At 47.9% G+C, this 115,093-nt stretch overlaps 5 protein-coding genes across 10 annotated transcripts; 1 reads left to right on the top strand and 4 right to left on the bottom strand.

The window, feature by feature from the left end:
- Positions 1 to 3,223: 3,223 nt before the first annotated feature.
- Positions 3,224 to 104,231, top strand: LOC140473202 (uncharacterized). The gene is made up of 4 exons (XM_072567586.1): positions 3,224 to 3,291; positions 5,965 to 7,801; positions 27,515 to 27,532; positions 103,495 to 104,231. Exons 2-4 carry the CDS (start codon positions 6,372 to 6,374, stop codon positions 103,847 to 103,849), a joined length of 1,803 nt encoding a protein of 600 aa, XP_072423687.1. The 5' UTR covers positions 3,224 to 3,291; positions 5,965 to 6,371; the 3' UTR covers positions 103,850 to 104,231.
- LOC140473198 (uncharacterized) lies at positions 19,901 to 34,838 on the bottom strand. The gene is made up of 4 exons (XM_072567578.1): positions 34,772 to 34,838; positions 26,966 to 27,915; positions 24,540 to 24,668; positions 19,901 to 21,212 (listed from the first exon to the last, which is right to left on the bottom strand). Exons 2-4 carry the CDS (start codon positions 27,504 to 27,506, stop codon positions 20,488 to 20,490), a joined length of 1,395 nt encoding a protein of 464 aa, XP_072423679.1. The 5' UTR covers positions 27,507 to 27,915; positions 34,772 to 34,838; the 3' UTR covers positions 19,901 to 20,487.
- LOC140473200 (uncharacterized) lies at positions 46,684 to 51,679 on the bottom strand. Of its 3 annotated transcripts, none has more exons than XM_072567583.1 (2): positions 51,587 to 51,679; positions 46,684 to 49,006 (listed from the first exon to the last, which is right to left on the bottom strand). In XM_072567583.1, exon 2 carries the CDS (start codon positions 48,597 to 48,599, stop codon positions 47,094 to 47,096), a length of 1,506 nt encoding a protein of 501 aa, XP_072423684.1. In that variant the 5' UTR covers positions 48,600 to 49,006; positions 51,587 to 51,679; the 3' UTR covers positions 46,684 to 47,093. The 3 variants fall into 3 exon arrangements, with proteins under 3 accessions (XP_072423684.1, XP_072423686.1, XP_072423685.1); XM_072567585.1 differs by lacking the exon at positions 51,587 to 51,679 and adding an exon at positions 51,312 to 51,333; XM_072567584.1 differs by lacking the exon at positions 51,587 to 51,679 and adding an exon at positions 50,988 to 51,094.
- Positions 56,250 to 60,649, bottom strand: LOC140473199 (uncharacterized). 4 transcript variants are annotated; one of them, XM_072567579.1, is made up of 2 exons: positions 60,598 to 60,649; positions 56,250 to 58,853 (listed from the first exon to the last, which is right to left on the bottom strand). In XM_072567579.1, the coding sequence occupies exon 2, from the start codon at positions 58,481 to 58,483 to the stop codon at positions 56,843 to 56,845; it is 1,641 nt and encodes a 546-aa protein (XP_072423680.1). In that variant the 5' UTR covers positions 58,484 to 58,853; positions 60,598 to 60,649; the 3' UTR covers positions 56,250 to 56,842. The 4 variants fall into 4 exon arrangements, with proteins under 4 accessions (XP_072423680.1, XP_072423682.1, XP_072423681.1 ...); XM_072567581.1 differs by lacking the exon at positions 60,598 to 60,649 and adding an exon at positions 59,912 to 60,495; XM_072567580.1 differs by lacking the exon at positions 60,598 to 60,649 and adding an exon at positions 60,070 to 60,495.
- Positions 65,302 to 76,846, bottom strand: LOC140473203 (uncharacterized). The gene is given in 5 exon segments (XM_072567587.1): positions 65,302 to 66,264; positions 66,266 to 66,870; positions 70,511 to 70,519; positions 73,224 to 74,493; positions 76,673 to 76,846. Coding segments are annotated over 4 exon segments (1,974 nt in total). The 5' UTR covers positions 74,088 to 74,493; positions 76,673 to 76,846; the 3' UTR covers positions 65,302 to 65,768.
- Positions 104,232 to 115,093: the final 10,862 nt, after the last annotated feature.

The following is a 115,093-nucleotide window of genomic DNA, read 5'->3' as shown; positions in this document are numbered from 1 at the left end:
AACATTCCTTTCCAAAAGCTTTCCCTCAACACAAGTAAGGCTCACTGGTCTATAATTACCTGGGTCATCTCTGCTGCCCTTCTTGAACACGGGCACATTTGCAATCCTCCACTCTGGTACTAAACCTGTAGACAATAACGACTCAAATATCACAGCCAAAGGCTCTTCTATCTCCTCACACGCTTCCCAAAGAATCCTCGGATAAATCCCATCCGGCCCAGGGCATTTGTCTACTTTCACCTCTTCTAGAATTGATAACACCTGTGTGCAACTAACCTCGATCCTTTTGAGTCTAATATCTCGTACCTCATTCTTCTCCTCTACAATATTCTCTTTTTCCTGAGTGAAGACCGATGAGAGATATTCATTAACACCTCTCCAATCTCCACAGGGCCCACACTCAACTTCCCACTTCTGTCTTTGACTGGCCCTATTCCTACCCTAATCATCCTCTTATTCCTCACATACCTATAGAAAGCTTTAGGGTTCTCCTGTATTCTATTTGTTAAAGACTGCTCATGTCCTCTCTTTGCTCTTAACTCTCTCTTTAGATCCTTCCTCGCTGATCTATAATTCTCCATCGCCTCATCTGAACCATCTTGGCTCATCAACACATAAGCCGTCTCCTTCTTTGTAACAAGAGACGCAATTTCTATTGTAAACCACGCTTCCCTTACCCTATAACTTCCTCGCTCCCTGACAGGGACATACCTATCAAGGACACACAATATCTGTTCCTTAAACCAGCTCCACATTTCAATTGTCCCCATCCCCTGCATTTTGCTACCCTATTCTATGCATCCTAACTCTTGCCTAATTGCATTATAATTGCCCTTGCCCCATCGATAACTCTTGACCTGTGGCATATTCCTATCCCTTTCCATCGCTAAATGAAACCTAATTGAATTATGGTCACTCTCTCCAAAGTGTTCACCTTCCACTAAATCAAACATCTGGCCTGGTTCATTACCAAGCACCAGATCCAGTGTGACCTCCCCTCTTGTTGGCCTTTCGACATACTGTGTCAGAAAACCCTCCTGCACACACTGGACAAAAACTGATCCATACGATGTACGAGAGTGAAAGCATTTCCTGTCAATGTTGGGGAAGGTAAAGTCCCCCCTAATGACCATCCTGTTCCTTTCACTCCTACCCAGAATAATTTTTGCTAATCCTCTCTTCCACCTCCCTGGAACTCTGCGGAGGCCTATACAAAAACTCCAAGCAGTGTAACGTCTCCTCTCCTGTTTCTAACCTCAGCCCACATTACCTCAGTAGACGAGTCCTCATCAAAAGTTCTGTCAGCCACCGTTATACTATCCTTGACTAACAAGGCCACACCTCTCCCTCTTTTACCGTCTTGGCTGTTCTTAATGAAAGATCAAAACCCTGGAACCTGCAACATCCATTCCTCACCCTGCTCTATCCATGTCTCCAAAATGGCCACAACATCCAAGTCCCAGGTACCAATCCGTGCTGCAAGCTCACCTACCTTATTGTGGATACTCTGGCATTGATGTAGACACACTTCAAACCACTTCGCTGTCTGCCAGCACATTCCTGTGACCCTGAAATCCTGTCCCTGTCCTTCCTGCTCTCATCCTCCTGTGCATTGCAGCTACACCCCTGGTTCCCATCCCCCTGCTGAGTTAGTTTAAACCCACCCGAATAGCACCAGTAAATTTCCCACCCTGGTTCAAGTGAAGACTGTCCTGTTTGTACAAGTCCCACTTTCCCCAATTATCCAAAAACCTGAAACCCTCCCTCCTGCACCATCCTTACAGCCACGTGTTCAGATAATATCTCTCCCTATTCCTTGCTCTGCTATCACGTGGCATGGGTAACAAACCAGAGATAACCACTCTGTTTGTTCTAGCCCTCAGCTTCCACCCGAGCTCCCTGAAATCCTGCCTTACATCCCTATCCCTCTTTCTACCTATGTCGTTGGTACCTACGTGGACCATGGTTTGGGGCAGGACACCCTCTCCCTTCAGGACCCCAAAGACACGATCCAAGACATCACGCACCCTGGCACCTGAGAGGCAACACACCAACCGCGAGTCTTGTTCGTTCCCAACAAACCTTCTATGTGACCCTCTAAGTATCGACTCCCCAATGATTAATACTCTCCAGCTTTCCCTCCTTTCCTTCTGGTGCAAGAGACCTGGGCTCCAGTGCATACCCCTAGTAGGACGTTTTCCCCCCTCAACAGTACCCTCTGACTTATACAGCAGGAAGAAAATAAAAATAAGTCGTCCCTCCTCTCCCAGGAACCTCTGCTCTCCAACTTCAAATGTAAAACCTCAACTCAGTGACTCCCCACTCCTGGGTTGCTGCTGCCGCTGAAAAATAGAAAATGTCACCTGTTTTTTTTGTGGTTAGCACTGCTTCCTCACAGCACCAGAGCCCCGGGTTCAATTCCCCTCCCACGTCTGCGCGGATATCCTCCCACAGTCCCAAGATGTGTGGGTTAGGGTGAATTGGCCACGCTAAATTGCACCATTGTATTAGGTGACGGGGAATGGGGCTGGGTGTATTGCTCTTCGACGGGTCGGTGTGGACTTGTTGGGCCGAAGGGCCTGTTTCCACACTGTAGGGAATCTGATCTAAAGTCCTGGAATTTATATATTGATGAACTGAAACCTGCAACCCCTTCTAAAAGATGAAGGATTCAGCAGCGGTCCAGGTTTGTGCCAAACATTGCATCGGTTGCAAGACACTGTGATGTTTTGCTATTAATTCTGTGTCTTATGATCCTGCAGCACAGCCACCCGCAGAAGGAGCAGCGCTGCAGAAGCTAGTGCTTCCAAATACTCCTGGGTGGGCGGGGTTTAGCCTGGGGGGCGGGTTTTAGCGGAAGGGCGCTGCTCATGGGCGGGGCGTGTCTCGTGAGGTTCGCGCGCTGGTAGGCGGGGCGAGGCTCAGCGGACGATGAAGCGCGTCCAGCCTGGACGCACGCGGCCTTGTGGGCGGTTGCGTGTGAGGGAGGGGGGCGTGGTTTTGACTCGCGCGGGGTTCGCGGCGAAGGGGTGGGGTTTAGTGCAGGAGGGGGAAAGAGGTTTGGTTCCCAGAGGCGGGGCTTTGTCCCGAAGCGGCGGGGCTTATGACCTGCTTCAGGAAGGGGCGGGGCCTACGAGCTGCGTTCGAAAGGGGCGGTGTTGACGTGTGATGTTGGCGGAGGAGGGGGCGGGACCAGGACCTGGACCTGGATCAGTGGGCGTGGCCATCCCGAAGCCGGAAGTGTGCCCGCGGCCTGTTTCCTCCGCTGGAGCCTCGCCTGCAGCAAGTAAGGTAAAGCTTTATCAATATTTCCTTTTACAGAGTTTGTATTTAATAACCAGTAATGGATACTCAATATCATCATAAAGTCCCAAAATGCAATTCATTTCAATCCATTGCAGATAAGCACTAAGAGTTAATTTTCTACAGGATTCAACAGTCTCAGCACTAAAATGGTCTCACAAGGGAACGGCTGTGAATGTTATCACTTGGTGTCCTGTTCACACAGATTCACCGATGCTGAGGCAAACGTTCTTAATTGCCTTACAGCATCCTGTTATCACTTGGTGAGCCCAGGTGTCCAGTTCTCTCCTCTTTCTGAGCTTTCCTGCCTGTTTATTTTCTAGTGCAGTAAATGTATTCAATAATTCAGCATTACATTTTAGTCTGAATGTTTAAAGACAAGTTTTAAGGCTATAGACTTTATCATCCAGATGCCCACACCCTCATTCCTCCCTTTGATTGCACCGCGATCACTGAAAGAGAAGGCTAGTCCAAACGAATGCCCTTCAAGGTGGTCCAGCCATCAACATCCTGTAGAGCGGCACCACCATCTTCACAGCTCATCTGGTCATATTTATCATCACCATCGACACATGTGGGTGAGCCATCAGATCGCGAAAGGAACATCTTCTGGGGCAAATCTATATCACTCATAAGCCTAGCAATTAAATAGCTAACAATACCAATACCGACAAACAGACATAGCTAAACCGATAAGCCAATTGTACCATCGGCCCAATCTGCAGTTTCCCCAACTGGTCCCTTCAGTCATTCTGTCACGGAATACCTGGATCTCTTCTTCTATCTTAGTAATATTGCCAGTGAGATTGGGAATGCCCATAGTGCGTTTATCTTGGACAATGGTGCAGACCTCACCCTCCTAGGCAAGTATATAGTCTAAGGCATACCGATTCTGCACAGAGTAAAGACACAGGTCCATTAATCCCAGTCTACTCTGATTCAGAGCCTCTTTACTCTTATTTCCTCAAATGGTCAGGCCACAAAAGAGGGAATTGTGGTTCTGTTGACTTGTCACCCCTGCCGATCCTTCCAACCTCAGGGTACTCTGGATTCCCCAGCCTATCGGGTGTCCTGTATTGTCACCCAGTCCCTTGGGATCCTTTCAGTTGGAGCAAGGTTGGCTGAGGTTCCATCGACTTGTCCACTGGCCTGGACAAGGTACTGTTGTGGGAACAAGGGCTCCGATACTGACCTTATGAGGGACATCTTTGCCATCCAGGACAAGGAAATTGGTAGCTTTACCTTAGCTGAAGAAATAATAGTCTGGTTTGGTGTATATTAGGGAGAGTTTGTCAAAATAGGTTACTGAAATGTTACACCAGGGGGTCTGGTCAGGTCTACAGGAGTATAGGGTCAACGCTTTGCAAGAGGAGTTGCTTTAGCACTGTACAAAATGGGCCAAGTGACTCGAGCACTCGCAGTGTATGGGAGACAATGATCCTCAGAATGCTGTTCCCATTGGGCTCTCCCTTAGCTCTATTGTACATGGTCTTGGTGACAGTATCAGGTTCTGAAAAGAGAAAAGGCCTATAAATGCACAAGAGAAGGGTTCCGTTCCAGGTCCATGTGCCACATAAGGCCTGCTGTACCCCAGGCAGTGTTACACCAGCTGTTTGTATACACAGACCGGAGGTATTGGAAAGTGATATTTCTCTTCACAGGATCGGCAGTAGGAAGTCTGACAAATAGAATGGAATCGGGGACTGATTGGTTGGTGCGGCCATTCAATTGACAATGGTGCAGTTAGACGCAAGCTGAGCGCCCAGCGACTGTGACCGTCGTAGGGGTGGGAAGTAAAACCTGGAAGGTTTTTCTGTTCTCCGTTAATATTACATGCAAAGTGTGGTCCATTGTCTGAGCGAATGCACGCAGGTATACTGAAGCGGGGAATTATTTCCTTAAACAAAATCTTCATCACAGTCTCAGCAGTACCGTTAGGAGGAGGGTAGGCTTCAATCCACTTCAAAAAGACATCAACAATAAGCAAAACATATTTATAGCAACTCAACTCATTTCTCCAACTCAATGAAGTCCAGTTGAAGTGTCTCCAAGGGACCCTCCAGCAAGGGAGTTCTCGCAGAGAGCATGTTCTGCCCTGACTGGGAGCAGAAGAGTTTGACTGAAGTGTGTTGGTGTTAATGCCTTGATGTCTCATTTTGCTCCCACCTTCCCGGGGTCATTAACCATTTTGTGTCTGGTCCTTCCTCAAGAAGCTGCATTGTAGCTGAATTGACACTTTTTTATTGCTTCCCAAAATCAGACCTGCTCACTCTCAGCAGGATCCCAGTGTTGTGAAAGATATTAACTTTCAGGTGGAGGTATCCAAAATTCAGAGAGATGTCAGTCTTGATGTTTTTGCTTTTTCTGCCCCTGTAAGATCCTGAATCAGCACCTTCAGGGGAATTAGTTACAGCGGGCTGAGAACAGAATTCAGAGAGATGTCAGTCTTGATGTTTTTGCTTTTTCTGCCCCTGTAAGATCCTGAATCAGCACCTTCAGGGGAATTAGTTACAGCGGGCTGAGAACAGAGGGGAAGGGAGAGTGGGATGGTGCTTTCAACATTGTGGAACAGGAAAAGAATATTCCACAGAAAGGAGAATTGCTTGTTCTGAATTTCTACCCTGCATTGATAGTGATGACTTTTGTAATCTGTTTTTGCAGAGTATATGAAAATCTGAAGACTGGAGTTTCAAAATCAACGGATGAAGAGCTTATTCCCGAAACATTGACTCTCCTATTCCTCGGATGCTGCCTGACCTGCTGTGCTTTTCCAGCGCCACATTTTTTGACTGACTCTCCAGTGTCTGCAGTCCTCACTTTGATGTCAATGTCTGACAGTCTCTGAATCCATCGGGACCACAACGATTTTTGACTGTGATTTCTGTGAGAGGGATCTACACTTTTTGGTTCCTGTTTGAGGACGTTTTCAGCATCAGTGGGACTGGACGAGAGATCCCACTGTTACAGCGCACTGTGTGTGGAGCCTGAAACAGTTATACGGCCTGGGAAGGGGACTTCACGGCAGGGAGGGGCTCTACACGTGTTTGTGTGCAGCTGAAGCTGTGGCCATGGAGAAACCTGAGGAATCCCGCCCTGTGGAGGAACCGTGGAAGTGTGGTGACTGTGGGAAAGGCTTCCTTGTCCCGCCTACCCTGGAGACTCATCGACGCAGTTACACCGGGGAGAGGCCATTCCTCTGCACTGACTGCGGGAAGACCTTCAGACATTCCTCTCACCTGTTGACCCACCAGCAGGACCAAACGGGGGAAAGGCCCTTCAGCTGCCCAGAGTGCGGGAAGGCCTTTACCCAGGCCACCACACTGCAGAGTCACCGGCGTATCCACACGGGGGAGAGGCCGTTCAGATGCCCAGAGTGTGGGAAGGCCTTTACCCAGGTCTCCACCCTGCTGAGGCACCAGCGGGTCCACACAGGGGAGAGGCCCTTCAGCTGCCCCGAGTGTGGGAAGGCCTTCAGTAATTCCTCCACCCTGCTGACCCACCAGCGGGTCCACACGGGGGAGAGGCCATTCAGCTGCCCAGAATGCGGGAAGGCCTTTACCCAGGTCACCACCCTACTGAGGCACCAGCGTGTCCACACGGGGGAGAGGCCCTTCAGCTGTCCTGAGTGCGGGAAGGCCTTCAGCGATTCCTCCACCCTGCGGAGTCACCAGCGTGTCCACAATGGGGAGAGGCCGTTCACCTGCTCTCAGTGTGGGAAGGGCTTCACCTGTTCCTCCAACCTGCGGAGCCACCAGCGTATCCACACGGGGGAGAGACCCTTCAGCTGCCCTGAATGCAGGAAGGCCTTCAGTAATTCCTCCGCCCTGTTGAGGCACCAACATGTCCACACGAAGGAGAGGCCATTCACCTGCTCTCAGTGTGGGAAGGGCTTCACCTGCTCCTCCACCCTGCAGAGTCACCAGCGTATCCACACGGGGGAGAGGCCCTTCAGCTGCTCTCAGTGCGGGAAGGCCTTTACCCACGTCTCCTCCCTGATGACCCACCAGCGTATCCACACGGGGGAGAGGCCGTTCACCTGCTCTCAGTGTGGGAAGGCCTTCACCTGCTCCTTCAACCTGCAGACCCACCAGCGGGTCCACACGGGGGAGAGGCCCTTTAGCTGCCCAGAGTGCGGGAATTCCTTTACCCAGGTCTCCACCCTGCTGAGGCACCAACGTGTCCACACGGGGGAGAGGCCCTTCAGCTGCCCCGAGTGCGGGAAGGGCTTCAGTAATTCCTCCACCCTGCTGACCCACCAGCGGGTCCACACGGGGGAGAGGCCATTCACCTGCTCTCAGTGCAGGAAGGGCTTCAGGTATTCCTCCCACCTGCTGACCCACTGGCGGGTCCACACGGGAGAGAGACCCTTCAGCTGCCCCGAGTGTGGGAAGGCTTTCAGCACATCCTCCACTCTGCTGAGACACCAGCGGATCCACACCGGGGAGAGACCGTTCACCTGCTCTAAGTGCGGGAAGGGCTTCACCTACTCCTGCAACCTGTGGAAGCACCAGCGAATTCACGTGCCATCGCAGGGAGATTGAAGGAGTGACGGCCGAGTGCCATTATCGATTGGACTATCAACCAGGTTCCGGGGACTCCCGGGTTCAAATCCTGCCAAGACAGATGGCAGGATCGGTACTCGGTCAGAAATGTGCAGTTCGGAATCTAACGATGAGACCGTTTCAGGGAGGGGGTGGTGCAGGGGAGAAAGCCCCCATCTGATTCCCTCTCTCCCTTGTGAGGGAAGGGAACCGCCATTGTGGGAAAGGATTCACTCAGTCGTTCCAGCTGCATCCTTTACCCGGTCTGGCCTACACCTGACTCCAGACCCACAACAGTCTGGTTGACTCTACACTGCCCCTTCCTGGCAAATGAGCGGGGAGACACTTACTTGGAGACAGGGTATGGGTTAAAATTGCTGAGTGAGGCAATACTTCCTCCGGGTTACGGCTGTACCAAGGATCCAATTACAAAGGGACAACTTGGTGCTGACCAATAGTAAAGACAGTGGGGGGGGGGGGGGGGGGGGGGGGTGGGACAGGGGAGGTGTGGTGTGTGCACTTTGACCTTGAGCTGTTCAAAAAGCAACAGCTTTTTCTCTGCCTTTTTGCTGGGGGGATCTGATGCTGTAACAAAGTTGGGTCACAATAAAGGTTACCTGAACTTACCACCGGGCTCAGACTCTCATTGAACGCTTTCAGCTCCAAGAGGTTTTTGTTTTAAAGCTGCTCATTTCTTTCAGCCTCCTGCACTAAGTTTAGAACATGGAACATAGAACAGTACAGTGCAGAACAGGCCTTTCAGCCCTCGATGTTGCACTGACCTGTGAACTATTCTCAGCTTGTCCCCCTACACTATCCCAAAATCAACCATGTGCTTATCTAAGGATTGTTTACATCTCCCTAATGTGGCTGAGTTGACTACCTTAGCAGGTAGGGCATTCCATGCCCTTACCACTCTCTGCATAAAGAACTTGCCTCTGACATCTGTCTTAAATCTATCACCCCTCAATTTGTCGTTCTGCCCCCTCGTACAAGCTGACGTCACCATCCTAGGAAAGAGTCTTTCATTGTCTACCCTATCTAATCCTCTGATCATCTTATATGTCTCTAACAAATCCCCTCTTAGCCGCCTTCTTTCCAATGAGAACAGACCCAAGTCTCTCAGCCTTTCCTCATAAGACCCTCCCTCCAGACCAGGCAACAACCTGGTAAATCTCCTCTGCACCATTTCCAATGCTTCCCACATCCTTCCTGAAATATGGGGGCCAGAACTATACACAATATTCCAAATGTGGCCGCACCCGTGTTTTGTTTTGTTGCAGTGTGATATTTCGGTTCCGGAACTCAATCCCTCTACAAATGAAACCTAACATACCGTATGCCTTCTTCACATCACTATCTACCTGAGTGGCAACTTTCATGGACTCCAAGATCACTGCCTTCCTGTTTTTCTTCCCAAAGTGAATCACCTCACATTTAGCTGCATTGAACTCCATTTGCCACCTCTCTGTCCAATTCTGCTAATCCATCCACCTATGCCTGTATCTAAGTCATTTATAAAAATGACAAACTGCAGTAGTCCCAAAACAGATCCTTGTGGCACACCACTAGTAACCAGACACCAGGCTGAATATTTTCCATAAGCCACCACTCGCTCCTCCTAGTTCAAGTATCTGTAATAAGATTAACATTAGAACAACAGCAGGATTCAAAAACCCAACTGGACAGGGTCCACTCCTTTTCATGAGATTCCAGGATTCTCTCCTCCTCTTTCCCCACTTTTGATTGGTGCGGTCAATTAATTTACAATGGTGCAGTTGGACCCAAGCTGAGCGCCCAGCGACTGTGACGGCCGTAGGGGTGGGAAGTAAAACCTGGAAGGGGCCATCCCAACGAGGTTGGAGACCTTTGCCAGTCCAGTTCTTGACGAGCACCAACAAACCAGGCTCTACCCGTGACGAGGCTGAAAGGGAGGGAACATCGCCGTAGGCCGCACGCTCCTGGGAATGAACGGCACGCATAACATTGGTTAGAGCAAGAACATAACCAATCATTGCTTCGGTCATGTGGTGGACATGGACTGAGAAGGGAGCCGAATCGTTCCAAGGGGGACGGAGGGGGTGACCAGAGAGACTCTCAGCTGGAGACAGTCGTGTCTTGCCCGCAGACATGGATCGCATCTGGAATAAGGCCACAGGGATTAACATAACCAGGAGGGGCCAGACTCGGCCATTAATTTGGCAAGTTTAGTCTTGAGTCTGGTTAAAACATTCAACAAGGCCGGCTGCCTGAGGATGATAAGCACCGTGCAGTTGCCGACAAATACAAAGCTGGGAACAGAGTGCTCCGTTAATATTACAAGCAAAGTGTGGTCCATTGTCCGAGCTAATGCACACAGGTATACTGAAGGGGGAAATTATTTCCTTAAACAAAATCTTCACCACAGTCTCAGCAGTAGTGTTAGGAGGAGGGTAGACTTCAATCCACTTCGAAAAGACATCAACAATAAGCAAAACATATTTATAGCAACTCAACTCATTTCTCCAACTCAATGAAGTCCAGTTGAAGTGTCTTCAAGGGACGCTCCAGCAAGGGAGTTCTCGTAGAGATACTTGAACTAAGAGGTGGGGGATCGCCTACCCACTGACCTGTTTGATCACGTACAACATCCTGATCGGGAAAGTCACTGACTGAGTATCGATGCGATCTGGAATGATCTGAGATTATCCTGATGTCATCTGGTGCACCAGACCAGACGCTTTCAACGTGGAGTCGCTTGAGCGATGGAGTGAGCTGCCAGAGGAAGTGGTGGGTGCTGGTACGATGACAAGTTAAAAGGCTTCTGGATGGGCATCTGAATATAAAGGGTTTAGATGGGTCAGGGCCAAGTGATGGCAAATGTGACTGGAGTCATAGAGATGTACAGCACAGGAACAGACCCTTCGGTCCAACTCGTCCTTGCTGACAAGAGAGCCAACCCAATTTAGTCCCAGCTGCCAGTAACCGGCCCATATAGGGGCCAAGTGATGGCAAACGTGACTAGATTAATTTAGGATATCTGGGCAGATTGGGCCAAATGTTATGTTTCTGCGCTGTGTGACTCTAATTGTCTTCAGTGAAAGCAGAAGTGTTGTTGTGAAGGCTGGACTTTCAGAGCATGTTTTGCCCTGACTGGGAGCAGAAGAGTTTGACTGAAGTGTGCTGGTGTTAATGCCTTGATGTCTCATTTTGCTCCCACCTTCCCGGGGTCATTAACCATTTTGTGTCTGGTCCTTCCTCAAGAAGCTGCATTGCAAGTTCGCCCTGAATTGACACTTTTTTTTTGCTTCCCAAAATCAGACCTGCTCACACTCAGCAGGATCCCAGTGTTGTGAAAGATATTAACTGTCAGGTGGAGGTATCCAAAATTCAGAGAGATGTCAGTCTTGATGTTTTTGCTTTTCAGCATCTTCAGGAGAGTTAGTTAGAGTGGAGTGAGAACAGAGGGGAAGGGACAGTGGGATGGTGCTTTTAATTTTGTAGAACAGCAAAAGAAAAGAATATTCCACAGAAAGTAGAATTGCTTGTTCTGAATTTCTACCCTGCACTGATAGTGATGACTTTTGTAATCTGTTTTTATCAGTGTATTTGAAGATCTGAAGACGGAAGCTTCAAAATCAACAGATGAAGGCCTTACGCCCGAAACATTGACTCTCCTGTTCCTCGGATGCTGCCTGACCTGTTGGCCATTTCCAATACCACACATTTTGACACTGACTCTCCAGCGTCTGCAGACCTCAGACGTCAATGTCTGACAGTCGCTCAATCCATTGGGACCGGAAACAATTTTCAACTGTGTCTGAGAGAAGGAGCAAAGTGTTTTGGTTCCTGTTTGAGGATGTTTTCAGCATCAGTGGGACTGGATGAGAGACCCCACTGTTGCAGCGCACTGAGTGTGGAGCCTGAAACAGTTCTACAGCCTGGGAAGGGGAATTCAGGGTGGGGAGGGGCTCTGCACACGTTTGTGTGTAACTGAAGGTTCGGCCATGGAGTAACCCGAGGAATCCCACCCCATGGAGAAATGGTGGAAGTGTGGCGACTGGAGGAAAAGCTTCCGTGTCCCCTCTGTCCTGGAGACTCATCGGCGCAGCCACACCAGGGAGCGCCCGTTCCCCTGTCCCGTCTGCAGGAAGGGCTTCAGCACTTCCTCCACCCTGCGAACCCACCAGCGGATCCACACTGGGGAGACACCCTTCAGTTGGCCAGTGTGCAGGAAGGCCTTCAGTGATTCCTCCACCCTGCTGAGGCACCAGTGGGTCCACACGGGGGAAGAGGCCCTTCAGCTGCCCCAAGTGCAGGTAGAGATTTACCCAGGCCTCCAACCTGCTGACTCACCAGCAGATCCACACAGGAGAGAGGCCCTTCAGCTGCCCAGAGCGCGGAAAGGCTTTCACCAGCTCTACCAACCTCCGGAGGCACCAGGGAGTTCATGTACCATCGCAGGTGGATTGAAGGCGCGATGGCTGAGTGCCATTATCGACTGGACTATCAACCCAGTTCCAGGGGCTCCCGGGTTTGAATCCCACTGCAGCAGATGGTGCGATACAGGGTATGGGTTGAAATTGCCGAGTGAGGCAATACTTCCTCCAGGTTAAGGCTGTACCAAGGATCCAATTACAAAGGGACAACTTGGTGGTGACCAATAGTATAGAAGTGAGGTGGGTTGGGGTGGGGGGGGGGTGCGCTTTGATCTTGAGCTGTTTAAAAAGCAGCTACTTTCTCTCTGTCTTTTTGCTGAGGAGGATTGAACTTGCCAACGTGAACCACACTTTGCAGAGAGAGGAAATTTCTCCGGATGGAATAGGTTGATGGAAGTCAACAATTGTCAGATTATTTCATGAAAATAACAGCTGGTATGGGGATCCCAGAAGAGGGGCGTCTGTAATGACACACAGAAACAAACCCTTCAGTCCAGGCCAACCAGATATCCTAAATTAATCAAGTGAGCCATTTGCCAGCATTTGGCCCATATCCCTCTGAATGCTTCCTGTTCATGTCCCCATCCAGATACATTTTTTTCTTCGGAGAATACTTGGGTGAGAGCCAAGATATGCAATACCTCAATGTATAATAATGAAGCAGCTCATTTATTCTGAAACTATTTCAATTAGTTGGTCAATTGCCAAATAATAGCTGCATAACTGTTGTCAATATTGATACCCAGGAAAGCTATTTTGTTTAATATATTTCCTTTGTAAAGATCTTATCCAAATTATAAAATGATTGTATTTTCATACAAAATAAAATTTGCAGTGTTTTATTAAATGGTTGAACGTAACTTTGCACTTAATTGCTCTGTTTGGGATTAAACATTGTGACTTAGCTAAAAAGTGATCTTTCATAATATATGGTGAGTCTATTAACAAACGAATGTTGCCATTTGCTCTCAAGTTAGCTCAGATTCAATTTGAAATTCTTGAATGAGTTGAATAAGGGGTAAAAAGTAAATATTTATTGCACTTTTCTGAAATTCTCTGCACTGCCATTGTAGTTGGTTAAACAAAATATGTATCTCTCTTCATAACTTTGATATCACCACAAATCCTAGGAACCCCATCCAGGACAAACATATAAATAGAAAGTAGGAGACAACAGCTTCGCTTCACTTGGAGGTCACCACTGATGATGTTACCTGGCCAGGTAATGAAACGTCTGGATATCAAACCTACAGCTCAGCGAGCAAACCTGCACCCTAAACATTCTACTTTGCTGAAAGACTGCACAATCTGCAGGCACTGGCAGAGCACAGCAGTTCAGGCAGCATCCAACGAGCAGCGAAATCAACGTTTCGGGCAAAAGCCCTTCATCAGGAATAAAGGCAGTGAGCCTGATTTTGGAAACCTCTATAAAGAGAACAAAGAACCCTACAGCACAGGAACAGGCCCTTCAGCCCTCCAAGGCAATGCTGATCGAGATACTCTATCTAAACCTGCCACCTATTTTCTAAGGATCTGTATCCCTCTGCTCCTTGCCCATTCATGTATCTGTCTACATACATCTTAAATGACACTATCGATCCCACCCTACTGCCTCCGCTAGTGATGCATTCAAGGTGCCCACCACCCTCTCTGTAAAGAACTTTCCATATATATCTCCCTCAAACCTTTCCCCTCTCACTTTGAACTCGTAACCCTGAGTAATTAAGTCTTCTCCTCTGGGAAAATAATTCTCCCTATCCACCCCGTTTACACCCCTCATGGTTTTTCGGCCTCAATCAGGAACCCCCCACCCCGCCTCGACCTCCTTATTTCCAGTGAAAATAATCCTAATTTACTCAACCTCTCCTCATAGCTAGCGCTCTCCATAACAGGCAACATCCTGGTGAACCCCCTCTGCACTCTCTCCAAACGTATCCACATCCTTTTGGAAATCTGGCGACCGGAATTGTACGCAGTATTCCAAATGCGCCAAACCAAAATCTTTTCCTCAATCCGTCCGATGATGGAACGTGTGTTGTATGCTGCCTTGACCACTCTACTGACATGCATTTGCCACCTTCAGAGAACAATAGACCTTAACACCCAGCTCTCTCTGTACATCAATTTCCCCCAGGACCTTTCCATTTACTGTATAGCTCGCTCTTGAATTGCATCACCTCACATTTGTCTGGGTTGAACTCCATCTGTCATTTCTCTTCCCAACTCTCCGGTCTATATTCTGCTGAAGCGTCTGACAGTCCCCTTCACTATCTGATTTTCCATCAATCTGAATGTCATCTGCAAACTTGCTAATGAGGCACTCGATACCTTCACCTTTCAACCTCCTGTGCTCCAGTGAAAAAAGTCCCAGCCTACCCACCAATAGGTGCGAATTCTGTCGAGTCAGCCTGACATTTTTGATAGAAAAGCTATGCATTTAAATTACGTTCTTGAGAAAGTTACTGAAAACAGGTTCTGGAATTAACATACCAAAGAACAGAACTCCATTCTAAAAGATGGAAGATTTAATCTAAATTGTTTAATGTATCACATCTCCATGAACTGGACTCCGTTGGCTATAAATAGTCTAATCATGACCTTATTCTCCACAACCACCTGAAGCAGCAGCAGCACTTCAGAGCGCCAGAGATCCGGGTTCAATTCCCACCTCAGGCAACTGTCAGTGTGGAGTTTGCACATTCTCCCCGTGTCTGCGTGGGTTTCCTCCCACAGTCCAAAGATGTGCAGGTTAGGTGAAGTGGCCACGCTAATTTGCCTGTCGTGTTAGGTGAAGGGGTAAATGTTGGGGAATGGGTCTGGGTGGGTAGCTCTTCGAAGGGTCAGTTTGGACTGAAGGGCCTGTTTCCACACTGTAAGTAATAAAATCTAAAATAAATCTAATCACTCCGAAAGCTAGGGCTTCCAAACAAACCACGTTATGGCAGCAGCGGGAGGTGTGGATTATATTCACTAAAACAGCTAAGCAGTTAGATAACACGTTCGAGTGGAAAGTGTGTATAACATAATCTCACAACTCCTATCCTCAATGCTATGACCAATGAAGGAAAGCAAACCAAACGCCGCCTTCACTACTCTATCCACCTGAGACTCTAGCACTCCAAGGTCTCTTTATTCTGCAACACTCCCCTTAACTGTGTCAGTCGTGCCTGGATTGTTTGACCAAAATACAAACCTCTGATTTCTCTAAATTAAACTCCAACTGACACTCCTCGGCTCATCAGCCGATCCCATAAATTCTAATTTAGAGTGAACTCTTTCCTCTCTTATTCCCTGGAAACCGAAAATCTCCATCCCACACTAACTCCCTCCATTTTCACTTTGCTTATAGCGGAAGAATGTAACTGAGAAACATATCAGCCATGATTGAATGGAATGAGCAGACCTGCTGGTCTAATTTCTGCTCCTCTGTCTTGTGGTCTCTTGCTGTCCTGGACACCGAGAGAGAGAATTGGGACCAGCATTGAACCGATCATGACTGGATATGGATCTACCTGCATCTCGGTGGATGGGCTGGGACTTTCACTGGAGCAGAGGAGGAGGAGATGTGACCTTATCAAGGTTTATAAAATCATGAGGAGAGAGATGAGGTGAACGACGGGTGTCCTTCCCCTTGGGTTGGGGCTTCAAGACTAGGGAGCAAATTTTGATGGTGACAGGAGAAAGAGATTTTAAAAAGACTTGAAGGGCACAATTTTTTTTATAGAGTGGTTCACGTGTGGACTAAATGTCTAGAGGAAGTGGTGGATGCAGATACAGTAACGATGTTTAAAAGACATTTGGATAAGTTCATGAATAGGAAAGGTTTGGAGGGATATGAGCCAAAACACTGGCAGGTGGGACTGGTTTAGTTTGAGAACATAGTCAGCATGGACTAGTTGGACTGAAGGGTCTGTTTCTGTAACTTGGTTCTATACTAGTCTTTAAACCATTTTCTTGCCTTCCCCATAAACATTCACGTAAAAATCAGATGAACTCAGCCTTGAATATATTCAATGACCCCCTAACTGCAAGAAGACATCCCTACTTCTGAACTCAATTCCTCTTGCGAATACATCACTTGCCTTGCTCATTGCCTGCTGCACCTGGCACAGAAGGACACTGATGCCCCTCTGAACATCCACGCATCATTCCTGATGAAGGGCTCGTGCCCCAAACTTCGACTGTCCGACTGCTCAGATGCTGCTTGACCTGCTGTGCTTTGTCAATTGTAGTCTTCTCTACATCGGGGAAACCGAGCGTAAACTTGGGGAACGGTTTGCTGAGCATCACAGCCGGGTCTGCAGAAGCTGAGCGGACTTCCCAGTCTCCACCCATTTTAATGCCTCTTCCCACTCCCCTTCTGACATGACTATCTTTGGCTTCCTCCATTACCACAACAAACCAAACCACAAATTGGAGGAACAAAACCTCATCTTGTCTGAGCAGTCAACAGCCCGGAGGACTCAACACAGTTCTCCAATTTCAAATAATCTCCCATCCCATCCCCCAACTCACTTCCCTGCCCCTTCCACTCTTCCCTGCCAACTCGATTCCTTCCTCCCATTCACCAACTAGGTCGTACCAGGTTATGACGATAAGGCAGGAACAGGATACTGATTGAGGATGATCAGCCATTATCACAATGAATGGTGGTGCTGGCTCGAAGGGCAGAACAGCCTACTCCTGCACCTATTGTCTATTGTACCCTCTACCTGTCTCCACCTATCCCCACTTCAATACCCTGCCCCCAGCACACCCTTGTTCCATAGCTCTCCCTATACCAACCCCCAGTCCTGAACAAGGGTTACACCAGATACCTCGACTTCTCCACCTCCTGATACTGCCTGGCTTGCTCTTCCAGTCTCCTGTCTGTCTATTTTGCCAATTGAGACACAGGCCTGGACTAACTTTTCCAGAGTCTGTCCCCTCGCTGGATTCACTCCCATTCCTTTCAGTTGCTCCAAGTCAACACTTGAACCCCAGAATGAAACGTAAATGGAAAAGGGGGTGAGAAAAGAGAGTGCTGTACTCACATGTTGGACGGAGGAAAGAAGTTGCAGTCTGAGGTGAAGCTCAATCTTCATTCAGAGAGAGGAGGAGCAGGACCTTAAGAAGCTCATGCTCCAACTTCCACATTCACCAATAGGGGAGCTCCGAATGGCAGAAGGACAAGTCTCCCCCTGGTCCTCCAGTGCTCCTTATTCGTCCATCAAAAGTAGGTTTCGCAACTTTTCTGCCGACAGCGAGGAACATGCCCAATGTTTTGGTGACATTGGCAAACACGTGCCCTGCTTGTTGACACTGAGGAGTGTACACAACGTGCTCTGTAGCAATGCTGATGGTATTGACAGATTTTAAGTTTCCAAATACCTATCGGAGAACAAAAAGGGCAGAGCCATAATTCCCCCCAATGTGGCTCGATATTTGGCAATGTTTTTAAGCCTTTTCCTCAGTGTTGGGGTGAGACTCACAACTAGAGGGAATAGGTTTAGGGTGAGGCCACAAAGATATAAAAGGTTCCTGAAGGGGCAACGTTTCCATGTGGAGGGTGGTGCAGGTATGGAATGAGCTGCCAGAGGAAGTGGAGGAGGCTGGTATAATTACAGCCTTTAAAAGGTATCTGGATGGGTATATGAATAGGAAGGGTTTAGAGGGATATAGCGCTGGCAAAGGGGACTAGATTAATTCAGGATATCTGGATTTTCCTAACGGCCGCCCTCCCGCCGCTTCCTCGCTCGAGCGACTTCTCCTCCCAACCGCCTTCACCCCCACGTGACGTCTGCACGTGGGAGATGGGCGGGGCCGGGGGAGGGGTGGGCGGGACCGCGGGTGGGGGATGGGCGGGGCCCGGGGAGTCTCACCGTCACCAAGTCACAGCCACCTCGCGCTCCAACTGTTCATTCACAAAAACAAACTCTCCTGTCTCACTCTGCAGCTGCGGGGGGCGGGGACACTGCCACGTTTCGAGGAGCCCTGTCTACATTGGGAAAGCTCACGGCTCAATTTAAACAGATATTCCGACATCGAACGGACCGGCGTCATATCTAAAGGGGCAAATCTGCATTTTAAAGGGACGTGGACATTTTAACGGGTATTTCTGCAAATAAAGAGGTTTAAATGGACAAGATTATATTTCAAAGGGATGTGAGCACATTCAAAGGGATATCTTCATATGTAAAGTGACGCAGTTATATCTAAATGAATCTGCATTTCAAAGAGACGTTGCCCTATTTATAAGTAGAGACAATCTGTGTCCCAATGTTGAGTCAGACTAACATTTTTCTTAGAAAAGCTCTGCATTTAAACTACATTCTTGTGCTCCAGTGAATAAAGTCCCAGCCTCTCTCCTTATAACTCAAACCCTCCAGTCCTTACAACATCCTGGTAAATCTTTATTAAACCCTCTCTGATAGTATTCTTCCTATTACAGGCCCATCAGAACTGTACTCAGTACTCTGCAAGTGGCCTCACCAACACCCTGTACAACCTCAACATGATGTCCCATCCCCGATACTCAATGGTGTGAACAATGAATGCTATGCTGCTAAATGCCTTCTTAACTGCCCTGGCTACCTGTGATGCAACTTCCAAAGAACCATGTACCTGAACACCACCCCCCCCCCCATGTCTGTCTGTTCTATAACATGACCCAGGGCCCTATTGTTATCTGGACAAGTGCTGCCCTTCCTTGTTTTAGCAAAATGCAACCCCTTGCTTGTATTAATACCTCTCACACATATGTTCCGACACACACACACACACACACACACACACACACACACACGTTCCTCCTCCCCTCAATACTCTCACAGGCTTATACACCATCACACTCACACTTTACCAAGCATGTACACGCTCTCACTCACGAACTCACATGCACCCACACACAATTCTTTGGGGTGAATTTGTATTGGCAGAATTATATTTGCAGATACATTCAATTTTGGTCAAAAAGCACACAATGTCCAGGCAGTCAATCCATGTAATATTTTATGAATTCCTCCTTTGGAAATAGAACCAGTCTGATTCAAGATTGGGGTACAGACAGACTCTGACCTCACACCTTTAATGCATGGTCTGAGCTGAGATGTTATCTTTTTCATAAAACCTTAAGTCATCTCAAGAATGTGACTTAAAAGATGTTCTGGCAGTTACACATTAATGAACCAAAACCTGCACCCATTCTAAGAGATGAAAGGCTTAACAGCAATCTAGGCTTGTTCAATATATTCTATCAGTTGCATGATCTTTTGATATACGTTCTGTGTCTGCTCCACAGCTACCCGATAAAGGAGCAGCACTCAGAAAGCTAGTGCTTCCAAATAAACCTGTTGAACAATAACCTGGTATTGTGATTTTTTTTTAACTTTATCACCCCAGTCTAATACCAACCCCTCCATATCATTTCGACTGAGCACAGCCCCCACCTCCTGGTGCTGCCAGGAAACTTGACAATGCTGATGAAACAACGCAGTACCTGAAAGATGTACAATTTCTAATGATACAAGCTACTCATTCACTGCTCCATCTGATACACGACATTGGAAACTCTGCAGGAGGCTGAAAGACAGGAGCAGCTTTAAAACAAAAACCTCTCGGAGCTCAAAGCTTTCAATGAGAGTCTGAGCCCGGCGGTAAATTCAGGTAACCTTGATTGTGACCCGACTTTGTTACAGCTTCAGATTCCCCCAGCAAAAAGGCATAGACAAAGTAGCAGCTTTTTAAACAGTTCAAGATCAAAGCCCACACACACCCCACTGTCTTTACTATTGGTCAGTTCCAAGTTGTCCCTTTGCAATTGGATCCTTGGTACAGCCGTAATCCGGAGGAAGTATTGCCTCACTCAGCAATTTTAACCCATACCCTGTCTCCAAGTAAGTGTCTCCCTGCTCATTTGCCAGGAAGGGGCAGTGTAGAGTCAACCAGATTGCTGTGGGTCTGGAGTCAGGTGTAGACCAGACCGGGTAAAGGATGCAGCTGGAACGATTGAGTGAATCCTTTCCCCCAATGGTGGTTCCCTTCCCTAACAAGGGAGAGAGGGAATCAGATGGGGGCTTTCTCCCCCGCACCACCCCACTCCTTGAAACGGTCTCATTGTTAGATTCCGAACTCCACATTTCTGACCGAATACCGATTCTGCCATCTGTCGTGGCGGGATTCAAACCCGGGAGTCCCCGGAACTGGGTTGATAGTCCAATCGATAATGGCACTCGGCCGTCACTCCTTCAATCCCCCTGCGATGGCACGTGAACTCGCTGGTGCTTCTGCAGATGGAAGGAGCGGGTGAAGCCCTTCCCGCACTGAGAGCAGGTGAACGGCCTCTCCCCCGTGTGGATCCGCTGGTGTCTCAGCAGGGTGGAGACCTGGGTAAAGGCCTTCCCACACTCGGGGCAGCTGAAGGGCCTCTCCCCCGTGTGCACTCGCTGGTGGGTCTGGAGGTTGGAGTAATTGCTGAAGGCCTTCCCGCACTCGGGGCAGCTGAAGGGCCTCTCCCCTGAGTGAACCCGTTGGTGCCTCAGCAGGTCGGAGGAATAGTTGAAGGCCTTCCCACACTCAGAGCAGCTGAACGGCCTCTCCCCCATGTGGATTCGCCGGTGGGCCAACAGGGCAGAGAAAAACATGAAGGCCTTCCCACAATCGGGACAGCTGAAGGGCCTTTCCCCCGTGTGGTCCCGCTGGTGGGCCAGCAGGTGGGAGGAATGTCTGAAGGCCTTCCCGCAGTCGGTGCAGGGGAATGGCCTCTCCCCGGTGTGACTGCGCCGATGAGTCTCCAGGGCAGACGGGAAATGAAAGCCTTTCCCACAGTCACCACACTTCCACGGTTTCCCCACGGGGCGGGATTCCTCGGGTTTCTCCATGGCCAAAGCTTCAGCTGCACACAAACGCTTTTCCAGCCCCTCCCTGCCGTCAATTCCTCTTCCCAGGCCGTCCAACTGTTTCAGGCTCCACACTCAGTGGGTCAGACTGACGGTGAAAACATACTCAGTCAGGAACCAAAAAGCTTTGATCCCTCTCACAGAGATCACAGTCGAAAATCGTTGCGGTCCTGGTGGACTGAGTGACTGTCAGACATTGATGTTGAAGTGAGGACCGCAAATGCTGGAGAGTCAGTCGAAAAATGTGGCACTGGAAAAGCATGGGGATGTCAGACAGCATCTGAGGAGCAGGAGGGTCAATGTTTCTCATCTGTTGATTGAGAAACTTCCGCCATCAGATCTTCAAATACGCTGTAAAAATAGATTACAAAAGTCACCACTGTCAGTCCCAGGGTAGAAACTCTAAACAAGCAATTCTACTTTGTAGAATTTTCTTTTCTTTTGTTATTCCACAAAATTGAAAGCACCATCCCACTCTCTTTCCCCCCCCCCCCCTACTCTGTTCTCACTCCGCTCTAACTAATTCTCCTGGAAGTGCTGATTCAGGATCTTACAAGGGCAGAAAAAGCAAAAACGTCAAGACGGACATCTCAGAACAAGAGGGCATAGGTTTAGGGTGAGAAAGAAACAAAAGAGATCTGAGGGGCAGCCTTTTCACACAGAGGGTAGGACATGTATGGAATGAGCTGCAGGAGGAAGTGGTGGAGGCTGGTACAATTGCAAGATTTAAAAGCCATCTGGATGGGTATATGAATGGGAAGGGTTTGGAGGGATATGGGCCAGATGCTGGCAGATGGGACTAGATTGGGATGGGATATCTGGTCGGCATGGACGGGTTGGACCGAAGGGTCTCTTTCCATGCTGTATATCTCTCTGACTAGTTGGACTTAAGGGTCTGTTTCTGTGCTGTTTGACTCTGGAACTGTTCTGTACTGGTCTTGAAACCATGTTCTTGCCTTCCCCCACAAACATCCACTTCTTTGTTGTTCAAAAATCAGATGAACTCAGCCTTGAATATATTCAATGACCCCCTAACTGCAGGAAGACATCCCCACTTCTGAACTCAATTTCTCTTGCTAATATACACTTGCCTTGCTGATTGTTTGCTGCACCTGTCTGACAACCAGCAGTGACTGGTGTAGGAGGACGCTGAAGCTCCTTTGTCCATCCACACATCATTCCTGGTGAAGGGCTCGTGCCCAAAAAGTCAACTGTCCTGCTTCTCGGATGCTGCCTAACTTACCGTGCTCTTCCAGTCCCACACTTTTTGACCCTGATCTCCAGCATCTGCAGTTCTCACTTTCTCCACATCCAATTACATCTCCATTTAAACAATGCACTTCCTTTCGACTTTTTTTCCCAAAATAAAGGCTATAACTTCATATTGTGGTACTGCATTTGCCATGTGTTTGCCAGTTGTGGTCTTCTCTATATCGGGGAGAGCGAGCACAAACCTGGGAAATGGTTCACTGAGCATCATATCCACGTCCACAGAGCCGACCAGAGTTCCCAGTCACCACCCATTTCAATTCCCCTTCCCACCCCCTTTCTGACATGACCATCTTTGGCCTCCTCTATTGCCACAACGAATCAAACCACAAATTGGAGGGACAACACCTCATCTTAATAGGGAAGGAAGTAAGCAATAAATAATAGATCCCTACAGAGTGCTCAGGAACAAAGGGACCTTACTGTCCAAGTTCAGAGATCCCCAAAGGTATCAGTACAGGTAAAACGGGAGATGAGGAAGGCATAGATTTGTATTTTTCACACAGAGGGTGGTGCGTGTATGCAATGAGTTGCGAGAGGAAGTGGTGGAGGCTGGCACAAACACAACTTTTAAAGAGCAGCTGGATGGGTACGTGAATGGGTAGGGTTTAGAGGGATATGGGCTGCTCGTATCATTCATTTCTAAATACCAGAATTTCCTGAAAGACATCTTCTTGAGATAACTCAAGGTTTTATAACAAAATGTGACAGCTCAGCTCTGACAATGCATTAAAGGTGTGAGGTCAGAGTCTGTCTGTAACACAATCTTGAGTCAGACTGGTTCTACTTCCAAAGTTGAATTTACAAAACATTACATGGATCAGCCTGCAGATTGTGCATTTTTGAGAAAAATAGAATGTCTCTGCAAATATAATTCTGCAAATACAAATTCACCCCCATGGATGTATGTGTGTGAATGAGACAGAGAAAAGTCTATTTTGTGCTGTATATCCCGATGTCTACTTGATAACAGATGCTTTAATTCTGCTGGTGTAAATATTGTTGTAAATCATAGCTGGGTATGAATAGTTAGATGTTAGGGTGAGAGAGTGCCTCAAGAGGGGCACTATAAGAATCGTGGGAGAGCCCTATTTCTGGTTTACTTCCTCATGAACAAACATTAAGCACGAGCATTTATTTATTTCTAATTTTGTTCTGTTTTTCTTGTTTGATTCCTGGCTAGGACTACACTCTGTGTCTGGATGGTTGACAGGCTGGGAGACTGTGGCTTGGGTCTTGATTGACTGAATGTTTTATTGTTCCAGAAGGTGTGGGGGGTGTGGGGGTCAAGGCTTCAGCAGAAATCCAGCAGAGCAGAGAACAGACCAATATCTTATTCTGTGGGAAACTGAAATCCGAGCTGATTGTGGCTGATATATCCATTGGCTCAGCTCTTTCTCCCTGCATTATCCCAACTACCCTTAACTCCCTGACCATGAAAACCCATCCAATTGTGTCTTGAATATACTTAATGAAGATGCCTCTACTTCTTCCTTGGGCAGAGAATTCCATAGAATGACTATTCTCCAGGAAAAGCAGTTCCTCCTCATCTGTCCTAGGTGGCACAGTGAGTAGCACTGTTACATCACAGCGCCAGAGACCCGGGTTCAATTCCTGCCTCGGGCAACTGTCTGTGTGGGTTTCCTCCGGGTGCTCTGGTTTCCTCCCACAGTCCAAAGATGTGCAGGTTAGGTGAATTGGCCATGCTAAATTGCGTGTCGGGTCAGGTGAAGGGGTAAATGTTGGGGAGTGGGTCTGGGTGGGTTGCTCTTCAGAGGGTTATTGGGGGTAGTGCATCCACCACGACCTCTGGACATTCATCCCATACATGACCCGCTCTCTGTTTATGAAAACATCTTCTTTTCCCGAATCGGTCCACGCCGTGCATTCATTTGCAGCAACCGAAAGGAAATGGAAGTCAAAGATTGAATCCAAGAATGGGGGGAAAAAAAAGGAAAAGGAGTTGGGAAGAGAGTGCCCTACTCACAGATGGTTGACAGAGTAAAGAGGTTACAGTCTGGAACAAACTCAATCTTCATTCAGAGACAGAGCAGCAGCAGCTCCCGAAGCTCGTGTTCCAACTTCCGCATTCAGACAATAGGAAGGCTCTGATTGGCAGGAGGACCAGTCACCTTCCGGTCCTCCAGCGCTTCCGATTGGCCCACCAAAAGAAAGTCGCGAGGCGTGTGCCTTGCGTGCAGTGAGGAGCATGCGCAGTCTGCTCTCTGGCGATGAGGCTGTTACTGACAGGATTGAAGTGTCTGAATGTCAAGAGAAGTTAAAAAGGGGAGATGCATCATTTTTCCCCCTCTGTGATATTTACCTTTCCTACACGCCCCATGACTTTATAAATCGAAATAAGGTCACCCGACAACTTGTGGTTGTCGATAGGGCGACCAGAAGTGTACTCAGTGCTCTACACATGGTCTCAACCAATATCCTGTCCAACCTCAACGTGATGTCCCAACTCCTGCACTGAACGGTGTGAACAATGAAGGAGAGTGTGCTAAACGCCTCTTTCACCACCCTGTCTACCAATGATGCAACTTCCAAAGAACTATGTCCCCGACTTGGAGATGCCGGTGTTGGACTGGGGTGGATGAAGTTAAAATTCACACCACACCAGCTGATACTCCAACAGGCTCATTTGGAAGCATGAGCTTTTGGAGTACTGCTCCTTCATCAGGTGGTTGTGTCTTATGATCCTGTTCCACAAACACCCAATGAAGGAGCAGCGCTCCAAAAGCTTGTGTTTCCAAATAAACCAGTTGGACAATAACCTGGTGTTGAGAGATTTTTAACTTTATGTACCTGAACCCCTCCACATTTCCCCCCCCCACCATGAATCTGTTCTAGAACACATTGCAGGGCCCTACCATTAACTGTACAAGTCCTGCCCGTCCTCTTTTTAGCAAAATGCAACCCCTTGCCTTTATCTCTCGCTCTCTCAGACACACACACACCCTAACACTCACCCCATCTCACAGGCTGATACTCCATCTCACACACACTTCATTAGAATATATGTACACACTCTCATGCACACACAGTCACACAAGTCTCTGGGGTGAATTTGCAATTGCAGAATTATATTTGCAGATATATTCAATTTTGCTCAAAAAGCACACAAACTGCATGTAATATTTTATAAATTCCTACTTTGGTTAATAGAACCAATCTGATTCAAGATTGGGATACAGCATCGAACCTCACAACTTTTATGCAGTATTGGAGCTGAGATGCCACCTATTTTTATAAAACCTTAAACCATCTCAAGAAGGTGAATTAAAAGTAGTTCTGGGGTTTACTGAACTGAAACCTGCAACCCATGGTAAAAGATGAAAGACTAATCCGCAATCTAGATTTGTTCAATATCTTATCAGTTGCATGACGCCGTCAGCTTTTGCTATAAATTCTGTGTCTTATGATTCTGCTCCACAGCTACCTGATGAAGGAGCAGCACTCCAAAAGCCAGTGCTTCCAAATAAACCAGAAGGAAGATAACCTGGTGTTGTGTGATTTGTAACTTTCTCCACCCCAGTCCAACACTGGCACCTCCACATCGTTTCCAGTGGACACAGCCCACACCTCCCAGTGCTGCCAGGAAACTGTACAATGACAATGGGATGATGTAGTACCTGCACTCCTGAAAAATTCACAATTTCTAACAATACTGGCCACTCATTCACTGCTGCAACCGATACACAACATTGGAAACATAGTACAGGAGGCTGTCAGAAATCAGCACAGGAGGTCAGGCAGCATCTGAGGGGCAGGAAAATCAATATTGCCCAAAAAATGTCGATTTTCCTGCTCCTTGGATGCTGCTTGACCTGCTGTGCGTTGCCAGCACCACTCTAAGCTCGATTCTGATCTCCAGCATCAGCAGTTCTCACTTTCACCTGTAAGAAATGAGCAGTTTTAGAACAAAATGCAATTCAAAGCTCTCAATGAGAGTCTGAGCTCGGCGTGAAGTACAGGTAATCTTTATTGTGACCCAACTTTGTTACAGCTTCAGAATCTCCCAGCAGAAAGGTGTAGAAAAAGTCGCAATGTTTTAAAAACAGCTCACAGTCAAAGTGCACACACTCCCTCCAACCCCTCACTTTCTTCATTATCGGTCACTACCCAGTTGACCCTTTGTAATTGGATCCTTGGTACAGCCTTAACCCGGAGAAAGTACTGCCTCACTCAGCATTTTCAACTCGTATCCTGTTTCCAAGTAAGTTGGATGGGCAGTGTAGAGTCGACCAGACTGCTGTGGGTCTGGAGTCACGTGTAGGCCAGACCGGGTAAAGGATGCAGCTGGGACGATTGAGTGAACCCTCTCCCACAACGATAGTTTCTTTCCCTAAAAAAGAACTGAGTGAATCAGATGGGAGTTTTCTTCCATCCCCACTCCACCGACAATGGTTTCACCGTTAGATTCTGAACTCCAGATTTCTGACTAAATTCCAATTCCCCCATCTGCTGCGGTGGGAATCGAACCCGGGAGTCCCTGGAACCGGGTTGATAGTCCAGTCAATAAATGGTACTCGGCCGTCATTCCTTCAATCGCCCTGCGATGGTACATGAACTCGCTGGTGGCTCCGCAGGTAGGAGGAGCGGGTGAAGGCCTTCCCACACTCGGGGCAGCTGAAGGGCCTCTCCCCCGTGTGGACCCGCCAGTGGGTCAGCAAGTGAGAAGAATACCTGAAGGCCTTCCCACACTCTGTGCAAGGGAACAGCCTCTCCCCCGTGTGGACCTGCTGGTGGCTTAGCAGGTTAGAAGAATTGGTGAAGGCCTTCCCGCACTCAGGGCAGCTGAAGGGCCTCTCCCCCGTGTGGACTCGCTGGTGGGTCAGCAGGTGGGAGGCCTGGGAAAAGGCCTTCCCACACTCATGGCAGCTGTAGGGCCTTTCCCCCATGTGGACCCGCTGGTGGGTGTGGAGGTTGGTGGAATCGCTGAAGCCCTTCCCACAGACAGGGCGGGGGAATCGCCTCTCCCCAGTGTGACTGCGCCGATGAGTCTCCAGGGCAGACGGGAAACGGAAGCCTTTTTTGCAGTTGCCACACTTCCACGGTTTCTCCACGGAGCGGGATTCTTCTGGTTTCTCCATGGCCGGAGCTTCAGCCACACACAAACGTGTGCAGAGCCTATCCCCAACGTGAATTCCCCTTCCCAGGCCGTATAACTGTTTCAGGCTCCACACTCAGCGCGCTGCAACAGTGGGGTCTCTCATCCAGTCCCACTGATGCTGAAAACGTACTCAAACAGGAACCAAAAAGCTTTGCTCCTTCTCACAGAAATCACAGTCAAAAACCGTTGCGGTCCCGATGGATTGAGTGACTGTCAGACAATGACATCAAAGTGAGGACAGCAGACGCTGGAGAGTCAGAGTCAGAAAATGTGGCGCTGGAAAAGCACAGCAGGTCAGGCAGCATCCGAGGAGCAGGAGAGTCAATGTTTTGGGCATAAGGCTTTCACCTGTTGATTTTGAAACTTCTGTCTTCAGATCTTCAAATACTCTGTAAAAAGAGATTACAAAAGGCATCACTGTCAGTGCAGGGTAGAAATTCTTAACAAGGAATTCTACTTTCTGCGAAATATTCTTTTCTTTTGTTATTCCACAAAATTGAAAGCACCATCCCACTTTCTCTCCCCCTCTGTTCTCACTCCACTCTAATTCCCTGAAGGTGCTGATTCAGGATCTTAAAGGGGCAGAAAAGCAGAAACGTCAAGACTGACACCTCTCTGCATTTTGGATAACCCCACAACACTGGGATACAGTTGACAGTGAGCAGGTCTGTTTCTGAGAAGCAAACGTAAGTGTGCCAATTCATGGGGTAACCTGCAATGCAGCTACTTGTAGAACAAAATGGTTAACGTCCCCAGGAAGGTGGAAGCAAAATGAGACATCAAGGCATTAACACCGACACACTTCAGTCAAACTCTTCTGCTCCCAGTCAGGGCAAAACATCTTTGAAAGCTGCTCTGAAAGTCCAGTCTTCACAACCACACTTCTGCTTTCACCAAAGACAATTAGACTCATACAGCACGGAAGAAGACCCTTTAGCCCAACTTGTCCGAGCTGACCAGATATCCGAAATTAATCTAGCCACATTTGCCATCACTTGGCAATAGATCCACACACATCATCTATTGCATCGGCTGCAGCCGATGTGGCCTCCTCTATATTGCGGAGACAGGCCGCCTACTTGCGGAACGTTTCAGAGAACACCTCTGGGACACCCGCACCAACCAACCCAACCACCCCGTAGCCCAACACTTCAACTCCCCCTCCCACTCCACCAAGGACATGCAGGTCCTTGGACTCCTCCATCGCCAGACCATGGCAACACGACGGTTGGAGGAAGAGCGCCTCATCTTCCACCTGGGAACCCTCTAACCACAAGGGATGAACTCAGATTTCTCCAGTTTCCTCATTTCCCCTCCCCCCACCTTGCCTCAGTCAAATCCCTCGAACTCAGCACCGCCTTCCAAACCTGCAATCTTCTTCCTGACCTCTCTGCCCCCACCCCACTCCGGCCTATCACCCTCACCTTGACCTCCCTCCACCTATCGCATTCCCAACGCCCCTCCCCCAAGTCCCTCCTCCCTACCTTTTATCTTAGCCTGCTGGACACACTTTCCTCATTCCTGAAGAAGGTCTTGTGCCCGAAACGTCGATTCTCCTGCTCCTTGGATGCTGCCTGACCTGCTGCGCTTTTCCAGCAACACATTTTCAGCTCTGATCTCCAGCATCTGCAGTCCTCACTTTCTCCACCAATTAAGACACAACCCTGAGTTTGCAGAATCTGCTCCCTCCCTGGATTCACTCCAGCTGCTACAAGTGAACAGATTTCCACCCCTCCCCTCTCTCGCCTCCCCAGGATGAACAGTTGTCCAGAGGGAGGGAGTTTCACTCTGAACCTGACAGGGCTACTTCCGCGCTTTGTGACGCCATCGATGGGTCGGGGGTGGGGGCGGGTATGGGAGACTGGGCGAGAGAAAGGTGCGGGATGGGATGCGGGGCTCGGCCAGCAGCGGGACCCCGCACTGCGCCTGCACTGCCCTGCACAGTTTGCAGAAATTCCTTCCCTTCAGAGAATTCCCCAGTGTAGAAGCAGGCCACTCGGCCCAACGAGTCCACACCAACCCTCCAAAGGGTAACTCACCCTCAACCATTCCCCTAGCCGTACTGCTCAATACTGTTAGAAATGGGGTAAAGTGTTGTTTTTGCAGATATAGAAAAAGCATAAAGAAAAGGGGTACAGCAAGAGAACTATTCACCCTGCAGGTATTTAGGGACTTTTCAGTGTTTAATTGTGGTTAATTAAATACTAACGTTGGTGTGTAATTACTATAACAAAAAATTCTTTTTGTAAAATTATGCTTTCAGCAAAAAGCTGAGATAACCGAAATACTTGAGCGATACAAAACGATACAAGTTAATGAAATATCTGAGGATGGAATGTACCAGCAGAACTGATACAAAATGTTAAACCAGATCTTGACAAAATAAATGTATGTGTCAGCATTTACAGAGAGGAAGGTTGCCAACCTGGGGAAGGGGGAAGTAATAAGGGTGGAGCACAGCTGGGCAGTGGTATGGTACAGTGAGAGAGATTGGGTCATTAGGAGTCTAGAGAGATGACCTCACTCAGCTCAAAGGGTATAACTGTCCACTAACCCGAGTTCTAATTTGCTCATTTGCTTCTGCATTTGATGCCCTTTCTTGCAAGATCATAGAATAAATTGTCTTGTTTCCAGTTTCAGTGGTCTCCTCTAAATTTTATTAAACTTGTTTCTAAAAGATTTGGGGGCTCGTTCCTGGATCCCAAGGTCCGGTTGCTCGGCGTTCTTGGAGAAACGGAGAAGGTGCACCTTGCTGATTTCGGCGATCTCTAGTTTCCCCTTGTTGCCGAGGCGGCTCTGGGCGAGGGTGATCCGGACTGGGAGACCCTGGAGACAGGACGGGCAGAGGCGACGCAGCGGGTCCGGTCGGGTAACTCTTGTGCACAAGACCCGGGTAAGAAAAAGGTCTTAAATAAGTATTGTCCAGGCGACCGGGGTAGGCAGCGGGTTTTGTTTTGTTGTCAGTCTTTGCCACGAGCGAGGTGCACTAAGACCTGGCGGGTTGGTCAGGTAACACTTATGGACTTAAGACCCGCATTCGCGGGTGGCCGGGATTCGCAGCAGTACTTGCTGTTTCACCGCGGCGCGAAGGTCTTGTACATAAGACCCAGGTAAAGGTAGATTTCAGGCAACCTAGATGGACAACGTATTTTGCTGTCTGGTATTGCCGCAGGAAGGGGCACGCATTCGACCAGGTAACTTTTGTGCACAGACCAAGGTATGAAAATTGACCTTTAGGTATTACCTTGGTGGTCGGTTCCGTACGAGAAGTACGGGGGAATTGGCAACATAAAAAATAGAGAATAAAGGTCTTTAATTGGCTAGATTAATCAAACAATTAAGGTGTCTAACTGATTCGATCACCCAGCCTTAGACCGGTTATTAAGAAGGGAAACCCCCACGGGGAGATTAGGACTCTGAAGTGGGTGTGGAAGAAGGTAACACCGAACTTCAGAGAGGTTAATTGAAATTATATAAAGAAAACGGCCGAGTATTAAAATGGGAAATAAGAATAGCAATTTAGATGTAGAAGGGGACATGAGAGGGACGTTCGAGGACCACATCCCAACGGACAGTCCTTTAGGAAAAATGTTAAGAGATTGGAAGGACAATCCTCGGACGCGAGGAAAGGATAAAAAACAAATGATAAAATGTCAATGAAAAACAGCCTTATAGTCAGGAGGAATCAGATTATGCTTCGTGTCAGAAGGGCTAGTAGCTGAAGGGCTACTGGGGGTGCACTTCGGAACTAACTTATGGCCAGACGCCCAGAAAAATATTCAAAAGCTAGAGGAGTCATTGTGGGAAACTCAAAGTGTTTGTGAGACTCTGTGTGTGTGTGAGAGAGAGAGAGAGAGAGAGAGAGAGAGAGAGAAAAGAGCCGTACAGTTAGTAGAAAGTTTATCCCTGTGTGATTCAGTCTGAATACACATTTGTTTGTTGGTGATTGAATGTTCCCTGGAGCTTGAGATCCGGGACTGTTTTGAATCTGATTTCTACTATGGAAATTTTAACATGATTTCTTTTAAGGTTAAGGATTTTGCAAGACTATGAAATAAAATGTTCTTTTTACAGGTCATGACTGCCTTACTATCAGTTACTAATTAATCTCTTTTGTCCTTACATAAAAGTGATTTATGGAGGACAGTTGAAGTTTTAACTTGAATAGACAAATCCTTTTAAGGCAGCTCTGGTTATTTCACGACCTATAGCATTGTAATTGAGCAATGACTGGTCAGGACTAGTTGGGAGGACTAGTTTTGGATTTGAATCAGGGGACTGGAACCGGGTGATTGTGGTGGATTTCAGAGTTGGGAACTGTGTGCATTTTGCATTTTGAATATTAAACACTGACTAAATGAATTTATAATAGATAAATAGATATTTACAAGTAAGATTCCAAAATGTATAGTTAGGAACAGGCTTTCAAGAAAAGCAAGCATCAATTGATGAATTGTATTTGAGATTACAGGGAACAAGAAAAATTGCAATATTTCTTTAAAAGAATCAAGGTCTAAACAAAACATTGGGTGATGAGGAATGGCCATGAGGTGGCCCTAAAGCTGTTCAGTTGGTTCAATCGGCTCAGCAATTGATCTGGCAACGTAACATGAGGAGCAGAAACAGAAAGCAAAAATAATGATAAGCCATGGTGAATGAGGTAATAAAGAAAAGGACAAAACTAAAAGGAGAAGGAAACCGGAATGGTGGCAGGCAGCATGTTGAAAATAAAGGGAGGAGAAAGGATCGGGGAGGAGATGTGAAGGGGTCTGGGAGACAGGAACAAGGATCAAAGTGGAAATCCCCACAGGCGGGATGTTATTACTGTGGAAAGACAGGTCACTTTAAGAGAGAGTGTCCTGATCCGACAAAGGAAGTAAAGGCAGTGCCGTTTATGAGCCTTGATGAAAACTAGGGGTGTCAGGGGTTCCTGCCCCCGGGGACCCACCAGGAACCCTCGACAAATTTAAAGGTGGGACCTTACAAAGAGGACGTAGTTTTCCGAGTCGATACGGGGGCAGCAAGGTCACCCTTCAATTTTAAGCCCAAGGGAGTGGGAACCAAAACAAAAGTTAATTGGATTATGGCAACAGCTTTGTGATGAGAGGCAGGAAGAATCAGTCTTGCGTTCATGACGAAGTATTGCCACCAAATTGGGGATTTAATTAACTGCAAAAGGTGCTATGGAATCTGTCGAGGTTCTTAAACATGAATGTGCTTGAGCAAAAATATATAACCAATAATTAATACTTATAATACTTCAAATGCGTTAGCCTGAATCAATATTAATTGGCAGGATTCCTTCATACATTCTCAGTGACCTGTCATTATTGATTCATGGTTAATTCAAAACGTGACTGCATTCATTCATTGTTAATTAAAGAATGGAAAGCTACATTACTGGCCAGAGTGTGTGCAGGCAGTGGCAGCAACAGCCTGATTGGTAGAGGAGAGTCAGAAACTTACTGTTCGGGGAGCCTTCGCAGTCAGCAGCCCCCATCAGGTACGGTCAGGAGAAGAAAGGGGCTTGATGGGAAGAGCTACTCTGAGGGAACGGAAAAGGGACATCCGGTGGGTGAGGGAGTGATACCAGCCAAAAACAAATTCCCCAATGTGGACCCACATTGGAAGGGTATGGATGAACACAATAGAGGAAAAATGAGGGACTTACAAGAAACGGTCATTTTGGGTCTTAAAGAAGCAGCACCTAAATCTCAAGAATTTTTTTTCAAGCTTTTGAAGGTAGACAGGAAAAGGAGGAAGCCCCGTCAGCCTTTCGTACAGGGATTAAAAGAAGCCACTAGAAAATATTCGGGAATGAATCCCGCTGATCCGGTAGCACAGGGACTTTTAAAGGTCCAATTTGTGACTAAATCATGGCCGGACGTACACAAGAAGTTACAGAAGTTAGAAGGCTGGAGTGAAAAACAGATAGAAGATCTGTTATATGAGGCACAGAAAGTGTGTGTGAGAAGGGAAGAATAGAAACAAAAACAAAAAGCTAAAATAATGGTTGCAGCAGTTGAAGAAATTACAATAGACGATGTCCAAGGTTAGGACGACAAAGAGAAGCGGTATCATTGATGATTATTGATGAAGATTAGGGGAGTCAGGGGTTCCCTCCTCCTGAGACCCACCGGGAACCCTTGATAAAGTTAAAGGTGGCACCTGAAGGAGAGGAAACAGTATTTTTAGTGGATACGGGAGCAGCACGATCATCCCTAAGCTTTAGACCTGGCGGTGTTAAATTAACTAACAAAGATCTCAAGGTTTCTGGAGTAAAAGGCAAAGAATTCTTAAATCAGAATGCAGGATAATGGCTCACAGACTCTTGGATCTTGAAATATGAGACAATCTTAATAGAACAGGATGACCTTGTGTTAGTCACAGACAGTTGCTTGAATCCAGCTGCATTTCTGTGGCGGAGAGAGGGGGGTGACCCCGGTCAATCCAGAACATGACTGCCTTGATATTATCGAATATCAGACTAAAGTGCGAATGAACTTAAGAGACGTACCGTTGCATGCGAGAGCTCGGTTGTTTATCGACGGGTCCTCCCGGATGATTGAGGGTAAAAAGCACAATGAATATACTGTAGTAGACAGGATAGAGGGAAGCATTATCGAGGCTGAAAGACTGCCTCACGGCTGGTCAGAGTTCAATGATAAGTTTTTAACGAACTATATAGTGGCACTCAGCTCTTCTTTGTCTATTCTTAGGAATAAAGGCCTGTTGGTACAGACACTGCCACTCGAGTTTACAGTACATCGAATACAACCGGGTGATTGGGTCCTGAACAAGACCTGGAAAGAGACCAAACTGTACCCGAGCTGGGAGGGACCATTCCTAACCCTCCTAACTAGTGAAACAGCTATTCGGACTGCTGAGGAAGGGTGGAGTCATCACACTCCCGTTAAAGGTCCTGTGAACGCCCCAAAGGTGGAGTGGCACGCTCATCCTACAGACAACCCTCTGAAAGTTAAGAAAGAAAGAATGAACTGAGACAAAAGACTCTTTTAACGTTTGCTGATATATATATATATATATATATATATATATATATATTGTTATTGATTGTTAGGGCTGTGTGACATCTAAAATGTTAAGACAGGATGGTGGGCAGAGTTCAGAGATGGGTAGATACTGGTATAGTATTGTAATGTTAGTAGTACTAACTATTCAAGGAAGTGGGAAAAATCACTTCACTACGCTGTGCCAGAATTATGCTGAACAAGAGGGACTTACCGACTGTTGGGTCTGTGCAGAGATCCCACACCATCGAGAATCTTGGAATCCCCACCTCAGTAATACCGCTCACTAAAAATAAATACGATGTACAATAATTTGATGTGGCTTCAAATAATACAAAGTGGAGATCTGAAAGGAGCAAATATAACTTTGCGGGTTGGTTCCCAAGGCCAGCCCCGAAAAATCAGGGTGCTATTGACAGTCTTCGAATTTCCCCACCGAAAGGAGCAGTGAATACCACCTGTTTCTGTCATCAGAATGATGCTGCACCTTTCCAACTAGGAAAATCATCTTGTGTCCACACCAGTCAGGCCACTGCCACGACCACTCCCCGAATATTAAACGGAACGTGTTGGGGATGCGGTCTGAAGGCCTATCCATTTATTCCCAGGGAAAAATATGTTCGGGTGATCGAATGGGTCACGTTATGAAGTTGACGAAACACTTCCTCAAAACCAGAAAGGTTGGAGTGGCTGCTGTTCCCTCGCTTATATAGTCCCTCACCTCCGAATAGAAAAGCATGAGCCCAACCTGAGAAAGGAGGGAGGTGGGGGGGGATAAGACGTAAGACCCGAGAGGTCTCTGAAGGAGACCGTCTACTGTGGACACTGCTCCCAAACTACGGCACCACAAGGGCAGGGGTGGAAATACAGAAATGGCGGCCACCCTTGAAAATTTAATTAATGATAACACCGGCACGATGGGGAATCTCAATCCCAAATATCGGCCATAACCACTGAAATGATTGCCACGAGACCGACAGCTTTACAGAATCGAATGGCTTTAGACTATCTTTTGGCCGAAAAAGGGGGAACTTGTGCTCTGATTGGTAAAGAATGCTGCACCTTCATCCCAGACACCTCTTCCATAGTGAAAGATAAGGTGGAAACAGTAAAGAAAAAGATAAACGATATAAGACAAATTGGAGATGAACTCCGAAAAGATGAAGGATGGGGATGGGGTAACTGAAGATTGACCGAGTGGGGAAAATGGTTCGTGAATTTAGGCATTTATGTGCGACTAATAATTGTAGGTTTACTGATAGGGTTTAATGTGTTAAAGTGGATAATGACTAAGCTGGTAATGTCTTTGGGAGGACAACAACCAATAATGGTCATGACAATACCACAAGCGCAAGAAAGAGAGAGTAACAGATTACTCCTAGAGTTTAAAAAAAGACAAACTTAGAAGGACAGAAATGACTAGATTGTGAACCTCGACACCACAGGGTGAAAAGAGGGCAGAAAATAAGATTGCAAAAACAACATATGGTTAAAGAAAAGAAATGGGGGAATCGTGAGAAATGGGGTAAAGTGTTGTTTTTGCAGATATAGAAAAAGCATACAGAAAAGGGGTACAGCAAGAGAACTATTAACCCTGCAGGTATTTAGAGAAGAGTATCTTTACTTTTCAGTGTATAATTGTGGTTAAGTAAACACCAACTTTGGTGTGTAATTACTATAGCAAAAAGTCCTTTTTGAAAAATTGTGCTTTCAGCAAAAAAGCTGAGATAACCAAAATGCTTGAGCGATACAAAACGATACAAGTTAATGAAATGTCCGAGGATGGAATGTACTAGCAGAATTGATACAAAATGTTAAACCAGATCTTGATAAAATAGTGTGAGTTCAGCACTGACAGAGAGGAAGGTTGCCAACTTGGGGAAGGGGGAAGTAATAAGGGTGGAGCGCAGCTGGGCAGTGGTCTGGTACAGTAAGAGAGATTGGGTCATTAGGAGTCTGGAGAGATTACCTCACTCAGCTCAAAGGGTATAACTGTACACTAACCTGATTCTAATTTGCTCATTTGCTTCTGCACTTGAAACCCTTACTTGCAAGTTTGTAATAAATTGTCTTGTTTCCAGTTGTGGTGGTCTCGTCTAAATTTTATTAAATTTGTTTTTAACAATTGGGACGCAGACAGAATTCACACCTATTGTCTCGACTTATAAATAGGGCAACGTCTCTTTGAAATGTAGATTCATTTAGATATAACTGCGTCACTTTACATATGAAGATATCCCTTTGAATGTGCTCACATCCCTTTGAAATATAATCTTGTCCATTTAAACCTCTTTATTTGCAGAAATACCCGTTAAAATGTCCACGTCCCTTTAAAATGCAGATTTCCCCCTTTAGATATGACGCCGTCCTGTTCGATGTCGGAATATCTGTTTAAATTGAGCCGTGAGCTTTCCCAATGTAGACAGGGCTCCTCGAAACGTGGCAGTGTCCCCGCCCCCCGCAGCTGCAGAGTGAGACAGGAGAGTTTGTTTTTGTGAATGAACAGTTGGAGCGCGAGGTGGCTGTGACTTGGTGACGGTGAGGATCCCCCGGCCACGCCCATCCCTCCCCCCCGGGCCACGCCCATCCCTCCCCCCCCGGGCCCCGCCCATCCCTCCCCCCCGGGCCCCGCCCATCCCTCCCCCCCCGGGCCCCGCCCATCCCTCCCCCCCCGGGCCCCGCCCATCCCTCCCCCCCCGGGCCCCGCCCATCCCCCCCCGGGCCCCGCCCATCCCCCCGGACCCCGCCCATCCCCCACGTGCAGACGTCACGCGGGGGTGAAGGCGGTTGGGAGGAGAAGTCGCTCGAGCGAGGAAGCGGCGGGAGGGCGGCCGTTAGGAAAATCCAGATATCCTGAATTAATCTAGTCCCCTTTGCCAGCGCTATATCCCTCTAAACCCTTCCTATTCATATACCCATCCAGATACCTTTTAAAGGCTGTAATTATACCAGCCTCCTCCACTTCCTCTGGCAGCTCATTCCATACCTGCACCACCCTCCACATGGAAACGTTGCCCCTTCAGGAACCTTTTATATCTTTGTGGCCTCACCCTAAACCTATTCCCTCTAGTTGTGAGTCTCACCCCAACACTGAGGAAAAGACTTAAAAACATTGCCAAATATCGAGCCACATTGGGGGGGAATTATGGCTCTGCCCTTTTTGTTCTCCGATAGGTATTTGGAAACTTAAAATCTGTCAATAACATCAGCATTGCTACAGAGCACGTTGTGTACACTCCTCAGTGTCAACAAGCAGGGCACGTGTTTGCCAATGTCACCAAAACATTGGGCATGTTCCTCACTGTCGGCAGAAAAGTTGCGAAACCTACTTTTGATGGACAAATAAGGAGCACTGGAGGACCAGGGGGAGACTTGTCCTTCTGCCATTCGGAGCTCCCCTATTGGTGAATGTGGAAGTTGGACCATGAGCTTCTTAAGGTCCTGCTCCTCCTCTCTCTGAAGGAAGATTGAGCTTCACCTCAGACTGCAACTTCTTTCCTCCGTCCAACATGTGAGTACAGCACTCTCTTTTCTCACCCCCTTTTCCATTTACGTTTCATTCTGGGGTTCAAGTGTTGACTTGGAGCAACTGAAAGGAATGGGAGTGAATCCAGCGAGGGGACAGACTCTGGAAAAGTTAGTCCAGGCCTGTGTCTCAATTGGCAAATAGACAGGAGACTGGAAGAGCAAGCCAGGCAGTATCAGGAGGTGGAGAAGTCGAGGTATCTGGTGTAACCCTTGTTCAGGACTGGGGGTGGGTATAGGGAGAACTGTGGAACAAGGGTGTGCTGGGGGCAGGGTATTGAAGTGGGGATAGGTGGAGACAGGTAGAGGGTACAATAGACAATAGGTGCAGGAGTAGGCTGTTATGCCCTTCGAGCCAGCACCACCATTCATTGTGATAATGGCTGATCATCCTCAATCTGTATCCTGTTCCTGCCTTATCATCATAACCTGGTACGACCTGGTTGGTGAATGGGAGGAAGGAATCTAGTTGGCAGGGAAGAGTGGAAGGGGCTGGGAAGTGAGTTGGGGGATGGGATGGGAGATTATTTGAAATTGGAGAACTATGTTGAGTCCTCCGGGCTGTGGACTGCTCAGACAAGATGAGGTTTTGTTCCTCCAATTTGTGGTTTGGTTTGTTGTGGTAATGGAGGAAGCCAAAGATAGTCATGTCAGAAGGGGAGTGGGAAGGGGCATTAAAATGGGTGGAGACTGGGAAGTCCGCTCAGCCTCTGCGGACCCGGCTGTGATGCTCAGCAAACCATTCCCCAAGTTTACGCTCGGTTTCCCCGATGTAGAGAAGACCACAATTGACAAAGCACAGTAGGTCAAGCAGCATCTGAGCAGTCGGACAGTCGAAGCTTGGGGCACGAGCTCTTCATCAGGAATGATGTGTGGATGTTCCGAGGGGCATCAGTGTCCTTCTGTGCCAGTTGTCAGACAGGTGCAGCAGGCAATGAGCAAGGCAAGTGGTGTATAAACAAGAGGAATTGAGTTCAGAAGTGGGGATGTCTTCCTGCAGTTAGGGGGTCATTGAATATATTCAAGGCTGAGTTCATCTGATTTTTATGTGAATGTTTATGGGGAAGGCAAGAAAATAGTTTTAAGACCAGTATAGAACCAAGTTACAGAGCCATACTGCACAGAAACAGATCCTTCAGTCCAACTAGTCCATGCTGACTATGTTCTCAAACTAAACCAGTCCCACCTGCCAGTGTTTTGGCCCAAAACCCTCCAAACCTTTCCTATTCATGAACTTATCCAAATGTCTTTTAAACGTCGTTACTGTACCTGCATCCACCACTTCCTCTAGACATTTAGTCCACACGTGAACCACTCTATAAAAAAAATTGTGCCCTTCAAGTCTTTTTAAAATCTCTTTCTCCTGTCACCATCAAAATTTGCTCCCTAATCTTGAAACCCCAACCCTAGGGGAAGGACACCCGTCGTTCACCTCATCTCTCTCCTCATGATTTTATAAACCTTGATAAGGTCACATCTCCTCCTCCTCTGCTCCAGTGAAAGTCCCAGCCCATCCACCTAGATGCAGGTAGATCCATATCCAGTCATGATCGGTTCAATGCTGGTCCCAATTCTCTCTCACGGTGTCCAGGACAGCAAGAGACCACAAGACACAGGAGCAGAAATTAGGCCACCAGGTCTGCTCATTCCATTCAATCATGGCTGATATGTTTCTCAGTTACATTCTTCCGCGATAAGCAAAGTGAAAATGGAGGGAGTGAGTGTGGGATGGAGATTTTCAGTTTCCAGGGAATGAGAGAGGAAAGAGTTCACTATAAATTAGAATTTATGGGATCGGCTGATGAGCTGAGGAGTGTCATTTGGAGTTTAATTTAGAGAAATCAGAGGTTTGTACTTTGGTCAAGTAATCCAGGCAGGACTGACACAGTTAAGGGGAGTGTTGCAGAATGAAGAGACCTTGGAGTGCTGGAGTCTCAGGTGGATAGAGTAGTGAAGGCAGCGTTTGGTTTGCTTTCCTTCATTGGTCATAGCATTGAGGATAGAAGTTGTGAGATTATGTTATACACACTTTCCACTCGAACGTGTTATCTAACTGCTTAGCTGTTTTTAGTGAATATAATCCACACCTCCCGCTGCTGCCATTACATGGTTTGTTTGGAAGCCCTAGCTTTCGGAGTGATTAGATTTATTTTAGATTTTATTACTTACAGTGTGGAAACAGGCCCTTCAGTCCAAACTGACCCTTCGAAGAGCTACCCACCCAGACCCATTCCCCAACATTTACCCCTTCACCTAACACTTCAGGCAAATTAGCGTGGCCACTTCACCTAACCTGCACATCTTTGGACTGTGGGAGGAAACCCACGCAGACACGGGGAGAATGTGCAAACTCCACACTGACAGTTGCCCGAGGTGGGAATTGAACCCGGATCTCTGGCGCTCTGAAGTGCTGCTGCTGCTTCAGGTGGTTGTGGAGAATAAGGTCATGATTAGACTATTTATAGCCAACGGAGTCCAGTTCATGGAGATGTGATACATTAAACAATTTAGATTAAATCTTCCATCTTTTAGAATGGAGTTCTGTTCTTTGGTATGTTAATCCCAGAACCTGTTTTCAGTAACTTTCTCAAGAACGTAATTTAAATGCATAGCTTTTCTGTAAAAAATGTCAGGCTGACTCGACATTGGGACCAAGACAGAATTTGACCCTATTGGTGGGTAGGCTGGGACTTTTTTCACTGGAGCACAGGAGGTTGAAAGGTGAAGGTATCGAGTGCCTCATTAGCAAGTTTGCAGATGACATTCAGATTGATGGAAAGTCAGATAGTGAAGGGGACTGTCAGACGCTTCAGCAGAATATAGATCGGAGAGTTGGGAAGAGAAATGACAGATGGAGTTCAACCCAGACAAATGTGAGGTGATGCATTTTGGAAGATGCAATTCAAGAGCGAGCTATACAGTAAATGGAAAGGTCCTGGGGGAAATTGATGTACAGAGAGAGCTGGGTGTTCAGGTCTATTGTTCTCTGAAGGTGGCAAATGCGTGTTAGTAGAGTGGTCAAGGCAGCATACAACACATGTTCCATCATCGGACGGATTGAGGAAAAGAGCTGGCAGGTCGTGTTAAAGTTATATAAGATTTTGGTTTGGCGCATTTGGAATACTGCGTACAATTCCGGTCACCAGATTTCCAAAAGGATGTGGATACGTTTGGAGAGAGTGCAGAGGGGGTTCACCAGGATGTTGCCTGTTATGGAGAGCGCTAGCTATGAGGAGAGGTTGAGTAGATTAGGATTATTTTCACTGGAAATAAGGAGGTCGAGGCGGGGTGGGGGGTTCCTGATTGAGGCCGAAAAACCATGAGAGGTGTAAACGGGTGGATAGGGAGAATTATTTTCCCAGAGGAGAAGACTTAATTACTCAGGGTTACGAGTTCAAAGTGAGAGGGGAAAGGTTTGAGGGAGATCTACATGGAAAGTTCTTTACACAGAGAGTTGGTGCTCTTCCAGCACCACTAATCCAGTGCCTGCAGATTGTGCAGTCTTTCAGCAAAGTAGAATGTTTAGGGTGCAGGTTTGCTCGCTGAGCTGTAGGTTTGATATCCAGACATTTGATTACCTGGCTAGGTAACATCATCAGTGGTGACCTCCAAGTGATGCGAACCTGGTCTCCTACTTTCTATTTATATGTTTGTCCTGGATGGGGTTCCTAGGATTTGTGGTGATATCAAAGTTATGAAGAGAGATACATATTTTGTTTTACCAACTACAATGGCAGTGCAGAGAATTTCAGAAAAGTGCAATAAATATTTGCTTTTTACCCCTTATTCAACTCATTCAAGAATTTCAAATTGAATCTGAGCTAACTTGAGAGCAAATGGCAACATTCATTTGTTAATAGACTCACCATATATTATGAAAGATCACTTTTAGCTAAATCACAATGTTTAATCCCAAACAGAGCAATTAAGTGCAAAGTTACGTTCAACCATTTAATAAAACCCTGCAAATTTTATTTTGTATGAAAATACAATCATTTTATAATTTGGATAAGATCTTTACAAAGGAAATATATTAAACAAAATAGCTTTCCTGGGTATCAATATTGACAACAGTTATGCAGCTATTATTTGGCAATTGACCAACTAATTGAAATAGTTTCAGAATAAATGAGCTGCTTCATTATTATACATTGAGGTATTGCATATCTTGGCTCTCACCCAAGTATTGTCCGAAGAAAAAAATGAATCTGGATGGGGACATGAATAGGAAGCATTCAGAGGGATATGGGCCAAATGTTGGCAAATGGGTCACTTGATTAATTTAGGATATCTGTTTGGCCTGGACTGAAGGGTTTGTTTCAGTGTGTCATTACAGACGCCCCTCTTCTGGGATCCCCATACCAGCTGTTATTTTCATGAAATAATCTGACAATTGTTGACTTCCATCAACCTCTTCCATCCGGAGAAATTTCCTCTCTCTGCAAAGTGTGGTTCACGTTGGCAAGTTCAATCCTCCTCAGCAAAAAGGCAGAGAGAAAGTAGCTGCTTTTTAAACAGCTCAAGATCAAAGCACCCCCCCCCCCCCCCCCCCCCCAACCCACCTCACTTCTATACTATTGGTCACCACCAAGTTGTCCCTTTGTAATTGGATCCTTGGTACAGCCTTAACCTGGAGGAAGTATTGCCTCACTCGGCAATTTCAACCCATACCCTGTATCGCACCATCTGCTGCAGTGGGATTCAAACCCGGGAGCCCCTGGAACTGGGTTGATAGTCCAGTCGATAATGGCACTCAGCCATCGCGCCTTCAATCCACCTGCGATGGTACATGAACTCCCTGGTGCCTCCGGAGGTTGGTAGAGCTGGTGAAAGCCTTTCCGCACTCTGGGCAGCTGAAGGGCCTCTCTCCTGTGTGGATCTGCTGGTGAGTCAGCAGGTTGGAGGCCTGGGTAAATCTCTACCTGCACTTGGGGCAGCTGAAGGGCCTCTTCCCCCGTGTGGACCCACTGGTGCCTCAGCAGGATGGAGGAATCACTGAAGGCCTTCCTGCACACTGGCCAGCTGAAGGGTGTCTCCCCAGTGTGGATCCGCTGGTGGGTTAGCAGGGTGGAGGAAGTGCTGAAGCCCTTCCCGCAGACGGGACAGGGGAACGGGCGCTCCCTGGTGTGGCTGCGCCGATGAGTCTCCAGGACAGAGGGGACACGGAAGCTTTTCCTGCAGTCGCCACACTTCCACCATTTCTCCATGGTGTGGGATTCCTCGGGTTACTCCATGGCCGGAGCTTCAGCCACACACAAACGCGTGAGGAGCCCCTCCCCACCCTGAATTCCCCTTCCCAGGCTGTATAACTGTTTCAGGCTCCACACTCAGTGCGCTGCAACAGTGGGGTCTCTCATCCAGTCCCACTGATGCTGAAAACATCCTCAAACAGGAACCAAAACACTTTGCTCCTTCTCTCAGACTCAGTTGAAAATTGTTTCCGGTCCCGATGGATTGAGCGACTGTCAGACATTGACGTTGAAGTGAGGTCTGCAGACGCTGGAGAGTCAGTGTCAAAATGTGTGGTACTGGAAAAGCACAGCCGGTCAGGCAGCATCCCAATCAAATGAGAGTCAATGTTTCGGGCGTAAGGCCTTCATCTGTTGATTTTGAAGCTTCCGTCTTCAGATCTTCAAATACACTGTTAAAAACAGATTACAAAAGTCATCACTATCCGTGCAGGGTAGAAATTCAGAACAAGCAATTCTACTTTCTGTGGAATATTCTTTTCTTTTGCTGTTCCACAAAATTAAAAGCACCATCCCACTGTCCCTTCCCCTCTGTTCTCACTCCGCTCTAACTAACTCTCCTGAAGATGCTGAAAAGCAAAAACATCAAGACTGACATCTCTCTGAATTTTGGATACCTCCACCTGAAAGTTAATATCTTTCACAACACTGGGATCCTGCTGAGAGTGAGCAGGTCTGATTTTGGGAAGCAAAAATAAAGTGTCAATTCAGGGCGAACCTGCAATGCAGTTTCTTGAGGAAGGACCAGACACAAAATGGTTAATGACCCCGAGAAGGTGGGAGCAAAATGAAACATCAAGGCATTAACACCGACACACTTCAGACAAACTCTTCTGCTTCCAGTCAGGGCAAAACATGCTCTGAAAGTCCAGCCTTCACAACCACATTTCTGCTTTCGCTGAAGACAATTAGAGTCACACAGCGCAGAAACAGAACCTTTGGCCCAATCTGCCCAGATATCCTAAATTAATCTAGTCAGATTTGCCATCACTTGCCCCCTATATGGGTCGGGTGCTGACAGCTGGGACTAAATTGGGTTGGCTATCTTGTCAGCAAGGACGGAGTTGGACCGAAGGGTCTGTTTCTGTGCTGTACATCTCTATGACTCCAGTCACATTTGCCATCACTTGGCCCTGACCCATCTGAACCCTTCATATTCAGATGCCCGTCCAGGAGCCTTTTAACTTGTCATCGTACCAGCACCCACCACTTCCTCTGGCAGCTCACTCCATCACTCAAGCGACTCCACGTTGAAAGCGTCTGGTCTGGTGCACCAGATGACACCAGGATAATCTCAGATCGTTCCAGATCGCATCGATACTCAGTCAGTGGCTTTCCCGATCAGGATGTTGTACGTGATCAAACAGGTCAGTGGGTAGGCGATCCCCCACCTCTTAGTTCAAGTATCTCTACGAGAACTCCCTTGCTGGAGGGTCCCTTGGAGACACTTCAACTGGACTTCATTGAGTTGGAGAAATGAGTTGAGTTGCTATCAATATGTTTTGCTTATTGCTGATGTCTTTTCGAAGTGGATTGAAGCCTACCCTCCTCCTAACGCTACTGCTGAGACTGTGGTGAAGATTTTGTTTAAGGAAATAATTCCCCCCCTTCAGTATACCTGCGTGCATTAGCTCAGACAATGGACCACACTTTGTAGGTAATATTAACGGAGAACTCTGTTCCCAGCTTTGTATTTGTCGGCAACTGCACGGTGCTTATCATCCGCAGGCGGCCGGCCTTGTTGAATGTTTTAACCAGACTCGAGACTAAACTTGCCAAATAAGTGGCAGAGTCTGGCCTCTCCTGGTTATGCTAATCCCTGTGGCCTTATTCCAGATGTGATCCATGTCTGTGGGCAAGACACGACTGTCTCCAGCTGAGAGTCTCTCTGGTCACCCCCTCCGTACCCCTTGGAACGATTCGGCTCCCTTCTCAGTCCACGTCCACCACATGACCGAAGCAATGATTGGTTATGTTCTTGCTTTAACCAATGTTATGTGTGCCTTTCACTCCCAGGAGCTTGCGGCCTACAGCGATGTTCCCTCCCTTTCAGCCTCGTCACGGGTAGACCCTGGTTCATTGGTGCTCGTCAAGAACTGGACTGGCAAAGGTCTCCAACCTCGTTGGGATGGCCCCTTCCAGGTTTTACTTCCCACCCCTACGGCGGTCACAGTCACTGGGCGCTCAGCTTGGGTCCAACTGCACCATTGAGAATTGATTGACCGCACCAATCAAAAGTGGGGAAAGAGGAGGAGAGAATCCTGGAATCTCATGAAAAGGAGTGGACCCTGTCCAGTTGGGTTTTTGAATCCTGCTGTTGTTCTAATGTTAATCTTATTACAGATACTTGAACTAAGAGGAGCGAGTGGTGGTTTATGGAAAATATTCAGGCTGGTGTCTGGTTACTAGTGGTGTGCCACAAGGATCTGTTTTGGGACTACTGCGGTTTGTCATTTTTATAAATGACTTAGATACAGGCATAGGTGGATGGATTAGCAGAATTGGACAGAGAGGTGGCAAATGGAGTTCAATGCAGCTAAATGTGAGGTGATTCACTTTGGGAAGAATAACAGGAAGGCAGTGATCTTGGAGTCCATGTGCACAGATCCCTGAAAGTTGCCACTCAGGTAAATAGTGCTGTGAAGAAGGCATACGGTGTGTTAGGTTTCATTCGTAGAGGGATTGAGTTCTGGAACCGCAATATCACACTGCAACAAAACAAAACACGGGTGCGGCCACATTTGGAATATCCTGTATAGTTCTGGCCCCCATATTTCAGGAAGGATGTGGGAAGCATTGGAAACGGTGCAGAGGAGATTTACCAGGTTGTTGCCTGGTCTGGAGGGAGGGTCTTATGAGGAAAGGCTGAGAGAGGGTCTGTTCTCATTGGAAAGAAGGCGGATAAGGGGGGATTTGATAGAGACATATAAGATATAGATAGGGTAGACAGTGAAAGACTCTTTCCTAGGATGGTGACGTCAGCTTGTACGAGGGGGCATAACTACAAATTGAGGGGTGATAGATTTAAGACAGATGTCAGAGGCAAGTTCTTTATGCAGAGAGTGGTAAGGGCATGGAATGCCCTCCCTGCTAAGGTAGTCAACTCAGCCACATTAGGGAGATGTAAACAATCCTTAGATAAGCACATGGTTGATTGTGGGATAGTGTAGGGGGACAAGCTGAGAATAGTTCACAGGTCAGCGCAACATCGAGGGCTGAAAGGCCTGTTCTGCACTGTACTGTTCTATGTTCCATGTTCTAAACTTAGTGCAGGAGGCTGAAAGAAATGAGCAGCTTTAAAACAAAAACCTCTTGGAGCTCAAAGCTTTCAATGAGAGTCTGAGCCCGGCAGTAAGTTCAGGTAACCTTTATTGCAACCCAACTTTGTTACAGCTTCAGATTCCCCCACCAAAAGGCAGATAAAAAGAAGTTGCTTTTTGAACAGCTCAAGGTCAAAGTGCACACACCACACCTCCCCTGTCCCACGTCCCCCTCACTGTCTTTACTATTGGTCAGCACCAAGTTGTCCCTTTGTAATTGGATCCTTGTTACAGCCGTAACCCGGAGGAAGTATTGCCTCACTCAGCAATTTTAACCCATACCCTGTCTCCAAGTAAGTGGCTCCCTGCTCATTTGCCAGGAAGGGTCAGTGTAGAGTCAACCAGACTGCTGTGGGTCTGGAGTCACGTGTAGACCAGTCCGGGTAAAGGATGCAGCTGGAACGATTGAGTGAATCCTTTCCCCCAATGGTGGTTCCCTTCCCTAACAAGGGAGAGAGTGAATCAGATGGGGGCTTTCTCCCCCGCACCACCCCCTCCCTGAAACGGTCTCATTGTTAGATTCCGAACTCCACATTTCTGACCGAATACCGATTCTGCCATCTGTCGTGGCAGGATTTGAACCCGGCAGACCCCGGAACCGGGTTGATAGTCCAATCGATAATGGCACTCGGCCGTCACTCCTTAAATCCCCCTGCGATGGCACGTGAACTCGCTGGTGCTTCCACAGGTTGCAGGAGTAGGTGAAGCCCTTCCCGCACTGAGAGCAGGTGAACGGCCTCTCCCCCGTGTGGATCCGCTGGTGCCTCAGCAGGGTGGAAGATGTGCTGAAAGCCTTCCCACACTCGGGGCAGCTGAAGGGCCTCTCTCCCGTGTGGACCCGCCGGTGGGTCAGCAGGTGGGAGGTATACCTGAAGCCCTTCCTGCACTGAGAGCAGGTGAATGGCCTCTCCCCCGTGTGGACCCGCTGGTGGGTCAGCAGGGTGGAGGAATTGCTGAAGGCCTTCCCGCACTCGGGGCAGCTGAAGGGCCTCTCCCCCGTGTGGACACGTTGGTGCCTCAGCAGGGTGGAAACCTGGGTAAAGGCCTTCCCACACTCTGGGCAGCTAAAGGGCCTCTCCCCCGTGTGGACCCGCTGGTGGGTCTGCAGGTTGAAGGAGCAGGTGAAGGCCTTCCCACACTGAGAGCAGGTGAACGGCCTCTCCCCCGTGTGGATACGCTGGTGGGTCAGCAGGGAGGAGACGTGGGTAAAGGCCTTCCCGCACTGAGAGCAGCTGAAGGGTCTCTCCTCTGTGTGGATACGCTGGTGACTCTGCAGGGTGGAGGAGCAGGTGAAGCCCTTCCCGCACAGAGAGCAGGTGAATGGCCTCTCCCCCGTGTGGACATGTTGGTGCCTCAACAGGGCAGAGGAATTACTGAAGGCCTTCCTGCATTCAGGACAGCTGAAGGGCCTCTCCCCCGTGTGGATACGCTGGTGGCTCCGCAGGTTGGAGGAGCAGGTGAAGCCCTTTCCGCACTGAGAGCAGGTGAACGGCCTCTCCCCATTGTGGACACGCTGGTGACTCTGCAGGGTGGAGGAATCGCTGAAGGCCTTCCCGCACTCAGGACAGCTGAAGGGCCTTTCCCCCGTGTGGACACGCTGGTGCCTCAGTAGGGTGGAGACCTGGGTAAAGGCCTTCCCACACTCTGGGCATCTGAAGGGCCTCTCCCCTGTGTGGATACGCCGGTGACTCTGCAGTGTGGAGGCCTGGGTAAAGGCCTTCCCGCACTCTGGGCAGCTGAAGGGCCTTTCCCCCGTGTGGTCCTGCTGGTGGGCCAACAGGTGAGAGGAATGTCTGAAGGCCTTCCCGCAGTCGGTGCAGGGGAATGGCCTCTCCCCCGTGTGACTGCGCCGATGAGTCTCCAGGGCAGACGGGAAATGGTAGCCTTTCCCACAGTCACCACACTTCCACGGTTCCTCCACAGGGCGGGATTCCTCAGGTTTCTCCATGGCCACAGCTTCAGCTGCACACAAACACGTGTAGAGCCCCTCCCTGCCGTGAAGTCCCCTTCCCAGGCTGTATAACTGTTTCAGGCTCCACACACAGTTCGCTGCAACAGTGGGATCTCTCGTCCAGTCCCACTGATGCTGAAAACGTCCTCAAACAGGAACCAAAAAGTGTAGATCCCTCTCACAGAAATCACAGTCAAAAATCGTTGTGGTCCCGATGGATTCAGAGACTGTCAGACATTGACATCAAAGTGAGGACTGCAGACACTGGAGAGTCAGTCAAAAAATGTGGCGCTGGAAAAGCACAGCAGGTCAGGCAGCATCCGAGGAACAGGAGAGTCAATGTTTCGGGAATAAGCCCTTCGTCCGTTGATTTTGAAACTTCAGTCTTCAGATTTTCATATACTCTGCAAAAAGAGATTACAAAAGTCATCACTATCAGTGTAGGGTAGAAATTCAGAACAAGCAATTCTACTTTCTGTGGAATATTCTTTTGCTGTTCCACAATGTTGAAAGCACCATCCCACTCTCCCTTCCCCTCTGTTCTCAGCCCGCTGTAACTAATTCCCCTAAAGGTGCTGATTCAGGATCTTACAGGGGCAGAAAAAGCAAAAACATCAAGACTGACATCTCTCTGAATTTTGGATACCTCCACCTGAAAGTTAATATCTTTCACAACACTGGGATCCTGCTGAGAGTGAGCAGGTCTGATTTTGGGAAGCAATAAAAAAGTGTCAATTCAGCTACAATGCAGCTTCTTGAGGAAGGACCAGACACAAAATGGTTAATGACCCCGGGAAGGTGGAAGCAAAATGAGACATCAAGGCATTAACACCGACACACTTCAGTCAAACTCTTCTGCTCCCAGTCAGGGCAGAACATGCTCTCTACGAGAACTCCCTTGCTGGCGGGTCCCTTGGAGACACTTCAACTGGACTTCATTGAGTTGGAGAAATGAGTTGAGTTGAGTTGCTATAAATATGTTTTGCTTATTGTTGATATCTTTTTGAAGTGGATTGAAGCCTACCCTCCTCCTAACACTACTGCTGAGACTGTGATGAAGATTTTGTTTAAGGAAATAATTCCCCGCTTCAGTATACCTGCGTGCATTCGCTCAGATAATGGACCACACTTTGCATGTAATATGAACGGAGAAACCTTCCAGGTTTTACTTCCCACCCCTACGACGGTCACAGTCGCTGGGCGCTCAGCTTGCGTCCAACTGCACCGTTGTCAATTGAATAGCCGCACCAATCAGTCCCCGATTCCATTCTATTTGTCAGACTTCCTACTGCCGATCCTTTGAAGAGAAATATCACTTTCCAATACCTCCGGTCTGTGTATACAAACAGCCAGTGTAATACTGCCTGGGGTACAGCAGGCCTTATGTGGCACATGGACCTGGAACGGAACCCTTCCCTTGTGCATTTATAGGCCTTTTCTCTTGTCAGAACCAGATACTGTCACCAAGACCATGAACAATAGAGCTAAGGGAGAGCCCAATGGGAACAGCATTCTGAGGACCATTATCTCCCATACCGTGCGAGTGCTCGAGTCACTTGGCCCATTTTGTACAGTGCTAAAGCGACTCCTCTTCCAAAACGTTGACCCTACTGTAGACCTGACCAGACCCCCTACTGTAACATTTCGGTAACCTATTTTGACAAACTCTCCCTAATATACACCAAACCAGACTATTATTTCTTCAGCTAAGGTAAAGCTACCAATTTCCTTGTCCTGGATGGCAAAGATGTCCCTCATAAGGTCACTATCGGAGTCCTTGTTCCCACAACAGTACCTTGTCCAGGCCAGTGGACAAGTCGATGGAACCTCAGCCAACCTTGCTCCAACTGAAAGGATCCCACGGAACTGGGTGACAATACAGGACACCCGATAGGCTGGGGAATCCAGAGTACCCTGAGGTTGGAAGGATCGGCAGGGGTGACAAGTCAACAGAACCTCAATTCCCTCTTTTGTGGCCTGACCATTTGAGGAAATAAGAGTAAAGAGGCTCTGAATCAGAGTAGACTGGGATTATCAGACCTGTGTCTTTACTCTGTGCAGAATCGGTGTGCCTTAGACTATATACTCGCCTGGGAGGGTGAGGTCAGCACCATTGTCCAAGATAAACGCACTATGGGCATTCCCAATCTCACTGGCAATATTAACTAAGATACAAGAAGTGATCCAGGTATTCCGTGACAGAATGACTGAAGGGACCAGTTGGGGAAACTGCAGATTGGGCCGATGGTACAATTGGCTTATCGGTTTAGCTATGTCTGTTTGTCGGTATTGGTATTGTTAGCTATTTAATTGCTAGGCTTATGAGGTCCCTTAGCGATATAGATTTGCCCCAGAAGATGTTCCTTTCGCGATCTGATGGCTCACCCACACGTGTCGATGGTGATGATAAATATGACCAGATGAGCTGTGAAGATGGTGGTGCTGCTCTACAGGATGTTGATGGCTGGACCACCTTGAAGGGCATTCGTTTGGACTAGCCTTCTCTTTCAGTGATCGTGGTGCAATCAAAGGGAGGAATGAGAGTGTGGGCATCTGGGTGATGAAGTCTATAGCATTAAAACTTGTCTTTAAACATTCAGACTAAAATGTAATGCTGAATTATTGAATACATTTACTGCACTAGAAAATAAACAGGCAGGAAAGCTCAGAAAGAGGAGAGAACTTAAAGATAGGGACACCTGGGCTCACCAAGTGAGAACAGGATGCTGTAAGGCAATGAAGAACGTTTGCCTCAGCATCAGTGAATCTGTGTGAACAGGACACCAAGTGATAACATTCACAGCCGTTCCCTTGTGAGACCATTTTAGTGCTGAGACTGTTGAATCCTGTAGAAAATTAACTCTTAGTGCTTATCTGCAATGGATTGAAATGAATTGCATTTTGGGACTTTATGATGATATTGAGTATCCATTACTGGTTATTAAATACAAACTCTGTAAAAGGAAATATTGATAAAGCTTTACCTTACTTGCTGCAGGCGAGGCTCCAGCAGAGGAAACAGGCCGCGGGCACACTTCCGGCTTCGGGATGGCCACGCCCACTGGCCCAGGTCCCGGTCCCGCCCCCTCCTACGCCAACGTCACCCCTCAACGCCGCCCCTTCCGAACGCAGCTCATAGACCCCGCCCCTTCCTGAAGCAGGTCATAAGCCCCGCCGCTTCGGGACAAAGCCCCGCCTCTGGGAACCAAACTCTTTCCCCTCCTGCACTAAACCCCACCCCTTCGCCGCGAACCCCGCGCGAGTCAAAACCACGCCCCCCTTTCTCACGCGCAACCGCCCACAAAGCCGCGCGCGTCCACGCTGGACGCGCCGCATCGTCCGCTGAGCCTCGCCCCGCCTACAAGCGCGCGAACCTCACGAGATACGCCCCGCCCATGAGCACCGCCCTCCCGCTAAAACCCGTCCCCCAGGCTAAACCCCGCCCCTCCTGGTAAACCCCGCCCACCCAGGTGTATTTGGAAGCACTAGCTTCTGCAGCGCTGCTCCTTCTGCGGGTGGCTGTGCTGCAGGATCATAAGACACAGAATTAATAGCAAAACATCACAGTGTCTTGCAACCGATGCAATGTTTGGCACAAACCTGGACCGCTGCTGAATCCTTCATTTTTTAGAAGGGGTTGCAGGTTTCAGTTCATCAATATATAAATTCCAGAACTTTAGATCAGATTCCCTACAGTGTGGAAACAGGCCCTTCGGCCCAACAAGTCCACACCGATCCGTCGAAGAGCAAAACACCCAGCCCCATTCCCCGTCACCTAATACAATGGTGCAATTTAGTGTGGCCAATTCACCCTAACCCACACATCTTGGGACTGTGGGAGGATATCCGCGCAGACGTGGGAGGGGAATTGAACCCGGGGCTCTGGTGCTGTGAGGCAGCAGTGCTAACCACAAAAAAAACAGGTGACGTTTTCTATTTTTCAGCGGCAGCAGCAACCCAGGAGTGGGGAGTCACTGAGTTGAGGTTTTACATTTGAAGTTGGAGAGCAGAGGTTCCTGGGAGAGGAGGGACGACTTATTTTTATTTTCTTCCTGCTGTATAAGTCAGAGGGTACTGTTGAGGGGGGAAAACGTCCTACTAGGGGTATGCACTGGGGCCCAGGTCTCTTGCACCAGAAGGAAAGGAGGGAAAGCAGGAGAGTATTAGTCATTGGGGAGTCGATACTTAGAGGGTCAGATAGAAGGTTTGTTGGGAACGAACAAGACTCGCGGTTGGTGTGTTGCCTCTCAGGTGCCAGGGTGCGTGATGTCTTGGATCATGTCTTTGGGGTCCTGAAGGGAGAGGGTGTCCTGCCCCAAACCATGGTCCACGTAGGTACCAACGACATAGGTAGAAAGAGGGATAGGGATGTAAGGCAGGATTTCAGGGAGCTAGGGTGGAAGCTGAGGGCTAGAACAAACAGAGTGGTTATCTCTGGTTTGTTACCCATGCCACGTGATAGCAGAGCAAGGAATAGGGAGAGATATTATCTGAACACGTGGCTGTAAGGATGGTGCAGGAGGGAGGGTTTCAGGTTTTTGGATAATTGGGGAAAGTGGGACTTGTACAAACAGGACAGTCTTCACTTGAACCAGGGTGGGAAATTTGCTGGTGCTATTCGGGTGGGTTTAAACTAGCTCAGCAGGGGGATGGGAACCAGGGGTGTAGCTGCAATGCACAGGAGGATGAGAGCAGGAAGGACAGGGACAGGATTTCAGGGTCACAGGAATGTGCTGGCAGACAGCGAAGTGGTTTGAAGTGTGTCTACATCAATGCAAGAGTATCCACAATAAGGTAGGTGAGCTTGCAGCACAGATAGGTACCTGGGACTTGGATGTTGTGGCCATTTTGGAGACATGGATAGAGCAGGGTGAGGAATGGATGTTGCAGGTTCCAGGGTTTTGATCTTTAATGAAGAACAGCCAAGACGGTAAAAGAGGGAGAGGTGTGGCCTTGTTAGTCAAGGATAGTATAACGGTGGCTGACAGAACTTTTGATGAGGACTCGTCTACTGAGGTAATGTGGGCTGAGGTTAGAAACAGGAGAGGAGACGTTACACTGCTTGGAGTTTTTTTTAATAGGCCTCCGCAGAGTTCCAGGGAGGTGGAAGAGAGGATTAGCAAAAATTATTCTGGGTAGGAGTGAAAGGAACAGGATGGTCATTAGGGGGGACTTTACCTCCCCCAACATTGACAGGAAATGCTTTCACTCTAGTACATCGTATGGATCAGTTTTTGTCCAGTGTGTGCAAGAGGGTTTTCTGACACAGTATGTCGAAGGGCCAACAAGAGGGGAGGTCACACTGGATCTGGTGCTTGGAAATGAATCAGGCCAGATGTTTGATTTAGTGGAAGGTAAGCACTTTGGAGAGAGTGACCATAATTCAGTTAGGTTTCATTTAGCGATGTAAAGGGATAGGAACATGCCACAGGTCAAGAGTTATCGATGGGGCAAGGGCAATTATAATGCAATTAGGCAAGAGTTAGGATGCATAGAATAGGGTAGCAAAATGCAGGGGATGGGGACAATTGAAATGTGGAGCTGGTTTAAGGAACAGATATTGTGTGTCCTTGATAGGTATGTCCCTGTCAGGCAGGGAGGAAGTTATAGGGTAAGGGAAGCGTGGTTTACAATAGAAATTGCGTCTCTTGTTACAAAGAAGGAGACGGCTTATGTGTTGATGAGGCAAGATGGTTCAGATGAGGTGATGGAGAATTATAGATCAGCGAGGAAGGATCTAAAGAGAGAGTTAAGAGCAAAGAGAGGACATGAGCAGTCTTTAACAAATAGAATACAGGAGAAGCCTAAAGCTTTCTATAGGTATGTGAGGAATAAGAGGATGATTAGGGTAGGAATAGGGCCAGTCAAAGACAGAAGTGGGAAGTTGAGTCTGGGCCCTGTGGAGATTGGAGAGGTGTTAATGAATATCTCTCATCGGTCTTCACTCAGGAAAAAGAGAATATTGTAGAGGAGAAGAATGAGGTACGAGATATTAGACTCGAAAGGATCGAGGTTAGTTGCACACAGGTGTTATCAATTCTAGAAGGAGTGAAAGTAGACAAATGCCCTGGGCCGAATGGGATTTATCAGAGGATTCTTTGGGAAGCGAGTGAGGAGATAGAAGAGCCTTTGGCTGTGATATTTGAGTCGTTATTGTCTACAGGTTTAGTACCAGAGTGGAGGATTGCAAATGTTGTGCCCTTGTTCAAGAAGGGCAGCAGAGATGACCCAGGTAATTATAGACCAGTGAGCCTTACATCTGTTGTTGGAAAGCTTTTGGAAAGGAATGTTAGAGATAGGATTTATAATCATCTAGCAAGCAACAATTTGATTTCAGATAATCAACATGGTTTCATCAAGGGCAGATCGTGTCTCACAAAACCTCATTGGGTTTATTGAGAAGGTGACCAAGCATGGAGATGAAGGTAGGGCAGTTGACATGGTGTACATGGACCTCAGTAAAGGTTCCACATGGCAGGCTGTTGGAGAAAATGCAGAGGCATGGGATTGAGGGTGATTTAGCAGTTTGGATTAGAAACTGGCTTTCTGAAAGAAGGCAGGGAGTGGTGGTTTATGGAAAATATTCAGACTGGAGTCCAGTTACTAGTGGTGTGCCACAAGGATCTGTTTTGGGACTATTGCGGTTTGTCATTTTTATAGATGACTTAGATGCAGGCATAGGTGGATGGATTAGTAAATTTGCAGAAAACACTAAAGTGGGGGGAGTACTGGACAGTTTGGAAGAATGTTATAGGTTGCAGGGGGACTTGGATAAACTGCAGAATTGGGCTGAGAGGTGGCAAATGAAGTTCAATGCAGCTAAATGTGAGGTGATTCGCTTTGGGAAGAATAACAGGAAGGCAGTGATCTTGGAGTCCATGTACATAGATCCCTGAAAGTTGCCACCCAGGTGGATAGTGCTGTGAAGAAGGCATACGGTGTGTTAGGTTTCATTCATAGAGGGATTGAGTTCCGGAACCGCAATATCATGCTGCAACTGTACAAAACGCTGGTGCGGCCACACTTGGAATATTGTGTATAGTTCTGGCCCCCATATTTCAGGAAGGATATGGGAAGCATTGGAAAAGGAGCAGAGGAGATTTACCAGGTTGTTGCCTGGTCTGGAGGGAGGGTCTTATGAGGAAAGGCTGAGAGACTTGGGTCTGTTCTCATTGGAAAGAAGGCGGCTAAGAGGGGATTTGATAGAGACATATAAGATGATCAGAGGATTAGATAGGGTAGACAGTGAAAGACTCTTTCCTAGGATGGTGATGTCAGCTTGTACGAGGGGACATAACTACAAATTGAGGGATGATAGATTTAAGACAGATGTCAGAGGCAAGTTCTTTATGCAGAGAGTGGTAAGGGCGTGGAATGCCCTACCTGCTAAGGTAGTCAACTCAGCCACATTAGGGAGATTTAAACAATCCTTAGATAAGCGCGTGGATGATTTTGGGATAGTGTCGGGGGACAAGCTGAGAATAGTTCAAAGGTCGGTGCAACATCGAGGGCTGAAAGGCCTGTTCTGCACTGTACTGTTCTATGTTCCATGTTCTAAACTTAGTGCAGGAGGCTGAAAGAAATGAGCAGCTTTAAAACAAAAACCTCTTGGAGCTCAAAGCTTTCAATGAGAGTCTGAGCCCGGCAGTAAGTTCAGGTAACCTTTATTGCAACTCAACTTTGTTACAGCTTCAGATCCCCCTAGCAAAAAGGCAGAGAAACAGCAGGTGCTTTTTGAACAGCTCAACGTGAAAGTGCACCCCCCTCCCCTCACTGTCTTTACTATTGGTCAGCACCAAGTTGTCCCTTTGTTATTGGATCCTTGGTACATCCGTAACCCGGAGGAAGTATTGCCTCACTCAGCAATTTTAACCCATACCCTGTCTCCAAGTAAGTTTCTCCCCGCTCATTTGCCAGGAAGGGGCAGTGTAGAGTCAACCAGACTGCTGTGGGTCTGGAGTCAGGTGTAGACCAGACCGGGTAAAGGATGCAGCTGGAACGACTGAGTGAATCCTTTCCCCCAATGGTGGTTCCCTTCCCTAACAAGGGAGAGAGGGAATCAGATGGGGGCTTTCTCCCCTGCACCACCCCCTCCCTGAAACGGTCTCATCGTTAGATTCCAAACTCCACATTTCTGACCGAATACCAATTCTGCCGTCTGTCTTGGCGGGATTCAAACCCGGGAGTCCCCGGAACCTGGTTGATAGTCCAATCGATAATGGCACTCGGCCGTCACTCCTTCAATCCCCCTGCGATGGCACGTGAACTCGCTGGTGGGTCAGCAGGTGGGAGGAGTAGGTGAAGGCCTTCCCGCACTGAGAGCAGGTGAACGGCCTCTCCCCCGTGTGGATCCGTTGGTGCCTCAGGAGGGAGGAGGATGTGCTGAAGCCCTTTCCGCATTTGGGGCAGCTGAAGGGCCTCTCTCCCGTGTGGATCCGCCAGTGGGTCAGCAGGTGGGAGGTATACCTGAAGCCCTTCCCGCACTGAGAGCAAGTGAAGGGCCTCTCCCCCGTGTGGACACGCTGGTGCCTCAGCAGGGTGGAGGCCTGGGTAAAGGCCTTCCCACACTCGGGGCAGCTGAAGGGCCTCTCCCCCGTGTGGACACGCTGGTGCCTCAGCAGGGCGGAGGAGCAGGTGAAGCCCTTTCCGCACTGAGAGCAGGTGAACGGTCTCTCCCCCGTGTGGATCTGCTGGTGGGTCAGCAGGGTGGAGGAATTGCTGAAGGCCTTCCCACACTCGGGGCAGCTGAAGGGCCTCTCCCCCGTGTGGACCCGTCGGTGGGTCAGCAGGTGGGAGGAATCGCTGAAGGCCTTCCCGCACTGAGAGCAGGTGAACGGCCTCTCCCCCGTGTGGACCCGCTGGTGCCTCCGCAGGGAGGAGGAATCGCTGAAGGCCTTCCCGCACTTGGGGCAGCTGAAGGGCCTCTCCCCCGTGTGGACACGCTGGTGGCTCCACAGGTGGGACGAATTGCTGAAGGCCTTCCCGCACTCGGGGCAGCTGAAGGGCCTCTCCCCCGTATGGACCCGCTGGTGGGTCAGCAGGTGGGAGGGGCAGGTGAAGCCCTTCCCGCACTGAGAGCAGGTGAACGGTCTCTCCCCGGTGTGGACATGCTGGTGGGCCAACAGGGTAGAGGAATTGCTGAAGGCCTTTCCGCACTCGGGGCAGCTGAAGGGCCTCTCCCCGGTGTGGACACGCTGGTGCCTCAACAGGTGGGAGGAATACCTGAAGCCCTTCCCGCACTGAGAGCAAGTGAAGGGCCTCTCCCCCGTGTGGACCTGCTGGTGGGTCAGCAGGTGGGAGGAGCAGGTGAAGCCCTTCCCGCACTGAGAGCAGGTGAATGGCCTCTCCCCGGTGTGGACACGCCCGTGCCTCAGCAGGGTGGAGGAGTCGCTGAAGGCCTTCCCACACTTGGGGCAGCTGAAGGGCCTTTCCCCCGTGTGGACACGCTGGTGCCTCAGTAGGGTGGAGGCCTGGGTAAAGGCCTTCCCGCACTCTGGGCAGCTGAAGGGCCTCTCCCCTGTGTGGACCCGCTGGTGGGTCAGCAGGGTGGAGGCCTGGGTAAAGGCCTTCAAGCACACTGGGCAGCTGAAGGGCCTCTCCCCCGTGTGGACACGCTGGTGGGTCAGCAGGTGGGAGGATGTGCTGAAGGCCTTCCCACACTCTGGGCAGCTAAAGGGCTTCTCCCCCGTGTGGTCCCGCTGGTGGGCCAACAGGTGGGAGGAATGTCTGAAGGCCTTCCCGCAATCAGTGCAGGGGAATGGCCTCTCCCCGGTGTGACTGCGCCGATGTGTCTCCAGGGCAGATGGGACACGGAAGCCTTTCCCACAGTCGCCACACTTCCACGGTTCCTCCACAGGGCGGGATTCCTCAGGTTTCTCCATAGCCACAGCTTCAGCTGCACACAAACACGTGTAGAGCCCCTCCCTGCCGTGAAGTCCCCTTCCCAGGCCGTATAACTGTTCCAGGCTCCACGCACAGTGCGCTGAAAACGTCCTCAAAGAGGAACCAAAAAGTGTGGTTCCCTCTCACAGAAATCACAGTCAAAAATAGTTGCGGTCCCGATGGATTCAGAGACTGTCAGACATTGACATCAAAGTGAGGACTGCAGACACTGGAGAGTCAGTCAAAAAATGTGGCACTGGAAAAGCACAGCAGGTCAGGCAGCATCCGAGGAACAGGAGAGTCAATGTTTCGGGCATAAGCATTTCATCTGTTGATTTTGAAACTTCAGTCTTCAGATTTTCATATACTCTGCAAAAACAGATTACAAAAGTCATCACTATCAGTGCAGGGTAGAAATTCAGAACAAGCAATTCTACTTTCTGTGGAATAATCTTTTGTTGTTCCACAAAACTGAAAGTACCATCCCACTCTCCTTTCACCTCTGTTCTCACTCCGCTCTAACTAATTCCCCTGAAGGTGCTGATTCAGGATCGTACAGGGGCAGAAAAAGCAAAAACATCAAGACTGACATCTCCACCTGAAAGTTAATATCTTTCACAACACTGGGATCCTGCTGAGAATGAGCAGGTCTGATTTTGGGAAGCAAAAATAAAGTGTCAATTCAGGGTGAACCTGCAATGCAGCTTCTCGAGGAAGGACCAGACACAAAATGGGATCAAAATGAGACATCAAGGCATTAACACCAACACACTTCAGTCAAACTCTTCTGCTTCCAGTCAGGGCAGAACATGCTCTGAAGGTCCAGCCTTCACACCACACTTCTGCTTTCACTGAAGACAATTAGGGTCACACAGCGCAGAAACAGACTCTTTGGCCCAACCTGCCCAGATATCCTAAATTAATCTAGTCACGTTTGCCATCACTTGGCCCCTATATGGGCCGGGTGCTGGCAGCTGGGACTAAATTGGGTTGGCTCTCTTGTCAGCAAGGACGAGTTGGACCGAAGGGTCTGTTTCTGTGCTGTACATCTCTATGAGTGCAGTTGCATTTGCCATCACTTGGCCCTGACCCATCTGAACCCTTCATATTCAGATGCTCATCCAGGAGCCTTTTAACTTGTCATCGTACCAGCACCCAACACTTCCTCTGGCAGCTCACTTCATCACTCAAGCGACTCCACGTTGAAAGCGTCAGGTCTGCTGCAGAACTCCCTTGCTGGAGGGTCCCTTGGAGACACTTCAACTGGACTTCATTGAGTTGGAGAAATGAGTTGAGTTGCTATAAATATGTTTTGCTTATTGTTGATGTCTTTTCGAAATGGATTGAAGTCTACCCTCCTCCTAACACTACTGCTGAGACTGTGGTGAAGATTTTGTTTAAGGAAATAATTCCCCGCTTCAGTATACCTGCGTTCATTAGCTCAGACAATGGACCACACTTTGCATGTAATATTAACGGAGAACTCTGTTCCCAGCTTCGTATTTGTCGGCAACTGCACGGTGCTTATCATCCGCAGGCGGCCGGCCTTGTTGAATGTTTTAACCAGACTCAAGACTAAATTTACCAAATTAATGGCCGAATCTGGCCTCTCCTGGTTATGTTAATCCCTGTGGCCTTATTCCAGATGCGATCCATGTCTGCGGGCAAGACACGACTGTCTCCAGCTGAGAGTCTCTCTGGTCACCCCCTCCGTCCCCTTTGGAACAATTCGCCTCCCTTCTCAGTCCACGTCCACCACATGACCGAAGCAATGTTTGGTTATCTTCTTGCTCTAACTAGTGTTATGTGTGTCTTTCACTCCCAGGAGTGTGTGACCTACAGCGATGTTCCCTCCCTTTCAGCCTCGTCACGGGTAGACCCTGGTTCGTTGGTGCTCGTCAAGAACTGGACTGGCAAAGGTCTCCACCCTCGTTGGGATGGCCCCTTCCAGGTTTTACTTCCCACCTGTTGAATCCTGTAGAAAATTAACTCTTAGTGCTTATCTGCAATGGATTGAAATGAATTGCATTTTGGGACTTTATGATGATATTGAGTATCCATTACTGGTTATTAAATACAAACTCTGTAAAAAGAAATATTGATAAAGCTTTACCTTACTTGCTGCAGGCGAGGCTCCAGCGGAAGAAACAGGCCGCGGGCAGACTTCCGGCTTCGGGATGGCCACGCCCATTGCACCAGGTCTTGGTCCCGCCCCCTCCTCCGCCCAGGGGACACCTTAACCCCGCCCCTTCCGAACGCAGCTCGTAAACCCCGCCCCTTCCGAACGCAGCTCGTAAACCCCGCCCCTTCCGAACGCAGCTCGTAAGCCCCGCCGCTTCGGGACAAAGCCCCGCCTTTGTGAACCAAACCTCTTTCCTCCCCTTGGACCAAACCCCACCCCTTCGCCGCGATCCCCGCGCGCGTCAAAACCACGCCCCCCTCCCTCACGCGCAACCGCCCACAAAGCCGCGCGCCTCCAGCCTATTCCCGCCTGTCAGCGCGCGAACCTCACGATACACGTCCATGAGCACCGCCCACCCGCTAAACCCCGCCCCTTCTGGTAAACCCCGCCCACCCAGGTGTATTTGGAAGCACTCGCTTCTGCAGCGCTGCTCCTTCTGCGGGTGGCTGTGCTGCAGGATCATAAGACACAGAATTAATAGCAAAACATCACAGTGTCATGCAACCGATGCAATATTTGGAACAAACCTGGACCGCTGCTGATTCCTTCATCTTTTAGAAGGGGTTGCAGGTTTCAGTTCATCAATATATAAATTCCAGAACTTTAGATCAGATTCCCTACAGTGTGGAAACAGGCCCTTCGGCCCAACAAGTCCACACCGACCCGCCGAAGAGCAAAACACCCAGCCCCATTCCCCGTCACCGAACAATACGGGGCAATTTAGCGTGTCCAATTCACCCTAACCCACACGTCTTTGGACTGTGGGAGGATATCCGCGGAGATGTGGGGGGGGGGGGGGAGTGGAATTGAACCCGGGGCTCTGGCGCTGTGAGGCAGCAGTGCTAACCGCAAAAAAGCAGGTGACATTTTCTGTTTTTCAGCAGCAGCAGCAATCCAGGAGTGGGGAGTCACTGATTTGAGGTTTTAAATTTGAAGTTGGAGAGCAGAGGTTAATGGGAGAGGAGGGACGACTTATTTGTGTTTCCTTCTGTATAAGTCAGTGGGTACTGCATAACTCAGGGGTATGCACTGGGGCCCAAGTCTCTGGCACAGAGCTTGTCCCTGTTGCACCAGAAGGGAAGGAGGGAAAGGAGGAGAGTGTTAGACATTGGGGACTCGATAGTTAGAGGGTCAGATAGAACTTTTGTTGGGAATTAACAAGACTCGCGGTTAGTGTGTTGCCTCCCAGGTGCCAGGGTGCGTGATGTCTCGGATCGTATCTTTGGAGTCCTGAAGGGAGAGGGTTTCCAACCCCAAGTCATGGTCCATGTAGGTACCAATGACATAGGTAGAAATGTGAGAAACAGAACTCAATCACAAATCAATCAGCCTGAGACAAAGCCTTGGAAACAAGAACAATTTATTACAGTCTTACAAGTACCGGACGCTTCTGCAATTGAGCAGAAATGTGTGCCAAAACAGAGCATGTTCGCTTTCTTATTCAGTTTACAAGTTGCTGAATCACACCTCCCTTTTCCCATCTTATCATAAGCTGATTACCTCACTTATTAGTAATTTTCTTATCTGGCCATCCTGCTGTCCTTGTCTGCATTCTTTGTTCCTTGTTTGTTACAGCTTGTTCTTTTATCCAGTTTCTCTTATCATACTAAAAGCTTTATTGTGAAATGTCCCTGCTGCTTCTTTTTGTGGTCAACTACAACACTTTAAAGTTATTTCCTAGCGTAAAACTATTTTCTTTAAAAGACCCTCTATATTCATTACGTACGCTACATGCTACAAGAATTCCGCTTCCCTTCCCCCCACTTCGCCTCCTCTGCAAAAAACAACATTTCTAATCTCCCACAGCAAGAGGGATCGGGATGTAAGGCAGGATTTCAGGGAGCTCGGGTGGAAGCTGAGGGCTAGAACAAACAGAATGGTTATCTCTGCTTTGTTACCCGTGCCACGTGATAGCAAGGCAAGGAATAGGGAGAGATATCAGCTGAACATGCGGCAGCAAGGATAGTGCAGGAGGGAGGGTTTCAGGTTTTTGGATAATTGGGGCTCATTCTGGGGAAGGTGGGACTTGTACAAACAGGACAGTCTTCACTTGAACCAGAGGGGTACTAATATCCTGGGTGGGAAATTTGCTGGTGCTATTCGGGTGGGTTTAAACTAACTCAGCAGGGGGATGGGAACCAGGGGGTGTAGCTGCAATGCACAGGAGGATGAGAGCAGGAAGGACAGGGACAGGATTTCAGGGTCACAGGAATGTGCTGGCAGACAGCGAAGTGGTTTGAAGTGTGTCTACATCAACGCCAGAGTATCCACAATAAGGTAGGTGAGCTTGCAGCACAGATAGGTACCTGGGACTTGGATGTTGTGGCCATTTTGGAGACATGGATAGAGCAGGGTGAGGAATGGATGTTGCAGGTTCCAGGGTTTTGATCTTTCATTGAGAACAGCCAAGGCTGTAAAAGAGGGAGAGGCGTGGCCTTGTTAGTCAAGGATAGTATAACGGTGGCTGACAGAACTTTTGATGAGGACTCGACTACTGAGGTAATGTGGGCTGAGGTTAGAAACAGTTGAGAAGAGGTCACACTGCTTGGAGTTTTTTTATAGACCTCTGCAGAATTCCAGGGAGGTGGAAGAGAAGATTAGCAAAATTATTCTGGGTAGGAGTGAAAGAAACAGGGTGGTCATTATGGGGGACTTTAACTTCCCCAACATTGACTGTAACTGCTTTCATTCTAGTACATTGTATGGATCAGTTTTTGTCCAGTGTGGGCAAGTGGGTTTTCTGACACAGTATGTTGAAGGGCCAACAAGAGGGGAGTTCACACTGGAGCTTGGTGCTTGGTAATGAACCAGGCCAGATGTTTGATTTAGTGGAAGGTGAACACTTTGGAGAGCGTGACCATAATTCAGTTAGGTTTCATTTAGTGATGTAAAGGGATAGGAACATGCCACAGGTCAAGAGTTATCGATGGGGCAAGGGCAATTATAATGCAATTAGGCAAGACTTAGGATGCATAGAATAGGGTAGCAAAATGCAGGGAATGGAGACAATTGAACTGTGGAGCTGGTTTAAGGAACAGATATTGTGTGTCCTTGATAGGTATGTCCCTGTCAGGCAGGGAGGAAGTGAAAAGGTCAGGGAACCATGGTCTACAATAGAAATTGCGTCTCTTGTTACAAAGAAGGAGGAGGCTTATGTGTTGATGAGGCAAGATGGTTCAGATGAGGCGATGGAGAGTTACAGATCAGCTAGGAAGGATTTAAAGAGAGAGTTAAGAGCAAAGAGAGGACATGAGCAGTCTTTAACACATAAAGGAGAACCCTAAAGCTTTCTATAGGTATGTGAGGAATAAAAGGATGATTAGGGTAGGAATAGGGCCAGTCAAAGACAGAAGTGGGAAGTTGAGTGTGGGCCCTGTGGAGATTGGAGAGGTGTTAATGAATATCTCTCATCGGTCTTCACTCAGGAAAAAGAGAATATTGTAGAGGAGAAGAATGAGGTACGAGATATTAGACTCAAAAGGATCGAGGTTAGTTGCACACAGGTGTTATCAATTCTAGAAGGAGTGAAAGTAGACAAATTTGCAGACGACACTAAAGTTGGTGCAGTACTGGACAGTTTGGAAGAATGTTACAAGTTGCAGGGGGACTTGGATAAACTGCAGAATTGGGCTGAGAGGTGGCAAATGAAGTTCAATGCAGCAAAATGTGAGGTGATTCACTTTGGGAAGAATAACAGGAAGGCAGTGATCTTGGAGTCCATGTACATAGATCCCTGAAATTTGCCACCCTGGTGGATAGTGCTGTGAAGAAGGCATACGGTGTGTTAGGTTTCATTCGTAGAGGGATTGAGTTCCGGAACCGCAATATCATGCTGCAACTATACAAAACGCTGGTGCGGCCACACTTGGAATATTGTGTATAGTTCTGGTCCCCATATTTCAGGAAGGATGTGGGAAGTATTGGAAACGGTGCAGAAGAGATTTACCAGGTTGTTGCCTGGTCTGGAGGGAGGGTCTTATGAGGAAAGGCTGAGAGACTTGGGTCTGTTCTCATTGGAAAGAAGAAGGCTAAGAGGGGATTTGATAGAGACATACAAGGTAATCAGAGGATTAGATAGGGTAGACAGTGAAAGACTCTTTCCTAGCATGGTGACGTCAGCTTGTACGAGGGGACATAACTACAAATTGAGGGATGATAGATTTAAGACAGATATCAGAGGCAAGTTCTTTATGCAGAGAGTGGTAAGGGGGTGGAATGCCCTACCTGCTAAGGTAGTCAACTCAGCCACATTAGGGAGATTTAAACAATCCTTAGATAAGCACATGGTTGATTTTGGGATAGTGTAGGGGAACGAGCTGAGAATAGTTCACAGGTCGGCGCAAAATCGAGGGCAGAAGGGCCTGTTCTGCACTGTACTGTTCTATGTTCCATGTTCTAAACTTAGTGCAGGAGGCTGAAAGAAATGAGCAGCATTAAAACAAAAACCTCTTGGAGCTCAAAGCTTTCAATGAGAGTCTGAGGCCGGTGTTAAGTTCAGGTAACCTTTATTGCAACCCAACTTTGTGACAGCTTCAGATCCCCCCAGCAAAAAGGCAGAGAAACAGCAGGTGCTTTTTGAACAGCTCAAGGTCAAAGTGCACACACCGCACCTCCCCTGTCCCACCCCCCCCTCACTGTCTTTACTATTGGTCAGCACCAAGTTGTCCCTTTGTAATTGGATCCTTGGTACAGCCGTAACACGGAGGAAGTATTGCCTCACTCAGCAATTTTAACCCATACCCTGTCTCCAAGTAAGTGTCTCCCCGCTCATTTGCCAGGAAGGGGCAGTGTAGAGTCAACCAGACTGCTGTGGGTCTGGAGTCACGTGTAGACCAGACCGGGTAAAGGATGCAGCTGGAACGATTGAGTGAATCCTTTCCCCCAATGGTGGTTCCCTTCCCTAACAAGGGAGAGAGGGAAATCAGATGGGGGCTTTCTCCCCCGCACCACCCCCTCCCTGAAACGGTCTCATTGTTAGATTCCGAACTCCACATTTCTGACCGAATACCGATTCTGCCATCTGTCGTGGCAGGATTTGAACCCGGCAGACCCCGGAACCGGGTTGATAGTCCAATCGATAATGGCACTCGGCCGTCACTCCTTCAATCCCCCTGCGATGGCACATGAACTCGCTGGTGCTTCCACAGGTTGCAGGAGTAGGTGAAGCCCTTCCCACACTGAGAGCAGGTGAATGGCCTCTCACCCGTGTGGACCCGCTGGTGGGTCAGCAGGGTGGAGGAATTGCTGAAGGCCTTCCCGCACTCGGGGCAGCTGAAGGGCTTCTCCCCCGTATGGACACGTTGGTGCCTCAGTAGGGTGGAAACCTGGGTAAAGGCCTTCCCACACTCTGGGCAGCTAAAGGGCCTCTCCCCCGTGTGGACCCGCTGGTGGGTCTGGAGGTTGAAGGAGCAGGTGAAGCCCTTCCCACACTGAGAGCAGGTGAATGGCCTCTCCCCCGTGTGGATACGCTGGTGGGTCAGCAGGGAGGAGACGTGGGTAAAGGCCTTCCCACACTGAGAGCAGCTGAAGGGTCTCTCCCCCGTGTGGACATGTTGGTGCCTCAACAGGGCGGAGGAATTACTGAAGCCCTTTCCACACAGAGCAGGTGAATGGCCTCTCCCCATTGTGGACACGCTGGTGGCTCCGCAGGGTGGAGGAATCGCTGAAGGCCTTCCCACACTCAGGACAGCTGAAGGGCCTCTCCCCCGTGTGGACACGCTGGTGCCTCAGTAGGGTGGAGACCTGGGTAAAGGCCTTCCCGCACTCTGGGCAGCTGAATGGCCTCTCCCTCGTGTGGACCCGCTGGTGGGTCAGCAGGGTGGAGGAATTACTGAAGGCCTTCCCACACTCGGGGCAGCTGAATGGCCTCTCCCCCGTGTGGACCCGCTGGTGGGTCAGCAGGGTGGAGGAATTACTGAAGGCCTTCCCACACTCGGGGCAGCTGAAGGGCCTCTCCCCTGTGTGGACACGCTGGTGCCTCAGCAGGGTGGAGACCTGGGTAAAGGCCTTCCCGCACTCTGGGCAGCTGAAGGGCTTTTCCCCCGTTTGGTCCTGCTGGAGGGTCAACAGGTGGGAGGAATGTCTGAAGGCCTTCCCGCAGTCGGTGCAGGGGAATGGCCTCTGCCCGGTGTAACTGCGTCGATGAGTCTCCAGGGTAGGCGGGACAAGGAAGCCTTTCCCACAGTCACCACACTTCCACGGTTCCTCCACAGGGCGGGATTCCTCAGGTTTCTCCATGGCCACAGCTTCAGCTGCACACAAACACGTGTAGAGCCCCTCCCTGCCGTGAAGTCCCCTTCCCAGGCCGTATAACTGTTCCAGGCTCCACGCACAGTGCGCTGCAACAGTGGGATCTCTCGTCCAGTCCCACTGATGCTGAAAACGTCCTCAAACAGGAACCAAAAAGTGTAGATCCCTCTCACAGAAATCACAGTCAAAAATCGTTGTGGTCCCGATGGATTCAGAGACTGTCAGACATTGACGTCAAAGTGAGGACTGCAGACACTAGAGAGTCAGTCAAAAAATGTGGCGCTGGAAAAGCACAGCGGGTCAGGCAGCATCCGAGGAACAGGAGAGTCAATGTTTCGGGAATAAGCCCTTCATCCGTTGATTTTGAAACTTCAGTCTTCAGATTTTCATATACTCTGCAAAAAGAGATTACAAAAGTCATCACTATCAGTGTAGGGTAGAAATTCAGAACAAGCAATTCTACTTTCTGTGGAATAATCTTTTGTTGTTCCACAAAACTGAAAGTACCATCCCACTCTCCCTTCCCCTCTGTTCTCACTGCGCTGTAACTAATTCCCCTGAAGGTGCTGATTCAGGATCTTACAGGGGCAGAAAAAGCAAAAACATCAAGACTGACATCTCTCTGAATTTTGGATACCTCCACCTGAAAGTTAATATCTTTCACAACACTGGGATCCTGCTGAGAATAAGCAGGTCTGATTTTGGGAAAAGGAGTGTCAATTCAGGGTGAACCTGCAATGCAGCTTCTTGAAGAAGAACTAGACACAAAATGGTTAACGTCTCCGGTAAAGGGGGCAGCAAAGTGAGACATCAAGGTATTAACACCGACATTAGAGAGAAACTGAACGTAAAGATGTGGCAAATGTTTGTGGAAAGCCAGAGTCACAGATATACAGCACAGAAACAGACACTTGGATCAAACTCTTCGGTGCTGACCAGATATCCGAAATTAATCTAGTCCCATTTGCCAGCACTTGGCCCATATCCCTCTGAGCCCTTCCTATTCATATCCCCAACCAGATGACTTTTAAAATACTGCAATTGTACCAGCCTGAGCCACTTCCTCTGGCAGCTCATTCCATACATGCACCATCCTCTGCGTGAAAACAATACCCCTTTAGGTCGCTTAAATCACCACCGCCCCCACCCCCGGTCCTTACCCTTAACTCCCACATCCCAAGGAAAAGACCTTGTCTAATTACCCTCTCCCCCCCACCTCTTCATTTTATAAAAGTCTTTCAGGTCACCCCCCCCATCTATCCGTCTCTCCTCACCTTGAGTTTGCAGAGTCTGTTCCCTCCCTGGATTCACTCCAGTTGCTCCAAGTGAACAGATTCCCCCCTCCCTCCCTGGATGAAGAGATCCCCATAGGGAAGGGAGTTACACTCTGAAACTGACATGGCCACTTCCGCGTTGTGACGTCACCAATGGAGCGAGCGGGGGCCCGCCACATTGCGCCTGCTCCGGACGGCGGCCGTCTGGTCCGCAGTGCGCCTGCGCAGTCTCCAAACCCATCTTCCCTTTGGAGAAGCTTCATAGTGTGGAAGCAGGCCACTCGGCCCGGGGAGTCCACACTGACCCTCCGAAGGGTAACCCACCCACACCCATTCCCCAACCCCTATTGCTCTGCATTTAACCCTTACTAATGCACCTAACCTGCACATCCTATGGCTAGTCCACCCTAACCTAGACAGACGCCAGCCAGCCATCCTAAATTAATCCTAAATTCCATTTGCCAGCATTTGGCCCATATCCCTCTAAACCCTTGCTATTCATATACCCAGATGCCTTTTATATTGTGTCATTATGGCAGGCTCCACCATTTCCTCTGGCAGCACATTCCATACATCCGCCACCCTCTGCGTGAAAAAGTTTCTGCTCACTTCCCTTTCCCCATTCACCTTAAACCTATGTTCTTCTAGTTCTGGACTCCCCTACCCTGGGGAAAAGACCTTGTCCTGATCCATGCCCCTTCTGTACTTTTATAAGGTCACCCCTCAGCCTCTGATGCTCCCTGGCCTATCAGCCTCTCCCTGTACCTCAAAACATTCCAACTCTGCCAACAAGCCTTATAAAAGTTTTCCCACCCTTTCAAAGTTTCACAACATCTTTCCTATTGCAGGGAGACCAGAACTGAATGCAGGATTCCAAAAGTGGCCTAACCACATGTCCTGCACAGCCGCAACAGGACTTCCCAAATCCTGTACTCAATGCTCTGACCAATAAAGGAAAGCATACCAAGGTCTCTTTGTTCTGCAACACTCCCCTTAACTGTGTCAATCCTGCCTGGATTGCTTGACCAAAATGCAAACCTCACATTTCTCTGAATTAAACTCCACCTGCCACTCTTAGGCCGATCAGCCCATCCGATCAATTCTGATTTATATCTCTTTCCTCCCTTATTCCAGAGAAGCTGAAAATCTCCACCCCACACACTCTCCCTCCATTCTCAGTTTGCTGACCCTAATCCCTGCTGTACCTCATCCTGAAGGGTCTGGTTCATGCTGATTAATAGGCCCACACTCACTGGGGGGGGGGGGGATCTAATTGAAACATACATAATACTGAATGACCTGGACATTGGGAAGATGTTTCAATTGGTAAGACAGACTAGGAACAGAGGACCTTTTGGAATGGAGAAAAGGAAAAACTTCAGCCGGAGAGTGGTGAATCTATGGAATTCCTTGACACAGGAGGCTGTGGAGGCCAGGTCACTGAGGATATTTAAAACGGAGATAGATGGGTTCTTGAGTATCAAGGGGAATCGAGAGGTATTGGGAGAAAGCAGGTGAATGGGGTTGACAAACTGATCAGCCACAACTGAAATGGTATGGGCAGACCTGATGTGGTGAATGGCCAAAATGTCTGCTCCTGTCTTATGGTCTCTTACTGTCCTGGACATAGTGAGAGAGTTGGGAGCAGTAGGTCAGTTGGTCTTTCGAGCCTGCACCAGCTTTGAACAGATCATAACTGGATATTAATCTACCTACATCTCGGTGGATAGGCTGGAATGTTTTCAATGGAACACAGGAGGTTGAGATGCGACATTATAGAGAATTATAAAATCATGAGGGGCATAGATGAGGTGAATGGCAGGTGTCGTTTCAAGATTAGGAGCAAATTTTTAAGGTGAGAGGAGAAAGATTTTAAAAAAGATATGAGGAGCACCTTGTTCCTTTGAAAGTGTGGTTTGTGTGTGGAATGAATGTCCAGAGGAAATGGTGGATGCAGGTGCAGTAACAACGTTTAAAAGATGTTTGGATAAGTACATGAATAGGAAAGGTTCAGGGGGATATGGGCCAAACACAGGCAGGTGGGACTAGTTTAGATTGTGAATATAGTCAGCATGGACTAGTTGGGCTGAAGGGTCTGTTTCTGTGCTGTCCGACTCTGTAACTGTTCTATACTGGTCTTGAAACCATTTTCTTGCCCTCCCCCAGAAACATCCACCTCTTTGTTGTTCAAAAATCAGATGAGTTCAGCCTTGAATATATTCAATGACACCCCCCCACCCCCCCGAACTGCAGGAAGACATCCCCACTTCTGAACTCAATTCCTCTTGCTAATGATAACACTTACCTTGCTGATTGCTTACTGCACCTGTCTGACAACAGGCAGTGACTGGTGTAGGAGGACGCTGAGGCCCCTTTGTACATCCACACGGTATTCCTGATGAAGGGCCCAAAACGTCGACTCTCCTGCTCCTTGGAAGCTGCGTGACTTGCTGTGCTTTTCCAGTGCCACACTTTTTGACTCTGATCTTCAACACCTGCAGTCCTCACTTTCCCCCCCCATCCCAATATATCACCATTTAAACAATGCACTTCCTTTCTGCTGTTTTTTTCCCCCACAGCAAAGGCTATAACTTCACACCGTGGGACTGTTTTTGCCAATTGAGACACAGACCTGGATCAACATTTCCTGAGTCTGCTCCTCCCTGGATTCACTGCCTTTACACATTCAGTTGGTGCGAGTCAAGAATTGAAGCCCACAATGAAATAAAGAAATGGAAAAGAGGGTGAGAAAAGAGAGTCCCGTACTCACAATGTTAAACAGAGGAAGGAAGTTGCAGTCTGGAGTGAAGCTCAATCTTCATTCAGAGACAGAGGTGCAGCAGCATCAGAAGCTCAAAGGACAACTTCCGCATTCAGACAATAGTGGACGTTCTCATTGGCAGGAGGACTACCCTACTTCCGGTCCTCGAAGGCTTCCGCCGTTCTTGCTGACACCGAGGAGCATGCGCTGTACACTCTGTGGCAATGCTGCAATTACTGACAAATTTAAGTGTCCAAATGCCAATAGGAGAAAAAGAGACGGTAGAGCCAATATTTATTTTTCCCCGTGACTCGACCTGACCAAACATGCTCCTCACTATTTTTGCCAGTCACTTTGCCTACACCCCTGATGATTTCACAAATCTCAATAAGGTCACCCCTCAACCTCCTCCACTCCAGTGAATGAAGTCTCAGCCTCTCCTTATAACTCAAACACTTCAGACCTGGCAACATCCTGGTAAATCTTTACCGAATCTTCTCTAATCGTAATCTTCCTATAACAGGGCGACCAGAACTGTACTCAGTGTTCTAAAAGTGGCCTCACCAACATTCTGTACAATTTCAAAATGATGTCCCAACTCCAACATTCAACGGTGTGAACAATGAAGGTAAGTGGGCTAAACAACTCTTAACCACTCTGTCTACCGGTGATGCAACTTTCAAAGAACTATGTACCTGAACCACACCCCCATGTCTCTGTTCGACAACATAACCCAGGGCCCTGCCACTAACTGCTACAAGTCCTCCCCCTTTTTTTAAAGCAAAATGCAATTCCTCACTTTCATCTAAACCTCTCTCGTACACAGACACATAGCACCCAACATTCTCACAGGCTTATACTCCATCACACTCATACATGACCAAGCATGCACACAGGCAAACATATACTCTGAGGCAAACTCTCACACACAGTCACACACACACGCACACACACACTCTCTGATGCATGCACAGACACACACAGGTCTATGGGGTAAGTTTGAATTCGCAGATACATTCAATTTTGATCCAAAAAGCACACAGTCTGTAGGCAGCCAATCCATGTAATATTTTATAAATTCCTACTTTGGAAATGGAACCAGTCTGATTCAAGATTGGGATACTGACAGAGTCAAACCTCACAGCCTTCATATACTGAGCTGAGATGTCACTGATTTCCATAAAACCTTAAGTCATCTCAAGAATGTGACTCAAAAGTACTTCTAAGCTTTACATATTAATGAACCAAAACCCGCAACCCATTCTAGAAGATGAAAGACTAAACCAGAATCTTGATTTGCTCAATATATCCTATCAGTAGTATAACACTGTGATCGGTTGCTATATGTTCCTGCTCCATCGCTACCCGATGAAGGAGCAGCACTCCGAAAGCTAGTGCTTCCAAAGAAATCTGTTGGATGATAACCTGGTGCTGTGAGATTTTTTCACTTTATCCACTCCAGTCCAACGCCGGCCCTTCCACATCGTTTCCAGTGAACACAGCCCACAGCTCCTGGTGCTGCCAGGAAACCTTACAATGCCGATGACATGGCGCACACTCTGCACTCCTGAAAAAATTCTCACGATACTGGCTGCTCATTCACTGCTCCATCTGACAGACAACATTGGAAGCTTAGTGCAGGAGGCTGAAAGAAATGAGCAGCTTTAAAACAAAAACCTCTTGGAGCTCAAAGCTTTCAATGAGAGTCTGAGCCGGAGGGGGTAAGCTCAGGTAACCTTTATTGTGACCCAACTTTGTTACAGCTTCAGATTCTCCCCAGCAAACAGACAGAGAAAACAGAGCAGATTTAAAAAAAACACCTCAAGATCAAAGTGCACACAGACATCCCCCCCCCCTCCCTTTAATATTGGTCAGCACGGAGTTGTCTCTTTGTAATTGGATCCTCGGTCCAACCATAACCCGGAGGAAGTGTTGCCTCACTCAGCAATTTCAACCATGACATGTATCCAAGTAAGTTCCTCCTCACCCATTTGCTAGATCAGTCGCACTGCTGTGGGTCTGGAGTCACGTACAGGCCAGACCGGGTAAAGGATGCAGCTGGGACGACTGAGTGAATCCAATGGGGGTTTCTCCACCCCCACACCCCTAAAATGGTTTCACCGTTAGATTCTGAACTCCAGATTTCTGACCAAATTCCAATTCCACCATCTGTCACGGTGGGAAGTGAAGCCGGGAGTCCCCGGAACCGGGTTGATAGTCCAGTCGATAATGGCACTCGGCCGTCACTCCTTCAATTTCCCCTGCGATGGTACGTGAACGCGCTGGTGGCTCCGGAGGTGGGAGGAGCGGGTGAAGCCCTTCCCACATTCGGGGCAGCTGAAGGGCCTCTCCCCCGTGTGGATCCGCCGGTGGGTCAGCAGGTTGGAGGCCCGGGCAAAGCTTTTCCCACACTCGGGGCAGCTGAAGGGCCTCTCCCCCGTGTGGACTCGCCGGTGCTTCACCAGGGCAGAGGAATCGCTGAAGGCCTTCCCGCACTCGGGGCAGCTGAAGGGCTTCTGCCCCGTGTGGACCCGCTGGTGCTTCTGCAGGTCGGAGGAATCGCTGAAGCCCTTCCCGCACTCGGGGCAACTGAAGGGCCTCTCCCCGGTGTGGACGCGCTGATGCTTCAGCAGGTCCGAGGAATAGCTGAAGGCCTTGCCACATTCAGGGCAGGTGAAGGGCTTCTCCCCCGTGTGGACCCGCTGGTGCGTACGCAAGTTGCCCACCTGACTGAATCCCTTCCCGCACTCGGGGCAGGAGAAGGGCCTCTCCCCAGTGTGGATCCGCTGGTGGGTCACCAGGATAGACGCCTGTGTAAAGGTCTTCCCACACTCAGGGCAGCTGAAGGGCCTCTCCCCCGTGTGGACCCGCCGGTGCTTCAGTAGGATGGAGGAATTGCTAAAGATCTTCCCGCACTCGGTGCAGGGGAACGGCCTCTCCCCCGTGTGGACCTGCTGGTGGGCCTGTAGGGCGGAGGAGTTGCTGAAGGCCTTCCCGCACTCAGGGCAGGAGAACGGCCTCTCTCCGGTGTGACTGCGCCGATGAATCTCCAGGGCAGACGGAGCACGGAAGCCTTTCCCACAGTCACCACACTTCCACGGTTTCTCCACGGGGCGGGATTCCTCGGGTTTCTCCATGGCCGAAGCTTCAGCCGCGCACAAACACGTGTAGACGCTCTCCACGTCGTGAATTCCTCTTCCCAGGCCGTATAGCTGCTACACGCCCCACAATCAATGTGCTGCGACAGTGGGGTCTCTCATCCAGTCCCACTGATGCTGTAAACCTACCCAAACAGGAACCAAAATGCTTTCCTTCTTCTCACAGACTCAGTTGTAAACTGTTGCGGTCCCGATGGACTGAGTGACTGTCAGACATTGAAGTCAAAGTGAGGACTGCAGACGCTGGAGAGTCAGAGTCGAAATGTGTGGCGCTGGAAAAGCACAGCAGGTCAGGCAGCATCCGAGGAGCAGGAGAGTCAACGTTTCGGGCATAAGCCCTTCATCTGTTGATCTTGAAATTTCCGTCTTCAGATCCTCAAATACTCTGTAAAAAGAGATGACAAAGGTCATCACTGTCAGTCCAGGGTAGAAATTCTACTTTCTACGGAATCCTTTCTTTTTATTCCACAAAACTGAAAGCACCATCTCACTCCCCTCTAACTAATGGTGTTGGGGAAATTGATGGGATTAAAAGTTTACAAATCCCCAGCACCTGGTGATCCAAACCCCAGACTATGGCCCAAGTCATCCAAATGTCAAATCTTGAGCTGACCTTAGCAGGACTTATACACATAATGGTAAGGTCCCAGGGAGTGTTGCTGAACAAAGTGACCTTGGAGTTCAGGTGCTTAGCTCCTTGAAAGTGGAGTTGCAAGTAGATAGGATAGTGAGTGTGTTTGGTATGCTTTCCTTTATTAGTCGGAATATTAATTACTGGAGTTAGGACGTCATGTTGTGGCTGTACAGGACACTGGTTAGGCCACTGGTGGAATATCGCATGCAATTCTGGTCTCCTTCCTATCGGAAGGATGTTGTGAAACTTGAAAGGGTTCAGAAAAGGTTTACAAAAATGTTGCCAGGGTTGGAGGATTTGAGCTATAGGGAGAAGTTGAATAGGCTGGGGCTGTTTTCTCTGAAGCGTTGGAGGATGACCTTATAGAGGTTTATAAAATCATAAGGGGCATGGATAGGATAAATAGACAAAGTCTTTTCCCTGGGGTGGGGGACGTCCAGAACTAAAGGGCATAGGCTTAGGGTGAGAGGGGAAAGATATAAAAGAGACCCAAGGGACAACCTTTTCACTCAGAGGATGGTGCGTGTGTGGAATGAGCTGCCAGAGGAAGTGGTAGAGGCTAGTACAATTGCAACATGTAAAAGGCATCTGGATGGGTATATGAATAGGCAGGGTTCAGAGGGATATGGGCTAGTTGCTGGCAAGTGGATTTAAATTAGGTTGGGATATCTGGTCAGCATGGATGAGTTGGACTGAAGGGTCTGTTTCCATGCTATGATGTTTGTCTTGAGTTTCCCATCTGAAACTTGCGTCATCCTGTAAAAGAAATGTACAAAAGACATCACTGTGAGCACAAGATTAGGGCGTCACGGTGGCACAGTGGTGAGCACTGCTGCCTCACAGCGCCAGAGACCCGGGATCAATTCCCCGACTGACTGTGTGGAGTTTGCATGTTCTCCCCGTGTCTGCGTGGGTTTCCTCCGGGTGCTCCGGTTTCCTCCCACAGTCCAAATATGTGCAGGCCAGGTGAATTGGTCATGCTAAATTGCCCGTAGTGTTAGGTAAGGGGTAGATGTAGATGTAGATGTAGGGGTATGGGTGGGTTACGCTTCGGCGGGGCGGTGTGGACTTGTCGGGCCGAAGGTCCTGTTTCCACACTGTAAGTAATCTAATCTAATATAAAAAAAAGATTAAAAAAACAACTGAGGGGACAGTTCGACTTCCTACAGAACACTTTTCCTATCTGCTCACTGAATGTATTAAATTTGAATCCTACACATGATCCCTCCCCCTGCATTGAAGTTCAAATCCATCCTCATGTCTTTCCTCCACTCCTGGTGTTCGCCCTTTTCTCTTGTCTACAAACTGTAACTAACATCAACATGTCAATGCTCTCCTGGTCACTGCCACCTTGGAAGGACCCACATTCTGTTCCAGTGCCACAGATTATCACATTAATTCACCTCAAATTCACAGCCCATCTAAGTGTTTTTTTTTCTCCCCTGGACCTCTCTCTCCCACTTCCTTTTCCTGTTTTAAGGGCACACACAGACCAAGCTCAGGGCCAGGTCTCCCAGAGTGAAATCAGGAAATTCTAGTTGACACAAAGGCTGCCCCCGAGGTTGGAATCCTCTCCCGGAAATGACAGCGGACGACGCCTTCACCAAGATGGCCGCCCGCGACGCCGGCCCAAAGACAACCTCCGCCTGACCTTCACAAAGATGGCCGCCGGGCGCTCCAGGCCCGAAGGCAACTTCCGCCTGACCTTCACAAAGATGGCCGCCGGGCGCTCCAGACCCGAAAGCAACTTCCGCCTGACCTTCACGAAGATGGCCGCCGGTTGCCCGGGCAACCCGAGGGGTCCTTCGCTGGTGAAGTAAACACTGGGCCTGTGGGGCTTTTATTGGAGGCCTCAGGCCTCCCCCGAGGAGTTTATAAACCTCCCCCTCCCCCTCCCCAGCCTCCCTCCCCCCGCGGTTCCCAATCCTACCCTGTCTCACTTGGCGACCTCCCCCGGGATGTTTCTGAGACCTGTCCGTGTTCTGAAGAAGGATTCCCCCGCGGACCCGCTCAGCCTTTCCCAGAGGTTTCTGTCCTTGTTCCTTCGGCCGCCGGCGCCATCAGTCACACTGCCGCCCGTCCCGCTGCGGGAGCTACACTGCGCGTGCGCCAGTTCGGAGAGGGGGGGGTCCTGGTGAGTGACGTCATCGTCAGCTCAGGGGGCGTGGTTGGAGGAGTCCTCCGAGGATTCGGAAACAATAGGGGGCGGGGCGATAGTTTTGCCCCGCCCCCAGCCACCTCAAAGTTGGGTTTCTTTTGGGTTCGAATGTAGTTTTTTTATTCAATTTTCAGCCTGTTCAGAAGTGAGCAGAATGGGTTCTTTCTTGATTATAATGTTTTATTAAAATGCCTCTTGATTAAAATTTTAAAAGTATAAGTGATAAGTGCTAACTTAGCCTGGAGCACTTCTTTTTAAGAGCAAAAAGACAGTGTTATTTTCTGGGTCTGTAGATTTTGGTTGAGCAAAGATGACCTTTAATATAGAGATACGCCCTTCCTGTCGGAAATGGGAGATTTAGGGAGAGTTTCCACCTTACTGAGGATTACCTGCAGCAAGTGTCCTTGGTCACGAATCCTACCAGATCGACTGGATCTGTTGGAGCGACAATGAGGAATTTACAAGAGCTAGGGGGTGTGATAGATAGTTATAGGAAGGGAGAAAAGCTGCAGATACAATCAGATAGATGGAGGAACACCAGGAAAGGTAGGAGAGGTAAACGGTAGTGCAGGAATCTTTTGTGGCTATCCCCGTTTCAAACAAGTATGCTGTTTCGGAAAATGTATGGGTGATGGACTCCCAGGGGAACGTAGCATGAACAGCCAAGCTTCTGGTATTGAGACAGGCTCTAATGTGATGAGGGGTATGCTGATGTCCAAGTGTTTGATTGAGACAGGGGACCCTCTAGTCAGATGCACAGACAGACATTTCTGCAGCCAGCAGCGAATAATCAGAATGGTGTGTTGCCTCCCTCGTGCCAGGATCAAGGATGTTTCAGAGAGGGTGCAGAATGTTCCAAAAGGGGAGAGGGACAAGCAGGTGGTCATTGTACTCACTGGAACCAACGACATCGGAAGGGAAAAAGATGAGATTCTGAAGTGTCAAAGAAAATTAGGCAGGAATTGAAATAAGAAGGTCCTCAAGGGTCGTAATATCTGGGTTACTGTCGGTGCTATAAGCTAGTGAAGGTAGGAATAGGAGGATAGAGAAGATGAATGTATGACTGAGGAGCTTGTGCAGGGGAGAAGGGCTCACATTTTTGGATTGTTGGAATCTCTTCTCGGTTAGAAGTGACCTGTACGAGAAGGACGGATTGCACCTGAATTAGAAGGGGACTAATATACTGACAGGGAGATTTGCGAGAGCTGCTCAGGAGGTTTTAAACTAGTAAGGTGGGAATAGTGAGGAAAGAGATCAATCTGAGATGGATACAATTGGGAAAAGGAGTGAGTCAAGCAGTCAGGGTAGGCAGGGACAAAGCAGAGAACAAGTTAGGATTGGTAAATTAAACTGAATTTACTTCAATGCAAGAGGCCGAACATGAAATGCAGATGAAGTCAGTGCATGGGATATGACAGCAATCACAGAAACATGGCTCAGGGATGGACAGGACTGGCAGCTTAATGTTCCACAATACAAATGCTACAGGAAGGGTACAAAAGGGGGCAAGCGAGGTGAGGAGTGGTGTTTTTGATAAGGGTTGGTATTACAGCTGTGTTTAAGCAGGATATTCTTGGGAATACATCCAGGAAAGTTATTTGGGTGGAACTGAAATAAGAGAGGGATAATCACCTTATTGGGATGGTATTATATACCCCCCTAAGAGTCAGCGGGAAATTGAGAAACAGATTTGTAAGGAGATTTCAGTTATCAGTAAGAATAATACGGTGGTTATAGTGGGGGACTTTACATCTTTGCCCCCTCACACTAAACTAATATCCTCTAGTTCTCGACTCCCCCGCCCCAGGAAAAGACTTTGTCGAATTTACCCTGTCCATGATTTTATAAACTTCTGCACAGTTACCCCTTAGCCTCTGATGCTTCAGAGAAAATAGCTCCATCCTCTTCAGCCTCTCCCTACAGCTCAAACCCTCCAACTCTGGCAATATCCTTGTTCATCTTTTCTGAACCCTTTCAAGTTTCACAACATCCTTCCAAAAGGAAGGAGACCAGAATTGCACGCAATATTCCACAAGTGACCTAACCGAGGTGTGATACAGCTGAAACATGACCTCCCAACTCCTGTACTCAACGCTCTGACCAATAAAGGAAAGCAAACCTTCTTCACTATCCTATCTACCTGCAACTCCACTTTTAAGGAGCTATGAACCTGCACTCCAAGGTCTCTTTGTTCAGCAACACTCCCCTGGACCTTCCCATTGAATGTACATGTCCTGCTCTGATTTGCTTTTCCAAAATGCAGCCCCTCACATTTATCTAAATTGAATTCCATCTGCCACTCCTCAGCCATTGGCCCATCTGATCAAGATCCTGTTGTAAATCTGAGGTAACCTTGCTTGCTGTCCACTACACCTCCAATTTTGGTGTCATCTCCAAACTCAATAACTATACCTCCTATGTTCACATCAAAATAATTTACGTAAATTATGAAAAGTAGTGAATCCAGCACCGATCCTTGTGGTACTCCACTGGTCACAGTCCTCAAGTCTTAAAATCTACCCTCCACCACCACCCTCTGTCTTCTACCTTTGAGCAAGTCCTCCTTGTGTTCTATGAGATCTAACCTCGAACACCTTACTGAAGTCCACATAGATCACGTCCACCACTCTATCCTCATCAATCCTCTTTGTTACCTCTTCAAAAAACTCAATCACATTCATGAGACATGATTTCCCACGCGCAAAGCCATGTTGACTCTCCCTAATCAGTCCTTGCCTTTCCAAATGTATAAATACTGTCCCTCAGGATTCCCTCCAACAACGTGCCCACCACAGACATCAGGCTTATTGGTCTGTAGTTCCCTGGCTTGTCCTTACTGCCCTTCTTAAACAGTGGCACCACGTTAGCCAACCTCAGTCTTCTGGCACCTCACCTGTGACTATCAATGATACAAATATCTCAGCAACTTCCCTCACTTCCCACAGAGTTCTAGGTTACACATGATCAGGTCCTGGGGATTTATGCGTTTCAAGACATCCAGCACCACATCCTCTGTAATATGAACATTTTTCAAGATGTCACCATCTATTTGACTACATTCTATATCTTCCATGTCCTTCTCCACAGTAAACACTGATGCAAAATACTCGTTTAGTATTCCCCCTATCTCTTGCGGCTGCACAGAAAGGCCACCTTGCTGATCTTGGAGGGGCCCTATTCTCTCCCTAGTTACCCTTTTGCCCTTAATGTATTTGTAAAAACCTTTTGGATTCTCCTTCACCATATTTGCCAAAGCTACGTCTTCTTTTTGCCCTCCAGGAGTACAGGAGTTGGGAGGTCGTGTTTCTGCTCCTCTGTCTGATGGTCTCTTGCTGTCCTGGACACAGAGTGAGAATTGGGAGCAGGAGTAGGCCATTTGGTCTTTCAAGCCTGCACCAGCATTGAACAGATTATAAATGGATATGGATCTCCCTACATAGCGGTGCAGAGGCTGGGACTACTCTCACTGGAGCACAGGTGACCTTTCAGAGGTTTATAAAATCATGAGGGGTATAGGTGAGGTGAACATTTAAAATACATTTGGAGAAGTACATGAATAGGAAAGGTTCGGAGGGATACGGGCCAAAGACAGGCAGGTGGGATTGGTTTAGTTTGTGAATATAGTCAGCTTGGACTAGTTGGGCTGAAGGGTCTGTTTCTGTGCTCGGCAAAAGTGAGAACTGCAGATACTGGAGATCAGAGCCACGATTAGTGTGGTGCTGGAAAAGCACAGCAGGTCAGGCAGCATCCGAGGGGCAGGAAAATCAACATTTTGGGCAGGAGGGGCTCCTGCCCAAAGCGTAAATTTTCCTGCTCCTCGGATGCTGCTTGACCTGCTGTGCTTTTCCAGCACCACTCTAATCATGTTTCTGTGCTGTCTGACTTGAACAGTTATGTACTTGTCTTAAAATCATTTTCTTGCCTTCCCCCGTTACCATCCACTTCATTGCAGTTCAGAAATCAGATGAACTCAGCCTTGAATACATTCAATGACCCCCTAACGTGGGCAGCACAGTGGTTAGCACTGCTGCCTCACAGTGCCAGAGATCCAGGCTCAATTCCCACCTCAGGTGACTGTGTGGAGTTTGCACGTTCTCCCCGTGTCTGCATGGGTTTCCTCCCACAATCCAAAAATGTGCAGGTTAGGTGAATTGGCCATGCTAAATTGCCCGTAGTGTTAGGTGAAGGGGTAAATATAGGGGAATGGGTCTGGGTGGGTTGCACTTCAAAGGGTCAGTGTGGACTTATTGGGCTGAAGGGCCTGTTTCCATACTGTAAGTAATCTAATCTAACTGCAGGAAGGCATCCCCACTTCTGAACTCAATTCCACTTGCTAATATACCACTTGCCTTGCTGATTGCTTGCTGCACCTGTCTGACAACTGGCAGTGACCGGTGTAGAAGGACGCTGAGACCCATTTGTCCATCCACACATCATTCCTGAAGAAGGGCTCATGCCTGAAACATCAACTCTCTTGCTCCTCGGATGCTGCCTGACCTGTTGTGTTTTTCCAGCACCACACTTTTCGACTGATCTGCGGTCCTCACTTTCTCCACATCCCAATGTATCACCATTTAAATAATGCACCTCCTTTGTGCATTTTTTAAAAATCACAACAAAGTCTATAACTTCACACGGTGATACTGCAGTTGCCATATGTTTGCCAATTGAGACACAGACCTGGACCAACATTGCCCAAGTGTCCCCTCCCTGAATTCACTCTTTCCTTTCAGTTGCTGCAGGTCAACAATTGAACCCCAGAATGAAAAAGAAATGGAAACATTGGGCGAGAAAAGAGGGCCATACTCACAGATATTGTATGGAGGAAAAAGGTTGCAGTCTGGGAGTAAAGTTCAATCTTCATTCAGAGAGAGAGAGAGGAGCAACAGCAGAAGCTCAAGGTCCAACTTCCGCATTCAGACAATACGGCGGCTCTGATTGGCAGGAGGACCCATCCCCTTCCAGTCCTCCAGGGCGTCCTATTGGTTCGTCAAAAGAAGGTCACGCGCCCTTTCTGTGGTCAGCGAGAAGCATGTGCAGTGCTTGCTGACACCGAGGATCATGCGCAGTATTCCCTGTGGAGATGCTAGTGTTACTGACAGATTTTAAGTGTCCAAATGCCAATAGGAGTTCAAAAGTCACAATTTTTTATTCCCTCTGTGGCTCAATATTGTTTTCTTTTTGCATTTTAATGGCTACTCAACTTTTGTATGTCTTTTCCCCAGGGTAGGGAGAGTTCAGAACTAGAGGGCATAGATTTAGGGTGAGACCAGAAAGATTTGAGGGACCTCAGGGGCAACCTTTTAACACAGAGTGTGGTGTGTGTATGGAATGAGCTGCCAAAGGAAGTGGTGATGGCTGGTACAATTACAACATTTAAAAGGCATCGGGATGGGTATATGAAAAGGAAGAATTTATGGGGTATGGGACAAATGCGTCACTACATTAATTTAGGATATCTGGTCGGCATTGACTGAAGGGTTTGTTTCCCGCTCTGTGACTATTTCTACATAGTTGGAACCAATTTCACAAAACAAGGAATAAGCCATACACCCCTTCCAGCCTGTCCCAAGCTGTGGCCTCACTGCACACTTTTTTAGTGCAAGTTTCAGAAAGATTTCAGCAGCTCCTGTAAAATAAAATTGAACATGCTTTCAGACTTCAATGATGTTTCTGAATATATAATTGTAGCTATTCTCAATGTTTAAGATCAGCCATTTCAGAACGTCATTTAAATGCAGAGGTTTTCTGACAGGAGGTGTGAATTCTGTCTGGGTCCCAATGTCGAGTCAGACTGACATGCTTGTTAGAAAAGCTCTGCAGTTAAACTACGTTCTGGGATTAACATACCAAAGAACAGAAGCCAATTCTAAACCATGAAATATTTAAATCTAAAATTGTTTAATGAATCACATCTCCATGACACTCGACTGCTTTGACTATAAATTCTATGATCATGAACTTATTCTCCACAACCACCTAATGAAGGAGCAGCACTCTGAAAGCTTGTGCTTCCAAACAAACCTGTTGGACTATAACCTGGTGTTGAGAGATTTTTAAACTTTATCCACCCCAGTCCAACACTGGCACTTCCACATCGTTTCTAGGGAACACAGCCCACAGCTCCTGGTGCTGCCAGTAAACTTTACAATGCTAACAAAATGATGCAGTACCTGCACTCACAAAAAAAATTTACCATTTCTAACAATACTAGCTTCTCATTCACTGCTCCATCTGATACACTGCACTGGAAACTTAGTGCAGGAGGCTGCAAGAAATGAGCAGCTTTAAAACAAAAACCTCTTGGAGCTCAAAGCTTTCAATGAGAGTCTGAGCCCGGTGGTAAGTTACAGCTTCAGATCCCCCCAGCAAAAAGGTGTAGAAAAAGTAGGTTATATTTTTTAAACAGCTCAAGCTCAAAGTCCACACACTCCCCCCAACTCCTTTACTATTGGTCACCACTAAGTTGTCCCTTTGTAATTGGATCCTTGGTACAGCCTTCACCTGTGGGAAGTATTGCCTCACTCACCAATTTCAACCCAGACCCTGTTTCCAAGTAATTTTCTCCCTGCTCATTCGCCAGGAGGTGGCAGTGTTGAGTCAACCAAACTGCTGTGGGTCTGGAGTCACGTGTAGGCCAGACCAGGTAAAGGGTACAGCTGGGACGACTGAGTGAATTATTTCCCACAACGACAGTTTCCTTCCCAAAAACAAAAGGACGTGAGTGAATCAGATGGGGGTTTCTCCACCCCCACCCCCTGAAAGTGGTTTCACCGTTAGATTCTGAACTCCAGATTTCTGACCGAATTCCAATTCCGCCATCTGCCACAGTGGGATTCAAACCCAGGAGTCCCTGGAACTGGGTTGATAGTCCAATCGATAATGGCACTCAACCGTTGCTCCTTCAATCCCCCTGCGATGGCACGTAAACCCGCTGGTTCCTCTGCAAGGCGGGAGGAGTAGGTGAAGCTCTTCCCTCACTTGGGGAAGCTGAAGGGCTTCTCTCTGGTGTGGGCCCGCTGGTGTTTGTGCAAGTTGCCCACCTGACTGAATGTTTCCCACATACGGGGCAGGTGAATGGCCTCTCCCCAGTGGGAATCTGCTGCTGTGTCAGCAGGTGGGAGGAATTGATGAAGCCCTTCCCGCACTCAGGGCAGGGGAACGGCCTCTCCCCGGTGTGACTGCGTCTCTGAGTCTCCAGGGCAGATGGGAAACAGAAGCCTTTCCCGCAGTCCTCCCACTTCCACGGTTCCTCTATGGGGCAGGATTCCTTGGGTTTCTTCATGGTCTAAGCTTCAGCCACACACAAACACATGTGGAGCCCCTCCCCACCATGAAGTCCCCTTCCCAGGCCGTATAACTGTTTCAGGCTCCACACTCAGTGCGCTGCAACGGTAGGGTCTCTCATCCAGTCCCACTGATGCTGAAAACGTGCTCAAACAGGAACCAAAACGCTTTGCTCCTTCTCACAGAAATCACAGTCAAAAACCGTTGCGGTCCCGATGGATTGAGTGACTGTCAGACATTGACATCAAAGTGAGGACTGCAGACACTGGAGAGTCAGAGTCAGAAAGTGTGGCGCTGGAAAAGCACAGCAGGTCGGGCAGCATCTGAGGAGCAGGAGAGTCAATGTTTCGGGCATAAGGCCTTCATCCGTTGAGTTTGAAACTTCCAACTTCAGATCTTCAAATACTCTGTAAAAAGGGATTTTAAAGGTCACCACTGTCAGTCCAGGGTAGAAAAGATATCTGTCCCACCCAGTTCCCAATCTCTATCTCCCCTCCTCACCTCACCCGGGTAACTAAGACACATACCTGAGTTTGCAGAGTCTCCTCCCTCCCTGGATTCACTCCAGTTGCTACAAGTGAACAGATTTCCCCTCCCCCTCCCTCTCCCCCTCCCTCTCCCCCTCCCTCTCCCCCTCCCCCTCCCCCTCCCTCTCCCTCTCCCTCCCCTTCCTCCTCCCCCCTCCCCTTCCCCTCTCCCCTCCCCCTCTCCCCTCCCCCCCTCCACTCCCCCTCCCCTCCCCCCCTCCACTCCCCCTCCCCTCCCCCCCCCTCCCCTCCACTCCCACTCCCCCTCCCCTCCCCCCCTCCCCCCCTCCTCCCCTCCTCCCCCCCTCCCCCCTCCTCCCTCCTCCCTCCTCCTCCCCCTCCACGCTGCGCCTGTGCTGCACTGTACAGTTGGACAAACCCCTTCTCTTCAGAGAATCCCCAAAGTATGGCAGCAGGCCACTCGGCCCAACGAGTCCACACCGACCCTCCGAAGGGTAACCCACACCCATTCCCCTACCCCTATTGCTCTACAGTTAACCCTGAGTAATGCACCTTATCTGCACATTCCTGGGCACTATGGGACAATTTAGCATAGCCAATCCACCCCAACCTGCACAACCCTGGGCACTAAGGGTAATTTAGCATGGCCAATCCACCCTAACCTGCACATCCCTGGGCACTATGGGTAATGTAGCATGGCCAATTCACCCTAACCTGCACATCCCTGGGCACTATGGGTAATTTAGCATGGCCAATCCACCCTAACCTGCACATTCCTGGGCACTATGGGGAATTTAGCATAGCCAATCCACCCTAACCTGCACATCGCTGGGCACTATGGATAATTTAGCATAGCCAATCCACCTGAACCTGGACAAAGTTAAACATCACATAACACCAGGTTATAGCCCAACAGGTTTATCTGGAAGTACTAGCTTTCGGAGCAGTGCTCCATCATCAGGTGGTTGTGGAGTATAAGATCAGAACGCACAGAATTTATGGAAAAACATGACAGTGTCCTGCCACTGAAATGATATATTGAACTAACCTGGATTGTTAAGGCTTCCATCTTTCAGAATGGGTTGCAGGTGTCATTAATATGTAAATCCCAGAACGTCCTGTAAGGCACCTTCTCGAGAGAACTTAAAAGTTTTATAAAAGGTGACATCTCCGCTCAGACAATGCATTAAAGGTGTGAGGTGAGGATCTGTCTGTATCCCAATCTTGAGTCAGACTGGTTCTATTTCCAAAGTGGAATTTACAAAATATGACATGGATTGACTGCCTGCAGATTTTGCACAATAAAAAATGCACAATACAATGTATTTGTAAATATAATTCTGCAAATACAAATTCATCCCCATGGACTCGTGTGTGCATGAGAGAAAAAGTCTATTTCCGTGCTGTATATTTCTATGACTATTTTGTAACAGATGGTTTATTTCTGTTGATGTAAATATTGTTGTAAATCTTAGCTGGGTACTAATAGTTAGATGGAAGGGAGAGAGAATTCCTCAAGTAGGGCACCATAAGAATCCTGGGAGAGTCCTATTTCTGGTTTACTTCCTCATGAACAAACATTAAACACAAGCACATATTTATTTTGAATTTGGTTTCATTTTTCTTGTTTGATTCCTTGCTACGACTACACTCTGTGTCTGGATGGTTGACAGGCTGGGAGATTGTGGGTTGTTTTACTCTTCTGGAAGGTGTAAAAGGGGGGTCAAGACTTCAGCAGAGATTCAGCAGAGCTGAGAACAGACCGACATCATACAGGGAACAGAGAGATCAACAGAGGACAAAGAAATCAGGACCTGAAACCTGAGCTGACACCAGACTACCCTGTGATCAGTGTTTGGATTAGCAGTGCCAACCCTCTACCTTTACCGAGCTTCCCATTTGATTACCCCCTCGCTATTGAGGATCCAATCCTTGTCATCCTGAAGCAGTGTCTCTGTAAGGAGTCTCAGATCATAAGTATTCACTTCAATGTGTGCAGTCAATTCATTCACTTTTGTTACAATGCAGCAAACATTGAGACACCATTTTTAGTTTCAATTTTTGTGATCTTTAGAATCCAGTTTTGATTGCTGGTACATTTACTTTCCTTGTCCCTTTCTATCATTCTCTGATGTTCATTTTCCACATCACCTCACTGCTCACCAGGCCTGATTTGGACTGGCCATGCTAAATTGACCAGAGCGTCCAGGGATGTGCAGGTTAGGTGGGTTAGCCATGGGAAATGCAGGGTTATAGTTTTGGAGTAATAGAAGCAGGAGTAGGCCATTTGGCCCATCCAGCTTGCTCCACCATTCATTAAGATCATGGTCGATCTATCCATTGTCTCAGCTCCTCCTCGCTGCATTGTCCCAACTACCCTTCATTCCCGTACCGTGCAAAAACCCATCCAACTGTGTCTTGAATATATTTAATGAAGCTGCCTCTACTGCTTCCTTGACCAGAGAATTCCATAGATTCACTACTCTCTGGGATAAGCAATTTGTCCTCATCTCTGTCCGAAATCCACTCCCCCTAACCTTGAGGCCTAGTCTCACCCACCAGCAGAAATGACTGGATAGGGTAGGGCTTCATCCCCACAGTGCAATCAATTCCCACTTTCCAACAAAATCCCAGATGCCCTCACTCACTCAGTTGCTGGCTCACAAATGAAAGATTTCATTTTAACTTCTTCTGATCCCATTAAGGGCAAAATATCCTTGAAAGCTGCTCTGCAAATCCAGTCTTCACAACCACATTTCTGCTTTCACTGAAGACGATTTGAGTCATACAGCACAGAAACAGACCAGTCATCCCAATTCATCTATGCTGACCAGAATTCCTAAATTAATCGCGTCCCATTTTCCAGCATTTGGCCCACATCCCTCTAAACCCTTCCTATTCATGGAGCCAGCCAGATGCCTTTTAAATGTTGTCATTGCCCCAGCCTCCACCACTTCCTCTGGCAGCATGTTCCATACATTCACCACCCTGTGTGTGAAGAAGTTGCCCCTCACTTCCCTTTCCCCATTCACCTTAAACCTATGCCCCTCTTAGTTCTGGACTCCCATACCCTGGGGAAAAGACCTTCACCCTATGCATGCCCCTTATAAACATGTTAGGTCACCACTCAGCCTCCGATGCACCAAGAATATATCCTGGTCCGTTCAGACTCTCCCTGTAGCTCAAACCCTCCTACTCTGGCAACAGCTTCGCAAATCTTTACCAACCCCTTTCAAAGTTTCACAACACATTTCCTGTAGCAGGGAGACCAGAACTGAATGCAGTATTCCAAAGATGGTCCAAACAATGTCCTGTACAGCCGCAACATGACCTCCCAACCCATCTACTCAATGCTTTGACCAATAAAAGAAAGCATCCCAAATGCCTTCTTCATTATCCTGTCTACCTGTGACTCCACTCTCAAGGAACTATGAACCTGCACTCCAAGGTCTCTTTGTTCTGCAACACTTCCCTTAACTATGTCAGTCCTGCCTGGATTACTTGACCAAAATGCAAACCTGACATTTCTCCAAATTCAACTCCATCTGTTCCTCCTTGGCCCATCAGCCCATCCGGACAATTCTAATTTATAGTGAACTCTCTTTCCTCTCTTATTCCCTAGATGCTGAAAATCTCCATCCCACACACACTCCATCCATTCTCACTTTGCTGATCCTAATCCCTGCTGTACCTCATCCTGAAGGGTCTGGTTCATGCTAATTAATAGGCCCACACTCGGGAGGGAGGGAGGGAGGGGTCTAACTGAAACATACAGAATCTTGAACAGCCTGGACAGAGTGGAAGTTAGGAAGATGTTTCCATTGGTTGGAGGGACTGGAACCAGTGAGCACAGCCTTAGAGTAAAGGGAAGACCTTTCAGAATGGAGGTAAGGAGAAACTTCTTCAGCCAGAGAGTGGTGGATCTATGGAATTCACTGCCACGTAGGCTGTAGAGGCCAGGTCACCGAGGATATTTAAGACTGAGATCGAGACGCTCTTGAGTATCTAGGCGATGGAGGGATATGGAGACAAAGTGGGAGAATGTGATTGAGAAACGTATCAGTCATGATTGAATGATGGAGCAGACCCGATGGGCTGAATGGCCTAAATTTCTGCTCCCATGTCTGATGTTCTCTTGCTGTCCTGGATAGTGAGAGAGAATTGGAAGCAGGAGAAGGCCATCTGGGCTTACAAACCTGCACCAACATTCAACGGATTGGTTGTGATTCTGCTGACATCGAGATGAATAGGTTGGGACTTGTTCAATGGACCACAGGAGGTTGAGAGTTGACCGTACAGAGGTTTATAAAATCATGAGTCTTCTAAATCAGTCTTCTAAACTCAAGGGTATACAAGCCCAGTCGCTTCAGTCTTTCAGTGTAAGGTAGTCCCGCTATTCCAGGAATTGACCTCGTGAACCTACGCTGCACTCCCTCAATAGCCACAATGTCTTTCCTCAAATTTGGAGACCAGAACTGCACACAGTACTCCAGGTGTGGTCTCACCAGGACCCTGTAGAGCTGCAGAAGCACCTCTTTGCTTCTATACTCAATTCCTCTTATTATGAAGGCCAGCATGCTATTAGCCTTCTTCACTACCTGCTGTACCTGCATGCTTGCCTTCATTGACTGGTGTACAAGAACATCCAGATCTCTCTGTACTGCCCCTTTACCTAAATTGATTTCATTGAGGTAGTAATCTGCCTTCCTGTTCTTGCCACCAAAGTGGATAACCATACATTTATCCACATTAAACTGCATCTGCCATGCATCTACCCACTCACCTAACTTGTCCAGGTCACCCTGTAATCTCCTAACATCCTCATCACATTTCACCCTGTCACCTAGATTTGTATCATCAGCAAATTTGCTAATGTTATTGCTGATACCATCTTCTATATCATTTACGTATATTGTAAAAAGCTGCGGTCCCAGCACGGATCCCTGCGGTACCCCACTGGTCACTGCCTGCCATTCTGAAATAGAGCCGTTTATCACTACCCTTTGTTTCCTATCAGCCAATCAATTTTCAATCCAATCTAGGACTTTGCCCCCAATACCATGCACCCTAATTTTACTCACTAATCTCCTGTGTGGGACTTTATCAAAAGCTTTCTGAAAGTCCAGGTACACTACATCTACTGGATCTCCCTCGTCCATCTTCAGAGTTACATCCTCAAAAAATTCAAAAAGATTAGTCAAGCATGATTTCCCCTCAATAAATCCATGCTGACTCTGTCCTATCCTGTTACTACTATCCAGATGTGCCGTAATTTCATCCTTTATAATAGACTCCAGCATCTTTCCCACCACTGAGGTCAGACTAACTGGTCTATAATTTCCTGCTTTCTCTCTCCCACCTTTCTTAAAAAGTGGTATAACATGAGCCGCCCTCCAATCCTCAGGAACCGACCCCTATGAGGTGACTGCCAGGTATTGTTTCCCTGGGGTGAGTGGTTCAAGATTAGGCAGCAAATTTGAAGGTGAGAGGAGAAAGATTTCAAAAAGGCAGGAGGGGCACCTTTTTTTCAACACAGAGAGTGGTTTGTGTGTGGAATAAATGTCCAAAGGAAGTGGTGGATGCAGGTACAGTAACAATATTTAAAAGACATTTGGATAAGTACATGAATAGGAAAGGTTCAGAGGGAATTGGGCCAATCTAGGTGGGACTTGTTTAGTTTGTGAATATAGTCAGCATGGACTAGTTGGGCTGAAGGGTCTGTTTCTGTGCTGTATGACCCAGTAACTGTTCTGTACTGGTCTTAAAATCATTTTCTTGCCTTCCCCCATAAACATCCACTTCATGGTTGTTCTAAAATCAGATGAGCTCAGCCTCGAATATATTCAATGATCCTCTAACTGCAGAGAGACATTCTCACTTCTGAGCTCAATTCCTCTTGCTAATATAACACTTGCCTTGCTGACTGCTTGCTGCACCTGTCTGACAACTGGCAGTGACTGGTGTAGGAGGACGCCGAGGCCCCTTGGTATGTCCACACATCATTCCTAATAAAGGGCTGGTGCCCGAAATGTCGACTCTGCCGCTCCCTAGATGCGACCTGACCTAGTGTGCTTTTCCAGTACCACACTTTGACTCTGATCTCAGTCCTCACTTTCTCCACATCCCAATCCATCACCATTTAAACAATACACCTCCTTTCAGCTTTTATTTCTACAGAAAGGCTCTCACTTCACATTGTGGCACTCCATTTGCCATGTGTTTGCCAATGGTGGTCTTCTCTACATCGGGGAGACCGAGCATAAACTTGGGGAACGGTTCGCCGAGCATTGCAGCCGGGTCCACAGAGGCCGACCGGACCTCCCAGTCACCACCCATTTTAATCCCCCTCCCCCACTCCATTCCTGGCATGACCACCTTTGGCCTCCTCCGTTACCACACCACACCAAACCACAACCTGGAGGAACAACACCTCATCTCCCGCCTGTGCAGCCTCCAGCTCGGAGGACTCAGGATTGGGTTCTCCAATTTCAAATAACCCTCACTTCCCATCCCCAACTCCCTCCCCAGCCCCGACCCCTCATTTCCAATCCTCCCTGCCTGTAGGACCGGGGTATATTGGGGCTGAGATGGAAAGGCCCGTTCCTAGTCCCTGCTGGGGTTCCCCGGTCAACAGTCAAGGTCATGGGGAGGCCGCATGGACACACACAACACAATGAAAACGAGCGCCACCTCCTGGAGGAACACCAGAAGACCCCCGTCAGAGACACATCTTCAGTCTTCATCGTGAATGGTTCAGCCTGATCATTCTGCCTTTCACTGCACTCTTCCTTATCTTTCTTTCACTGACTGTGTTTGATTGGGCCACAATGGATAACCTGGTGATCTGTAGTAAATGGGAATTACAGTGTCATATTTTTCTTTACAGGACATACCTTTATGCAGAAAAGGACAGCCGCTCGAGCTGCTGGGTTTGTGCCCATATTCCCATCCACTCCAAGGGAGGGATTCCCCCTGAGATCCATACCTTTTAATGAATCTGACCCTGCTGAATGGGGGGGCTGTATCAGGGTCGCTCTGCTGCTGTCACAACTTTTCACATCCCCCCGGTTTCCTAAGTGGGTGAGCGCCCCAAACTCTGACGGGGATAATACCCACCTCCGCTGGCAATCAGTGGGATATACAATGGATACATTCATGGGTTGGTTCCAGCCTCAATACTATCACTCCTGTCATGTTTGGGCACCAGTGCGATGTGGGGAGGACAGGTCACAGGACCGCCTCTGCTCCTGGGCCTGGCCAAACTGGCCATAGACAGGTCCAGGCAGCAGGCCATGGAGGGGGTCGTTAGGGCGACTGCCTGCCCCTCCTCTGTGGGTATGTCAGAGCCGGGGTGTCTCTGGAGAAGGAGCACGCGGTGCCCACCAACACCTTTGGGCTGTTCAGGGAGAGGTGGGTACCGCAGGGAATGGAGTGTATTATTTCCCCCTCCAACTCTATTTTGATTTGATCCCTGCCCTCCCCCTCACTGTTTGATCTTGCAGCATTGCCCTCTGAGAAGGGCACTGCTCGTCACTGGCCACTCGAGTGTTTCCTTTCTTCCTGGTGTTGGAAGTGGAATAAAGATTTGTGCACTTATTGTCTTTCACTGTGTCTCACACCTACACACGTCTCATGGGTGCGGGGGGAAATATAAGCACTCCTGCAGCAAGGTGGTAGTGTGGGGGGGTAGAGAAGAGAAAAAAAAATACAACCCTGCCCAAACACCCCCCCTCCCTGTTCCTCACCAATCTCACTGCCATGACTCCACATCTAGGAAGTACTTGCATCAAGAGCAAGCATCCCTCAGGATGACAGGCTGGTTTCAGTAAGTGTCTGCACTCCCTACTCCTTACTTCAACTGCTTACCAGCCCACTGCAGACAGGAGCATACTTAACCTCAGGGCTCCCAACAAGACCGCCATCAATTCCTCACTTCCCACCTTTTGGATTGGAACCCAATGCAATCATTTGTTGCCCTCCAATGGCACTGATTTCATTTGTGGCCATACGGCTTACCCCTGGCTGCCTACCTCCTGGACTGGCAGCTGGTATTTAGTTTATGTTGTACCTTTCCTTTACCACTCCCACACTTTGCCTTTTGAGACTTCCAAACCGCAAATCAAGAGAGCGCTGACAACTTTACAGCACCTTTTCTCTACCTTCCCCCCTCCCTATGCTACCCTCCACCTTGAGGGTGAAGGTTAGCGAATTGTTACCACTCTGGAAGAGATTGCCAATGCCACACCTTCAGCCTTTGACCTGCTCAGTGCAGGGATGGTCACTGTCTGCACCATTGCTCTCCAAAGTCACATGGCCCTCGACTCCCTGTTAGCTGAGAAAGGAGGCACTTGTGCCCTTATCGGCTCTGACTGCTGTATCTACATCCCCGACTCCAGTGAAAACATTACTAACATTGCCGCCCACATTGGCGAGGCGGCCTCCTCCCTCCATGACACTACTCCCCGTTGGGACCTTAGGTCATGGATGGGTGGTTGGCTTGGCTTTTGGGCTCCCGCTCTCTTCCAGGGCCTTGTGCTTCTCATTGCTGGTTTCGTTCTGCGAGCACTTAGTATTATTTTCCAGAAACAGTGCTGTGCCCATTTCAGCTGCCTTCTGATGCCGAATATCCCAGCATCTTCCCAACCTGTGCCGCTTCTCATTTCTGACATTTCCGCACCAATGGATGGTGTCACTGACACTCTCTCTCCTGATCCTGGTGACCTGGACTATGACGGTTACCTTGGCGACTCTAAACCCCCATCGCCAACAAACCCCACTGGGTCCCTCCTTTTGCCGGTTCCTCTGAACTGACCTCCTGATTTGGTGAAAGAAAAGAAGGAAGGAATTGTGGGAGAATTATTATATTCTGGTCAGCCATTTAGTCGCATATTAAAAACCTGGAAACCACTTTCAATCTCAGCTTAGTGCCTGCTTGCCAAACCTTATGTTTCCCAGGCTAAGATTGTGTTTCCCAGGCTCAACAGAGACACTCGGCCTTGCAGCTGTACTGCTACCTGATAAACAAATTCTTTCCTTGCATGGGTATATCTTTCTCTTTGCAAGGACCTATTGTATACTGATCAGATTCTAACCAAAACTGTCCAGGCACTACGTGACTGGGCAAAGTGCCTCAGTTTGCTCAATATCCTGCAATTAACAGTTTGCTAATTGTTAAATGATTGTAACCTATATAATCATACAACTCTCTGTTTCTCGTCAGAGTGACTTGTGACCATGAGGTCGACTTGGCTCTCCCCGTGAGCTCCGAATAAACAGTCAATAACCCAAGGTTTGTGTGTCATGATTACTTATCTAATACTTATTGGACTACTACGAGCAAGTCACCCACAACTTAATCCACTTCCATCCCCAACATGGATCAAGACACCATCCTTTTTTTGCCAGACAAGTAAATGTATCAAGCTCAGGAAACAAAGCCTGTCAAACATTAACAGGCACAGATCTAGACCAACCTTTTCCAGAGTTTGTCCCTTCACCTCGATTGACTTTCTTTTTCCCCTCAGCTCCTACAAACCAACAGCTGAACCCAAGGATGAGAAAAGAAATGGGAAAGAGGGCGAGAAAAGAGAGTGCGGTCCTCCCAGATGTTAAACAGAGGAAGGAAGTTACAGTCTGGACTGAAGCTCAATCTTCATTCAGAGAGAGAGGAGCAACAGCAACTTCAGAAGCTCATGGTCGACCTTCCGCATTCAGACAGTGGCGGAGGTTCTGATTGGCAGGAGGACCAGGCCCCTTCCGGTCCGAGAGGGTTTCCCAAAGATTGGTCTCCCCGTCCATCAGAACGACGAGGGGTGGGGCCCTATGACGATCTCACACATGCGCACCATGAACACTGCTCACGGCCAATAGAGCGGTGTCTGGAACGCGTGGGATTGTGGGTATTAAATCAGCCATTAAAGCGATGACTGCAAGAGTCGCATATGCCTTCTTAACCGTCCTTTTTCATGTATTGGGGACGTATATGTCAAGAGCTAATCTTGAATCGATTTTCAATTGATAGACTGAGTGAAACACTACAGGTGTTTAACTCTCTATTTCCAGTTCAGTGTCAGTATATCGCTCTTTATCTGCCCTCAAATAAGGACCGAATCAAAGCGCGACGTCTGTTCCACCTGAACGTTGATTTTTGTTTAGTTTGCAGGTTCCAACCCTCCGTTTCAATCATTTATTAAAAGTTATTCGTGTTACATGGGCTTCGCTGGCTGGCCAGCATTTAGTTCCCCTTGAGAAGGTGATGGTGACCTTCTGTGGTCCACACGCTGTACGGTGACCCACAATGTCCTGAGGGAGAGAATTCCAGGATTTAGACCCAGCAACACTGAAGGAACAGCAATGTGTTTCCAAGTCAAGACGGTGAGTGGATTGGAGGGGTACTTGCAAGAGGTTATGTTCCCAAGCATCTGTTGCCTTGGTCCTTGTAGATGGAAATGGTTGTTGGTTTGGAAGGTATTTTCTAAGGATATTTGGAGAATTTCTGTGTTGCATCTTGTAGATCGTCCACATTCCTGCTTCTGAACAGTGGGACAGAGGGAATGGATGTATGTGGAGATGGTGCCAATCAAGCAGGCGACTTTGTCCTGGATGGTATCAAGCTTTTTGAATGTTGTTGAAGCTGCACCCATCCAAGCTGGTGGGAGAGTATTCCATTACACTGCTGACTTGTGCCTTGTAGAAGATGGACAGAGTTTGGGGAGTCAGGAGGCGAGTTACTCGCCATAGTATGCCTGACCTGTTGCCTGCTCTTGTTGCCATTGTGTCTGTGATTAGTCTAGTTGAGTTTCTGGTCAATTGTAAACCCCAAGGATGTTGATAGTGGGGTGTTTAGTGACAGTAACACTGTTGAATATCACGGGGCAGTGGTCAGATTATCTCTCTTGGGGATGAGTCATTGTTTGTCATTGGCATGGCAGATATGTTACTTGCCACTCCTGAGCCCATTGGATATTGTTAAGATCTTGTTGCATTTCAAACTGAACTGCTTCAGTTTGTGAGGAGTTGTGAATCGTGCCGAACATTGTGCAATTATTGGCGAATATCTCCACCTCTGACGTTATGATGGAGGAAGGTCACTGATGAAGATGGTTGAGCCGAAGAAGACACGACCCTATGAATTCCTGCAGAGACGTCCTGGAACTGAGATGACTGACCTCCAACAACCAAAGCCATCTCTCTCTGTCCCAGGTATCCCTGAACAATTCAGATACACAACAATATTTCAAAACTAATTGAAGGAATACAGATGAAACACCCCTCTTCTGGGAGTCTCCAGTGCAAGGTTTTCTGTTCGGGAAACCATCTGATAAGTGTTGACTGTCATCAACCTTTTTGATCTTGGCCACACACAGCGCCCCCTGTCCATTAGCCCCCGCCACTCCAGCGCTCCCTGTCCATTTCTACCCCGGCACTCCAGCGCCCCCTATCCATTCTCCCTCACCACTCACAGCACCCCTGTTCTTTCCTCCCACCACCCACAGCTCCCACTGTCCATTCCACCGCCAACCACAGCGCCCCTTGTCCATCTCTCTCCATCCCCAGGTTCTTGCCCGTTCTCCCTCTATACTCCAAACACCGTGTCCATTCTCTCTCACGCCACCCTCTGTACCCCTGTCGTTTCATTCCTCAGGCCCTGTCCAGTCCGTCTCCCCACCTTCTACACCCATCTATTCTCTCTCACCCCACCCTCTGTCCCATGTCCATTCTTCCAGCCCCCACCATCCATTCTCTCTCTCTCTCCCCTCCCCCCACCATCTGCCACCCCGCCCCATTCTCTCTCCCCTGAAATACACCAGGCTCGGAGTCAGAATTGGGGTTCAATGACAGAGTTTATTGCACAAGGAAATACCGGGGCTCCAGGGAGAGAAAGACGCCAACACCACAGTGTCAGCTGTGAGACTTCTCTCGACCCGGAGCACACGTCAAGAAACTTTTATACATCTTATGATACAATCGGTCAGGGATGAGATTATTGTCTTTGTAACATGATGTGTTTATGGTAATCCTTGCAGAATCGTTGATAGCTGATACAATCATTGTCAGTTCCAACACAACCTTTGTTAATTTCCACACAGTCGTTGTCAGTTTCAGTGCAGACATTGTCCATTTCAATGTCTCCATGGAAATCCATTGTTGTTGTAATGGGCGCTAATTGCTCTCCCTGAGAAGGAGGATTCCTGCAGCCCTGGCTATTAGCATTTGGTATTGAGTCTGTATCATGCTGTTGGCACTTCTATAAGAGGTGTTGGCTGGACCCAGACACTTCGGCGGGCAGTGTTCATTACTCATGAATATTCTCTCCCCCACCCGCCTTAAACTAATCACCTGGGTTGTGAGTCCATTGTGCTAACATTCTGGTGGCCCCAGGCAGTGTCTGTATCTGCTCTGCTGTTTCTCTCCATATTGTGATCCAGCGGCCATCTTGTGTGTCAAGTTGGCCAACTGATGGCTCAGTGGCCATCTTGTGTATCTGTGTGCCTAGTATCACCCTGCCCTGTGCCATCTCCCACTTCTCCACCACGCCCACTCTCTCTCCCCCGCCCAATTTCTCTATCAACCCCACTCATTCTCTCTCTCTACCCCCACCCTCTGACCGCCATTTTCTCTCTCTCTGTCCCCCATCCAGTCTGTCTCTTTTCTCCCCAGCCCCCACCACACCCGTCCTTTCTCGAGCCTTGAACCATCTTTGACCTCTGTATCAAACCCTTCAAAGGACAGAGAGAGAGAGAGAGAGATAATGGATGGTGATGACTCTACCTGGGAGGCGGGAGGGGTGAGAAATGGCTGATCTTCAAAATTGAGAATACCTAAAATGATATCTTCAGAAACATCGTTAAAGCCAGAAAGCGCGTTCAAGTTTTTTTAAAAGAGCTGCTGAAATCTATCTGATTCTTTCACTGAAATAAACGCAGTCAGGCCACCGCTCAGGACAGGCTGGAAGGGGTGAATGGGCGAAAGTGAGCACTGCAGATGCAGGAGATTAGAGTCAAGATTAGAGTGGTGCTGGAAAAGCACAGCCGGTCAGGCAGCATTCGAGACTTTTGTCTGAAACGTCAATGTTCCTGCTCCTTGGATGCTGCCTGACCTGCTGTCATTTCCAACACCACTCTGATCTTGAATGTAAGGGGTGAATGGCCTAGTCCTAGTCTTGTGAAGTTGGTTCCAACTATCTAGAAATAGCGTCACAGAGCACAGAAACATACCCTTCGGTCTATGCCGACCAGATATCCTAAATTAATCTAGTGACCCATTTGCCAGTATTTGGCTCCTTATCCATCTGAATCTGTCCTATTTATATCCCCATCCAGATGCATTTTAAATATTATCATTGTACTAGCCTCCACCACTCCCTCTGGCTGAGACGCACCAGCGTCTGTGCAAAAAGGTTGCCCCTCAGAAACCTTTCCCCCCTCACCCTAAACCCATGCCCTCCAGTTCTGGACTCGGGGAAAAGCCAGACAGAATGCAATGTCGAATCACAGGGAAAAACAAATTGTGGCTCTACCCCTTTTTTCCTATTGGCATTTGGACTCTTAACATCTGACAGAAACACCAGCATTGAAAAGTGTGGTGCTGGAAAAACAGAGCAGGCCAGGCAGCATCCGAGGAGCAGGAGAATCGACGTTTCGGGCATAAGCCCTTCTTCAGGAATTTTATGCCAGAATTTTCAACTCTGGTCTCCAGCATCTGCAGTCCTCACTTTCTCCAAGAAACACCACCATCCCCAGTGAGCATACTGCGCATGTTTCCCGGTGTCAGTAACGCAGTGCACATGCCCACCGGTGTCAGCAAAACTCTGGGCATGTTCATTGCTTTCCGCAAAAAAAAGGCGCGCGACCTTCCTTTGATGGCCCAATAGGGAACCGTGGAGGACCAGAACAAAACTGGTCCTCCTGCCAATCAGAGCCACCCCATTGTCTGAATGCGGAAGTTGGACCATGAGTTTCTGAAGCTGCTCCTCCTGCTCCTCTCTTTCTGAATCAACATTGAGCTTCACTCAGACCGCAAATTCCTTCCTCTGTCTCAGATCTGTGAGTACGGCACTCTCTTTTCTCGCCCCTTTTGCCATTTCTACTTCTTTCCGGAGTTCAATTGTTGACTTACACCAACTGAAAGGAAAGGGATTGAACCCAGGGAGGGGACGGACTATGGAAAAGTGATCGAGGTCTGTGTCTCAATTGGCAAAATAGACAGACAGGAGGCTGGAAGGACACAGCAAATCAGGCAGCATCAAGAGGTGTAGAAGTCGATATTTCGGGTGTAACCCTTCTTCAGGACTGGGGATAGGGACTTGGGATGGGGGCTGGGGCTAAAGTGGGGATAGGTGACGATAGGGAGAGGGTCCGGCCTGATTAATCGTTGGGTGGAAGAAATCAGGTTGGTGACAGGAAGGAGTGGTAGTGAGGGGCACGGGGCTGAGAAGGGAGTCGGGGGATGGAAAGGGAGGTTATTTGAAATTGGAGAACTCGATGTTGGGTCCTGCAGGCTGTAGGCTGCCCGGGCGGAAGATGGGGTTTGTTCCCTAATTTGAGGTTTGGTTCGTTGTGGCAATAGAGGAAGCCTATGATGTTCTTGTCAGAAAGGGAGTGGGAAGGGGAATTAAAATCGATGGTGACTGGGAGGTCTGGTCAGCCTCTATGGACCCGGCTGTGATGCTCACCAATCCGTTCCCCAAGTTTACGCTCAGTCTCCCCGAAGTAGAGAAGACCACAATTTACAAACACGTGGCAAATGCAGTATCTCAATGTGAAGTTATAGTCTTTGTTATGGAAAAAAAAAGCAGAAAGACAGTGTATTATTTAAATGGTGATAATTTGGGATGTGGAGAAAGTGAGAACTGCAGATGTTGGAGATCAGAGGCAAAGTGTGGCGCTGAAAAATGTGGTAGGTCGGGCAGCATCTGAGGACCTTGAGAGTTGACATTTCGGTCCCGAGCACTTCATCAGGAATGATGTGTGGATGGACAAAGGGTCTGATTCTGTGCTGTATGACTCTAATCATCTTCGGGGAGAGCAGAAGGGTGATTGTGAAGGTTGGAGTTTAAGAGGAGCTTTCAAAGATGTTTGCCCTTAATGGGAGCAGAAGAAGTTACAATGAAATCTTGCATTTGTGAGACAGCAACTGAGTGAGTGAGTAAATCTGAGGTTTTGGTGCAAAGTGGGAATTCATTGCACTGTGAGGATGAAGCCCTACCTATTGAGTCATTTCTGCTGGTGAATGAAACCAGACTGAAGATTAGGAGGAGTAAATTTAGGACAGGGATGAGGAGGAACTGCTTTTCCTGGAGTCGAGTGAATCTATGGAATTCTCTGCCCCAGGAAGCAGTGGAGGCAGCTTCATTAAGTACATTCAAGACACAGTTGGATGGGTTTTTGCATGGTACGGGAATTTAAAGGTAGTTGGGACAATGCAAGGAGGAGGATCTCAGATGATGAATAGATTAGCCATGATCTTAATGAATGGCGGAGCAGGTTAGTTGGGCCAAATGGCCTTCTCCTGCTTCTATTACAATGTAACTGTAACCCTGCATTTCCCACGTCTAACCCACCTAACCTGCACATCCGTCATCATTATAGGCAATTTAGCATGGCCAATCCAAATCAAGGCCGGTGAGCAGTGAGGTGATGTGGGAAATGAACATCAGAGAAAGGGACAAGGAGAGTAAAAGTACCAGCAATCAAAACTGGATTCTAAAGATCACAAAAATTGAAGCGGTGAGTCTGAATGTGTGCTGCATTGTAACAAAAGTGAATGAATTAACTGCACACATTGAAGTGAATAATTATGGTCTGAGACTCCTTACAGAGACCTGGCTTTAGGATGGCAAGGATTAGATTCTGTATATTGAGGGTGTTGTCTAATGGGAAGCTTGGTAAAGGTAGAGGGTTGGCACTGCTCATCAAAGCTCTGATCACATGGTAGTCTGATGTCAGCTCGGGTTTTAGGGCCTGGTTTCTCTGTCCTCTGTTGATCTCCCTGTCCCCAAGGAGTATGATGTCGGTCTGTGCTCAGCTCTGCTGGATGTCTGTTGAAGCTTTGTCCCCTTTTTCACCTTCTGGAACAATAAAGCATTCAGTTAATCAAGCCCGAACCCACCATCTCCCAGCCTGTCAGCCACCCAGGCACAGTGTAATCACAGCAGGGGATCTCACAAGAAAAAGGAAACCAAATTCGAAATGACGAGGTGCTCGTGTTTAATGTTTGTTCATGAGAAAGTAAACCACAAATGGGGCTCTCCCAGGATTCTTATACTATCCTACTTGAGGAATTCTCTCTCCCTTACATCTAACTCTGAGAACCCAGCTATGATTTACAACAATATTTACACCAACAGAAGTAAGGCACCTGTTCTCAAATAGACAGAGAGATATACAAGATGCGCACATACAAGATCTCTCATGCACGCACACACGTTCATGGGAGTGAATGCACATTTGCAGAGCTGAGCTCAAGTGTCACTTTTTGTTATAAAACTTTAAGTTCGCTTGATAAGGTGCTTTCCAGGAAGTTCTGGGATTTGCGTATTAATTATACCTGCAACCCATTTGTAAAGATGAAAGCCTTAACAATCCAGGTTTGTTCAATGGATCATTTCAGTGACAGGACACTGTCATGTTTTTCTTTCAATTCTGTGTCTTATTATTTTATTCTCCACAACCACTTGATGAAGGAACAGTGCTCCAAAAGCTAGAGCTTCTAAATAAACCTGTTGGACTATAATGTGGTGTTGTGATTTTTAACTTTGTCCAGTTTAGGGGGGGAAATTGCTATGCTAAATTACCCATAGTGCCCAGGGATGTGCAGGTTAGGTGTGATAGTCAGGGAGTAGAGCAACAGGTGTAGGGGAATGGATGTGGGTGGATTACCCTTTGGAGGGTCAGTGTGGACTCGTTGGGCCGAGTGGCCTGCTTCCACACTGTGGGGATTCTGTGAAGGGAAGGAATTCCTGCAAACTGTGCAGGGCGGTGCAGGCTAGCCAGCCGGCCGGCCGCGCCCCACCCCTTCCTCTCTCCCCTTTTCCCATTCCCTACACCACCCCTGACCCATTGAAGGCGTCACAACGCGGAAGTGGCCCTGTCGGTTTGCATGAGACTCCCTCCCTCTCAGCAATTCTTCATCCTGGGAGTGTGTGGGGGGAATCTGTTCACTTGTGGCAACTGGAGTGAATCCAAGGAGGCAGCAGACTCTGCAAACACAGGTATGTGTCTTAATTACCCGGGTGAGGAGGGACAGAAGGATGGGGTGGAGCTGTTTTCCCCTTCGCGCCAGAGTCTGAGACTTTTATAAAATCATGAGGGGTATGGATAGGGTAAATGGACAAGGTCTTTCCCTTGGGATGGGAGAGTCCCAAACTGGAGGGTCATAGGTTCAGGGTGAGGGCGGGGGGAGATGGAAAAGAGACCTCAGGGGCAGCTTTATCATGAAGAGGGTGGTGCTTTTATGGAATGAGCTGCCAGAGGAAGTGGTGGGGGCTGGTAGAATTCCAACAGTTAAAAGGCATCTGGATGGGTGTATGAATACAAAGGGTTCAGATGGGTCAGGGCCAAGTGATGGTAAATGTGACTGGAGTCATAGAGATGTACAGCACAGAAACAGACCCTTCGATCCAACTCGTCTTTGCTGACAAGAGAGCCAACCCAATTTAGTCCCAGCTGTCAGCACCCGGCCCATATAGGGGCCAAGTGATGGCAAACGTGACTAGATTAATTTAGGATATCTGGGCAGGTTGGGCCAAAGGGTCTGTTTCCGTGCTGTGTGACTCTAATTGTCTTCAGTGAAAGCAGAAGTGTGGTTGTGAAGGCTGGACTTTCAGAGCATGTTTTGCCCTGACTGGGAGCAGAAGAGTTTGACTGAAGTGTGTCGGTGTTAATGCGTTGATGTCTCATTTTGCTCCCACCTTCTCGGGGTCATTAACCATTTTGTGTCTGGTCCTTCCTCAAGAAGCTGCATTGCAGGTTCACCCTGAATTGACACTTTATTTTTGCTTCCCAAAATCAGACCTGCTCACTCTCAGCAGTATCCCAGTGTTGTGAAAGATATTAACTTTCAGGTGGAGGTATCCAAAATTCAGAGATGTCAGTCTTGATGTTTTTGCTTTTTCTGCCCCTGTAAGATCCTGAATCAGCACCTTCAGGGGAATTAGTTAGATCAGAGTGAGAACAGAGGGGAAGGGAGAGTGGGATGGTGCTTTCAATTTTGTGGAACAACAATAGAATATTCCACAGAAAGTAGAATTGCTTGTTCTGAATTTCTATCCTACACTGATAGTAATGACTTTTGTAATCTCTTTTTGCAGAGTATTTGAAAATCTGAAGTCAGAAGATTCAAAATCAACAAATGAAGGGCTTATGCCCGAAACGTTGACTCTCCTGTTCCTCGGATGCTGCCTGACCTGCTGTGATTTTTCCAATGCCACACATTTCGGCCCTGACTCTCCAGCGTCTGCAGTCCTCACTTTGAGTCAATGTCTGACAGTCACTCAGTGCAGTCGGACCGCAACAATTTTCAACTATGAATCTGTGAGGAGCAAAGCTTTTTGGTTCCTGTTTGGGTACATTTTCAGCGTCAGTGGGACTGGATGAGAGACCCTACTGTTGCAGCGCACTGAGTGTGGAGCCTGAAAAAGTTATACGGCCTGGGAAGAGGAATTGACGGCAGGGTGGGGCTGTATGCGTGTTTGTGTGTAACTGAAGCGTTGGCCATGGAGAAACCCGAGGAATCCCACCTTTTGGAGAAACGATGGAAGTGTGATGACTGCGGGAAAAGCTTCTGTTTCCCATCTACCCTGGACTCTCATTGGCGCAGCCACACCGGGGAGAGGCCGTTCCCCTGCCCCGAGTGCGGGAAGGCCTTCAGCAATTCCTCCAACCTGCTGAGGCATCAGCAGGTCCACACGGGGGAGAGGCCCTTCAGCTGCCCCAAGTGCAGGAAGGCCTTCAGTAATTCCTCTGCCCTGCTGACCCACCGACGGGTCCACACAGGGGAGAGGCCCTTCCGCTGCCCAGAGTGCGGGAAGTGCTTTACCCAGGTCTCCACCCTGCTGACCCACCGGCGGGTCCACACAGGGGAGAGGCCGTTCACCTGCTGTCAGTGCAAGAAGGCTTACACCTGCTCCTCCGCCCTGCGGAGGCACCAGCGAGTTCACCTGGAGGGGAATTGAAACTGTGATGGCCAAGTTGCATCCTTTACCCGGTCTGACCTACACATGACTCCAGGTCTACAGCAGTGTGGTTGAATCTACACTGCCCCACCCCTCCTCGCTCGGCAAATGAGAGGGGAGAAACTTACTTGGAGACAGAGTATGGATTGAAATTGCTGAGTGAGGAGGCAACACATCCTCCTGGTTACAGCTGTACCAAGGATCCAATTACAAAGGGACGACTGGGTGCTAACCAATAGTAAAGAACGTGGGGGTGGGGGGTGGAGTGTGTGTACTTTGACCTTGAGCTGTTTAAAAAGCAGCTACTTTTTCTCTGCCTTTTTGCAGGAGGGGGTCTGAAGCTGTAACAAAGTTGGGTCGCAATAAAGGTTACCTGAATTTACCCCCTGGCTCAGACTCTCATTGAAAGCTTTGAGCTCCAAGCGGTTTTTGTTTTAAAGCTGATCAGTTCTTTCAGCCTCCTGCACTAAGCTTCCAATGTCGTGTATCAGATGGAGCAGTGAATGAGGAGCCAGTATCATTCGAAATTGTAAGTTTTTCAGGATTGTAGAGTGCATCATTTCCTCGTCATTGTAAAGTTTCCTGGCAGCATCGGGAGGTGTGGGCTGTGTTCAATGGAAACGAGGTGGAGGAACCGGTGGGGGACTGGCCTGGATGAAGTTAAAAATCCCACAACACCAGGTTATAGTCCAACAGGTTTATTTGGAAGCACTAGCTTTCGGAGTGCTGCTCCTTCACCGGGTAGCTGTGGAGCCCGATCAAAAGACACAGAATTGATAGCAAAAGCTCACAGTGTCATGCAACTGAAAGGATATATTGAACAAACCTAGATTGCTGTTAAGTCTTCCATCTTTGAGAATGGATTGCAGGTTTTGGTTCATTTATATGTAAATCCCAGAACATCTTTTAAGTTACCTTCTTGAGATGACTTAAGGTTATATTTTAAAAAAGGCTGACAGCTCAGACAATGCATTAAAGGTGTGAGGTTTGAGCCTGTCATACCCCAATCTTGGATCAGACTGGTTCTATTTCCAAAGTAGGAATTTATAAAATATTACACTGATTGACTGCCTGCAGTTTCCGCACTTTTTGAGCAAAGTAGAATGTATCTGCAGATAATTCAGCCAATTCAAATTCACTTCTTAGAGTTATTTGTGTGTGTGCATGTGAGTTTGTGTGCATGCTTGGTAAAGAGCATAAGCCTGTGAGAGTGTTGGGGGGTGTATGTGTGTGTGTATATGTATGAGAGAGGTATGAATAAAAGCAAGGGGTTGCATTTTGCTGAAACAAGGAAGGGTGGACCTATACAGGTAGTGGTAGGGCCTTGAGTCTTGTTGGAGAACAGAGACATGGGAGGATTCAGGTGCATAGCTGCATCACTGGGAGACAGGGTGGTCAAGAAGGTGTTTAGCACACTTGCCTTCACTGTTCACCCCATTGAGTATCGGGGTTGGGACATCATGTTGAGGTTCTACAGGATGTTGGTGAGGCCACTTGGAGAGTACTGAGTACAGTTCTGGTGGCCCTGTAATAGGAAGAATACTATTAGAGAGGGTTTAATAAAGATTTACCAGGACATTGCCAGGACTGGAGGGCTTGAGTTATAAGGAGAGACTGGGACACTTTTCACTGAAGTGCAGGAGGTTGAGTGGTGATGTCATTGAGATTTATAAAATCATGAAGAGTGGAGGTAAGGTGAATAACAAAGGGCTCTTCCTTAGTGTAGAGGTGCTCAAAACTAGGAGGTATATTTTTAAAAGTGAGGGGGGAGAGATTTAAAAGGATCCTGAGGGACAACGTTTTGGTACAGGGTGGTTTGCATATGGAATTAACTTGCTGAGGAAGTGGTAGATGCGGGGACAGTTACAACATTTAAACGACATTTGGATGGGTACATGAATAGAAAGGTTTAGAGGGATATGGGCCAAATGTAAGTAAGTGGGACTAGTTTAGTTTGGGAATCCTGGTCGGCATGGACGAGTTGGACCGAAGGGCCTGTTTCTGTGCTGTCTACCTCTCTGAACCAGAAGTGATCTTATTGAAACCAGTAGAATTCTGAAAGGGGCTTGACAGGATAGATGCCGATAAAATGCTCCTTTGTGGGGAGGGTCATAGAATCCCAACAATGTGGAAGCAGGCCATTCGGCCCATCTATTCCACACTGGCCCTCTGAAGAGCATCCCACCCATTCCTAACCCCTTTCCCCGTATTTCCCATGGCGAATCTATCCTAACTTGCACATCCCAGGGCACTATGGGTAATTTAGCACTGCCAATCCACCCTAAGCAACACCCTAAAATACAGAAGAGGAAGTGTTGGATGTCTTGAAACATAAAGGTGGATAAATTCCCAGGACCTGATCCGGTGTAGCCTAGAGCTCCGTGGGAAGCTAGAAAAGTGATTGCTGGGCCTCTTGCTGAGATATTATCATCAATAGTCACAGGTGAGGTGCCGGAAGACTGGAGCTTGGCTAACATGGTTCCACTGTTTAAGAAGGGTGGTAGTCCAGTAAGCCTGATGTCATTGAGGGGAAAGTTGTTGGAGGGAGTCCTGAGGGACAGGATGGACATGTATTTGGAAAGGCAAGGACTGATTCGGGATAGTCAACATGACACTGTGTGTGGGAAATCATGTCTCACAAACTTGATTGAAGTTTTCTGAAGAAGTAACAAAGAGGATAGATGAGGGCAGAGCTGTAGATGTGATCTATATGGACTTCAGTAAGGCATTCAACAAGGTTCCCCATGGGAGACTGATTAGCAAGGTTAGATCTCATGGAGTACAGGGAGAACTAGCCATTTGGATACAGAACTGGCTCAAAGATGGAAGACAGAGGGTGGTGGTGGAGGGTTGTTTTTCAGACTGGAGGCCTGTGACCAGTGGAGTGCCACAAGGATCGGTGCTGGGCCCTCTACTTTTTGTCATTTACATAAATGATTTGGATGCGAGCATAAGAGGTACGGTTAGTAAATTTGCAGATGACACCAAAATTGGAGGTGTAGTGAACAGCGAAGAGGGTTACCTCAGATTACAACAGGATCTGGACCCGATGCGCTGAGAAGTGGCAGATGGAGTTTAATTCAGATAAATGCGAGCTGCTGCATTTTGGGAAAGCAAATCTTAGCAGGACTTATACACTTAATGGTAAGGTCCTAGGGAGTGTTGCTGAACAAAGAGACCTTTGGAGTGCAGGTTCATAGTTCCTTGAAAGTGGAGTCGCAGGTAGATAGGATAGTGAAGGCAGTGTTTGGTATGCTTTCCTTTATTGGTCAGAGTACAGAAGTTGGGAGGTCATGCTGCGGCTGTACAGGACATTGATTAGGCCACTGTTGGAATATTGCATGCAATTCTGGTCTCTTTCCTATCGGAAAAATATTGTGAAACTTGAAAGTGTTCAGAAAAGGTTTACAAGGATGTTGCCACTGTTGGAGGATCTGAGCTACAGGGAGAGAGGCTGAACAGGCTGGGGCTGTTTTCCCTGGAGCGTCTGAGGCTGAGGGGTGACATTATTGAGGTTTACAAAATTACAAGGGGCATGGATAGGATAAATAGACCAAGTCTTTTCCCTGGGGTCGGGGAGTCCAGAACTAGAGGGCATAGGTTTAGGGTGAGAGGGGCAAGATATAAAAGAGACTTAAGGGGCAACATTTTCATGCAGAGGGTGGTACGTGTATGGAATGAGCTGCCAGAGGGTGGAGGCTGGTACAATTGCAACATTTTAAGAAGCATTTGATGGGTGTATGAATAGGAAGGGTTTGGAGGGATATGGGCCGGGTGCTGGCAGGTGGGACGAGATTCGATTGGGATATCTGGTCGGCATGGACGGTTTGGACCAAAGGGTCTGTTTCCATGCTGTACATCTCTATGACTCTAAAAGCAAGTTGGAGACAAGTAAAAAGGCCCAACCAGGCAAGGAGGTGGTTAACAACCTTAGGGCATCCCTCTTAAACCATGCATCTTGTTTGTTTACAAATTAAACATGCTTCAGCTCTTTTCCTATCTGCTTTCTGGAAATCTGGGTGACACCAGGTTTGTAATACAATATTAACCATTCCCTCCTTGCCCACGTGTGTACAGTACTGCACATAATCAATTGAAAAAGGTAGCAGCAAAGAAGGAACACAAAGTAGTCCATCAGGGGTCACCCACATTTCGGTTTGAGTATCGAGGGAGTACCCTGTTTGAGGCCATAGTTTGTGCTGCTCAGCAGGGGGTGCACCCTGTGATTTCAGTCCCATACCCAGGCCTGGCATTTCTATCCCCATATTGTCTCTGTCGGGGTTTTGCTGGGGACCCAATGGGACCAGAGGTTTGGGGTGTCAGGCTGCCTGCTTGGCAGCAGCATCCATCTGCTCATTCCTTTGGAGACTGTATCCATTGCCTCAGCATGAGCTGAACATCTTGATAGCTGCCAGATTGATTGGACAAAACAGCATTACTGTTCGTCTGCCCCACGGGGGTTAAAAATCCTCTCCGTTCCCCCAAGTCTCTGTAATCATGGGTCACACCAAAAGCACAGTGAGAGTTGAAGATTTCAACCCCCAGGAGGGGTCTCTCAGTTCCGAGATCGGTCAAATGAACACTAGGATTATGGTCTGCTTCAGCAAGGTTTCACACTTTAATTTGTAATGGCCAGGCAAAGATTTGTCCAGCAACACAACACAGATATTAAAAGATTCTGTGTTCCTTGGACAAACTGTGTGATTAACATGGAATAAAATATCAATTTTCATATGTGTCTTAAGAGACCATACAGCCTTAATTGCAGAATACTCCAATAAAATGTAATAAAATTACATAATGGACAACAGATTAACCCAATGATATTTCCTGGGAAATAATGTTGTTTCACACGCATTATCTCCTCATACCTGTGCTTCAAGGTTAGCTAGGATGGTCAGTAATGTCCTATCTACCTTAATTAGGTCCATACAATGAAGAAGGCATTGTTTGCTTAATCTGTAATTCAGTTCGCTCAGGAATGCAGAAATGCAGCTTTTAGCCATTTTAAACACAGTGTTAATTTGCAGCCTGAAGCCATGTTGTTCTATTACTTTATATTGAGATGCCATTTTGTGATGAATAAAAGCTCCTGACAACAGCCTAAATCTCGGTATTAGATCCTCATCTGGTGTGGACCTGCTCCGTCACTCAAAACAAAACTCAATTTACAATTTCAGGCCATACGTGCTATTCTGCTAAATTAATCCAGTTGATTTGTTTTTGTTTAAATGTGAAAACCTCGTGAACAGTTCTTCCAGTTAATCACTGGATATTCAAATTTCTCTTCAAAATTAAAGATCATAACAAAACTGGGTGTCATTGTGGGATTTTGAATCTGGAGGGTGTGCTTGTGAAGTTTGAATGAACAATATTTCAAAGTGAATGTTATCGTGTTCAGTATTAAGACTTTCTGGAGATGAAAAATTTGCCCTTGTGTGTTTTGCAACATTTAACCAAGGTCAGTTCTATAGAATATGCAGACAGGTTGATGTGAGAGTTGAGAGCTGGGGCAAACATCAGAAATAATGGAGGCAGGAGCACAGCAATTAGAGTGAGAAAGTTAGCCAAAAATATGAAAACAGGAAGGAAAGTTTCGTCACTTTGTTAACTTTTTTAAGAAAAGCTAAGTGTTGGTTCTGTAAAAAATGAGTCTGGGGATTCAATAACGGAGGATAAAGAGATGGCAGATTAATTAAAAAGAGCTTGAATCTGTCTTCACTAGAGAGGATACAAGTAACACCCTACAACTAGCTGGAAATCAGGAATTGAAAGGGAAGGAGGAACTGAAGACAATTACAATTACCAGGGAAGTAGTACTGAGTAAACTGTTGGAACGACAAGCTCACAAGTCCCAGGGGTCCAAAGGATTTCATTCTAGACCCTTAAAGAAAAACTAACTGGTGATATAGTTAATGCATTGGTTTTAATTTTCCAAACGTCATTAGTTTCAGGGAAGGTTTCTGTAGATTGGAAAACTCCTTTCTTCAAAAAGGGAGACCGAGAACAGGACACTGCAGACCATTTACTTTAACATATGCCATTGGGAAAATGTTCAAAGCTATGATTAAAGATGTGATGACAGGGCACTTGTACAAGTTCAAGGTAATCAGGCAGCGTGAATGTGTTTTTGTCAATGGGAAATAATGTTGTAATAATGTTTTGAAGAACTGCCTCTCCCACCTGTGACTGAGCTGATAAATCTCATGGACCGACAGGGAATCGAATCCGTTAGCACAGTCCCCGCATTTCTACGACTTCTCTGTCGTTCTGGTGTCCTTTTGGCTCCCTGTTTCTGATGAACAATTGAAACTGTGATCACACTCAGGAAATGTGTGCAGTTACTCTCTGCTGCGACAACTATAATGTTACTTCAGTCTGTGTAACTGGTTACAGCTCCATCCCATAGACAGCTCACTGGGGCACACTCTCTCTCAACAAGGACAAAAGACATACAAAAGTGGAGTAACCAGACAAAACGCAGAAGCAATAAAATGTCGAACCACAGGGGAAAAAAAATTGTGGCTCTACCCCTTTTTTTCCCTGTTGGCATTTGGACACTTCAAATCTGTCAATAACAGCAGCAGCCTCAAAAAGCATACTGCGCATGTTTGCCGGTGTCAGCAACGCAGTACGCATGCTCGCTGGTGTCAGCAAAAACTGGTGCGCATGCTAATCGCTATCGGCAAATAAGGCGCGGGACCCTCTTTTGATTGACCAATAGGGAACAAAGGAGGACCGGAAGGACGTTGGTCCTCCTGCCAATCAGAGTCACCCCATTGTCTGAATGCGGAAGTTGGACCATGAGGTTCTGAAGTTGCTGCTGCTCGTGTCTGAATGAACATTGAGCTTCATCCCAGACTGCAAATTCCTCCCTCTGTCCATTATCTGGGAGTACGGCACTCTCTTCTCTTGTCACCTTTTCCATTTATTTTTTTCATTCTGGGATTCAGTTGTTGACTTGCAGCAACTAAAAGGAAAGGGAGTGTGTCGGGATGGGGACAGACTCTGGAAACGGTGCTCCAGGTCTGTGTCTCAATTGGCAAGATACATAGGTAGGAGGCTGGAAGAACACAACAAGTCAGGCAGTATCAGGAGGTGGAGAAGTCAATGTTTCGGGTGTAACCCTTCTTCAGGATTGGGGATGGGTGCAGGGGGCGATGCAGATAAAGGGTGTGCTGGGTGGTGAAGTGGGCACAGGTGGAGACAGGTAGAGGGTTCGACCTAGGCAAAAGGGAGGACTGCAGATGATGGAAACCAGAGTTTAGATCAGAGTGGTGCTGGAAAAGCACAGCAGGTCAGGCAGCATCCGAGGGGCAGGAAAATCGACGTTTCGGGCAAAAGCCCTTCATCAGGAATTTCCCCAGGGTTGGGGAGTCCAAAACTAGAGGACATATGTTTGAGGTGAGAGGGGAATGATTTAAAAGAGACATGAAGGACAACTTTTTCACATAGACAGTTGTACATGCGTGGAACGAGCTGCCAGAGGAATTGGTGGAGGCTGGTACGATTATATTTAAAATGCATCTGGCTGGGTACATGAATCGGGATGGTTTGGAGCCGTGTGGGTCACATGCTGGCAAATGGGATTAGATTAATTTTGGATATCTGGTCATCACGGACAAATTGGGCGAAAGGGTCTGTTTCCATGCTGTATGACTCTTAATCATCTTTGGTGAAAGCAGAAGTGTGGTTGTGAAGACTAGAGTTTCAGAGCAGCTTTCGAAGATGTTTTGCCCTTACTGGGATCAGAAGAATACAATGAAATCTTGCATTTGTGAGAGAGCAACTGAGTAAAGGGAGTACATCTGCGATTTTGGTGGAAAATGGGAATTCATTGCACTGTGGGGATGAAGCCCTACCCTATCCAGTTATTTCAGCTGGTGGATGAGACTTGGCAGTTCACACAGGCAGTCAATCCAGTAATATTTTGTAAATTCCACTTTGGAAATAGAACCAGTCTGATTCAAGATTGGGGTACAGATAGACTCTGACCTCACACCTTTAATGCATTGTCTAAGCTGCGATGACACCTTTTGTTATAAAACCTTGTTATCTCAAAAAAGTGTCTTACAGGAAGTTCTGGGATTTACATATTAATGATACCTGCAACCCATTCTGAAATATGAAAGGTTTAACAATCCAGGTTTGTTCAATATATCATTTCAGTGGCAGGACACCGTAATGTTTTTCTATAAATTCTGTACCTTATGATCTTATTCTCCACAACCACCTGATGAAGGAGCAGCACTCCAAATGCTGGTCCTTCCAAATAAACCTGTTGGACAATAACCTGGGTGTGTGTGATTTTTTTTAAACTTTGTCCAGGTTAGGTTGGATTGATCATGCTAAAGTACTCACATTGCTCAGGGAGGTGCAGGTTTGTGTGAATTGGCTGTGCTAAATTACACACAGTGTCCAGGGATGCGCAGCTTAGAATGGATTGGCCACGCTAAATTACCTATAGTTCCCAGGAATGTGCAGGTTAGGATTAATTGGCCAGGTCAAACTATTCAGAGTGAAGACCTAGCCCCCTCTTAAGGGCCCTTTTAGTTCGCAATTGGTCTAAAGAATCAATGAAATGCAGTCTGTACAAAGCAAGGTTATCAGTTTAATAAGGCATCTTGACCCAATTCTGTCCAGCAACACAGTGATTAAAGCTTCTGTGTTCCATGGCGAAGTTGTGCAATTACATTTGAAAATGACACGTTATTTATTTAGGTTTTTTAAGAGACAGTACAGCCTTAATTACAAGAAAAGACCAATCAAATGTAATAAGGTGACATGATTTAGAGCAGGTTAATCCAATGATATTTCCTGGGAAAGGGGTCTTAATTACATAAATCATCATGCCATGGTAGCAGCTCAAGGTTAGTTCAAATGGTCAATTAATGTGTCAGTGTTCATTTTAAACAAACTCCATTGTCCTCTTATCTTTGGATTGTAGCTTAATTCTGCAAAACAGCAGGACAAGTTCACAGAGTTCAATCATTATTCTCAGCCATTTTGTGTATTATTTTAAATTGAAAAGCCATTTTGTGGTTAGTAAAAATCTACATATACTTGTTGCATCTGACAATAATCTAAATTCAAATTTTAGATCCTCACCTGAAGCATCAGAGTCTGAGGGGTGACCTGATAAACGTTTGTAAGAGGCATGGATATGGTGAATACCCAAGGTCTTTTCCCCAGGGTAAGGGAGTCCAAAGCTCGAGGGCATATGTTTGAGGTGAGAGGGGAATGATTTCAAAGGGACCTGAGGGGCAACTTCACACAGAGAGTGGTGCATGTATGGAACGAGCTGCCAGAGGGAGTGGTGACGGCTGGTACAATTACAACATTTAAAAAGCATCTGGATGGGGATATGAATAAGAAGGGTTCGGAGGGATATGGGGCACATGCAAACAAATTAGACAAGATTAATCAAATGTTGTCTGATTGTGTGCTGCATTGTAACTAAAGTGAATGAATTGACTGCACACATTGAAGTGAATAATTATGATCAAAGACTCCTTACAGAGACATGGCTTCATGATGACAAGGATTGGATCCTGAATATTGAGGGGATAGTCAAATGGGAAGCTAGGTAAAGGCAGAGAGTTGGTACTGCTAATCAAAGCACTGATCACAGAGGGAGTGGTGGTGGTTGGTACAATTACAACATTTAAAAAGCATCCGGATGGGGATATGAATAGGAAGGGTTCGGAGGGATATGGGGCACATGCAGATAAATGAGACTAAATTAGTTTAGGATATCTGATCAGATGAATTGGACCAAAGGGTCTGTTTCTGTGCTGTACGACACTAATCGTCTTTGGCGAAAGCAGAAGTGTGGTTGTGAAGACTGGACTTTCAGAGCAGCTTTCAAAGGTGTTTCGTCCTTCCTGGGAGCAGAAGAAGTTACAATGAAATCTTGCATTTGTGAGACAGCGACTAAGTGAGTGAGTACATCCCAGATTTTGGTGGAAAGTGGGAATTCATTACACTGTGGGGATGAAGCCGTACCCTATCAGTCATTTCTGCTGGTGTGTAAGACCAGACCTCAAGACTAGGGGGAGTAGATTTAGGACAGAGATGAGGAGGAGAAAGTGAGGACTACTGCTCTTCCTGGACTATAGTGAATCTATGGAATTGTCTTCATTAAGTATATTCAAAATGGGTTTTTGCATGGTTAGGGAATTAAGGGTAGTTGGGGCAATGCTGCTAGGAGGAGCTGAGACGATGGATAGATCGGCCATGATCGTAATGAAGAACGGGGCAGGCTGGATGGGCCAAATGGCTGACTCCTGCTTTTATTACTGTGAAACTATTTCCCATGGCTAGCCCACCTAATCTGCACGTTACTGGGCACTATGGGGTAATTTAGCATAGCAAATCCACTCTAACCTGCACCTACCTGGACACCATGGGTAATTTAGCACAGCCAATCCAACCGAAGCCACTGAACACTGGGTAACTTAACATGGTCAATCCACCTGAACCTGGACAAAGTTAAACATCACATAACACCAGGTTATAGCCCAACAGGTTTATTTGGAAGTAGCACTAGCTTTCGGAGCACTGCTCCATCATCAGGTGTTTGCGGTGTATAAGATCAGAACGCACAGAATTTATGGAAAAACATGACAATGTCCTGCTACTGAAATTATATATTGAACAAACCTGGATTGTTACCTCTCTCATCTTTTACAGTGGGTTGCAACTACCATTCATATGTAAATCTCGATAACATAAGGTTTTTATAACAAAAGGTAACAACATCTGGGCGGCACGGTGGCTCAGTGGTTCTTAATTCTGCCTCACAGCGCTTGGGACCCAGGTTCAATTCCAGCCACTGGCCACAGTCTGTGTGGAGTTTGCACATTCTCCCTGTGTCTGCATGAGGTTTCTCCAGGTGCTCCGGTTTCCTCCCACAATCCAATAATATGCAGGTGAGGTCAATTGGCCATGCTTAAATTGCCCGGTGTGTTACATGCATTGGTCAGGGGGTAAATATGGGGAATGGGGCCTGGTGGGTTACTCTTTGGAAGGTTAGTGTGGACCTGTTGGGCCAAAGGGCCTGTTTCCGTACTCTAGGGAATCTAATCCAATCTCAGCTCAGACAATGCGTTAAAAGTCAGAGTCTGTCTTTATCCCCATCTTGAATCTGACTAGTTCTGTTTCTAAAGTAGGAATTTATAAAATACAATATGTTCTGACAGCTTGCAGATTGTGCATTTTTGAGCAAAATAGAATTTATCTGAA

Source organism: Chiloscyllium punctatum, unplaced genomic scaffold, assembly GCF_047496795.1.
Source record: "Chiloscyllium punctatum isolate Juve2018m unplaced genomic scaffold, sChiPun1.3 scaffold_547, whole genome shotgun sequence".
Taxonomy (NCBI): Eukaryota; Metazoa; Chordata; class Chondrichthyes; order Orectolobiformes; family Hemiscylliidae; genus Chiloscyllium; species Chiloscyllium punctatum.
The sequence above is the reverse complement of the archived record's forward strand: the minus strand, read 5'-3'. Positions and strand labels throughout refer to the sequence as shown.

Excerpts from the sequence above, each read along its gene's own strand:
- LOC140473202 (XM_072567586.1), top strand. The coding sequence starts at position 6,372 with ATGGAGAAACCTGAGGAATCCCGCCCTGTGGAGGAACCGTGGAAGTGT.
- LOC140473199 (XM_072567579.1), bottom strand. The coding sequence starts at position 58,483 with ATGGAGAAACCTGAGGAATCCCGCCCTGTGGAGGAACCGTGGAAGTGT.
- LOC140473200 (XM_072567583.1), bottom strand. The coding sequence starts at position 48,599 with ATGGAGAAACCTGAGGAATCCCGCCCTGTGGAGGAACCGTGGAAGTGT.
- LOC140473198 (XM_072567578.1), bottom strand. The coding sequence starts at position 27,506 with ATGGAGAAACCAGAAGAATCCCGCTCCGTGGAGAAACCGTGGAAGTGT. Across the intron at positions 24,669-26,965 it reads AGTTCATGTACCATCGCAGG|ACACTTCAATCCTGTCAGTA; the intron begins GCGATTGAAGGA and ends CTTGACATTCAG. Across the intron at positions 21,213-24,539 it reads AAGCGCTGGAGGACCGGAAG|TGTGGAGCCTGAAACAGTTG; the intron begins GTGACTGGTCCT and ends TGACCCACTGAG.